The 127,626-nt window shown below is 38.5% G+C and overlaps 8 protein-coding genes across 10 annotated transcripts; 3 read left to right on the top strand and 5 right to left on the bottom strand.

Moving 5' to 3' along the window:
* Positions 1–10,728: 10,728 nt before the first annotated feature.
* Positions 10,729–33,802, bottom strand: LOC113588411 (choline O-acetyltransferase-like). Its single transcript, XM_035533815.1, has 15 exons — positions 33,471–33,802; positions 33,040–33,133; positions 31,590–31,781; positions 23,559–23,677; positions 20,841–20,894; positions 20,429–20,618; positions 18,499–18,676; positions 17,942–18,111; positions 17,475–17,575; positions 16,591–16,719; positions 16,162–16,284; positions 14,099–14,240; positions 13,613–13,675; positions 13,358–13,495; positions 10,729–12,949 (listed from the first exon to the last, which is right to left on the bottom strand). The coding sequence occupies exons 2-15, from the start codon at positions 33,073–33,075 to the stop codon at positions 12,698–12,700; spliced, it is 1,887 nt and encodes a 628-aa protein (XP_035389708.1). The 5' UTR covers positions 33,076–33,133; positions 33,471–33,802; the 3' UTR covers positions 10,729–12,697.
* A 494-nt stretch (positions 33,803–34,296) lies between these two features.
* Positions 34,297–37,263, bottom strand: LOC113588412 (probable vesicular acetylcholine transporter-A). Its single transcript, XM_027027581.2, has one exon. It carries the CDS (start codon positions 36,747–36,749, stop codon positions 35,172–35,174), a length of 1,578 nt encoding a protein of 525 aa, XP_026883382.2. The 5' UTR covers positions 36,750–37,263; the 3' UTR covers positions 34,297–35,171.
* An 8,137-nt stretch (positions 37,264–45,400) lies between these two features.
* Positions 45,401–50,337, bottom strand: rgrb (retinal G protein coupled receptor b). Its single transcript, XM_035533549.1, has 5 exons — positions 50,265–50,337; positions 49,901–49,966; positions 49,383–49,533; positions 47,348–47,469; positions 45,401–45,564 (listed from the first exon to the last, which is right to left on the bottom strand). The coding sequence occupies exons 1-5, from the start codon at positions 50,335–50,337 to the stop codon at positions 45,401–45,403; spliced, it is 576 nt and encodes a 191-aa protein (XP_035389442.1).
* An 849-nt stretch (positions 50,338–51,186) lies between these two features.
* Positions 51,187–54,386, top strand: lrit1b (leucine-rich repeat, immunoglobulin-like and transmembrane domains 1b). Its single transcript, XM_027027570.2, has 4 exons — positions 51,187–51,308; positions 51,815–52,275; positions 52,602–52,907; positions 53,314–54,386. Exons 1-4 carry the CDS (start codon positions 51,187–51,189, stop codon positions 54,384–54,386), a joined length of 1,962 nt encoding a protein of 653 aa, XP_026883371.2.
* A 2,846-nt stretch (positions 54,387–57,232) lies between these two features.
* lrit2 (leucine-rich repeat, immunoglobulin-like and transmembrane domains 2) lies at positions 57,233–59,383 on the top strand. The gene is given in 6 exon segments (XM_027027569.2): positions 57,233–57,270; positions 57,702–58,123; positions 58,126–58,425; positions 58,732–58,801; positions 58,803–59,207; positions 59,209–59,383. Coding segments are annotated over 6 exon segments (1,410 nt in total).
* A 225-nt stretch (positions 59,384–59,608) lies between these two features.
* On the bottom strand, positions 59,609–77,901 carry LOC113588407 (cadherin-related family member 1). Its single transcript, XM_027027573.2, has 18 exons — positions 77,888–77,901; positions 76,591–76,849; positions 75,881–75,978; positions 71,292–71,437; positions 71,078–71,128; positions 70,465–70,554; positions 70,119–70,205; positions 69,160–69,276; positions 68,500–68,643; positions 68,056–68,134; positions 67,723–67,823; positions 67,417–67,620; positions 66,170–66,322; positions 65,772–65,936; positions 65,093–65,160; positions 62,929–63,157; positions 62,313–62,567; positions 59,609–61,710 (listed from the first exon to the last, which is right to left on the bottom strand). The coding sequence occupies exons 2-18, from the start codon at positions 76,638–76,640 to the stop codon at positions 61,123–61,125; spliced, it is 2,625 nt and encodes an 874-aa protein (XP_026883374.2). The 5' UTR covers positions 76,641–76,849; positions 77,888–77,901; the 3' UTR covers positions 59,609–61,122.
* A 6,368-nt stretch (positions 77,902–84,269) lies between these two features.
* On the bottom strand, positions 84,270–89,511 carry ghitm (growth hormone inducible transmembrane protein). 2 transcript variants are annotated; one of them, XM_027027578.2, is made up of 9 exons: positions 89,380–89,511; positions 88,695–88,866; positions 88,323–88,425; positions 87,892–88,003; positions 86,825–86,966; positions 86,230–86,338; positions 85,510–85,698; positions 85,159–85,330; positions 84,270–84,971 (listed from the first exon to the last, which is right to left on the bottom strand). In XM_027027578.2, the coding sequence occupies exons 2-9, from the start codon at positions 88,824–88,826 to the stop codon at positions 84,884–84,886; spliced, it is 1,047 nt and encodes a 348-aa protein (XP_026883379.2). In that variant the 5' UTR covers positions 88,827–88,866; positions 89,380–89,511; the 3' UTR covers positions 84,270–84,883. The 2 variants fall into 2 exon arrangements, with proteins under 2 accessions (XP_026883379.2, XP_026883378.2); XM_027027577.2 differs by having other exon boundaries at positions 88,695–88,860.
* Positions 89,512–90,188: 677 nt separating this feature from the next.
* LOC113588408 (carbohydrate sulfotransferase 3-like) lies at positions 90,189–107,770 on the top strand. 2 transcript variants are annotated; one of them, XM_027027575.2, is made up of 3 exons: positions 90,189–90,267; positions 90,429–90,532; positions 104,857–107,770. In XM_027027575.2, exons 2-3 carry the CDS (start codon positions 90,468–90,470, stop codon positions 106,094–106,096), a joined length of 1,305 nt encoding a protein of 434 aa, XP_026883376.1. In that variant the 5' UTR covers positions 90,189–90,267; positions 90,429–90,467; the 3' UTR covers positions 106,097–107,770. The 2 variants fall into 2 exon arrangements, with proteins under 2 accessions (XP_026883376.1, XP_026883375.1); XM_027027574.2 differs by lacking the exon at positions 90,189–90,267 and adding an exon at positions 103,843–104,006 and having other exon boundaries at positions 90,464–90,532.
* Positions 107,771–127,626: the final 19,856 nt, after the last annotated feature.

The following is a 127,626-nucleotide window of genomic DNA, read 5'->3' as shown; positions in this document are numbered from 1 at the left end:
AGAAAAGTTACTTTTTAAACATTGTGATATCTGTACTGTACCTGTTTTGAAATATCAAAAATTCTGGTCTCAATTTGGCATGCACTGGAGTTGTTGTTTGGCTAATTATGCCCTGTGTTGGTGATTTGGATGGCCCCACTGCCTGTCTGCCACGTAATTGAACACTTGTAGGCACAGCTCAGCACACCAAGGCTTTTGTGCCATCTGGCTTGTGTCCGCAACAGTGCCGACACCATATTTCTGAGAAAGAGAAAAATCTAGTGTTTTCTTTGGCGCTGAGTTCAAAGCCTCCCAGACAGCTGTTCCTGCTGCCTTTCAAAGCTGGCATTTTGTGGGCTTTTGGCCCTTGATCATGCTAATGTTGGGTTTGATTAGGTCTGTACACATCTGCCGAGAAAAGGCACTGATGAAATGGGGGTTGGGGGGAGAGAGAGAAAGAGAGAGGGAGAAAGACAAATAGATTAATTTCACTGGGTTCTGCAGCCCAATGATTACTGAGCTAAGATTAATTTTGAATTTCTTGTATGTCTTGTTTATTGTCGTGTAATAATCAGCATACCTATATTTGCACAATTGTTGACTTTGTGAGTCAATATGGAGCTGTCTATGAAGCTATTTCTCTTTGTGATCAATATTGTATATCTGGCTGTAATATTCTGTGCAAGGCTAGATAGACTGGACAACACAGACTGGAGCAAGGTGAGTGAAACAATACCGTTGTGTTTAGCATACTGACAGCTGTGTCTTCGTCACTGTGACAGGTACCTATAGACTGCATTGTAGTGAGACAGAAGCAGGCAATGGGAGTGTATGATCACAAGAGTGGGAAGTGGAGAAGCAGGGGGACTGGTATTGCAGCAATGACGTGAAGAGGGCCAAAGACCATGTAAACAAGCTTTTTAAAGAGCTGTCAGGCCCATCGGGAGGATGAACAGAACTCCAAGACCTGTCACCCAACTCTATAGGCCTGTCAGTGAGTTAATGTGCCAGGGTCTGTGGACCTCACAGTGCAGCTTCACAGGCCTCAGGACTTCCTTCTCTTACTTATGTCACTTTCTCAGAGTGAGAAAACATTGCAACCTTTTGGCCTCACCACACAGCTCTGCGATCGGGCTGAACCTTCCTTCAATCCACTAGTGATAACGCTGTCATTGTGTTGTAGTGCCAGGGTCAGTGAGCCTGCCTGTGCAGGTCTATGATAAAGTCCTCTGTTGGCGGATCGGTTTTCTTCCTCTTTTTTACTATGTTGAACAAGATTCTTTCCTTTTCCGTGGGGCTGTCTCTGCTTCAGAGAAATTAGCAAAACAACTATGTTCAATTTATTTTGCAGCTCTTCAAACATTTAATTTCTGTCAGTCATAAGGAAGCTGTCTGTAAGCCTGACAGTGCTGTTTCTAGACCAGGCCCTCCCAGTCCCTAATCACCCCTGATGCTTTAAGACACTAAAGCCCATGTCAAACATATCAGCCTAAGAGTGCAGATCTAAGGTTGGTTTCTTGCCTTTTATGCACTAATGGACCAATTATGTGGGCAGATGGGATCTATTCCTAGAATAGTGCTATTACTCAGAGGACTTGATATGGGCATGAAAGCTCTTCCTGCTTGCCACACCTGCTAGTGAAAACAGTTTATAGGGACAACACGGTTACAAATGTATTCAGATCGCATTAGGTTAATTACATGCATTTGCTTGCCTGTGTTTTGCCTTGACTCTGAGGACTATCCAGGCTATATTTGAATGGGAGCAGTAATATTTTAATGCGAATGCTACTAGGATAAGTTTCATTTCAATTAATTATATCAGATTTAGCACAGCCAATGAATTAAAGTTCAACTAATAAATGAACTTCATTCAACTAATAAATGAACATCACTTCAATAAATGAGGTGAATTACTTTTACCCAGTGAATGACAGTGTTATCCCTAAACTGATCCTGAATTGATGGAGTTGAGTCCAACCCAATGCCCAAGTGCAGTGATGTGAGAGTGTGAGTGGGTCGAGTGCCTTTGAATTGTGTTTTTTGCATGAAGCTAAATGATTAACAGCCAGATTCAAGTACCTTCAATTTGGCATAGTGATTATATGTCCTCCGTCTCATAGCCCTCTTGATGGTACAAAGATAATTCCTCAAGAAAAAACATAACACTAATATGGAATACTATTCCAAAGCTTCAGAGACTATGGGGAATCAGTTCTCCTGGTGGAGTGGAATAATGCTTGGAAGAATCCTCCGGCATTCCTTTGGATCTTTATTTAGATGCCTGTATAATTTATGCTCTTTCCCATTTGAAGTGCAAATAGCACAACTCGATCCTATCTCTCTCTTTTAGTCTTAAACAGTTTTGATTAACTCTGTGTCAGATGTAAAATGTGAGATCACAAGAAGGATAGTGCAGTGTTGAGAAAGCTAGCTTTTACTGAGGAAACATAATTAGTTTCCCCTTCAGCAGCTGTAAGAGTAAGTGGCCATACTATTCACTCGATGGCTCTTTGAATGAATTAGATTTCTATTAGACTTTTAGCTGGTTTTCCAGACATGGGTTAGATCTGGTCTTTTTTTTAGTGACATATCACTGATGATGGCAATAATGACAGACTAGCTTTATAAACAGGCATTTGAAGTATATGAGACTGTCCAATGTAACAGGGCTGTTGTATTACTTCAGAAAATGCCAAATCCTTTTCCTGAATCTTGTTCTAAATGGGCCAGGCTCTACACTGATCTAGTACGTCATTATGAAAATGAGAAGAGTTTTGCGGGAGTTGAGTGTTTCAGCTTGGAGCGGGAGACATTTTTACCTCTCGAATCAATTGCCCTTGAGGCAATAAAACCCTGCTGCTGTGCCCAGGGGAGACACAAGTGAGTCACCCCCCACTGGTAGCCAGTGATTTACCTTCCACCCAATCACCTTTTGGAGTCTCACCACCAAATCTCTGCTAAGCCACTCATCCTTCAGCCAGTCGAAGTGAAGCTCATTTTAATAACATTACTTAGTTCTAGAGCTTCTTCAGTGCTCTCTTCCTTCTCTGTAATCTGTGAGATGTAAATAAAAACAGTTTTCTCATAAACACAGGCTTTCCCTTTAGGGCGTGGAGCCTCAGGCATTGCTGTGAGCTGTAAGGCCACTTTGCTGGGATGCTCCACTGGTTTTTAAAACACCACTGTCTCATGTGATGGGCTGCCTACACTAGCTGGGTGCTCCCCAGTGGCATGCACTGCCATAATGATCTAATGCATGGCAGCTTTTCATCATCAGTTCTCTTTCTGAGCTTTCATTCAGATTTGTAATATTACACCTGAGACTATCTATTTCTCTTGACAGCAGGGGGCGCACTGACACACAGTGAAAACAACTGAAAAAACAGCCGGTTAAAGTGGCCTATTAACACTATTCTAGGAAGACTTTTTCTCTACCAAATAAGTGCAAATAAGTAAGAGAGGACATATATTTGTCTGACCCTGAAGTTGTCCTCATTAGAAATCAGATTATATAAACTGGCTAATGCAAAATGCTCTGCTGAATCAGTGTTTTAACTTTTGACTATTTAGTTATTCCAACAGTCTAAATTGGCAGAGGTTCTGCCAGACTCCTAACCTGAAGAGCCATACAACCACAGTTTAATGTTTTCCCTAATTTAGCACACCTAATTCGACACATCAGGTAGATACTGAGGCAACCAGTGAGTTGACCTGGGTGTATCAAAGCAGAATAATCTCTAGACGATGCTGTTGGTCTTCAGGCCCTGAGGATGGCGCTCAACAATCTAGCCAAGAATGTGTTCTTCACTTAACCATAAAAACTCAGTATTATTATTTACTTAAAATAAAATAAAATATTAAAACTTCACTTTGCAAGTTGAAGGTTCCCCTTTTGAATCTTTGCTGTTCTCATTTTTTCTTTCTCACATGCCTTTTTAGAGTATGGCATCAACTTTCTATAAAGCACATAATTGAAAAGGATGCCATGCTTATTATTCCTGCTTTGTGTGACTGGGTGATGGGCCTGGTCAGAACAACTATGCCGAACAAAATTTTCTGTATGAGACCTGCTTCTCGCATATGAGAGTATGAGACATTCCATTTTTTTAAAATCCTCTGTGGTCCAGGGTTATTCTTTGTTATTGTTGATATTACTATATAGTTGTTTTTTTTTTATATAGGGTATTATATAATCTGTTGTATTTACTGTTATAACAATAGTATGATGAAACATATACTCTTTGAGGTGTTTGTAAACAACCTTGTTTATATTTATTCATCCCTGCCACCATTTTTGCCAAGTCTAGGTGAAAGGCATCCCTTTAGTCTTTGGAGACTGAGAAGGCAGGAGATAATGGAAATGCACCAAACAAGAGATCACTCATGCTTACAGAATGGCCTGATTTATTCCATATCCTCGTGACGGAGGCAGGGAGTGTATGGTGTGCAGGACAGGCCCCATCTCACCAGACCAGCCTCCATTTGTCTGCAGTGCACATGGCTCTCTGTGAGTCTGCTGACATGTATTAGTATTCAGTATTACTTAAGCTTTGGAAATACTGCCATTGTTATGATGTAAAAAAGGGGCATTAAAGTGATGTCCCTTTTCTAGTGATGGGTCTGCATGGCTGATTCTAATCTACAGATGATGACCTGGTGCACCCACTGAGATTTATCAGGCAAGAAACCCCTAGCCACTTGAACAAGGAGAGAGAGCGAGAGTGAGCGAGAGTGAGTGAGAGAGAAAGAGAAAGAAAAGACCTCTGCAGTAATGGGAAATTGTGCTGTTGGGGAAAGACTTGAGGAGGGTTTTTCTAAGTGTGCTGTGTCCCATTATCTTCACCAGCTTCTTTGATAAGCACTGAAGCAATGGAGGTCATATAGCATCATAGGACTCTACAGGCTACATAGGACTTAAATGTTGTTGTTTGGAGCAAAGTTTTTATATGGAGTTTGTGATGTAACATGTAATATCACAGTGATGGATCCACACTGAGAGTTAGAGTTAGATTCTGTTTTGGTCTCGACTACCCAAAGCTAATACTAGATGTTTTATGTAAATTATTTCTTGCACCACTACAACTCTTCTAAGTCCTAAATTCCGCATCAGATTTTCCAACTCCAAAGTCAGATGAGGCAACTAACCAAGGGTTATATAACACTTATTACCTCATATGTGGTATTTAAATGTGTTGTGATCTAGAACAGAGCAAAATGTGGACAGGAAGTTTTTTTAAACACAGTACTTTAAAACACAGAAGATATGAAAAACAGAAAATAACTGAGTGCAAACCTCTACAGTGATGTGCACCAGTTAAAACACCAGCCCATTTCTGTGCCCTGTGCGCCCACCATTTCTCACCCTCTCCCACCTAAAAGCCATCCAATGCACAGTGAAGGCCTGTCGAAGAACCAGGCCTTTAAGTTATCCCTCTTCTCCAGTTCATCATAAATCACCCCAGACTGCTGTGATATACAGCCCTGTGTCCACCACAGTTCGTTGTGCCCCTCACCCGGCCAACTCATCCACAAATTGCTTATTGATCTCACAATCGGCAAATGTATCGTGCTCCACCTCCGGTTTTTAAATACACAATCTGTAGACCTGCTCACAGGTTATTCGAATTTTTTTGTGCTGAAGGGAATATTGCAAGCATGCTTTACTACTGCTTTTAATATATATATTCTACATTTTCGATGCAGTCAGATACCCAAATGATGATAATAGACAAGATGGAATCATGAGTGAGCACATTTGCTACATTACATGAATGAGCACTTAATGGTATTGTTATCAGTAAGACTAGTGTGTGGTAGCACGAGTCCACCTTTTTCCATAATGGCATTGTCAGTTTCTCCCTCCAAATTCACATTTACACCTGTAGCCTTCTGATGGTTTTTACCTTTTCTACTCATGTATTTAAAGCCGTTGAAATGTCAGGGTCACATATATTACTAAGCGTTTGTATCATTTACTCTGTTTTTTTTCTTGCTTTGGTGTTCCCTGTTCCTAATTTCTTGTGTTTCTACAGTTTCACCAGATTTCCTAGTTTCGTCCCAGTTGTTATTTATTGATTTGTTTGTTTGTTTGTTTTGCTCAGTTGTTTATAGACTTTCATATTCCTGATGGTGCCTATCTGTTTTCCTGTTCACATGAATTCTTTCCTCAGTTCATGTAGTGGCAAAATGTTTTTGAAGTGATCACCCTGAATTGAATGGATATCTGTGGGAGCCCTTTTCTTTTTTGAGAGTACAGGCGGGTTGAGATGTGGTATGGATGGACGTCTAGTATGATCTTGGTGCAGTAGCCTTTATAGACATCATGCTCCAGACCCCTAATGAGTGAGCTGAGGGTGTTATGTGGCATGAGGAAGAAAACTTTAAATGAGCCAAAAGTAAAAAGAAGAAGCTGGCCTCCTCTGGGCAGTGCTGGCCGGTGCGGCCAAAGGTCAAACAAGATTAAAAACAGAGATGCAGTTGTTGCATCCATTAACTTTCTGTGGTTGATATTCAGGTGACATCCTGATGTAGGCAAGCGTAGCGAAGCACTACAACCAGCATGCTAAACTTGACGTATTTTGTCTGATGAAGGTCGACTGACAAAAAAGACTTGATTATTATATATTTACACACTATAACCCAATCCAATGATGTATGCATAATCCTTTGGTTTCTTATTACGCTTCTGCGCTTAGTTGTTGTAACCCATAAAACCAAATTCAGTGTAAATAGGATAAAAACATGCAGTGGCTGGCTTCAGGTGTCATGGAGGGGTATGTGTTTTCCAGTTAACACTGGAGAGATCATTAAGTAAATACAAAAAAAAAAGCAGAAAACAGTCAGGAGAAAATGCTTTTCCTGAGTACTGTAAATACATAGTGTGCTATAAGCATAGATACACAATAATAGAATGCACTGTAAAAATTGTTTAACTTAAAATCGGGTCAGGCTACCTTAAACGTTTTAGATAATTGAACTTCAAATAGTTAACAGTATGATAGTCTTTGTAATTCAGTTAAATAAAAAAATATAGGCAGCCCAGAAACATACCTTTTTTAACTTAAAACAAATACTTAAAACATTACAAGTCTTTAAATATTACAAGTGTAATTAAATACTGAACATGTGAGTATATGTAAATATATTATTTTTGAAGTGAACAGGATTTCAGCCTTTGCACTTATATACAAAGTATCACTACTATAAAAGTACTCATTTGTATTACCTCATCTGGGATTACCACTCCTGTTTTGTGACGTTACTGTGTTAGGATGAACAGGGGCTGGTCCAAGTTGTGGGGGTAGGGAACAGAGCCGAGTCCAATCACATTAGACTTGATTTAAGACAGGAGACAGCAACCAAGCGGCTGTAAGAAAACATGACTGACCTTTCATTCCCCGACCTTGAGCAGTGACAGGCAACAGCATTGATTTGAAAGAACAGATTTTAGTGTGATAAATGCCATTTGTAATCATATAAATCACTAGTGTTCTTTCATCTCACAATATTTATCTGATAAGGTGGACCAGAATGAAAGCTTTTTCCATTGCATTCTATATCTGACAGCAGGTTACATTGCTGTTATCTTGATATTGGCTTTGCTAGAAGATGCAGGTTAACACATTGATCCAACTGAATGAATAAAATGTTTACATGATATTGTAGCCAAATAATACAACTGCTATAGATAGCTGCTGTAGATAGTGATCACTTAATTTTTTTCAACGTACTTTTGTTTTAAATCATTGATTGCCTAGCCCTTAATAGAGTATAGGACAACCCCACAAAGAAGTTCCCAGTGCTCATGTTCTGCAGACAGTGCACATTTTGTACATTGTTGTCCTTTATGGATTGTTGCTTTTTTTTTTTTAGATCTAAGTAGACCACTCTTGACCAGAGAAGTGTTTGTTTTATTTTGATATATACAAATCTTTATTCTTCATTGAATTGTACTGAGTATATTATTCTGCTCCACCTGTATTTTGATGTTCGCTGTATGTTATGTGTGATGCAGCCTTTGTGTGCTGCTGAGTATGAAATCCACATCAATATCATACTTGTTGAACCAAAACAGGACCAAAATATAAACTGACTGGGAGTCCCCATGGGCTGAGTTCTGATCACTCCTAAGTTGTGTTACAGTGACTTGTGGGAGTCAGTAGCAAATACTGTTTGGTATGAGTAGACTTCCCATGGACTTCAACAAGTTAGCCCTCAGTTATGTATAATATACCATCAAAAAAGCCAGATTGTTGTGTTGAACTTGATGCAACTGTTCACTGCGAGATATTTTGTGAAGAGCTGCGCCTCTTAGGCACATAGATCAAGCAAATTACACAAATGGTCTGGATTGAGATTTGTTCTGATAAATGTCAAATAGTCCTGTCAAATGGTTTCGACTCTCTGTAGATGGTATGCAAGAAAAAAGCAATATGTTTTTCTTAATTTTCACCATAATCTCATCTATTTCCAGTTATAGACTCCCACGGTTGAGAAAGGAGAATCCACACAGAACATGGAGGTTCGGAAAATGTCCAGAGTCCAGTCTGAGGCAATGTCCAGTCTGAGGCAGAGGACATGGAATTATCATGGAAGCAGTAGGGTTGAGCTATTATGAAGGGATGTCAGGGGTCATTGGACAGTCTTAGCATAGTGTTATCATGAAGCTGTTATTCCACTTAGCTCTAAAACAGGAACAGTTGACTGCCCAATAAAAAAGAAATAAGGGGCAGTCATATTTGACAGTCCTGCTTTTACCTCAACTTATTTAGCTTACATAGAACACTGCCTTGTAAAAACCCTTACAGGCCTTTGGATTCTTGGCAGTCTGACCATTTTAGGAGGACAATTTAGGATTTCAATGACATTTGATAAGTAAAAATATGTCATGAGATTTTAAATCACTTTATTGACTGATGCTGTCTTTAAAAAAACAAGAGCATGTGAGGACTAGAAAGTACCAAAAATATGACTTTTACATGGGAGATGTATTATAAGGTAGCACTTTGAGTTCTTGTCATGTTCTCCAAGACATTAGCTAATGCACCCTTCACTACTACCACCACCACTGCAGCCAATTAGGCTCCAGTCTCTGTGTGTAAAATGGAGACAGGTAGCTACTGTCCCTTCCTGAACATATCTCTCAGAAATGCCAGTATGGTCATTACTGAGGGTGCTTTATAATGAAAGCAGGCTGGCTTTGCCAACTTTAATAGAAAGATTTTATAGCTGGCAATAAGACTCAGAAGAGTCTGGGGATCTTTTGGGTCCTTTTATTTCTTTCGTTCTTTTTCATTCTCTTTTTTTCAAAATGTCAACAGCTGGAAAAATGAGTGACTCAAAGGAATTGCTTTGTTTTCAAATCTGTTTTGGAGAGAAATGTCACCACTGGAGGAATTCCCAGAACTCATTAAAACATGTATGCATCATAATCATTAATTAGCCCCTGAAATGTGTATGTGAAAAATAGAAACAGTCTACCTAATGATTGCTTGGTATTTTAAATAATTGGTCTAGAAGTGGATAGTGACCAATTATTTGTTGCTGGATGTTCATTTGTATATGTTCTATTCCTAGAAACATCACCACATGGTAGATGCGCAAAGCGCAAGTGGAAATCCACTTTGAAACAAGAGGTGTCTGCCAGAAGAACCTGGCCTTGGGTGACTGAGTGACAGCAGTTTGTTATTTGCGTTACAGATACTGAATTGGTTCTCTGAGGACACATTACTATTCCTAATATGTTTCCTTGAAGTGTCATCCATCCTTGTTTTGGTAAGAGAGAATTTAATGTGAATGTTAGATGAAATGGTTATGTTGGAACTGAGATCAAATGAGTGATGTTGAAATTTACTGGCAGGAATTGAGTGTTCTTCTATTGTGTGTGGTATCCATTACATAATGCATAGTTTATTCAACACCGAAATTGTGTGTTACTTTATAAATTGGTTTGAGTGTGTCTTCTATAGGACTCTGTTTTATGAATCAGTAGGAGTAGTAAAAGTTGTAATAATAAATGTTTCTTAAAGGTTCTGCATAATATTGTGTATCATAGCAGACACACAGCTGAAAGCCTCAAGCACAAGGGATTTCAGTTTACAAAGCAAAATGGTGGAGTATGCTGTAAATAATGGGGAAAGTTGAAGCTGTAGATGCAGATGATTTATAGTTTGACTTTTCGCAGTTCACTACAAGTTCACTACAAAACTAATGAGCGTAAGAGGATCTTTGAAACATCAGTGTGCTTGTGGGACAGTCTGCCCTGCATCATCGGCGATGTGGGGGCGGGTCGATAGGAGGCAGCAGGGGTGTGCCCCTCCCTCTGTGTGTGTGCGTGGCAAATGTGGATCAGCAGAAATGTTCTGGGGCTTGTAACTCCAGGTGGGACTCAGTGCTATTGACGAAAGATCCACCTCCTTCTCATCTCCTCCCCTGCCTGAGTCCAGCCCTGTTTCTTTTCTAAATGCATTTTAAAATAAGCTTGTCCTTTACACCCAGTATATTAGTGCTATTTTGAGTTGTTGACATAGACCATAGATTATTAACTGCTTTATTCATTTTTCCGGCCTGTATTTTCATCCACTTCCAGCAAGCCAACCCAGGTAATCAGCACCCTACAGCAGTTGATTACTAAGCATAAGTGTGCTGAGACCAGCGAAATATGCACAAGGGTTAGACTGAGGAGACCGGCTGTCTTTGACCTGTATGACCATTAAAATATGATCTAGAAAAATACAGGAGCCCTAATTTGATGTGTTTTCATAGACTGCTTTATTGTAGGATATAGTTTTATATATTCTCTCTCTAGCTGTTATTATGTCTTAATTTTATAAATTAATCTATACTCTGATTAAAATACATGAAAGATAGAACTCTGGCTTTTACAAAAATAAGATGTTTTCTTCCTGCCTACTGACATGAGCTATTACACCACCACTGGTACATGACAACAACCAATCAAACATTTCTTATACTTTAGTGGCATTAGAAACTATATTGTCATTTGTACACAACACATTCAGTAGCAGGATAATCAAAAATAACATCATAACATGATAAACTTTTAAAGAACAGACAAGGTGGCAAAATTGGTTCAAGGTAAAAAGCAGCAAAATCCACCATCATTTGGTACATAATGCAGAAGCAGATAAAAAATTCTTGAGATCACTGTTTTTACTACATGCTTAATTTTAGCCACACATCTCACACTGAAAGGTGCAATACAGCATATGCTAACAAAGAACATATTGCACAGTTTTAATCCTATTTTTTTAACATTAAGGTTTACTCATCTGATATATAAGTCTATATATGGGTTTTTATACACTCTGATATACAATTCATCAATTCACAGCACATTTGAAATACATATTGAACATATATTCATTGTGTAGATTTATTCTTGCGCTTATTGCTATATTTTTATTGGCACATTGAGTAACATTCAAACTTTGTATTCTCCCACATGATTAGCTATACATTAGAATAAACCTGTAGTTTATCTGTAGTTTTATTCTCACAGTGAAATGCTGAAAGTATTTGAACACAAACACACATAAATATATATACGTACTGCTTATAGCCTCTAAAATTATTCTTAAAGTGCAAATCTTTATCCTTTTTGCCATCTTATCATGGCCTTTCAATTTTGACAGCATTTCATTCATAAATCATTATTGTATCTGTTGTAGTTGTCAGTTCAAGTAATTCATCATATTGGCAAAGCTTGATTTGTGTTCTCTCTCAGGCTCTGAATTCCACCCATCCACCAATTCCGCCTTTGTCATATTTTAGGACGGAGGGGTGGGATTAGGGGACAGGTAGAGGCAGGAGAAATGGTGTTAATATATTTACCAGATCTCATTTTTTTATTTTTCATCAGATTTTCTGATAAAGTAAAATTCATACACACATAAATGAATTTGAACAAACAATTAGAAATGCATGCATGCTAAAACTGTACCAAATGTTTCTCATTTTGCTTATAGGTTATGGCACATAAGTTACCTAGTACCCTTTACTCACTTGCTGCCTACATGGTAGTACCCATGTCTTTACAATAACAATGCAACCTGCTATTAAAAAAACCTTGATTGCCATTTTTATGGGCCCCTATCAACTTCATTTTCTCTCATACAGCACCTATTAGCATTAGTTAATTATGATTCTATCATTACTCTTTAAACAGTAAAAGGTCTGTTGTTAACAAAAGACCAAGTGTAAGTAATTATACCATATATTTGCTAATCTGGTGCAGGACATGCAAACCAAGCAACCCTTCCTTCATGGCTTTCACTTCAAAAAGAAACATTGCACAAGCTAAATGTATCATCAGAGACCAGAGATCACACACATGCAATCTCCTAGAGTAGGATCTATTATAGTCTGAGACAATCTACTTGTAACTCTATAAATATAAACTGACAACATGAGACTAAAATGAGATCTTAATACATTATATTTCTGTAGTGCATGATTTGAAGGTTGGCAATGTATATATGGATTTTAAAAGATAAATAATATCCCAGTGGCAAAAGGACATAATTCAGATCAGTGTTACTGATTGACATATAGACTCCATCTTATAGAACTCTTGAGGCAAAAATGAGGACAAACAACATACATTTACATCAGAGCTTTCAGATGTCAAACCACACTAAAGGAAGCACCTAAACTCTTTGGAAGCAGCCTGTTAACATGTTCCACTGGTTATAATTCACTTCTTGGCTGAGGTTGGCTTATGTGCACCCTGGTCTTGACCAGCAGAGTTGTATTTATGGCACAAGTCACTCATATCTAAGAGTGCCTGCTCCAGGGCCCTCATCAGGACCAGCGAGGAGGTGGCCGTACACTCACGGAAACTGGATACGCAGAAGACGATATGCTCAGCCTGAGGGTTGTAACATGTTCCATAGCCATTGGGAACCACTGGGCCATAACAGCAGAACATGTCTAATGTTGTAGGCACCTAAGTGAGAGGAGGGTATGAAAATTTATGAATTTTCTCTTGGTTTTTCTTTTGTGATGTATAGTATAGTGTACCATTGTCACATTCAGTGAAGTAATTATGGGATTATGCCCCAACATCATTATAGCTAACATACTGTGGCACCCATCCAGGTCAGGATAGCAGAATGGGTCTATTCTTTTAAACTCTAGGAATCTGTGAATTTCATGCAGCACCTTTGTTATGGTGCTTAATAGTCAATTGTCTTATCATTTATTCTTCAAAACATTCCAAAGCCTAGTGTCAGCATTAGATTGTCAGTGTTGTTGTTGGTTCATTCTCCTTTGAGATTTCCTGGGAGTTATTGTGTCTATGTCTTGAAGATCACCATCATTCTTCAACTTGCACTTCAGGGTTTCCTGCTCTTACCTGACTAGTGGAGAGGATGAACTGGTTGCTGAGGTGGTATGTTTTGTCACTGAACATTTCTGGGGTTTCTATTTTCAGTTCCATAGCCATCTCTCGAAGCCCAAGCAAATGGTTGTCTATTCCCATTCCCATAATGGCCTTATCAGAACCAGCAGAAATAAGAATTGTTGTTGTAGTTGTAAACAGGAAGAAACAAAGCAATGATCTAAGAACTTATAAATGTAATATAAATGATGAATGTGACTTCAACTCTACCATCTTTGTGTAATTAGTCTGTGCGTCTATAGCTTTCCACAGTCTCTCCATCTTCTCCGAATCCTAAAAAGAATTAAACAAATCTCATCCCTCCTATGATCTATAATGAAATATACAGTATTTTGTACAGAAAACAGAGGAACACTCAAGCTATGTGCAGTACCACTAGTCCTGCTGAAACTCATTACAAGCAGTTGCTGTTTACTCTTAGACTGTTTGAGATCAGTTATATTGGTTTAATTTACAGATCAGTATGATTCCTATTTGCTGTTAATAGACTGTGAGAGGCCATCATGTGCAGCATCACCAGGCTGCCTATATTCCACACCAAACCATTCCTCAGCTGCTCGCTAATTTCTAATATGATTAGTGGTTCATCTGACCAGAGGAGCCAGAAGTAGTGGGACTCAGGACTCAGCTCAGCATGATGGACAGAATTAGAAGCAAGGCGCAGTAATAGGGTGATAAGTAAGAAAAACGAGGCACCTGTGTAGAGACTCTCTCATCTGTCATGGCCTTTACGAAGTACAGTGCCTCCAGGGTCGCCGAACGGATATTGTCCACACGGCCCGCCATGAAGCATCGGTTGGAGGCACTCTCATAGGTGGAGACAGCCCTCCCATTACATCTGAAGACAAGAGAGCGGACATCTGTTTATGTAACCCACTCATTTTCAGACATTTAAAAAAATGTATTCCCTTTCTTCAACCCTTTGTTGTAGATTGAACTACTGTGTCCCCTTTCAGTTATGTCCATCATTGCACCCTGCCCAGTTAAACATTATGGAGGGAAGAAAAACATGATAGCTGCTCAATGGACCACGCAGCTGTTGATATTGTATTTACCATTTATTTTAAAAGAGGTAATGTATTATGAAAGCTATTGTTAAATTTTGTAGATGCTGCTTTTAAAGTTACATCCCTGCTCTAAATTATGCACCAACCATGTGGCATTTTATGCTAACCATGGTTAAACTAGCCAGCTATTTGACAGTGGGTACTAATTCATAAACATTTGTGTGTGACAAAGCCTTTTCAAATGTGTTGGTAGTGAATCCTGCACTTATTTCATTCAGTGTTTTCTGGAACTTGAAAGCCATTGTTATTTGTACATTGTAAAGCAACACTTTTTAATTAAGGGTAAATTGATTGTGTGTATTTCACATTGATCAGATATGTGCATCATGAATGAAATAGCACAGTTTAGTGCTACTTGTTGGCAAGTGTGTTTTATATTATATTGTATTCACTGTTTATTTCATAAGACTTAATAAAACATAAAACTTTATGTCTTAATATATACTACTTTTTGTATTAGAGATGTTAAGAAGAGAGTGTGTGGGCAAACTATCATCTCTTTCTTTCCCCACTTGAGGGCTACTGGATTTTTGTCCACCACAGCACTACAATGGGACTTCAACAGACTTTCCATAGTAAGAGTGTTCCTCATTGTAAACGCTGCAATGTTTGGGAAACATGATGCACACACACACACACACACACACACACACACACACACACACACACACACACACACACGCACACACACACACACACACACACAAACAAATGAAACAGCAGTTTTTTCTTTTCTTTTGAATATTTATATGTGAGTGTTGTGCATTTTAATGTAACTCTCACAGTAGGAAAAGAAAAGAGATATAAAGTATGCTTTTCCTATTGCCTTTCAAACCTCAAACCCAGGATACTGTTAATTGTTCATTACCTTAGACTCTTTAGATTACTATGGTACAACAGGGAGAAAATTAAGTAGTGCCAAATTGTCCACTGTAACTCTTTGTGAAAAGCATAAACCATTCAACTTTATTGATGCAGTAAAGAAAATAGAGTAGATAGGAAACAGCACATTAGATGTTGTCTATGAATTTCAGAATACTGTAATACTGTTCATCATAAAAACATTTACTTTAATATCCTCAACTTTTATATTTATATATGTGAGTGTTTTGTAATTTATTGTTACTCCCACAACAGAAAAAGTTTTCTTTCACACCCTAAAGCCAAGATGCTGCCTAAATTAACCAGAAGTGATTCTAGACTCTGTAAACTAATTTTCAAGAAGTCAGTACTTAGATTTAAGGATACTGGATTACATTTACATGCACAGGTGGTATGTATGTGAATTTAGTTTTTTAATCTTCATCAGAGTTAAGGTGTTATCAGTGAGACAGAGAAGCACTACACTAGGTAGAAAATGCTGAATTGGAGGATTAAAATGCTGGTTTGCCAGTTTTACAATAATGAATCATATAGTTTAGACCAGTTCTTTTCATGCTCCTTGCCCTAGAGTTTGTGGAGAACATTTTAGTGCTCTCCCTGCTCTAAACACACCCATGTAATTCATGAAGGGCTTTTAAATAGTTAATGAGTTTGGTTAGACATGGCTGAAGCAGGCAAAACCTCTACAACCCAAAACCAGTATCACTGGAAGATGTGAAGCTTTAAGCATGAAAGGTGCTGCACATGCATGAACCAGTGAAAGCCAGGTGATTTTCCAGTCTGTGTAGTGAGGGCTGATTCTACACATACCTGTAGAATGCTACCTGCAGGGCCACCTGGATGTATGCATCAGGACTCATCTTCTGCTTCTTGATGAACTCTTTGCCATAAGCTCTGAATGTAAACACCTCCATGTCCAGGTTTCTCACCAGCCTAGAGGAGGATGACCATGAAAGCTTTTATTACAATATGTAATATTCCTCAATGGGGGAATTTGGGACCTATTTTTATTGATTTATTTATTGTTACTTTATTTTTTTGTGACATGTATAGCTTGATACTTTGGGGCACTATTTCATTTTCAGATATTACATTTTAATTCTTCCAGATGTAGGGGCATTTTCAGTAAATGTATTGTAGTGCAGGTCTGATCTCTGCAGGCTGGCCATGTATGTGAGCAGCATAGTGCCCAGCTCACCCGTTCAGGTGTTCTGCAGAGCAGCATAAGTCCCAGCTCACCTGTTCAGGTGTTCTGCAGAGGAGGCCAGCATGGCCTGCAGCTGAGGGCTGCATCTCCAGCCCAGTCTCTGTGGCGCTGGGAGATCGCTGACACTGGAGCTCCTACTCAGCTTACTGGGACTGGCTGTCCTTTGGGGAGAAGAGGACCTCAGTTCAAATCAGTCTAAATCTGTTCAATGTTATGTGAAAAGGTGTATTTATTTATTTATTTTTACAAACTAGACACAACCCTGGCCCTGTAGTGGTAGAGTCATTGTTAATAAACACATTGTAAAATCTCTGAAATTAAGCCTAGAGTGAGTTCCCAAACCAACAAATCTATATACTGGATTACTGTGCAGTTGGAAAGTCTCTAAGAATTTTGTCTCCCATTAACACTGATACCACTGATTTTTCAGTTCTTCAGTTAACTTTCTCAAGTCAATTGGGAGTGAAGATTGAAAACACACATATGCTCTCATCTGTTGGTCCCCCTATGCAGTTGATTTGGTCTCCATTATACTCTTAATCAAGATTTGGCTATGCAATACAAATACTTCCAATGATATTTTGGAAAAGGTTATGGTTTAATCAGATTTAGGGTTGGCCATCATTTATGTTCATACAACTAAATGAGTTTCAAAGTTATTTTTACACCTGAAGGTTGTTCATATTTGAATTTTGGCTATATATTTGTTATGAGGTCAGGTTTAAATTAACAGAATAAGTCCATGACAAGTCTATTCATATAAAATGTTAAAGTATGCCCAGTCTTGCATAATCTTAATGTAAGTCAATTTGCCCATTTATTCATTATTTTGCATTTCCTCCAAGTGGAGCTCTTGCTCAGTAATACCCGAAGAATTTTGTTATGAGTTGTCCAATAGTAATCCTTGTTTGCTTACATGTATTTTAGCAGGTATTCAGCGCACTGGACCGTAACTATCCCCTCAAATGATGAGTGTTCAAACACCACTCCACACACACCATCTGCACCAACCACAAACTGAAAACACAAGAGTCTGCTGTTTAGCATAATTTGATAGTCCCATTGTCTGCATTGGTATTCCATGTAAAAACAACAGTGTTGGACTGAATCCTTTTTTATTCCATTCACATCCTCTTTAGTTAAACCAAATCAATCAATTTATCATTGAAATTCACTAACAGATTTAAATAAGATTCCATTTGATGCACTTTCTAAAATTAAATAATGTTCTGAATTGACTCTGAATAAATAGAACCACATTCTAATATACATATTTACTTTTAGATTTTTAAAGTATATTTCAAGCTAATACAATATACTACAAAGAAAAAAAAAAACAGATTATGTTCTTGTCTGATTAGCTTGCCATTAGCTGGGCTGTACCTGCATGGACTTGTCATACCAGCGGTTAGCTCCGTTTTTGTCCTCGCTGCCTCCGTGTAGCATGAATAAGGCTCTGTTGGAGTCTGTGGGCTCAACTCCAGTGGGCTCATCCAGACACACCACGCAAACACACTGCTCAATCAATTCCAAAGACTCACGGTTCACTGGATCTGTTAATCACACGTCACTCTGTGAGAATATGTCTCATGGCTTGTAAGACCTGGGAGGTTTGCTATTTGTTGGGTTGAGTGTTAACTAGTAACCAATTTAGTCTGAGGAGATTTTAGACTGAATACATAATTTTATTATGCTGAAGTAAGTGCTAAACATAATGTTGGCTTGTGTCAATGCTACAGTTTATTACACATTTTGTCAAACATCCATACTCATGTTAAAGTCTGTGCAAAACATAACCCACTATGTTTTTTTTTTTGTTGTTTTTTGTTTTTTGTTTTTTTGCTGTGTTATAGAATAGCATTTACTAAGCCTTTTTCTGATTATGTGCTTCACATTTTTTCTATTTAAGCTCCTAACACAGCATTAACTTGACCTCTGACCTTTGAGCAGGATGTCTCTGGCTTGAGCCCACTCGGTCCTGCCATCTGAGGTCAAGATGCCAATGGGGGGAAGTCTTTCCTCTGTATTCTCAGCCAATTTACTGACCCTTCCCAGCTGGATCAGCACATCTCTCATGCTCAGCTGCTGGGATTTCTCCATCAAATTCAGGACAAAGAACTAGGCAGAGGAGCAGAGGCCATTGTGTTGTGTTTAGACTGCAAAAATGACTGATATGGCTGAGGTTGCTATAGTTTAGTGGGGTAACAATGTTGCCTCTTCTTTGGGGTTCAGGGGTTCCATCCCTGTCTGGGCAAATGCTCTATGCTATATTAATAAAAGTTTTAGGGCAATATGTCTAACACTACACTGGCCTACCAATGTAATATAATTTAACATTTTAAGTCGCTCTGGACAAGAGTGTCTGCCAAATGAGTAAAATAATATATTAGAACTATGCATATGAGTGAACTGAAAAAAATTTAGTAAACAGCTCGACCTAATACACACCAAATGCTTTACAGATAGCTATGGATGACCTCTTTGTCCTATCTAGTCTCAGAGCAAGAAGACATATATAAACACATTAAACGTGACCATAATTTTGACTCAGCTCTTGTGATTTTACAGGCTTGTTTTGAAAGAATTAATGATGGATATTAGTGATGCTTTCTTTTTAATAGCAATTGTTCATCTCTAGTTCATGTTGCTTTGCCACATTTTCTGTTTCTCTCAGAGTTAAATTAAATGAATCTCCTAGGAAACATAAAGTTACTCAGTGTATTTCCCTGCAAAGAAATAAAAATGGACTGGCTGGAAGGGATCTTTCAGAAAAGCCTACTGAGCAAGTTGTTTTGCAACAGTGATTACAGTGGTTAAATTTCGCTAGCACTGGCAGCCCTAGACAAACATACTGCTGGTTCCAGCTTTTCTTCCCCTGTAGACTGCCAGACAAAGTGGCAGATCCAATCAAGGATAATCAAGTTAGCCAACTGTGTCTCCATAGGGAAGGGCTCGTTAGCAGCAGATGGACTGTTCCAGAATAATTCCAGATACAAGGCCCTCTCTGCAGTGCTGATATTCCCATGCAATCAAGATGTGGTGGGAAGCTCGACAGATGACACATGCACTCAAAGATAGGCACTAGGAAACAGCTGTACTGTTTGATTCTAAATTCAGGGTGTACCTGTTCCCCAGAGGGCCACCAGGCATATAACCCCTTACCTCAACACAATGCTCTTGAACACCTGAGTGTTGTATTCAGTAGGCTGCAGCAAATAGTCTTGCTGCAATTTTTTGCTATTCAGTGGGAGGCTTTCTTATCATTGCTCACGAATGTGTTTTGACCTGAAGATCAATAATACTGCTGGCAAATGAGATACAGTACGCTAAATGGCCAAAAACCATGGATGAAAGCTTTATTGAGGTTTTCTTGGCAAATAGCCTTTGTTTAGTTTTGTTGGTCCACCTTGAATATATTTCTCTAGAGTTTCACATGAATAAGGTCATGAAAAACATGAGCACAGATGATTTAGGACCACAATTACATTTGTCAGCTTTCTTTCTCCAATGCTAACAAAGCTCACTTATGAACCTTGCACTTATTTAGGTTTGCTGAAGTCCCACAGCAGGACAAGGGCTGGGTGAATATCTGAATATCTATTCTTACAGTAATATGATTCTTCTTCAATGGAATGGCAGGCTTACAAAGTCAACAGTCATTACTGCATGATGATGATGCCATTTCACTAATGGAGTGGAGCTCTTAAATGAATAAAAATATATATTAATAATGAATACAAATAAGAAACTATTGAATGAGCCTAATGCTAATGTATGATAATCTAAATACCAGAATTACCAAGGCACACTGTTGCATGCTAGTGAGATATACATAAAATTGCTGACCTTAACACTACAATAGGGACTTGCCTGTTTCTTGCAGGCCACTATAATGTGACCAGGGTCATGCTTTTTGTTTGCCCCTGTGCTGCTCCGGGTGACCAGTGAGTCTTGCTTAAGTCCGGGACGCCGGTATGAAGTAAAGAGGCGATAGTGCTGCTCCATGCAGAGCTCAGTTCCAGCTTGCTGTCCGCGGGCATAGTCTGGAGGGAGGGACCTCCTGATCAGACACAGGGGAGGAGCATTCATATATGACCCCGATCATGGTCCAATCTGTGGTATATCTCACTGTGGAGAGGTACATAGCTCCTGTGGCACTATTCTACACTACTGGAGTCTTATAATAAGTGCTTTCTCTAACAGTAAAGATCATCTCAAGGAGCTCACCTCAGAGAAGATAACTAATATAAATGTACAATGTTCTGTATGAATGAGAACTTACTCATCCAACATGGCTTTGTATTCCATTACACCCATAATGAGATGGGCTGCAAATCTATAAGAAAAAAGAAAAACAAAGAAACTGTTGAAAGGGTAGAATTTGAATTGATTTTATTACCTCATTCTTCATATTCTTTTGTATGTTTGTTCATGAGATTATTCAAAAACTATATGTGAACAAATGAGGGTCTACTATCCTTCTTAAAAAAATCTAGATTCTGTGCTAAAAGTTCACTAAAAATGGGGAAATGCATCAAGTGCAGTTATCTACAGCACCATAGATAATGATTGATTTTAAAAGGATGATAAAGCAGACTCAAACATTCATTCACAAAAAGTTCAGTTTGTATTATTAAAAGCAAGTAAATCCATAATTGCAGTCCATAATTGCAAGTCTTTGAAATGACCCATTAGCTCCTACAAACATTACATTAGCCTATGTAGGTTGACAATATTTAATATTATATATAAAATCTATAATGAAAGTCAGAAGGCAGCAGTAAAGAACAATAATCCCCTTTCCTTCCTCTCTTTCTCTAGATGTTATCCCTCTCTCTCTATTCTCCAACTGATATTCCTCTCTCCTCTTTTTTCTAGCTGGAATATCTCTCTCTCTCTCTCTCTCTCTCTCTCTCTCTCTCTCTCTCTCTCTTTCTCTTCTCCATCTGATTTACCCTTCTCTTCACTCTTTTTTCCAATCATTATTTTTCTCTCTCTCCTCCTCTCCAATCTGTGGCTTGTCAGTCTGCAATTAAATTACTGCCTCATTTCTGAGCCACAACAGAAAGTAATAGCGTGTGTGTGCGCGCGTGTGTTTGTGTGTGTGTGTGTGTGTGTGTGTGTGTGTGTGTGTGTGTGTGTGTGTGTGTGTGTGAGAGAGAGAGAGAGAGAGAGAGAGAGAGAGAATAAGTGACAGTGATTGACATGATGCATTGTGCTAAGTATAAATATAAATTCTATAATGTCTAAAAATATGTAATGTCACACACATGGACCCACACACAAACACATACATCAGCTCTTATGTTTATTATCATCCATCATCTGGACAAGGTTTTACCACACCCTAAAGACCTCTGCACAAGCCTCATAAGTCCTGCACTGAGCTTTCTACTGACTGTTTACCAGTTACACCCAGCACCTGTAGGCTTAACTCCAACATCATTCCCCTCACTTATTTAAAAATCGCTTAATTTCAAATATGTTTTTAAACTGCTAAAAACACATAGATATCAAGTTTTATTTTTAAATATTGCCCCATAATTTGAGAAACTGGAACTGAATCAACCCCCACACCTGCTAACCATCTTCTATTCCTTCCTCTTTAAACCCCTCCCCCTTCACTCACACTCTTCAAACTCCTCCCCCTTCAGTCATACTCTTCAAACTCCTCCCCTTCACTCACACTCTTCAAACTCCTCCCCCTTCAGTCATATTCTTCAAACTCCTCCCCTTCACTCACACTCTTCAAACTCCTCTACCTTCAGTCATACTCTTCAAACTCAATTTTATTTCTATATTTTTGCATTTTTACAAAAAACACATTTGTGCCTGTGGTCAAAAATGTCAAATGTCCCTATCATTTTACATTTACATTTACATTTACGGCATTTAGCAGACGCTCTTATCCAGAGCGACTTACAAAAGTGCCTTGTCATTTATTCATAGAATATATCCAAGTACAGTATAGTAGGTTAGAATTAAACATACCAATGAGCTAGAATACTGTAGAATACAGGGATGAATGCTGATACCTAGAAGTGCAAAATACATAAGGTCTATCTTAAACAATGATAAGTGCTATAAACAATAAGTGCTAGAGTTTGTTAAAAACCATAAATAATGCCCTACAATAAGTATTAAATTAGTCAGTCAATAAGGAAGCAGTGTTAGTTGTCCTTTAAATTTTCTGCAAATAGATGGGTCTTCAGTCTGCGTTTGTGTAGACATTGTGTAGACATTTGGTCCCCATGGAGATATATAAACACACACACACAAATGCACACACACAAACACACTGTCTCACAGGACTGTTTAGCCATTTCACTCTCAATTGAATCAGTTGGTCTGTTACTGCATTAAAGCTGAAGGCAGGGGCTCCTGCATCTCCTCACACAGAGCTAAAAGGGACCAACAATCTCTGCTGTGTGATGCTCTCTCCCGCAGTCACACCAGCACAAGGCCTTTTAATCACAGCCATAGATTTAATGCAGAGACCTTCAGCATGCTCTCTCTCTCTCTCTCTCTCTCTCTCTCTCTCTCTCTCTCTCTCTCTGTCTTTCATTCTCTCTCTCTTACAATTTGGCTCTCACTCCTGTTCGTTCTCCTTTTCTGTATTTCTGCCCTTTCTGTCTTCATCTGTATGTCTTGGCCTCAGGGCTTCCATATTGTGCTTGGTGAAAGTATTGCTTTATTCTTATATAATAGACCCTGTATAAAAACACCCTCTAAATTATTATTCATATGAAACTATGGATGCAGTAAGGAAATTTATCAAACCTTGTTCATAAAATTCACCAAATTTGTTTATCAAATTCACCAAATTTAGACAAAACAATCCAATTTTTGTATGTGCACACGTTCTTAACTTGTCTTTTTTTGCCTCGTTTACTTCCAGCATTGATGAGCATATCCCAAAATGACTGCTTGTCAAGCTAAATACAAAAATAGCTCATTTCTGTATTTCATTAGTCTACAGTTACTTTACCACTATGCATACCTGAGTGAGTCTTCACGGTCTCTGAAAGACTGCTTTTGAAATACCAGAGCAGGGCTGGAGTTGACAGCAAGTGCAAGTCTGTTGTTCAGGTACATGTCCTCCAGCCAGTAGTCATAAACCTTAGAGACACACACAGGAAGGAAGCTGTTCAATACGCAACAGATGAATTTGACCTTAAAATGAAAACATAAATCAGTTTGAATTACATGTCATGGTGTCTTTTTAAAATGATGTGTTCTTGGGCAATGATGCATAAAAGAACATCAATATTGTTGGATGAAAGCGAGAAAGATCTGCTAGTTTAAGTTTTGGAAAACTGCATTCTGTCATCTTTCTGCAACTGTCAGATTGAACTCAGTGATGTTTGTCAAGTACCTGATTAATTGCTGCTGGTTAGATATATAACAATATTTATGTGGGTTCCATGCAATTTACTTTAGTAATCAGAGAAAACACCATCAAAATGAAAAATTATTCTCTCAGTCTTAGAATCACTGACATCTAGAGCACAGAATTACAGTGTTAATCTATTTATACTAGTAAGAGATGTGTTGTTCAATTAATGGTTATTTTTACTTTCCATTACCTAGATTACTACATGCCAATTTATTATTGTCCATATTAATAATCAGTTATTTAATTATACTGTTAATTACTAGTGCTGCCTTATTCCAATGCCCATTGTAAAAGATATTTTACAACTGAGACACTCAATATAAGATTTATTTGGTGTAAATTCATCTTAAAGGTCTGTATCAAAATGTCATAACACCAGATCCCAAGTATATTGTACCCAGCAGCCCGTTCATCACCCAGTCAATAACGCAACCAATCAGAGGCGTCCAATCAGATCTGTGTTGCCAGAGTATTGAACTCACCTGTATGTCTTGATTACAAGTGTATATAAGAATGTTTCAGACTCACAGTCTTTGTGAAGTATTGCTGACAGTTTATCTTAAAGCATACCAAGCGGTCTTTTTGGATAGCCTTTCTGTGTATTGTACCCTGTTCTCGTATTTCTGGTTTTTGCCTTTTTGCCTACCCCTTTCGGATTTTCTGGCTGGTTCTTTTTATCATTGCTCTTTTGGTTTTGGACTTGGACTGGTTATTTCTCTACATTTTGACAGCTCCCCTGAAAGATGTCGGGGATTTTTGCTACAATGCTCTTTGTACTTTAATAGCATTTCCCCCAGTTCTAGTCAAGAAAAATTTCATTCCTTAGCTCTCGTCTGTCAGACAAGGCACTAGATTGGGCTACTGCAACATACGATGAATTTATAACTTTGTTTTGGGCAGTGTTTGATCACCCACACGAGGGAAGAGCAAGCAGGGAATTGCTCATTAAAATGCGCCAAAGCAACTGGACTGTAGCGGACTATGCACATGAGTTTTGCACAGTAGCTGCTGGTATTGGGTGGAATGAGGAAGCTTTAATAGTACAGTTTAGACATGGCCTTAACTCCGAGGTCTTGCAAGAGTTCATTTGTTGAGATGATGAGCTCAATTTGGATCAGTTCATTGCTCTAGCTATCCATCTGGATAATTACCTCCAGGAAAGAAGACCACAAAGATCTGGTAGTGTTCACTCCAACTACCCCCTTCCCAGTCCTGGATCGGAAGTCAGACAAGAACCCGTGGTGGAATCTATACAATGTGACTCCTCTCACTTATCTGCGGTGGAACGACAACACTGCTTCCAAGAAGTTCTGTGTCTATACTGTGGATCAGCAGGCCATCTGGTCAGGGAATGCCATTTCCTACCTAACCGTAAAGTGTCCCGAACACATAGAGGAAGCAAACCTTCTCCCCCACAAGCTCAGGTAATAACCTGGCACAAAATGAGTATGGTTGCTAAATCATTCACATTGCCAGTTTATATTGGGTCTCATACTCTGTCCTCTATGTTCACAGCCCTAGTTGATTCCGGGGCATAGGGCATAGGGCAATTTCATTCATGTCCATCTGGTACACAACCTGAACATCCACATAGAGCCATTATCCTAGCTGCTTTGAATGGATCACCCGTAGGGGCTAGGACCATATCTCTCCACACAACCCCGGTACAACTCACCACCAGTTCCCTCCACTCCAAACTCATCTCATTCCTAGTTTTGCAAGCTTCATCATTTCCAATCATTCTGGGCCTGCCATGGCTGGAGCAACATAACCCAAGTATATCATGACCCTAGAAGGAGATAACACAGTGGTCAGTTTATTGTCAGAAGAACTGTTTGACTTTACCCACACTACGACTCTGCTCCAGGATTGAGAACCCTGCTGACAAACAAGTTTTCTTTCCCCCCCAAGGGAATATAAAGACCTCTCTAACATATTCAGCAAGTCCAAAGCAATCCTGTTACCCTGTCTCTGTCCATGTAATTGTCCTATTGAACTCCTAGAGGGTGCAACTTTACCCAAGGCACGCATCTATCCCCTATCCCAAGAAGAGGAAAGAGTCATGGAACAATATATAGAGAAGGCACTGTGGCAGGGTTTCATTCCACCATCCACTTCCACCCTCAGTATTCCAAGCATTCATCAATGATGTTCTTCAGAACATCAGGACGATAGGACATCAGGAGTAATAGGACAATATGTCATTGCGTATATCGACAACATTCTCATTTACTCAGCTGATCTTCCTACGCACATTCGACATGTTCGTTTGGTACTAGAGATTCACCTCAAGAATAGACTGTACAGGGGGAGAACTGTGAATTCCATACCATGACCATGACCTTCCTGGGGTATGTAGTAAGCCATGGGGGAGTTACTATGGATGACAAAAAAATAGAAGCCATCCTTCATTGGCTGGTACCCACCACCATCACCGGCATCTGAAGACGCAAGTTAAAGGAAGCTTTCACCATGGCCCCCATCCTTCGACACCCGGCTCCTACAGTCCCGTTTATCGTAGAAGCAGACACATCTAATATTGGAGTCAGGGCTGCGCTCTCGCAGAGGTGTCAAGGGGACAAACTTCATCCCATGGCGTATTTCTCCAAGAAACTTTCCCCTATGGAACAAAATTATGGGATCGGAGAGTACAAACTATTGACCATTCAATTGGCCCTAGAGGAATGGAGACACTCACTGGAGGATTCTAATAATCCCTTTCTAGTGATTACAGACCATAGGAACCTGGAGTATATGCATACAGCCAGACAACTGAACCCCCGCCAAGTCTGTTGGTCGTTGTTCTTCTCCAGATTCAATTTCAAGATTATGTATCGTCCAGGAAGTCAGAATACTAAAGCAGATGCCCTTTCCCGCATCCATCTGGGGGAGGGAGAGGAGACCCTGGAAGAGAAGGAAACCATTCTACCTACCTGGGTCCACTTGGTCTCTATCCAATTGGAGATTGATGTGGAGATCGAACAAGCCACAAAAGGTGCTGTTATGCCAATGGAATGCCCAGTGGGTAGGTGTTATGTATCTGCTTCTTGCTGGGACTCATGGGCTCATTCCTCCCTCACTACAGGTCATCCAGGGGAGACACGTACACATCAGCTCATAGCTCACTGATATTGGTAGGAGACGATGACAAGTGACGTCCACCACTACATTTCGTCCTGCTCTGTCTGTAGCCAAAGCAAGACACCTAAGACCCTCCGTGCCGGTAAACTCATGCCACTTCCCATGCCTGAAAGACCTTGATCACACATTGCTTTGGACTTCGTTAGTGAGCTTCCCTGTTCAGAGGGTAACACTATCATCCTCACAGTTGTGGATCGGATCTCTAGAGGCGTGAGGCTCGTTGCATTTCTGAGCCTACCTACTGCCTTCCAGACTATTGAGACACTGCTCATGCAGGTGTTCCTACCTTGGGCAGAGATCACCAGTTCCTCTATCGGTTTAACCCCTTTTGAGTGCATTCTAGGCTACAACCCCTATGGCTCCGTGGACCCCTGTCCCTGCTGACATCCTGGCAATGAACGATTGGATGCGACACAGTGAGAAGGTATGGGAGGAGACCCATCAGCATATCGAAAGTGCCGCCCTCCTTAGGTACAAGGAAATGGCAGACAGGCACAGGGGGGAGACCCCATCTACCTACCAGGTGACCAGGTTTGGCTGTCCATGAGGGATTTCTGCAAGCCAGTTTAGTCCCACAAACTGGGCCCCAAGTATATCAGCTCCTTTGAAATCCTCAAGCGTATTAACGCGGTAACATATCAGCTGAACCTTCCTGCTCACTATGGTGTCCCGAGGTCATTTCATGTCCCTCTCCTTAAGCCTCTTATAGCTTGCCCGTTGGATGAGGATTCTCCGGACGAGACCCCTCCTCAGCCCATATACTATGACGGAACTCCGGTTTATGTGGTTCATCACATACTGGATTCTAGGAGGAGGGGTGGCTCACCACAATGCTTGGTGGACTGGGAGGGATTCGGCCCTGAGGAACAAAGCTGTGTCCCTCACAGTGATGTACTGGATCCTGGTCTTATCAAGGACTTCCACGTGAGATACAAGGACAGACTGGCTCCCCATCCACAGGGTCACCCTCGCTGCGTTCCTATGAATAGAGCCCACACTAGACCAGAGTCCACCGTGCAGAGTATTGAACTCACTTGTATGTCTCAATTACAAGTATATATAAGAATGTTTCAGACTTTGCGAAGTATTGCTGACAGTTTATCTTAAAACATACCAAGTGTTCTTTTTGGATAGCCTTTCTGTGTAATTACCCTGTTCTCGCATTTCTGGTTTTTGTCTCTTTGCCCACCCCTTTTGGATTTTCTGGCTGGTTCTTTTTGTCATTGCTCTTTTGGTTTTGGACTTGGACTGGTTATTTCTCTACAATTTGGATTGCCCCTTTATGTACCTTGGATTATTCCTGTCATGGTATGGCCCCTCCACCCTCAAATCTGCGTGTGTGTCTGTGCATGCATGTCTGTGTGTTCATATTACCACGCCCTCTTGTGTTGTGCACCTGATCCTTGTTGTGTGTAATTGTTATGAGTGTATATAAGTCTTGTTTCATATCGTGAAGCATTCTGCTTAACCCTCGTCCATCACAGAAACACCGACCTACCAAGGATGCCTGGGAAAGGCAAAAAGAAGAAGGGAAAGAAGGGAAGTCAATACCCTCCCACAGCACGTGTAGCGAGGTCTCCCATGGCCGTGGGCACCCTCCTGACTCCAGGTGCAGATCCAGGTACAGAAGCAGGGGAGGCGTACGGAACCCCAGTGGGGGACCTGGACTGGTACAACGACTTCCAGTACTCGGAGTCGGACTCTGTGGATTCATACTGTCCAGCGGAGAGGCCTTCCCTCATCCTGGCCTCACTTCAAGGAACTACCGGGAGGGAGGAACCTGCTGAACAATTTTGGCGGGGCCCTGTGTATGGTCCGGGATCGAACGGTGCAGAGTCCTACGGAGAACAGCCGGACCAAGAGGACCGGTACTCAGAGATGGACTCTGCTGGGTCCTATGATCCCTACCTGGATGATCATATGGGAGACACAGATTATGGAGAGATAGTGTATGTCTCTCTGTCTGCAGTCAGAAAGTGGTTCTGATTGTGAGGAGGAAACTCCTATGGAGGTAGAGCACCCTCATAGGATCTTCCCTCTCATGGCGACGCCAAAAGCTCACACAGCAAGGAGCCTCCAGCACCCAATGCACCGCCCAAGGCACGCCGCCCAGGTGTGAGCTGGCGAACAAGGGTGGCTAGCAGGGAGGCACTGTTGTCAAATATGGACACTCCCCCACCTGAGGCGAGGAGCTCTAGAGCGTATGCGCCTACTCCAAAGCCTCATACAGGCAAAAAGGCAGCAGCACCAGTACCAGAACCGGGACAGTCGCCGCTACCTAGGCCAGCGACGGACACTTCCTGCCAGGATGGTCAGTCTTTGACCCAGCCAACGACTGGGGGACTGGCTGGAGTTCCTTCTCCCTTCCTTGGACTCTTGAATTTGTGTGGTGTCGTTCATGTGCCTGTCCCTATCACCATGTCTATCCCGATTACACTAAATGTACCAGTTGCTTTGTTCCCCTTTGTGTGTGCATCCCTGTGTCTGTCATCGTCTTGGTCCCTGTCCTTCCTCCCGCTACCCTGTTTGCGCTGGCCTGTGGCAGGTTGTCTGGTCCTTCAACGTTACCTTTTGGCGTGGGTCTCGGGGCCGCAGTCTGGTAGGCTGGCACGCCGGGAGTCGCGCCCTTGAGGGGGGGCTCTGTCACGATACGGCCCCTCTCCCCTCAAGTCTGCCTGTGTGTGCATATCTGTGCATGCGTGTCTGTGGGTTCGTATTACCACACCCTCTTGTGTTGTGCACCTGATCCTTGTTGTGTGTAATTGTCATGAGTGTATATAAGTCTCATTTCATATCGTCAAAGTTGTCGGTGTTTGATCCAAGTAGTGTTAATATGTGTATGTTTAATGTGTAAATAAAACATATGTTTATGTTCGACGTGTCTCATCCCCGCATCCTGCTTAACCCTCGTCCGTCACAATTCCCCATATCCCAGTGCAATTAATAAATCACCTCCTTTTTCATATCCACAAGTATCTGGTTTTGCCTGACCCCTCACACGGAACAGAATTAAATGCATATATAGACTCACCGGCCACTTTATTAGGTACACCTGTGCAATTGCCCGATGAAGCAAATATCTAATCAGTCAGTCACATGTCAGCAGCTCAGTGCATTTAGGTATGTAGACATGGTCAAGACAACCTGCTGAAGTTCAAACTGAGCATCAGAATGGGGAAGAAAGGTGATTTAAGTGACTTTGAACATGGCATGGTTGTTGGTGTTTAAGCGGCTGAATATTTCAGAAACTGCTGATGACTCACAACCATTTCTAGGGTTTACAGAGAATGGTACAAAAAAGGGAAACTATCCAGTGAGCAGTGGTCCTCTGGGTAAAAAAGCCTTAATGTCAGAAGTCAGAGGAGAATGGCTAGACTGGTTTGATAGCCAGACTGGTTTGATGGCAAGACTGGTTCTATGGCTAGACTGGTTTTAGATGATAGACTAGCCACAGTAACTCAAATAGTCATTACCACCAAGGTAAGCAGAAGAGCATCCCTGAATGCACAATCAAACCTTGAAGCAGAAGTGCTATAGCAGCAGACAACCACACCGAGTGCCATTCCTGTCATCTAAGTACAAGCAACTGAAGCTACATTTCACATGGGCTCACCAAAATTGTAATATTGGAAAAAAAACTTTGTCTCATCTGATGAGTCTCCATTTCTGCTGCAAAATTTAGATGGTAGGGTCAGAATTTGTCTTAAACAACATGAAAGCATATATCCATCCAGCCTTGTGTCAATGGTTCAGGCTTGTGGTAATGGTGTAATGGCATGAGGGATATTTTCTTATTGTGCATCATTTAAACTCAGTAGCCTACCTGAGTATTGTTGCTGACCATGTCCATCCCTTTATGACCACAGTGTATTTATCTACTGATAGCTATTTCCAACAGGATAACACAAAGACGGCACAAAGCTCAAATAATCTCAAACCAGTTTCTTGAACATGACAATGAGTTCACTGTACTCAAATGATCTCCAAAGTCACCATATTTCAATCCAGTAGAGCACATCTGGGATGTAGTGGAATGAGAGAGTTGCATCATGGACATACAACTGACAAATCTTCAACAACTGTGTGATGCTATCTTGTCAATATGGACCAACATCATTGAAGAATGTTTCCAGCACCTTATTGAATATATGCCACAAAGAATTAAGGCAGTACTAGGGGTCCAATTAAGGCAAAATGGGGGTCCAACGTGATATTAGAAAGGTGTACCTAATAAAGCGGCTGGTGATTGCAGCTGCACATATAAATCCGAAGATTCCAGGTGAGTAACTGCAGTGTACCATAAAAAGTAATGTAGAAATATTCTATCTATCTATCTATCTATCTATCTATCTATCTATCTATCTATCTATCTATCTATCTATCTATCTATCTATCTATCTATCTATCTATCTATCTATCTATCTATCTATCTATCTGTCTGTCTGTCTATCTATCTGTCTGTCTGTCTGTCTGTCTGTCTGTCTGTCTCCTTACCCAGTTTGCTGTCTTCTCTCTCTTTTCCAAGAGTTTCTTTTGGAGCACTTCCCCTGTGCCTCCAGGCTTGCCAAACTTCTCCACAATGGCCTTGGTCTTCAGGAACTGGGCCTCAGGGACCAGATGTTTGACACATCTCAGGTATGTGGAAAGGGTTTGCTGCAGATCTGGTATGGGCACTTTGGGCAGCACCTAGGAAATCGAAGACCTGAGATGGTTGATCCTGGTTCATCTTTTTTTTTTTTTTCCAGCAAGTTAAGGCTCTTGAACACTGAACTAGATTATAACCTTTTGACTTTGGTTTGCCCTGAGATACACACATTCATGCATTGAGTACAGTTAGCAGCCTGATCTCATATTTTTCCAGTGATATGGCAGGTTACCCATCTTGGAGGACAAACACTAACCTTTACCATACACATTAATCTGCAATAGAAAGTTTCAGAGTAAACTGAGTGGGAATAGTAAGAAAATGTTATGATTTTGGCGGATCCTGACCTGTTGCCTAAAGACAATGTCAGCATAGTAATGGTGGAAGCCATGCCTGTCCTCAGGTGTTGGATGACAGACCACAATATGCTCCTAGTGAGATTGTGAAATATTTTAACATGGGTGGATGCTTCACATAGCAGTAGAGTGTGTTTTTGTCTCCTCCGGTCTCACAGCATTAATCAGAGGGCATAATTGTGGAGCATCTCTCTGAAGTTTTGCCATGTTTTTTGAGCTCTGCTCAATAATTCATGAACATGACTTAAAGACATAGAGAACAAGGACTCTAGGAACCATCTGAGACAGGAAGGGTTCACTTCCCCAGGCTTACATAGTACTATCTTGAGTAGTAAAATGCAAATGTTATAGGATATCAAAATGGTATTAAAAGGCATCTGTCTTTAATAAAACAGCTCTGTTTTTTACAAAAAACATCTGATATTCATCTTGATAACATCTGAACATTGGTGCACTGAACCGTTTAAAACCGCGACAGTGAAGGACACCTGTTGTGTTAATCTCTCCGCTAAAATGATAGTGCCTTTCTTCATATGTGGCAACATCAGCACCATGGACAAGGCCATTCGCTTTTACCGCGCCAGGGCACATATGCCGCTTGTTTTAATGTATTAAATGTATTACCACATGCCTTTCAGATAACAGACCGAAAACAAGAAGAACGACAAGACAGACAGATAGACAGACGTCCCGTCTCTTTAGTGGGATCGACCACAGATTAATGCCTATGCTGTGCACGTATTGCTTCATTTATAACCTGCCGGTCTGAATAACTGTAATGCTCTTATGCAGTAAAATCAACCAATGACCGAAAGACCTTTGTCTCCCAAGTGATCATTACGAAGTTTACATTTGCAGTGAACAAAAGAGTCTATTGGTAATTTAAAACAAGATAGAATCGGTAAGCTTCGGTTTCACATTATTCTTATTCTTAATCTCTTACGTTGCCTTTTGGTGGTTCCTTTTCCAGCACGGGCATCGTCACTCTTTGATCCGCCTCGCCTGGAACCGAACAGGTGGAGTCTTTGCTCGCGCGCCTTCTCGTTTCCAGCGGGGTCATTCAGAATCAGTAAGATTTTTATCAGCGAGCAACTCCATTTTTAAAATAGCATACTATTTGCTGCAGCTAAGTCTTAGCTAAGCTAAGTCTTTCCTTAACAAGGATTTTATTTGAAAAAATGTCTCAGTATTTTTTTCTGAAATAGTTAACTGGAAAGGGGGACGCACATGAATGGCTTTTATACTATAAGTTATTTTTAACTGGGTATGTATCACATGTAGTTGTACACTGATATGCAACATATACATTTCTTTACACACCGAAAATCAGCAAACATACACTAATTATTATTAACAATTACTGTATTTGCATACCTGTGGAGCGGCGGTCCAAGTCGATCAGAAGTTCAGTTTAGCAAACAGAGGCGTGCACTCCTTAACGGCCATTCCTGTGCGTCCCTCTTTCCATTCGCAACGGAGCAGGTACGGATGTTTCTTGTCACGCGTTCGACTCCCCTCGTAGCTTCACTTGTTTCCAAATGAATGAAAGCGCGGAAGGTATCTGTCCCTTCGCCCCTCGGGCACAAACTCCTCCCATTTGTGGACTATATTGTCCTAGGCGTCTCCGACCCAGCCCGTTTCGTATAAAGTTTACTTGGAAACTGTTGTAAGTGGAGTCATGGATAACCTTCAGAAGGAATACTAACCTAGCAACCTCGCCTATACGCATTTCATTTATTTTATTGAATAGTAATATAATTATATATTTTTAAATAGTAGCCTAAAATTGATTAGGTATATGTGTCCTATCTAGATGTATTTGTGTGCATTTCTAACCAGGATATTATTTTTCTTTCTTTCCTTCTCCTACTCACTCTGTCTTTCTTTCTTTGTCTGTCTTTCACTTTTGTGCTGTGCTCACCTTGCAACATACAGCAAAAATCTATTATGTATATTTTCATTATTTCCCTTAAGATAATTTATAGCCTCATATATAGGTCATTGAATGAGAATATTAATTACTTAATGTATTAACTAATAATGTTTATGCCTCTCTGAAATAGTAGTAGACTACTGGTCTTTTGTGAGTATCTTGAGTGTTACAATAATTGCTTGGCCTTTAATTTTGATAATATGTGTTATGATGGAAGGAACTCGTGTGTTTGGTGTTTGTGTATAAAGGCACAAAGATCGCCAATTATAAGTTTAATCACTTTTTATTATCAAAATTATTATCGTTAAAATGAGAATTTATTTTCTTATTTATTTGATCCGACTTTAACACCTTACGATTACACATTTTATTTTTAAGTCCTAACAATTCAATGTCGTTTTGGACATACTCGCGCACACATATAGACACAATCACATACACACAAGTCCACTTATCAGTGATGGCGATTTTACAAGTACCTACATATATACAATAATCATATTACATTTCTGTATTTGAAAGATATTATTTTGATTCCAATAAATTAAATATTATTTAAACTTAATATATTACTGATTATATTTTAAAGCTCAATTACTTTTTTAAAGCAATAAATTACAATTGCTCTGAGGTTTATAATTTATTCATTAAAATGAAAAATACCTTTTGTTTATATGGAAATATAGGCTTGTACAGTATTTACTTATTTAATTTCTGTACATTTTACAAGACGTTGCAGTGTAACATAATTAATGGATTCACGTTTTCTAAACACTTTGCAATAGTTTCGCTCACAGGCAATTTAAGACCTTTCACTACACTTCACAGTACAATCACCAGTGCTGAACAAACCCCTGCAAAGCTAAATATAATTCAATTAAACTCTGAAGGAGCGGATTCAACTCGGTATGTGTTCGTTTTTTTTGTTGTTGTTGTTGTTTTTGTTTTTTTGTTTTTTTTTTTACTGTGGTGAATGATCTGAACTACGACGTAACGTACCGTTACGTCTGTATGGCAGATGGAATCACCATTCTGAACACTGTCACACAATCATTATATTGCACAGAGTAGCATTAGTGGAATGTTGGCAACTCTCTTATTTGGAGAACTCTTTTAAAGAAAGTACTAGCATGAAAGTTAGTTTAAGCGTACTCCTGTCCAGAAGAATCTTCCTCGGAATATGATCTCGCGCCCCCGCCGAAAGCGTCAAATCCGTTCTCTTCAACAGGCATAACGTTGCTCGCGGTAGTAGCGCACAGTCCCTTCTGCTTCAGTTTGCGTTCTTCCATCTTAATGGTATCATAGAGGCCCGTTGATCCTTCCTCAAGCAGTATGTCTCTCTCGGAGTAGGATGGTTTCATTTGGCACACGTTGCGGAGTAAAAGAAGCGCTGGGGCATAGAGCATGTTAACCAGACCCATCCCCAAATTCAGCTGCACGAAGCCCAGGTTATGAACGATCTGACCGGCGACAATAGGTCCCATAGCATAGGCAACAGAGTAGGAGATGTCTGCTATGGCGTAAACGCTACCATACACAGAGACGTGGCGCACGTCTACCAGGAAGGCCAGAGTGGGCAGAAGCGCCGTATCCACCAGTGCAATTCCGAAGCATATACCGCACAATGGGATCATCAACTGGCCAAAGTTTGTGCAGGCCGGAACGGTGCAGGAGCTCGCTCCGATCATGACCATTCCCAGAGCTCCATAGAACCATTGAAGGTTCGGGTACTTCGCCGCTAACTTCACAGTGATGTACACACCCAGCACGTGAGGGAAGAACGAGGGCAACCAGGTTAGCCCTATCTCCCACTGAGTTGCGTGCATTGTTGTCTCCATCCAGTTAGCGATGGTTGGCTCTAGGAAGGCCAATGGAATGTTACATACTGTTAAAGCGCCCGCCACCACAGCTATGTACGGGTCGATCATCAGCCGGTAGATGGGTGTCCCCACCGGCATATTCTCTCTAGTCCTATTAGAGAAAGGTTTGATAACAGTCAGGAGCAGAAAGCCGTCCACCAGGCAAACAACAGCAAGAACTATAAACGGGACCCGTTTACCAGCAAATTCATACAGAACACCCCCGAACGGAGGTGCCACTAGACTCCCGAAGGAGATGAACGCTAGTGCGATGCCAAGCGCGCGACTTCTTTCTGCTTCTTCAGTGTACTTGTCAGCGATCATTGCGATCCCGGAGGTGTCTGCGAAAGCGGAGCCAAGACCCTGAAGGCTGCGTGCCATGAAGAGCGTTGCGTAGTTTTCAGCAAAAGCAAAAATTACCGTTGAGACAAACATTACCATCAACCCAATCAGAAGTGGAATATCATATCCTACTCGATCAATGAAGGTTCCTGATAATGGGTTTACAAGGAGTTGCAGGATGGCCTTGGAAGCAAACAAAACTCCTATTTGAACGTCTAGATTTTCCTGGTTTATTTTATCTTTGCTTGTTCTGTTGACGGAAGAGTTGGGGTCTATAACTACCTGGACCTGCGTAGCTTGCTCACTCGCTAGTTGGGCGAGGTAATCGGGGATAATCGGTACAATTACCATATAGAGCATGTTATCTAACAAAAGCGCAATACAGACAATTACTAGAATAATCCGTCTTTGGCGGTTTGGGTCTTGTATAGCTGTACCAAGTTGTTTAGTTCTTTCCCCCATTTCAGACAGTTTCAAGGCGGCTGATTTTGCCAAACCGCTAGACCCGTCAGACTCCATGCTTCAGAATAAATGCCTTGTTTTACCTCAGGAAAGAAGACCTTTCACTAGTTTGGTCAAAGCAGCCAACGCTTCTAACTCCTTTACAAGCCTCAGTGCACGAACGAAGTTTTCCAGTCGCCAACTGCTCCCTCGCCGCGTGAGGTGGCTTCAGTTGGATTGCATTTGTTCCGAGTCCTGGTCGCATTGCATTCTCACCGACCGACGCAGTTGCATTGCGCTTAGACGTGACGTCTTTCAGTATTGTAATTTTCTTCACACTTCAGATCCTTAAGTGTTCAGTTTCCATTTTCATTCCGCGCTCAAGATTAGCTTGTGCGCTTCCGCTATCTGGACCAGGTAAGTTGGCTCTCTTTCTGTAGTGCTAGCATCACCCGTCACCTGCGCTCACCTACGTCAGCAACTCTTTCCAGATGCAGAAATAGTGGCGTTGCCATTGGCACGAATTAACTTGTAGGCTTGTTGTGTTCGTTTTCCTTTTTTATCTTTGCATCACTGCTTTCTACGGCTATGTGACGCATCGCCGGCGAAACCCCGGGTCATCAGCCAGTTGCGTTCCACCAGCTAATTCTAAAATTGGACATACACTGACCAATCAGAACTAGGAAGAAAGTGCTCACGCTCTGCCATCACACTCCACAGCGCTTTCCGTTGTTAACCTCGCACTGAAGCCAAATCCTACATGTGACATGATTGTCGAGGGTGTGGCCAAGTATACACAGAAAGCAGCAGTGCACGTTAAGGAGTGTGATGCTAGAGAGAAATCTGCTATTGTTCCGTAAAAAAAAAAAGCGGAAAATCTTATGATTTTAAAAATTCAGACCTTTTTAAAGACTTTTTGGGTCTTTCACGACTGCATGCAAGAAGGCATTCTTGGTGGCGTACGCTTTAATAGTGCTGAATGTCAATAACTTTTCATGATCAAATGTCGCATGCTGTGAAGCAGACTGTCTCTGATAGTCTGTTTTCATAGGCTGCAATTTTGTGTCATTTGCGTGTAATTGGTGTATAACTCTGTTATGTGTTTAACTGTTTAACTGGTGTATAACTCTGTTTTGTGTATAAAAATGTTTTTTCGTGAGTAACCGTATATGTAAACACAAGAGTAAAAACATGTTCCAAACTACCGCTCAGTTTAAAACCTCTTGTGGTATGACATAATCTTGTAAATACTGAAATGTTCAGGGCACCGTTTTCCAAAAAGCATCACAATGTTTAGATCATCTTAGACGAGGGAAAATGTAGAATTTAATACTCGCTGTATCATTTAAAGATAATCTTTGAGTTACGCTGCTTATGGGAAAGCCAGGCCACTATATTCCTATATTCTGAGTCTGAAGCTTGTTGAAAGTACATCGAATAAGCGAATAAGTAATCACGTTAATGTTTCAGTACCACAGACAGCGCCACTTACCCGTTCGCTGTTACAGCCCAACTGCCTTTTCGTTGACATGTCTAGTCATAACAAGAATAAAATATTTGAGCTGACACACACACACACACACACACACACACACACATATATATATATATATATATATATATATATATATATATATATATATATATATATATATAGAGAGAGAGAGAGAGAGAGAGAGAGAGAGAGAGAGAGAGAGTGCATGAAGTATTTGAAAACAACTCCACCAGACATCCACCAGACATTAATTTTGAACTACCGATGTAAATGCAAGGAAAAACACGGCAGATAACCAACTGTAAACAACTGAATAATAAGTTGTCGGGTCGAGTTATAATAAAGACCTTGAATTCATTATGGGAGAGCAACGTAATACTGGACAACAAGCTTTTCTAATAGCTCGCTTCTATTTCCAAAACAGTACAGCACTGCCCTCTAGTGTACTTATTATTTATTATGCAAACCATCATCGTCTTAATTTTTTTTTTCTTCAAAGACACGAACCTTACATATCTACGTATCTTTTTGTTCGTTGGCTTAATTTATTTTGTTACGTAAGATATCTGATGTTTTGTTTTAATTTTAATTAAGGTATTAAAAAGTTTGTTACTTGTATGTAATTGTATACTGTAGTCTATGTACCATAATGTGTTTTAAGTAATCTGTAACTGGCCTACATCCAAGTTTCAAGTTTCAAGTTTCAAGTTTGGTTTATTTGTCACATACAAAGTCATACACAGTATAACTCGTAGTGAAATGGTTAACATCCATAAATTACTTGTTACCAAGGAAAGTGGGTCCCCTCTATGTTGGCAGACTACTTCTGGACACTGAAGAGGGATGTTCCTGAGTCCAAATATAATAAGACCAGCCTTATCTATGAATAAGGAATATATAATTAATACAACATTTAATTGCCTCGTTACTTAAAAACCATATGTGACAAAAATGTCTAAAAATGGATTTGAATTCAGCATAAAAAGTTATTTTGGAAAGCCAAAAAAAAAAAAGTTGAATTTGTGTTGCACCATGTTATATATATATAGGAACCGGAACTTGCAAAAATGATCACCTAGGGAAGTACCTAACACTACCTAACATTAATTATAGAAGCTAGGCTCACACTGTGCTAGAATCACACTGGGCCTGCTCTGCTGTCTTGCAGGTGTCTGGAAGTGTGATGGACCCTTCTTAAGGACACTAGCAGCTTTCATCTGAGAACAGGGATATCTTCATCTGTGGATTATTGTAATAAACAGAATCTGAATTCAAATTCCAAGTAAAAGTTTAAAAGTGTAGTTTGTTTAGAGTGTAAGGAGTTCCAAAGTCTATGATAGATATCTGCAATTGCGAAACAGGGGTAAAATATTGTGTAACACCATGCAAACTATATGAGAATATATATATATATATATATATATATATATATATATATATATATATATATATATATAAACTATATGAGAATTTTATATATATATATATATATATATATAAACACCTTAAACAACTGTAGAGAAACTGAGAAAATGCTGGAAGCACTGCCTAACTGAATATATTGAAATTAAATTATAGACTATAGCTATTTTATTTCAAAGAAATTGAGCAAAACTATATTTCTGTAAGATTGTCGCTAGCCTGAGTGCCGGTGAGCATGGAGCAGGACGCACAGACTCCCTCGAAGTGAAACATTTATTCACATAAAACATGTAGAACAATGGCACTCACACACAACACTAATGACAGGCATGACTTATACATTTAACTAAACACAGACTACACTCACATCTAACAAATGACTATATACGCATTAACATACATCAGCGAACAAACAATGACCAACGGTGAGGCACGTGCTGATGGGGGTTTAAATAGACAAACACATTAACATGTAAGCCCTTACAGGTGTGTGCCTTCATGGGAGGAGAAGCGTCCCGTGACAATTTCATATTCTAGCATAGTACTTTGTGCAATATCCAGTGCATATTTCATGTTGTATTAAAGTTAAACCCTTTTCTCTTTGAACAGTGTTCTTGAGTGAGGGTTTATTTTTGTTGCAGAAAGGCCTGCTATCTTGACATGGAGATCTCAGCTAGTGAGCTCAGAGCTGCAGCAAGATGACTGGCTTCACCAATCAGGTGAACTGCAAATGAAGACAACACTCCAGGAGCAGCAGAGCTGTGCTGCAAGGAACACTTTCGCACTGCAGAGGAGAAACATGCAATGCTGGATTTTAAACACCAACACTTTGCTATTAGTCTGGCAAAACCTTGAACTGAGTAGTTTGAGTTTTCACTCCACTTTAGCACAGTCATAATTTTCATGAATTAATGCATGAATTCATGTCTATTCTATACTTTTATATAATGCTTTTTTAAATCTCTGATATAATTACTATATTTTAATCCATTGTCTCCTATACATTTTCTTCCTCCTCCACCAAGTCACTTATAGGTTCTGTAGCTTTTTCTCTTCATATCACTGATTCAGACGTCATTAGTTTCCATTAAGGGTTATCTTATTAATGTCTTGGATGATGACTACACCTGAAGTAAGTGCTTTTCTAAATTAGATTTTTCCTTAAACAATTATTTATGCTGACTTTCTTGAAAACTGAACATAATTTTATCTGATCAAAATCAAGCCTAATTTTTGTGCCCTTTTTCATGAAATTGTCTACTGTCACCACGAGATGGAGCCAAATGACAAAATTCACACACAAAGAAACGCTGACTTGAAATGGATTATAGACTATTTGATTTGGCGAAATTTTCATATTTAAGATGCAGACACACAGGGAAATGTTTTCATAGTTATCAATCAGAGCCCTGTAGTTTTTGATAAATTGTAAGTTGAAGTTTGGAAAAATGTGTTTGAACCATCTAACAATAGATTAGATTCTGTATGTGAGTGTAGTTTCACATATAGTGTTGGGTCATTCACCAGATTTGTTAAAGTAGGAATAACAATAAATATCCAGTTTCCCCAACAAAAATGGTAGAATGAAGACTGGGAACTGTGTTATCTTCTCTCAGTCACCTTTATATTATGATGATTCTGGGAATCCCACTTCTGTGTTATAGCTGCTTTCGCAGCTATACGACAGGGCTACTGACAACATGAGCATACTGGTCAGCATGGGGTAGAGGCTTAGGTGAGTGGAGACAATAGTTAATTGAAATAGTTAATTGAGATGGTTAATTTGTCTCAAATAACACTGGTCTTTTAATATTGTAATGCATTACAAGGGGTTTATGACAGAGCTACACAGAACAATGTCATTAATGTAAGGTACCTTGACATTTTTCATTGTATATCAAAAAACTTTTTTTTTCATTTTCTATATGCAAGTGAGGTATGAATAATTCCTCAGATGCAACTAATAATATAAAATTCTAATATAAATATGAACTGTTTGTCTGAAAGTCATTTTGTTTTCCCATATTATGAGGTACTAGTTCAGATACTTGCTATATGGTCGTCCTGGCCGTTGTGGTGTTTGCATGGTTGTATATATGTTTTCCTAGTTGTTTCAAAGGTATATGTTCCTTCATCCCTACCTCCCCTCTGTGGATAGGACATTTTACTCTAAGAGATTAGAGAGGCCATCTTTCAACAGAACTGTGATATAAATGTAGACTAATCCAGATTATACTCCTGGTCTAATCCTTTAAAAATGATTTCTGTACAAAACCATGATAGAAGTGTCTGGCTTTATGAGATTCTCTTAAAACCTTGTAATTTCAGATTACATCCCTGATAATGCATTTTCAGGAAAAATACTGCCATGTCCATTTCTGTCTCCCAGTTAGTCACATTCCTGTCTTTTTATAAGGTGTGTGTGTGTGTGTGTGTGTGTGTGTGTGTGTGTGTGTGTGTGTGTGTGTGTGTGTGTGTGTGTATGTGTGTGTGTCTGTGTGTGTTTTGTGTGTACATTTATGTGAGTGTTTACATTTCACCCTTAGTTCCCAATATAGTTCTACAGGAAGTCATTAGTCATTAAGACTTACAACAAAATAAGGACCGACAGCTGACTCTAATCTTTGTCTTGAGCTGATCTGTGTGCATACAGACAGACAGATGAGCACAAACATGAACACACGCATTTCCACTGGGAAATGCACCTCTGAGTATGGACCAGGGAGGGAAAGAAAGAAAAACACAAACATTAATAAAGAATAGTATTAGTGTGTATCTCAGTGCAAATGTGTAAGGTTTCATTATTTTGATGTAAAAAGGACAAAATCCTGAAATCATGAGAGACAATAGTATGAGTGAATGTGTCTGAACATTCATGGTTCTTTGACTATAGTCTTATTACACTCTCACAATAAAAAGTAAACTCCATTTATACATTTCAATATAAAATTAAATAAAAAATAACAAAATGTATTTAAAAAAACAAATAATTATTGCAGAGTTATGATTATTAATTAGTGCTGATCAAATAAACCAATGATCCAAAAATTACTGTAATCAAATTCTAACATAACAAGAGCAGTATCCTGACAAAAAGTCGAAAATGTTCTTTGACTTGGTTCCCTTTTTGGTTTATTTCCATATAGTATGTCAGGCCAAATCACACTAACTGCACTTCTCTGGTGAATCTAACTGAAAGATTTTGTAGCATGAGGCTGACAAAAATCTATTTTGGATTAATTAAATATGTTTCCATATTAATGTGGATTATAGCTAATCTACTATTGCATGCCCTCATCTCCATGAGTCTATTGCCATAAATCATTTCTAATTTCAACACATTTTATGTGAGATATTTTCTGTAATAAAATCTAAAAACACACAATTATCTCCCAGAAACCCCCATGTAAACATTAAAGTGAACAACACAGATATGGATCTTTAAATCTACTGACAGTACAGATCTGTGCCAGTCACAGATCTAAAGTCTAAACACAGAGTTTGCTGGAATACAAATATATTTCAACAGCATTCTAGTTCAATGGTATATTGAACTCTAACCAATTGCACTGGCTAGGATATATTCTTTGAGTAAATGACAAATCATGTTTGTAAGTCGCTCTGGATAAGAGCATCTACCAAATGCTGTAAAGATAAATGTAAATGTAAATAAGGCAAAGTAAACATACAGTATATACAGTAGCATTAATAAAAATGTCATGTATATTTCATATTTTCCCTGCATGTAAGTCTTCACCTTACATAGAGTAACACTGATCTCACCTGCTGACCTGCTCAATTCTGACAGTGTTCCAGATAGGGGTTACTGGGCCTGAGTTGTATGTCACATCAGGACTTGCCTTGCTGAAGAGTGGAACAGGTAACATTAACCTATTATTTAAAAAAAAAATCTGTTTTACACAATGTCTTCTTTATCAGAATTCTGTGATCCTAGATATTGGCCAAGCTTGTGTAATCCAAAGTAATGCCAAATTCAGAGAACAAAAGCAAAGAAGCTTTGTTTAGTGCTAGCTATACTTAGGAATTAACTTACATAAAACTCCTCAGCAGAGAGTATGGAATCTGAATTAAACTCCCCAGGAAGACATTTATGTGGCCTGCTGTGAAATATCTAACAGACTAACTGTATGCTCAATTAATAGAGAGAGGAGGTAATTTATATTTTGAGACACAGCAGTGCTAACAGATTTATTAGCAGAATTTCAGGGCTGAAAAACAGGTGTGTAGCATGTTATTAGCGAGTGCTAATACCATATGAGCAACTGTGTTAGATCTGATTGGTGGTGTGGTGAAGTGATTGAATGATGTAATAGGATTTTAACTTCCGTTTCACTAAGCTCTATATGATAAGCACAGTCCTCAACAAAATAAAAATGATACATCAAAGGTATCAAATCAAACACAAATGAGTGGTGGTGTGAGTGAATGGCTGTGAATGAGTGTAAGCAGTGCAGAAGTGGCTGGTGCGTCCGTGTCCGCTCAGCCAAATAAGAGGCAGAGCATTAATAAGCATCTTAATGGAGTTTATATTCCATGACCCTCCCACCCCCTGCCCCCAGAGCAATGACCACTAGGATTTATATAACTAGGGACAAGAATTTTATAGTGAATAGTGTTTTGTACACAAAATGACCTTTTTCACATCCACATTAACTTGCATTATTTGCCACAAGCTCCAAGTGTGAGATGGAGAATATAACAAAATACTCTCAACTCAAAGAACCTCATGATTTCAAGAATTTTTTCCCCCAAAGCAAACAAGTCATGCACAAGATTCCTTTTTTTTGTTTTGGACATTTATCTCAGAGAATAATGTTATTATCATCTTAGGCAAATTCCGTAAAAAATAATCAATTATTGTCTTTGAAGTTTTGCGTAATTTCTTAGACTATATTACATTCAACTTTGTAAGGTATGGTAATTTTCTTGTCTAAACAAAGTGTATGGTATGACTGCAGTTTCATGCTCAGTACTCACAAAGAGTCATTCTCTTTGTGTGTTGTCTTGTACAAATGATTCTGTGTTTCATGTGTCTTTTCATGCTGATAGGAGCATGTGTGAGTTGTTTTCATGTGTAGTACATCTAAAGAAGGACACACGCTTTAACACCTGCTGAAACGCTTTATTACTCTTGCTTGTGTAATTTTTTAGGTTGACAACAGGAATTTCATGTTTATTTATACTCGAACACATTAGTAATGTTAGGCCATCAAAGAACAAACATGGGTAAATTGAGATATGTAATGTAGAATTTTTGTAGAAAAGCCACACTGTTGCTTTTTTGTTAAAGAAACATGTGGTTTTGCAGATCCTAGTGGTAGAGAGTTCCTGGAAGGCCATGATGCAGTCTTCTTCCTGCCCACCCATTTATGCTCATATAGAAATTTGTAATAACCCAATGAGATGAATCAGGTTTGAACTTTGGAAAACAAACATACAAAGTAAAACTTGGAGGATTACTATAACACTAGGATAAGGAAACACCATTTCTGGTCATAAATGGGGTTAAGCAATCAAGTTTGTCAATAAACATTTTAAGTTATTTTCTTATTATAGCAGGATGTATTGGCAAGAACACAAAATTCATGTCATTTTGCAACTGTCTGATTTGCTTTACCTAAGGTAAATATTCAGTTAACACCCACAGAGTTTATAAACATCCACTAGACACACATGAACACCATAAGAGTTCATTCAAGCTTTTTTATTTGTTTGGACTGTTTCCTAGATGTTACAGGAGACATTCCAAACAAATTGCACTCTGTAGGACATTGAGTGGTGCAGGAGGTGCTTACCTGTCCCCTGTAGTGTAGTACAGTGTGCAGCCTACTTTCATTGGCTCATAGTCAAGCACACCCCAGCCAATGAAGGGCAAAGTCAGAGCAGCCCAGAAGACAGCCAGAGACCACATGATTGTGCTCAAGGTCAAAGAAGTGCTCCAAACCATCTTCTGCTCTGAAAACCACCATGCGACACTCCACTCATCATGCAGTCTCATTTTTTACGGTGGTGAAATATTATTTTGGGAATGACTAGGGTAGTAGACATGGTATACCTAACATGGAGAGTAGGAAAAACTAAGCTAAAGGGAGGCCAACTGAATAAAAAGAAGTGGAAAAAATTAAATATGTAACATTTTACAGCTACAGTCATGGCCAAAAGTTTTAAGACTAGCACAAATTTTGGTTTTCAGAAAGTTGCTGCTTCAGTTTTTATGATGGCAATTTGCATTAACGCTAGATTGTGATCAGATGAATTGCCATTAATTGCAAAGTCATTCCTTGCCATGAAAAATTAACTTTTAAAAATTAACAAAAATTACTGCATTCCAGCCACTGCATTTCAGCCCTGCCACAAAATGGCCTGCTAACATAATTTCAGTGATCTTCTTGTTAGCTCAGGAGAAAGTGTTAATGAGGACAAGGCAGCTGATTTAATTCAACCATTTATTGAATCATCAAGAGCTTCATGGAAAGAGGTTCAATTGCAGTGAAGAAGGCTTCAGGGCATCCAAGAAAGTCAAGCAAGCACCAGGACTGTCTACTAAAGAGGATGCAACTACGGGATCAGGTCACCACCAGTGCAGAGCTTGCTCAGGAATGGCAAAAGGCAGGTATGAGTGCATCTGCACACACAATGAGGCAAAGGCTTTTAGAGGATGGCTTGGCATCAAGAAGGGCAGCAAAGAAGCCACTTCTCTTCAAGAAAAATATCAAGGACAGACTGACATTCTGCAGGAAGTATAGGTAATGGACTGCAGAGGACTGTGGTAAAGTTATTTTCTCTGATGAAGCCCCCTTCAGGCTGTTTGGGACATTTGGACAAATGATTGTCCAGAGAAGAAAAGGTGAGTCAAACCATGAGTCCTGTGTCAACAGTGAGGCATCTTGACACCATTCATGTGTGGGGTTGCTTCTCAGCCAAGGGAGTGGGTTTACTCAAAATTTTGCCTAAGAACACCACCATGAATCAGGAATGTGATCAAAACATCCTCCAAGAGCAACTTCTCCCAATGATCCAAGAGCAATTTGGTGATGATCAATGCTTTTTCCAGCATGATGGAGCACCATGTCACAAGAGAAAAGTGATAACCAAGAGGCCTGGTGAACAAAACATTGAAATGTTGGGTCCATGGCCAGGGAACCCCCAGATCATAATCCTCAAAAAGAGGGTGGACAAACAAAAACACAGAAACTGATTAGCACTGATTAGGCAAGAATGGATTGCCATCAGTCAAGATTTTGCCCAGAAGCATGCCAAGGCGAATTGCAGAAGTCTTAAAAAAAGAAGGGTCAACACTATAAATATTAAGTCTTTGTTTAAACTGGATGTATTTGTCAATAACAAATTTAACCTGTGGGCAGTGGTAGCCCAGTGGTTAAGGTGCTTGCCTTGTAATAGGAAGGTTGCTGGTTCATGTCCCACTACTGCCAAGTTGCCAGTCTTGGTCCCCTTAGCAAGACCCTTAACCCTCAAGTTGCATTTGGTAATAATTGTAAGTTGCTTTGGATAAAAACATCAGGTAAATGTTTAAAAACTTCTGAAATGCTTATTATTGTACTTCACTATACTATATAAACATTTGGCAAAAGGATATAAAAAAAACAGAGGCAGTAAACTTTGTGAAAACCAAAATTTCTGCCAGTCTCAAAACCTTTGGCCACGACTGTACATATGAAGCTACTGATGTTTACACTGCTCAGTGTTTGCACAGCAATTAGAGAAGTTCAGTACTCACTAGTGCAGTACATGTGATATCTGTCCCAGGCAACATCACAGAGAAAGCTGATGGTAGCCAGGATGGATATCATTCCCTGAAAAGCATGAATCTGGCAACCCTGAGAGCCAAAGGGCCAGTATCTGCAACATATAGGCCAGCAGGATACATGCAATGTTAGTCCTAAAATGATTTATTTTGACAATCATATACATATGCATCTACACACACATACACACACACACACACACACACACACACACACACACACACACACACACACCTTTATCTCATACAACGTTATGCATTTATCTTAACTATTTATTATTTCTTCCTCCTTTCCTTATTTATTTTTCTTTCTTTTCACTTATTTACCTTTCCCATCTTGAATTCTTTCAAGCATTATTTCATACCAAATACAGTTATATCTAAGTTAATAATAATAATAATAATAATAATAATAATAATAATAATAATAATAATAATAATAATAATGATAAGTTAATAATAATGGAGTTCAAAATTTCCTTATTTGCAAAAGTTCATTCATGTTGTTTTACTATAACACTGCTTGGCAATACTGTAATTGAATATGGTATAGTCATGCCAATAAAGCTTACTGAACTGATTACTGAACTAATACTCTTCTACACTTCCATCTCAGTGAAATGGAACAGTCACTTGTACAATAAATAAATAATGTATTTTAAAACATAGGAGACTCCTTAATATAATGTGGTTTGAGACAGTCATTATTTTGACCATGATTATTCACATTTGCTGTATTAAGTGCAATTCATCAAATCGGTCAGAGAACATTAATTTGTAACATCTGAGATTGGCCAGGATGCTTAGAGCACACAAGACTAGGCTTCACAATTTGTTATGGGACTTGTTTGGATATTGCAGTCTTCTACAATATAAGTATTGCAAAGGACAATACTGCAATAGCAATGTACTGCACAGCTTTAATATACAACTTAATTAACAAGCCCCATCAAGAAGCATCTGACATCATTGTGCTATATCAGAACCAGGGTGAGCAGATTTTGGGCCAGATCACCTCATGCTAAAACCAGCCCAAACCAGCTTGGAGCTATCAACTCATGTGACAGTGTGGGTCACATGTGTGGTCACTGATAACAGGAATCCTGCTGAGACTACCTGCCATGTAGCGGCTTCTGGCTTTTGGCTCCTATTTTCATTACATTTAATAATGCATTTTAAAAAGCAAATAGATAAAAATCTATTCTATTCTAACTGCAGCATCCTTTTGTGGACAATATCAAAACCTTTGATTCTAGTCTCAAAAAAGAAGAGAAAACAATTGTAAATTTCATAGAACATTATGAGCCATGATGTAATTGTAAGCAATGAACAGTGCCAAAAGGGGAAAAACAGGCATACTAATACTGTCATACATATGATTTACACACGTTATTCAGTGCTGTGCATCAGTAGCTAAGCATCTGTTTAGTGCTTAAGAAAATCTTTGAAAAATTTTCCAGAAAGAGGCTTTAATCTGAGAATTAGATTTAATCTGAGAAGCTTTGATGCAGGAGTGCAGTGTTACAATAAGAACAATCACTGCTGCACAACCTGCTTTTTAATTTAGAGTTGTTCCAATCTGAAATTATCTGAAAACTTGTACATACTTTCATATCTTCTTCTGAAGTAAAAATATATTAATTTTAAGTAATCATGTTTGCATTAATTTAACTGAAGTTAATATTAAATTAGCTCTTTCCTTACAAATTTGTATACTGTATATAACTGAATTAAATTTAACCAAATAATTGAAGACTACATACATGTAACTGCTACTGGCTATATCTGTAACTGAGATTTTGGGTTTCACTGTATTTTGTCTTTGTAATATGTGATTACGTTTATTGTGGGGGAGTTTGTTTTTGTTTTTTTTTTACTATTTATATATTTCCTTGTCCAGAAACTACAGAATAACCCTAATGCAAAACAACATTCTCAATTAAGACTCACATGTTTTTACACTGACAAAATAAGCACAATAAACTAAACTTCTTAGCCTGGCTCTTACCTGAGGTAGCTGGCATAGGCAAGAGTATCGCAGCTGAAGCTAAGGTCAGCAAGGGCCAGGTTAAAAATTAAGATGTTGCTAGGTGTTCTAAGCTCCTTTACTCTCAGGAAGGCCATTACTGAGATGAGGTTCAGGCAGAACCCCAGCAGACCTAAACACAGAAACACTAAGGGCTCTAACACAAGCACATTGCCGTGATGAAGTTTCAGTTCTTGTACTAGTTGTCAACCCATTACCCCACTTTCTAGTAATGCATTTATCAGATCTTATGTAGTCATGTAAACATGATTTTTGTCAGTAAACTGAACTATGATTGGTCTAGTACAAATGAACAGTTCCTATTAATTTTATGTAATTATTATATTTAAATATGACCATGACATTTTCGATATATATAGAGTTATAAGCCAAAGCTACATATTCAGTTCTAATTTACAAAGATATTTGCAGCATTTAACCTCTTTACATGTTCTTGTGTCTCACTAAAACATTCCACAAGCATGAATTACAGTATTCACCACCCACATGTAAAACGGAGCCAAAGCCACTGAATTCCTTTGGTAACACATATGATGTAATTTTACCTGACCATGGTTGTCAATCTCACTAAAACTGAATATGAAATGGCAATGGTTTCAAAGCAACAACTGTGCTTTTATAGGCTTTGTTTCATGTGAAAAGGCTTTTTTTCATGTGAAAAGGTCTTATTGGGAGTAAACCTCTGCAGAATCCTTGATGGAATGTTTTAATATGGCCTACAACACAGGAAATGGCACTACTGTTAAACTTTCTTTTGTAAAATGTAGTATACCATCACTATTTACCTCTCTATTATGCAGTTTAATTTTGTTCTTTAGCTTCTATTATGCAGTGAAGCTTTACTGTTTAAATGAAATGCTACATTTATCTCTTTTATCCATGTTCCTCCCTTTGTGGACTGTTTTATGTCATCCATATTTGTGGTGTTTCTCTCAGTGCTGGTAAATCTGATTCAACTGTTTGGACTCGTGGCTGAATAGCCCTTATATAGAGGGGAGGAAATCCTTCTTGATATTACATGAGATGAAAACTGATGATTTTTTAAAGACCTAATTAGAAATAATATAAAAGTCAACTGCACTTCAATATCAAATGAAACATGATGCATGCGTATGTATAATGTAAATCAACTGTAATTTTACCAAAAAAAAAGAAAAAAACAGACAAGTTCAGTTTATCACAGATCATGGCAAACACAATATGACAGTTAACTTTCGGTAAATATAAAATTCATAAGGACAGCAAATCAAAGCATGGAAAATACATTTTCATTTTGTTCTTTTGTTTCATTTTGTTGATATTTATCTCTCTGTTGTACTGCTGACACACATGCACACATATATGGCTAGATACCACAGTGGATACACGTGAGACCAAACTTGAGATATTAAATGTAACACATTACATAAAATATGAATTCAATAGTAAATTCTTATAAAAGTATCATGACACCAGTGCTTGAGAATTACATGTTCTCCAATCAAATGGGTCTAGGCATCTGACGTGTATCTACACAAAAGGGAAATATATAAGCCTATGAGCTTCCAGGAAGGAAATAATCGTGTAAATGGAAATAGCCCAAGACCTTTCTCTAATCCTTGTCTATCCTTTTTATCTGGGGATTCGCTGCAGTCTGTGCAGTATGGACTACTGAGAAAGAGCAAGACACAACTGTGGTGTTGCAGGACAATTAAATTTGCTTTTGGGTATACCCCCAATTTGAACAATAGACTAGAACAGTATCACAGCATATAACAGAGGAAAGATGTGGGTCCGAGTGCATTTGGGTTTTTGTCTGGTGTTTTGTTGCCTTCCTCTGCTGTGCAGTGCCTGTCCTGCACATTGTAGCTGCTTTCACCATAAACTCAGTGACGGATCCAAGGCACGGTAAGAGTTCATCTTTTATGCATAGGCTCAGTGGAAGCCTTGAAATGCTAGTTTCAGGTGTGGAATGGTGGTACATAAGATGAGGCTTATTGTATTTATGTGTGTATGTATGTGTGCAGAATTAATTTGCAGTCTAGATTTCCTCCTCTGTATTTAATATAGGATTAACTTGCGAATGCTTTTTAGTTTTCTTTCTTTCTTAGGCATGTTTGTGCAGGTCTGCTCTCACTCTATATGAAAGTAAATAATTACAAAAATTATTTTCACAGTTTAATTTTCACAATAAAAATTCTATATGTAAACAATGTGCTGCAACAGATCGTCATACATGGATCTATAGTACTAGCATGGATCTATAGTACTACATATAGCTCTAGTACTACACACACACACACACATAGATCCTAATCTTTTGTTTTGTAAGATGTTAAGTCATTATCACTGAAACTGTATTCAGAATTCTGTCAGTGATATAATGTCTTGTTTTCTGTGGTGTGTTATTGTAGAAGCATTCTGTGTAGTGATCCTGCGCTCACCCTTATCCCTACCAACTTTCCCTTGGACACTTTCAAACTCCGTATCGAGAAAACTGCCATCACTAGCATCTCCAGCAAAACTTTTGATTGCTTCAGCAGTCTCCAGTTCCTCTCGATGTCCTTCAACTCCCTCTCCATACTGTATGTGGACAGCTTCCATGGCCTCCACACTCTGGATGAGCTTCGGCTTGATGGCAATATCCTCACATCATTCCCATGGAAGTGTTTGACAGATATGCCTAGCCTAAGGCTCCTGGATTTGCACAATAATAAGATCACAAGTATCCCAGCAGAGGCAGCAGGCTACATTAAAAACCTGACCTACCTGGATCTGTCCAGTAACAGCCTGGCTGCAGTGCCTCCAGAGGTACTCACTGTGTGGTTCTCTCCAAAGCTGCCTCTGGACACTGGAAATTCCAAAATGATTCTGGGTGAAAATTTATTATTTCTCTGTCTTCATAAAATATTCAGTGGTTTTGCAATGTTACAGACTGGAAAGAGAACAGTAGTATACAGTAGCATTAAATGTCTGAAAAATGCAATTATTTTCTTTATTGCGATAAATCTGTACTCTTTTATGCTAAATCAAATCTAATGTGTTTGGAAATTTGTTGTGATGACATCATGTAGACTTATAAATGAACACTATCCCAGATGAATCCTCAGTAATCTAAAAATACATGACATTTTAACATTTTTTAAAACATTTTAGCTAATCTTCTGTACTCATATTGGCTTATAAACCTTTTCTGTCAAGGCCTGCATGACAATCCATGGCAATGCGACTGTCGCCTGTTTGACCTAGTGCAGTTCCAGAAGTCTCCATCATCATCCGTTGCTTTCATTGACATGCGTCTACGTTGTTCAGAACCTGAGAGCCTTTCTGGTGTCCTCTTCTCTGAGACTGAGCTGAGGAGGTGCCAGGCTCCACGTGTGCACACAGCCGTGGCACAGGTACGCAGCTCTTTGGGCAACAATGTCCTCCTGCGCTGTGGCACTATAGGGGTGCCTGCCCCTGAGATCTCTTGGATACGGGTTGATGGAAAGCCAATGAATGGAACTGGTGAGTTTGGAAAGACATTGCCATCTCCCATTTCCTCTTCAGCAACTAGTGAATTCTCTTTTAGAGAAAAAAAGAGAATTTGAATCAATTAAGCAGACAAGCCTATTAGGTTTTGTCTCTTTTACAACATTCATGACCATCTGCCAGTTTTTACTTTCCATAAATTCATGACCATCTGCCAATTTTAACTTTCCATAATAATTTTTCTAGGACTTATCCATTTGTATGCCAGAGAGTATTCTGTTATGCACAGCTCTTTTTCTAACAAACCTGATTGAGCTAATAAAGCATTTGTGAATTAGCTGAGTAGTTTATCCAGGTGTAATAGAATAAGAGAATAATACAAGCTGGACTAAAAATGGTCTGCTCCAAATAAGACCAATTAACTGTCTGTTTTACTTTACAGTCCAGCAGGATATTTCAAAGGAAGGCATTATGTGGTCCATCCTCAGTGTCCCCGCTGTGTCATACCATGATTCAGGCAAATATGTCTGTAAGGCCACCAACTTTGTTGGGAGTGCCGATGCCACCATCTCCCTCATTATCTCAGACACATGGGAGATAGACAAGACTGGGGTGAAGAGAAACTATGCCAAGAAGACTGGTATATCTGGATGGACAGCATATCAGGAGAAACACATCAGCCAATATGTTCCCTTAAACCCCACATCAGCTGCCATCCCCATCAGTGAGTCCTTCAGTAGCCTCGGATCCACAGCACCCTTTAAGATGGAGAGCTATAGCAACTCTGATGACGTTTTAGATAGAAAACCTACAGCCCCTTCTGAGTCCAACACAGGAACAGCCAGCCATTTAATGGAGAAAGAAGCACTGAGCAATCTGGCAGGAAATACCTCTTCTCTGCAGCAAGGCTCAGATGATAGAGTGGTACGTTCCATTAAAGTGATCGGTGACACCGATCACACGGTGTCGCTAAACTGGCGTGCACCAGCCGCAACCAACACCACCTCCTTCAGTGTTCTGTATGCTGTGTTTGGGGAGCGAGACATGCGACGAATAAACGTGGGGCCTGGCAAGAACCGGGTCTCAATCAGTGGGTTGGTGCCTAAGACCAAGTACATCGCCTGCGTGTGTGTGAAAGGCCTGATTCCGAAAAAGGAGCAGTGTGTCATCTTCTCCACGGATGAGGCAGCCAGCACGAGTGGAACCCAGAAGCTGATCAATGTGGTGGTCATCACAGTCGCGTGTGTGATCGCTGTGCCTCTCACCCTGATTGTCTGCTGTGGAGCTTTGAAGAGGCGACTCCAGAAACTCTTGGGAAGAAAGTCGAAGGACATCCAGGAGTCATATGTGACCTTTGAGACACTCTCACCTGGCACCAAGGCCAAAGGGCGGGAGGGAGAGTACCTCAGCCACCTCAATCAGGACGAGTCGAATCGACTGTTGTCTGCACGGTCCAGTGTGGACTCAGAGGCCACAACCAGGACTGAGGGACAGCCTAATGAATACTTCTGCTAATAAACACTGGCAGAGAACCAGCTCTCCAAGGCTCAGAGAACATCAGCTCAACATTCTCTAACAAACACTAACATCCTAACATTAAGAAATACAACCGAAAATCTAAATGAAACTGTGAATAGGGTAACAGCATTCTAAAGATATTTCACCAGTCACAAACAAAGCACACAGATCAAATATCTGAATTTACTGGTGTATGTTGGATACTTTTGGGGTGGCATGCTAGAGTTTTAATGCAGTAACACACATTTGTGATGTTGAATCCAATGTGGGGCATGAACAACTGGCTAAACTGCCAACCACATCAATCAGTGGGCCTAAGTCAAAGGCTGAGAAGGTTGATGCAAGGTACATAATGGAGAAATTTGGGAACTGGGGGCAATTCTGCCTGGTGAAGGCAAATGTAAGTCTTGTTCCTTCAATCTTGGGTCTTCTCTCTCTTAGCTATCTATCTCTCTCTCTCTCTCTCTCTCTCTCTCTCTCTCTCTCTCTCTCTCTATATATATATATATATATATATATATATATATATATATATACACACACACACACACACACACACACACACACACACACACATATATATCCTGATCACCATAATTGTAAACCACGTTTTATATACCTGTCTTTAAAAAAACATGTTATGCACCTTTTGAGTAATATTTTAAAAATAAAAGTCTTTGATATCACATTTGATTTTGCAGTTTACATATACAGGTACTATAACTTATAGTATGTAAGTTTACCATGTTCTCTGAGTTACTTCTGGGGTAGAGGTGCCATTACTTCTGCAGCTGCTGAGTGGTTTTAAGGAGAGGAAGGAAATATGTATACATGTATACACTCCTCTTATGTTTCCTAGTTCATACCTTGTTCTGTTGACAATGTTTAGTTTTGTTCACTAGAAAGGTAGTAACAAACATCGTTTAAAAGATTCTATAATTTATTTTAGTTTTTTAACATAATTATTTTTACAGTCAGTTAATGTGCTGTTTACTGTAAACTCTATGTACTTATATATGTAGTTTTGAGAGATGTGTCTTAAATGTATCCACAAATAAATATTTTATACAAATATCCAAGAAAGCAATGTTCCTGACTTTTTTTTTTTTTCCAGAAATCTCTTATTATCTAAAATCCAGTCTCTTCAATGAATCAGTCAATGAACATTTCTTACAATAAGTTCTTTAGTCTCTGTGAATAGACTTGGGAGTTTATGATAGGATTATTGTTTAAAATAATATTTGATTAAAAAATCTGGTATCATAATTTGCTGAAATCTGTTTGGGACATTCACCTTGTTTCATTAAGGCTCACAAACCTCTTAAAGCCAGGACAGCTGCTCATGTTTTATTTGTGGTCTAGCAGAGGTCTGGGGAAGAGTCTTGGAAAAAGCATGACTAATGCTTCCTGTTTACAGTTTGTTTGTACGGATCTAAATATAGAGATACAGTGAGGTCTTGCTGTGTAAGGGGAGATTAAAGATAATACGCCCTACTTTAATGAACCAGTGAACTGCAATTCAAGACTCCATTTGTGCTTCTTTATAATGGAGTTATGAAATAACTCACATTTGATAGAAAGAACATGCCTGAAACTTATCTCTCTTGGATATAACGTCCCATATACAGTTTATTCTAAATACGCCACTGTCTCACTCCAAATTTTCACACTACACCACCTCTTCGGTCCCACAGTCTAGTTCACATTTGTCTGAATCAAGAGATACAAAAACAGGCAATGTTATCAATGTAATCAGCAGTAGTTAACTGAATAGTTTTAAATGATTGGCAACTTTGTTATACACCTGAATACAGGGAAGTTGGAAAATCAGTATCTGCACCTTAAGGGTTGTGATTTTTATATGTACATTTTATGACACAAAAAGATTACAAAATCCAGTAGATTTTGGATTTAAGGTCTGGATTTCCAAGTTGTCATGCCACAAAAGTTCCATCAATGGTTTATTGAAAGAGCTATTTTGGAACTCTGGGTGACATGGAGCAATATAAGATTTCATGCTACTTTTTACCTGAAAAAAAGGTCAACTGTCTCCACCTAGCTTTGGTTTCCACTAAGCTTTAATGCAAATACAGCATCCAGACAATGACTTCCATAGAATCAAAACAATCTCAAAAACATTGTAAAGTGTGATTTACTGCCTTCTAACCTGTGAAGTACATGGACATAACCAGACTTACCTTAATGAATCTTGCAGAATCAAACCAGTAGTAAAAATGAATGAAAAGTATGATATATGGGTCTATTGTAATGAATGTCTACTGTATTGCCCAGATTTATCTTTGATTTTGGTATATTTGTTAAATGCAATTTTAGGAGACCAATTGAACCTACTGAGTCAATGAATTTGTCTTATAGGCCTTACAGTTACCTCTTCTCAATTCAAAATACTACCTCATTGACAGCATACCCATTTTGGGCACTTAATAATCTCAGTTTATAGATGTGTTGTTTTTTTTTTTCTATCAGACATATATTATGTTCTGATGTTTATTTTAAAAATAATTTTACTAATAAATTCAAGTCACAGAAATAAGCATATGCTGATAAGGATTATTTACTTGATATATGAACATTAGTTTTCTCAACATAATATCAGTTTTATCACACATAGATGTTCATTATGTTTTACATCGTCTTTTACTTGCTTAACAGTTGCGTCAGACTACATTTTAAGTCCAATGAGCTTAACTCTGACACAGGGACATGTACCATAGAACAGCCTGCTCCTTATGCCCTCTGTAAAACTCAGCATGGCCAGCTTTCACTTAAGACTAGTTACACTGTTAGCATCCTGTGGGTTTCACCTAGCCTGTTGTTTCTGCATGATGGGATGCTCCTGTACAGAAGACAGATTTGGAAGGTAAGTGGACTGGGAGTCTGGCAGATGGCTAGTAAAGACTAAAGGTTTTAAAAAGTCAGTGTATTAGCTAGGGTGTTTAAGGATGTTCTGCCAGCAATCTGAATGCTCCGCATTCACGGTTGAAACAGGTTGATAAAATTGGTAGAGGGATATTGTCTTATCTTTATTTGGTACAATCAACAACAAAATAAATATTTTTAAATATTGTGAAATTATTAAATCACATTTATTAGGCTTTCAACTAATCTGTTTCTTAATGCCTTGCAGAAGTAAAAAAAATACGATTAATGTTTATATATTAGTATATAATAATGTTTATAATTAATATTATTAGTTATAATATATTATATATTCTAATTAATGTTTTATATATTAAGTACATGATATATTGAATGATATGCAGTATGTGTTATTTCTAATGTATCATCTAGATCTTTATTATGCATGGAGACTGCTTTGGGCTCTCTACCCCAGAACATTCCAGGAGATTACATAAAATTCAGAATTGAGAACTCAAATCTGACAGAACTACCCCAAAAGGCTTTCAGCACAATTAATGCCTTAGAATCACTATGGCTGAACTTCAACAAAATCACCCTGATGAATGTTAAGAGCCTCAAGGGCTTTCATAATCTGACAGAACTGTGACTGCAAGGAAATAAACTGAGATTAATACCATGGACATCTTTCCAGGACACACCCAGGCTTAAAATCCTAGACTTTAAGCACAACCGTTTAGACACACTGCCAGAAAATTTGCTGCACCACCTGCGTACACTGACCTGTTTAGATTTATCCTTCAATCAGCTTACCGTTGTTTCCAGTGATGTCTTCCTCAGCTCTCCCCGCTACCACCCAATGACCCCTGGCTGTGTGACTGCAGACTCAAAGGCTTTGTTGAATTTGTCAACTCCATCAGCTTGCCCTTCATCTTGATGAACCCTTTTCTGACTTGCTCAGGCCCAAATGCCAGGGCAGGAAAAAATTTTCATGAGCTGAAGCTGACGACTTGCCTGAAGCCAGAGACTGCCACGTCACAAGCAATCATCACACTTCTGCTAGGGACAAGCACTACATTGAGGTGTTCATTGAAAGCAAGGTCTGATTCGATGGTAGAATGGAACTACAGTTTAAAGACTATCAGAGGATTTATAGGTAAAGCAACTGGTCTCTGCTGCCATACTGACACAGTTTACTAAAAAACACAATGAGCTTAAAGATAGTAAGACAGCTGTGACCCACTTTCACTTATGGATTATAACAACAGCAGCTTCTGAACCGAGAATCACTGCCAAATAATATATTTGTCTTTATGTTTTTCAATATGTTATTTCCAAGTATTTCCAAGTATTTGCATTTTTTTTGTGTGTTCTGCATGATCAAAACAGACTAGCTTTAAATGACACCGTTCTTTCATCATAAACATACCTTTGTCTTCTTTCTCTTGTTCTTGCAGCACAGTCTCTCAGTTGCAGGTGAGTGAGGACACCATCAGCTCAGCTCTGTTAATCCCCTCTGTTCACCTCATTGATCTGCACAGCCAGCAACTTGCCTGGAACTTCTTCTGTTGGCATCCATCTTAATGTCCTCTCCACAAACATCTCCTTCCCCATGCGCCATCCAGTGGCCTCTGCTGAAGAGAATGTTTATGTCAGCATGTGAATCGCCAAGCAGACTGTGGATGGCATTACTGTGGAGTGGAACGCTGTGACAGAGAACCCTGCTGATACATGGTTCATGGTGCATTTCAGTCGCTACAATTCACAGAAGAAAGAGATGCTCTATTTTGGCGCGGGTGTCAACAGCTTCTTGGTAAAAGATCTGCTACCTGCCATGAAGTACGAGGTGTACGTGTCATTTATGAACCAGCCGACTTGACAGGAGCATTGTATTGAACCGGAACAGTGTGGGCGACTAATTCACATCATTGTGATCGTTGGTGCTAGCCATCACTGCTGGTATGTATGTCTGCACTAATGACATCAGGGTCAGTTGCTTTGACCACTGTGCAGGGTTTTGCGAGAAAAGCAGGAGAGAAGAGAAGGACTTAAAGCAGAGTGACAGGCACGGAACGTTCAACAGTCTGCAGGCCACCGGTGACAACAGTGTCTGAAGATGACAAGAAAATGAGAAGGAGCTCTGAAGTCAAAATGCAAAAGAGCTTTCTCTGCCATACATTACAAGGAATCCTGGCAAAGCATAGTGGAGTGGAAACAAGAGTCTTGACTTAATATTACTGACTACTAGCTGATGAACAAACACTCCTCCAGCAGGTGCTGATTTGTAAATATTTATTCAAAATAATACAAAGACAATAAAAAGACATCACAGAAATAGACAGACAGGTGAAATATATTCAACATTCAATTTCAGCACATCATATTAAACCTGGACAACATTTGAAGATAAGTGTTACATGAGGCATGTAAATTTAACATGCAAAAATTTACTTCATTACAAGAAGTGTTCACAAGAAGCAGATCATTTATATACCCATGTTGGGAAATCTGTATTCCACCAATTACAGTAGTTCCCCATCTACCATTCTGAAAATCAATTGTCTTGTAAGTACAATATTACTAGACATCTTTTAACTGGACCCAAGTCAAACAGAATCCTACACTGAACGTGTGAAATATACAGTTCAAGCTTGTGCAAAACATTGCCTAATTTATATGATATACACAGACAGTCTTTCTGAAGCAATGCAAGGCAAAAGTGCAACCGCAAAGATTGCTCATACTGGTAAAATACGCAGGTGAATGAAAGCAAAGATGACACAGAGCACAAAACAAAAAAGGGATACATTAACAAACTAGGTATGAATTAGAAGAATCATATTTTGACAGAATATCTATACTTTAGTTAAGTTAAAGAAGTTGGTTCTTCAGTTCTTTCAGTTGATTAAAAATGAGCTTATGAATTATGAAGGACGGGCAAAGGTTTTTCAATGTACATCCTTCCTGCATACTTCTGCTGCTGATGTCCAGTTAATGTAAGTTAATGATTAAGTGCTCAGGTAGCAACTCCATCATTACGGAGTTATGGGCAGCTTTACCACTCAATAAACAGTAAATAACATGATTAAGCTTGGCATACAGATCAAAATCAATAATAAAATGTTTTACATAGTCAATACAGCATCAAAACAAAATAAAAACACTCAACTTTAAACAGGATTATAGCTGTAATGGCTTTGTTCAATGGCTAGACCTTAATGTTAATTTTTTTTCCTTTATGCTTTTTCTGTTCAATGTATCATTTATACATTATTTAACACAAGTGAGGGCAATACAGCACAGAGCTACTCAAGAATGAGAGCTGTTTTCAAGTTGCCTAAAGAACTTCTGAAGTGCTATAGTGTAAGCTGACTGTGCCTTAAATATTAATCACACAAGAAAACACTTATTTTAATTCACATCATAATTCTATTCTCTTTGTGCCTGCCACTAGATGTGTCCTCCTCATATGAAAATGTACAGTGGTCATTTGACTGGGCTTTCATTTCTTGATATAGGCATGATGTAAGTCTGAAAACCTGTACCCATAGAATGCAAATTTTAACTTACTTTATGGTTATTTTTTTCCTCCTCTACTCTATTTTGTTATGTAATTATAAATATATGATCATGCATCATTCATAAAAAGTGGAGGCATAACCTAAGTTGGCACCATTCATTTTCCTTAGCCAGCAGACATTTTGCACAAAACTTGCAGCAGCTCTGAAGTAGTGCACATCTATTCCATTAATGCAGTGTGTACTTCAGTCAAAAAGACCAACCTGGCAGCTCTAATAACCTCTATGCTAACCCAGGGGCTTCAGCAGTTAGCATCTTTCCTAATCCACTGGCCTCAGTAGTAATAGCCCTGGTTTGCCTCTATGATTTTCTGCTCCAGCTTCTTCTTCAGCTCGGTCACCAGCGCCGAACTAATGTTGCCTGCTTTGTTCAGACCTCGCCTGCTTTCTGGATGGATGCTACTGAGGGTTCTCTGGCTGAAGCTGCTGCTGAGGCTCCTGGAGGTAAGGGAGCCTGAGACTGTGGGTACAGCTTGCTGGTGCTCACTAAGCTTAGGTTTGGTCACTGGTAGCTGAAGTAGGACTGGTGCTTTGGGTGGTGGTGACTTCAGGCTGGAGCCATTTCTGTTTATGTTGCACTTGGAAGTGTTGCTCTCCACATCAACCGTCAAGAGCTTGTCAGGGCTTTCAGAGTGTCCGAATGGTTTGAAAGTGAGGTTGTGCTGCTCTCTGCGCTTACGGCGTATGACACGTCGGGCTGGCAAAACCCTGTTAGATTTTGTGTTGCGCATGTACATCACTGTGGAGATCATGACTGTGACCACTACCATCACACTTATGACCGCAGTCACTATGCCCAGAGCTTTCAATGGATTGTCTCTACTCTGCAATAAAAAGTTTGTCATGGGGCCAGTGAGTTGATTCTGAAAAAGAACACAAAAAGTAATATAGTTCACAATAACTACAGTGAAAAAAAGAATTTTGCCATTTTGATTCTAAGATGGAGGACACAGTAAACTAACAATGCCTGTGAGGAAGCTGGAACAGATTCAATTTTTTTTCTTAATTCAAATAAGCCTTTGAGACAGGTATATATCGTCTGAGGCACTTTAACTGCAAGGCCTGGATTCAAATAATCAAAGTCTGCATCACAAAAGCTTTCAAAACTAGCTACTTTCAAAAACCTCCCTCCCAGTAAACCGAGTTTCTAAAAACAAAACAAGCTTTAAATCTACAGTATATTCTAAATAGTAACTCATATTTAAAGCCAAAATGTACACTGCACAAGCTAACATCTACCAAAGTGTACTTCATAGTAACACATGAAGTCATACACACACACACAGGGACAGACAGAAGTCCCAGTGCAATGGCTTTCTCGCTCTCTTTTATATATATATATATATATATATATATATTATATATATATATATATATATATATATATATATATATATATATATATAGTTTATGCTAGGCATTTCAGCATTGTAATGGGCTTGGGTGAGTCAACAGCTACTCTTACCGCCTCGGTGAGGTCGATCTTCACCACAGCAGTGGTGATGAAAGATGGGGAGCCTTGATCTTGCGCTTGTACCACAACAGACCATTTGCAGTCTTTCTTCCTAGTGATGTTCTGCACAATCTCCATAGACTTGATAAATGGTTTTAGCTTGATCTCGCCTGTGCTACTGTTGATGTCAAAAACGTTTGCAGGGTCTGCTTTCATGATGGAGTACTCAATGACATTGTTGGGTTCTTCTGCATCACCATCCACTGCCTGAATACATAAAAACAAAGCCAAATACTGTGTCTGAAGGTATCAACAATGCAGCCAAATGCATCTTCTAGCCAGCAGGACAGGTGGCTGTCCACAAGACAGAAGAGTACAGTAATGATACACATTAAATACAATAAAGCTTTTTAGCAGTGGTCTGAAAAGTAGGCATAAACAAGAAAATCCTATGAAAAAAAATGTACATGCTTGAAATTACAGACTTAATATACATTTAAAAATATTTCTTGGTCATATGCTAAAATTACATTTTTGCATCTGTGTCAAATGGCAGGGCTATTTGCTCAATTATTTTAATAATACAGTTAATACAAATAATGAAAATACTACATTAGTAGTGACAAACCTCTATTTTCACAGGCGCACCGATGATCATGATCTTTTCTAGGAGGTTTTCATTGAATTCTGGAGGATGGTCATTTATATCCAGCACAGTGACAAAGACTTCTGCCATGCTGTATTTACCCTCAGTGTCTTCAGCCTTCACATAGAAATTATACTTTGAATTCAATTCAGCATCCAAAGAGGCCCATTGCTGTGTATAGATGATCCCTGACGTTGGGTGTATAATAAACCTGGAACACAGTCAGTCCAAAGAATACAATTAGCATCAATAACAATTGTTTATTTACGTTACTATTTAACCCAAGGAAGTAGCTTGTCTGCAGTAGCTGGTGACTTGGGTCCAGGACATGAACAATATTGATTTAAATAAAGATTCAACTTATGATGCAGGCTTAATTCATGTTCGCGAAACTAGTACATAATGAATAATAATTGGGACCAAAGAATTATCCTAACTAGTCTACAAATACGCAACTACCAAATTCCAGAGATCGGAATATAGAACACGCAAACACGGGTTTATACTCACAAATAAGGAAGGTAACAAGATACATGTGGAAAGTGAGACAACACACAAATGGATAGACTCAAGGTGAGAATTGACATGATTGGGGCAGAGCCAGAGAAGATTAAAAAAAAAAAAGCACAGGGAAGGAACATAAAAGAAAACAAAGAACCAAGTGGTGAATCTCTCCACGTGGAGATTGATGATAACAAGAGAGACCCTTACACCATGGCAATGCAACACAATTAAACAGTCTTTGTTGGCTGCAGTGAGTAATTCGCATGATGCTTGCATTGTTGTAAAGGATTAAAGCACTTTTGTAAGTCGCTTTGGATAAGAGCATTTGCTAAATGCTATTAATGTAAATCTAAATGATTAGACACCAGTTATGTGCCCACACATGCATACACATATGCTTTCAACCATCATCTGTAAATAACGTACTTCTGCAGTCTAGCCATGGATTCATTACACTGGACAATTAGCTGTCCATTTGGGAATTGACTAAATTCATGCACTGTGCACCATTAAGACTACAGACTGCAATAGCACTGTAGAAAATTAAATTTAATATTAGGCAGGCCTATGACTTGATCAGCTGTTTTGCCTTGATTGATCTGACAGTGTTCAGCTGGTGAAAATTAATGAGCTGCTTTAAACTTGTGAGCTTTCGCACATTTCCAGCACGCCTTCCATGCCAGGGATGTAGTGAGGCATACATTAACAAGTTTTTGCATTTGCAGTGTACTTCATGCTCTTGTCTATATGGCTGTCTTCTCATTTCCAGCTGTCACTTTGCATGTTAATTGGGCCCTGACTCACAAAAGGAGCCTAGAGAAGCTATTATTATCCGAGCAATCCAATTATGGGGTTAGATAGCATGTTTGCTTCAGCCTCCAAGTAAGATGTTTTTGTAGGAGAGATCTGGGTCAACCATATAGTGAAGAGTTTCTTCCTACAGCAGATAGCCCAAATTGCCAACATATCACATCATCCTCTCTGAGCTAACCAGGTGCTCTCTAATTCTAAACGTCAATATGGTTGCTTCTGACTAATGGTAGATATCTTCACTCTCTCCCACATGGACAGATGATGTGACAGCATTATACTTTATATTGCCAATAATATATTAAAATGCCACTGTCAAACAAGCTGATTTTTTTTATCCTTAAGAACTCCTGCATGAAAGCATTCCAAGTAATTAAAGAAAGCCAGCCATTGAGAAATATTCCACTCTGGTAATGTCACTGAAACAATGAAGAATCGATTATTTTGTATCTTTGTGCTACAGCCTTGGGCAATTTGGCACAAAAGCACATGCAAAACACCACACAAAATGCAGATTTCACTACTTTCTAAATTGCATTTGTTGCCAAAGTATCCAGTATCAGGTTGTGTGGTATTAATTTCAGATTAATTTAAGTGGTGAATTGATCATTCTACCAAGCCTGTAGGATGTTATGTAAAGTTCAGATGTCCCTGTTATCATCTTTTCATAAAGATGAATCACAGCTTTAGAGATAATGAGATTGCATAAGCCTCAATCAAGTCTGTGTGATTTACAATTCTTATATGATTGGAAAACAGTTGAAGAATCATTCCTTTATTTAATGTCATTAAAGTGTTAGTTAGGTAAAGAGGCCATGTTAGCTTTACTCACAGGTTAGCCCCTGAGCCATAGATGGAGTATTTCAGTTCTCCCCACAGCCCTGAGTCTGGATCTTTGGCCTGAAAAATAAATCAACAATCCTATACAAATCATACACAAGTGTAAAATACTAATTTCATATAATAACCATAAAAATGCATGTAAAATATTATTTGCTACAGCAAAAAAAAAAAAAGGGGGGGGGGGCATTTCTGTCTTATTCTCTAAATGTAATCAAAGTAGAACTATCTTTAGATAATTTATCAAAAGAGATTATCATATACAAGCATTTTTAAGCAAGATTGAATATTTGGTGAGAGTACATGGTGATATAGATTGGTTGGAGTGACTTGGGGATAACTGCTGTCTAACTCAATTAAATTTCAGGGATACTGGAAAACATTTATTGTTGCAAATTTGGCATATTGACATAACATTGACACTCCCTATGACTAGGAGGTAAGTGTAACAGAAGCACATCATTTTTGTTTATTTGTTGTTTTGGGGGGAAAAAACCTTAGAGATTACATTGCTATCAGCCACACAATGGCTTTGTATATGTACAATACCAGGCCAAATGTTAAATACAAAAAGCGTATACCATGCTACTCCTGCACTAACATTTTCAATCCCAGACATTCAGTTCACAGGCCTTGGAAATTACCCTAGAAATGGACTCTTTTGCACTCACAGTAACAGACACAACAGTGGAGCCTCCAGGTGAGTTCTCAGGGATCCGGGCCATATAAAACTCAGAGGAAAAATGAGGAGTGTTGTCATTTGTGTCCAGAAGATGGATTACAATGTCCGCTGTGGCACTGAAGTGTTCTGGTGTATCAATTTCGACTGCTAACAACTGAAAAACATTAGGATAGATAAACCTTTGGCTTGGATCTTTTCAATGATCAGTTTTCCTTTTATTAGGTGGTTCTACAGCAGTATGTTGTCAAACTTTAATATTGTATATATTTTTAATGGTATGTTTAAATATAAACTTGAAAAACAATTATCTTTGTATAAAAGTCTAAGAACTTTACTTGGAGCCAGAACTGTTAATTCTATGCACATTTATTTTTTTAAACTTTATACCTTAAATGCTAAAAAAGAGTATTTTTCATAGTCCATGGCAGTTGAATTCTCGACAATAATGGTAACTTGAGCTTCATTAAGAACGGTTTGAGGGACCACGCGGAGAACTCGACCCGGTCCTATCAGACGCAGTCTAAACTTTGCATTTGCCCCCTAAAGGAAAAAAAAAACAAAAAAACATTCCAACATGACATAATTTTCCAACTGAGTTTAAGTGATAAATGCATACAATAAGTCAATTCAATTCAAGGCAGCGTACAGCACCAAGTACACCTTCTCATTATCATTGTAAAAATAAAGGTCAGGCCAATGGGCAACAGCGATGAAATAGTGCAGAATTGAAAAGCACAGAACATCTGAGAGCAGTCCAAATGCAATCACATAGTGATATTCTGCAGTACAGATAATTGGGCTGCCAAGTATAAATATAGATATAGATATACTGCATGAACAAATGTCTGGTGTATACTGTAAGACCAGAACTATCTGTTTAATCAATTTCAAATAATTCACCAAGGAAGCTTAATTGCATATTTGCTTTTGTTTTCGCATAAAACATAGGCTGTTTTATCGACAGACCTTTCAGTAATGTCAAAAGCTCCTAAATGGTGGCAAATTGTATAGTCCTGATTTAAAGAATGAATCCAAACATCCATACATGAAGTCAGAACAGAGTCAGCACAGTTTGGAGTTCATTTCTCTGAAGAGTTATGTCTTGAAATGTGTGTAACTGGCAAGCCATTCCAAAACCTAGACTAAAATGTTAAAACACATGTTGCCCTGTCAGCCTAGTAAACTTGGAGTCTTATCTTTGTTATGGAATATACACTCTAAAATAAAAACAATTAACAAGAAATAAATGTTAATGCTGGCCACAACCTCATTTACATAATGGAATAATCTCTTTTGCAGTAAAATGAATGACTCCAATTATTAGCCACATTACCATATTTTGGGTAAACTTGGGTGTTTAAGGAAAATATGTCAAACTGTTTAAAGGTCAAATGCTATTAAAGTTGTACATTTTTTCATTTAAAAAAAAAAATTGCCAAAAGCTTTATTTTTATGTTACAGAAGGCATAGAATTATGCCTTTTGGAGGTCTATGGGAAGCAATTTGTTTGCCCTGTCTGTAACTCTAAAAACAAGCATTTGACAAAAACAATCCTAAAACTATTTTAAACTACTCTCTACTCTGAATGTCGAATAAAAAATATTTTTTACCAATGACATTTTCTTTTAAGTTACCTGGTCAGAATCATTGACTGTGATCTTCAGTCCTCTGAGTATCTCCCCTTCAGGTGGGTGCTCATTCATGGTGAGCTCAAACAAGTTCTGCAGGCCATTCTCACCATAAAAGGTAGGTGGATGATTGTTAAGGTCCACCAATCGGATGGTCACCATGGTTATGGCATAGTCGAACAGCTGGTCATCTGGACCCACTTCTGAGGCCTTTTTCCAAGACAGAAAACGTTTAACAATCTTATCTTTTTCATAATAAATTTGTTTTCACTGTTGATTCCACAACACTGCATTAAAACTGTTTAAAAGTACCTTGACTTTAAGTTCATATAATTCATTTCTCAGTTGGACAGGGTATGATGTCAGAGTGATGCAACCAGTCGAGCTGTTGATACTGAAGGAGCCATCACTTCCTGATTAGTTAATTTTAAAAAAATACAACAGATTTATCATTTTCTTTGCGCTCTTGACCACGACAATGAATAAAAATTTAATGCAAGTTAAATAAGTATTCAGTGCATAAAAAACAGATCATCTACATCTTAAATGTATGATCATCTAGATCTTAAATGTATGATAGGACAGCAGTTGGTGGACACCCACTTTTGCAATATGTGTGAAGAAGAAAGCAGTCATACTTCTTACCATTCACAATAGAATAATGGATAGGGTTAGGGTCACCTTGATCCCCATCTTTGGCAAACACAGTAAATATCTCTGCTCCCTGAACACATGGGTGTCCAAGCACAGGTGAGTCAGAGGATCATATGGCCGCTAACTTATTTGATATACACATCAAATAACCTGTCAACTACTCTAATCTAAATTTCATGGTGTTGGCAGCTTTTAAAGTGCCTTTGTAATATGTTTGGCTAGCACTTTTGTGCAGTAGCTTCTACTGCCTCCAAAACAACACTGCTTGTACACCTTATTGATTTGATCTGTTGTGCAAGACTTATTGCTATACATCTACATACTCATTAATGAATTCACATAACACAGGGTTTATATGCAAGTATGTTTTATGAGACATCATACATGAATTTTTCCTTCCCCCTCTGTGTTATTTAGAAAAACATTATAACTCACAGGGACTGAGACTTCATAAACATATCCAAAATATGGTGTTCCCATGAAGATAGGAGGAGAGTCCTGTGCATCCAGGACATTGATAGTTATGGTGGCCGATGAGGTCATCACTTGAAGTTTGCCATTATATCTACCGCCACCATCCTGAATACATGAATAAAGTTATGTGACTAAATCATCTTTCCAAAATAAACTTATAAAAAATATAGTTATAAAAATATTATATATATATATATATATATATATATATATATATATATATATATATATATATATATATATATATTAATGACCAAGATGTGGTGTAACAAATGACATGATGATTTTAAAGAGGACATGAAGTTTAACTAAAACACAAGTAAGCTAACTTAAACTAATCATTATAAGCTCATCACACTTCAGGCTTCTTTCTGAGCTAAAACTTTCTGAGCTAAAAGACTTTTTGGAAACAGTTAAAGCACAGTATTAAAAAAAGATAAACAATACAAGGCTAGAGTACAAGAATAGATTATATTACATTATTTTAGCACATCTAGGTTGTAGCAAAACTGTCATATATTGGCTAGTCTCTTTCTGATGGCATTAGGTCAGGAGACCTCTTTCACCCTGAGCATGGCATGCAGAGGATTTGCATTGTGTTTATGTTGCAACACTACTCACCTTGGCAACAACAGTGACAAAATGCGTTTTAGAGGTTTCGTAATCAAGTGATTCACCAGGTTTGATGCGAAGAATGCCACTATGGCCATCTATGGTGAACTTGGTATTAGGAGCAGTCTGTAGGAAAAACAAACAACAAAACTAAATAATTCAATGCAGTTACAGTTTATACCAAGTCCACCAATACTGACAATGTTCATAATTTTTTTTATTGTTTTTTATGTACTATCTACATAAATACTAACACTAACTCCATTTCAGCTATCTCATTGTTAACTCTAGAAGCTTTATGTTTCCAGAACACTTTCTATTACATGTAATGCACCAACCAAGCACCCATGTGGTTATGAGCATCTGATTACTGCTATGTGCACAGCAGAACCAAGCATGCAGTGCCTTGCACTGCATGGCCATGAACCAGGCTAAGATCTCAGTACTTTTCTCAAATGTAATTGAAATATAATCCAGCAGAGTAGCAGTACATTTCCTGATTGCCCCTTTGCTCTGCCATTCAGCCCTGCTGTGTGAGAAAGGGAATTATGATAATCCTGGCTTCTGTGCAAGGCTGATCTGGGCCTGTATTTCACTCTCCTTTCCACATTGTGTGCATGCTTTTGAGATTGGGAGTTCACAACAATACTAGAGTGAATAAGCAGTGTCAAATAGGCAGTGTCAAATGGCCAGTTTGAATGGCCAGTAAAAATTTAAATAAGCAGAACATTACTTTTTTTGTTACCATAGTTTGAGCATTGACTGCATTGGCGCATTCTGATTGGTATGTTATGCACTGAGCAGAATCATATGTGAAGGAAACATTTACATGTACTTAACATTTTAATAAAGTCAGAGTGGTTATCTCACAATGGTTTTTACTAAAGCTACTGTTTTGGATAGTCATGTGCTGGCATTTGCAATTAAAATTCTATGATGTATCCATTTTTAAATGTGTAGTATCACACCTGTAAGAAATATGTGACACTCCCTCCAGCACCCAAGTCCTTATCCACAGCCTCAACTTTAAAGATGCTGCTTCTTGCTTCAGTATCCTTCAACACAGCAAAAAAACTGAATGTTAACAACATTGCACAGTGCTAATTCACATAAGCAGTAGTAAATGTATGTACTACCAGTACCATCTTTTCAATAGTGTAGTGGTGGTGCAGTATGTAAACCCCAGATGACTACACATAGTGCCTTTCTAATTGCACCATAACAAATAGGGCAGGAACCAATCAACAACAGCACAGTATTGTCAGGGGCAATGGTGTCAGTGCAGCATAGCATGGGTAGAATCCTGCTGCTCACTTCAGGTATGCTGACAATGAGGGGCAGGTTGAGAAACTCAGGCTTCTCGTCATTGGCATCTGAGACAAGCACCTGCACTTTTTCAACCACCTGAGGAAACAAAAACAAACTATTAATTTATAACCCACCTTTATAGAAAAATCAGTCTCTTCAGTGGGGCTAAAAACTCTCCTGTCTCTATAGTCAACATCATTAGCTGCAATGTAAAATAGAAGTGAAAAAGTTTTTTTTTTTTTTAAAGAGCAAACACAATCAGTTGATAGATGAGCATCAGTTACACAAATTGTAATTCTGTTAACACAAATTAAGACATATCATTGTACTGTAATCATTTTTATCTACAGTACTTACTTCATATTTTACAATAGGATTTATTTAAATAAACTTGGTCATATTTTAATTTGGGCCAATTTTCAGCATAGAGGTAGATGTTTTAACATATGCCCTCTTTAAATGTTAAAAAAAAATAATAATTTAAATACCATAAAAATACTATTCAATACAAGTCAGTACAGGACATTATATCTATATAAACAATTTTAAAACTTTTAAAAATCCCCAAACATTCTGACCATAAAGAAGTACTGAACAACAATATATTCATCAACATTACCTTATTCCTTCCATCAGTAATGCTAACAAGCACAGCTATGTCATTTTCAACCTAGTTGAGAAATAAGATACATCACCAACACATCAATTAACTAAAAAAGTCATTCAGACAACTACTAAGACATTAAATATAATCACTGATACATAAACACAGCCGAGTTTGTGTGGTATACTAATTGCAACATCCTTGTAGAATCCTTGTAGATGTGGCTCACCTCTCTGTCAAGTGCTTCAATCAGAGTCACCTGGCCGGATTTGGGGTTGACCCTGAAGTACTCTTTAGAGCCTTGGTCAAAGGTCAGGCCATATGTGACACTGTCAGCCTCAGGGTCTGTACCATTTAGAGTATAAACTTCAGTTCCTATAGAAGGAAAATCATCATGTAAACATCAGTAAGAAAACAGGACCAATGTTTTTCTTTGGGATATCAAAATGTATTTCTTAGCAAATTATGCTTTTGGGTCTCCTTGACAAATGATGTTGTGACACACTCAAAAAATCTACTCTTAGCACATATATCACTGGAAATATCAGTTGCCGCAGAAATAATCAAATGATCAATATAATCAAATGGCAATATTTAATCATTTATGGGGACATTTTTATTAAAAACATAACTCCTCTATAATTTTAAATTGTCCACCACCCCCTGACCCTGTTAACCAGTTAACCAGTCCACCAATTGTCCACCACTCTCCAAGCCTGTTAATCTCCCCATTCAGGACAAAACAAACAAACAAAAACATACAGATAAATAAAGTTTATCCAGTATGGCATTATAGTTATATGTTATGTCCCATGTACTTAGACAGCTGATTGACTCCAAGACATTTGATCATTAAAGTGAACAAAGTGATTATTGAGATGTACTGGAACTGTGATAACGTGGTTTCTTTATGACCCTGAAACCACTGGGAGTCAAACATTCACACCTTACCTTTGAGAGAGCCCAGACATGCATCATGTACACCCTACAGTGTTAGTAATGTTTGCAAAATCGTATTCTATCCCCTCAGAAATATATCCAAGGCTTGTGCCATTCTATCAATAGCTGACAGAAAAAAACATATATAAGCTTTTTCTGTCAAGTTGACTGGACTTCTGCAATGCTCTTCTCTCTAAGATTTGGCTATCCCCAAAACTGTGGCTATGGCCCTAAGCTGTCAAATTCCCTGCCTAATGACCTGAGAGCTAGACACATTCATTAGGAGACTCTTTTATTTATTTATTTTGTTTACTTATTTATTTTTAAGAGCTTTATTTATATAGCACTATTCCAATGCTCAAGACTGTTTTGCATTCATACAACAAACACGCTAAACACAATTCATAGTAAAAAAGACTAGCAGGTACACAAAACTTTACATTCATACACTGGAGCAGTGACAGCATAATGAAAAGCAATGAGTATTTTGCAGAGTTTTAAACGAGGATAGCAAGAAGGCAATCCAACAGATTTTGGTAGTGAAATCCATAGTTTTGTGTAATGCTTTGAATATAATAAGAAGTACCTTAAACAGTACAGTACACTGTGAGTAACAGGTAGCCCATGAAGACTCTGAAGGATGGGAGTGATATGGTCCACTCTCCTAGTAAGTGTGGATCCTAGCAGCTGCATTCAGTACTTATTGTAACCCATTATGGGATTTAACAGGAAGGCTGGACTAAAGAACATTACAGTAGTCTAGATGTTACACATGCATGCATCTGCATCTGTTTGGCTGAGGAATAGCCAAAAACATGCAATGTTGCATAGATGGAAGAATGATGTCTTACCTATTTGACTAACGTGTTTTAGTGTTTGAAATCAAAGATAACTCTTGAATTGTGAATATTATTAGCCATTACTTTTGTTCTGACAATATTAATACTAAACCCAAATAAACTTTAAAAGTTGTGATTAAGTTGATTATTAATTAATATTAATGAATTGACAATTACACTATACATCTTTTCAGGACATGATTCTGATAGAAGGTTACTCCTTGTCACATGCTGTACTGCCTGCCTAAATATTCCTAAAAATACTTTTTGTTGAAATTTACTAGGATTACTTGGTGACTTTATTTCTTATTAGCATAAATTATCCTGAACATTAGCCTGCTCATTTGTTGCTGAAATTGTCTTTACTGAATTGTTTTTTGACATGCTGCATGTGGGCTTCCTAACCATACTCAAGTCATACACTGTGCTCTATTGGCCTTAATAGTATCTGGGTCCTGGTTCTGTGGTTGGTATCTCTGATCTCCTCACAGATGTATCCTTAGTATACCTTCCTCCAATTCGCAGCAAAAACAGTTGACTCTAGTTGTAATGTTAAGCCTACTGATTCCTCATACTCTATGATCCTCATGCTCCTCATCCATATTCATAAGTACATGGGTGTCAAATGCTGCTAAGGATACCAAAATACGCCTCCTTCATAGGCTCAGAATCCTGTTTATGATAATCCCAAAAAACATTTAAAACCCCTTACCTTGAACCTCTCTCCCCACATTTCACTTTAAACAACTCTTGACTACATTCAAATCCCATGTTGTTTCTCCAGGTCACCTTCCTGAGATTCTTTGTCCCTACATCCCATCTTGCACCCTTAGGTCCTTGGACAGCTTACAGTGCCACACACCAGGCTATCCTCAGTGGATGGCAGGTCTTTCAGTGCTATAGTGCCTGAACTTATGTTCACCTGCATCTGATTATCCTTGATTGTTCTAGTTATTTTAGCCCTGGGTTTTGTCTTCTAGTTTGTCAGTTATTCTGTAATGATTTCAACAGGAACGAGGCAAGAGGCAGAACACAAATGCAGGAGGCGGTTTATTAAATGAGGGAATTGCAAATACAAAGGGCAAAATAAACAGAGGCAAAGGGGTAACATTGAGGGTAAAATAATACACGACTGGAGTAAAAGGAAAAGCAATGGCAATGACAGTACTAGGAGCATGATATAAACATAACTGAAGGAACTTACCAAAATAACTAGAAGACAAAACCCAGGTCTAAAATAACCAGAACAATCAAGGATAATTAGATGCAGGTGAACATAACAGGAACAACCAAAACACAGACTGAAACTGAGGAACAGACGAGGGGCAGAGAAAACAAAACCAAGGAACGGAACTAGGACGTAAAGGAAAACAAAGACTTGACAGGGAAATCATAAAACAGGGTGGCCAATCATTACAGGAATGCACCACCTCCATCTCACTGTGACCACTCTTCTAGTCCATATCTCAGATCTCAGTGGAAAAAGTTCATGCAGTATTCTTCTTCTTCTTCTTCTCTCTACATCTTCCACCCCATCCCCTTGTTTTGTAGCATACCTTATAATGTGACCTTGGTATCAGAAAGTTGCTGTACAAATAAAACAATTTTTATTTTGCTACTTTGACATTATAGCTTTGTAATTTTGTACTGCCACTGTTTTTTTTTTCTTGACTATTTTTTTATACATGTTGTCAGTAGTTTTATTCTACAGTTCCATTGCATTTAGGGCATGGTTACAATGGTAATATTGTGCATATTTGTAAGTTAGAACCTTAACTCAATACAATAAAGTGAATGTAAACCTGACACAGCTGTTCTTAAGATTTTGTATAATTTGGAACTGTATGTTAGACACCACAATAGAATGTTGGGCCAACCAATAGAATGTATTCTCTCAAATGTGAAAAACTCTCTCACACTGCAAACATTTCAAACTTTGGAATTAATTCATAATTATTAATGGTTTTTAAACTTCATCAGTCCTTTCTCTGTAAATGTAATAGGACAGAATAAACAAAAACTCTACTATTTTAAGAAGCCCCTATGCTGAATGTACTCTGATTATCTAAGTAACTCTGAAAATTATTTTTTCTTCAGTGACACATGATTTGGTGAAATAGAACATTTACATTATTAAAAACATGGGTCCAGCCTGCCTTACTTTTCTGTAACATTGTTAAGATGCACAGTGATGTTCTAATTTGGGTTTACTGTGGTATCAACTTTAGCAAGTTATTTTGTGCACTATCAAGAGTTATATCTCATAATGTCTTTAAAGTTATTTGATTTGCTAGTAGAAAATGACTGACACCTATCTGAAATTGAAGCACCACCTTTCAAAAAATGGAGGGACTCAGAAAATGTTGGTGGAGCTGCATTGCCAGATGATGCTGCCAGTTGGAAATCAAGATGGTGAATTTAACTGGTGAATTTAACTGGTGAATTTAACTGGTGAATTTAACTGGTGAATTTAACTGGTGAATTAGCTCAGTATGTGTTACACCAATCAACACCTTCCTTTTCATCAACACTTTATCATCCATAGACAGCAGAGTAAAGTCACATGTGCAGAATTGGCCTGCACAGTGTCTAGTTTGTTCAGGGGCTGTAGAATTACACACAAAGTAGTGGAAGACAACATTCCTCTGCATGTAACCTTCAACGCGCAAATGGAACATGGTTCAAAATATAAAACAATAACATCTAAAATTAAAACCTGTTTATAAGAATAAGATGTATGGCAAGTCCAACCCAGAGAGAAATGTTATCTTTCTAAAGTGGCATTACCACATGACTAAAGTACACAGATTAGCAAGGGATTCCACTAATTATAGCTTTCATATACAACTGACAGAATGCATTAGCATAATGCTAATCTCAGAATAATGGCACTCATCTGCAGACATCTTATAATGTTCCTCTGGCATGTATATCACGACGCATCTGCCACTACCATGAAATGTTGAATCTAAATACACTGTCAAATTGATTCAAGGGGTAATGTTTTTTCAGTTGGTTTGTTTTTTATGCATGCACTCACCAACTAGTGTGTCTTCAGAAATGCTAAAAAGGGCCATGTTTCCCATCTGTGCTGCTGGGTCCTTTATCATAGAAGTAAGGATGCGAAATCTGATTGGCCTGGAAGAGTGCAAATATCAAAATTATGTTTCATATGAAGGAAATACCATGTCGTGCAAGAATGATGGGCTAGGGTGGGAGGATCTTGCAAAATATTTTTTTAAAAACTACATTCATCAATGGTGACACTATAGCCAGTTTATATGCTAGACAGAAGAAACTGTCTTAGAAGTAATTAGACCACAAATAGGACTACCAACGTAGAATATAAATTACATTTTGTTTAATGGTATTAAATTATTATTAAGAAATCAATATTTCTAAAACTCTTACAGAAAAATCCTAAAAAGTAATTCATTTGCTATACGAGCAGGTAAGCAGAACTGAGAGGAATGAGTTTGTGACAGAGAGAAAAATATAACAACATTATGGAGGAAACTATAAAGCAAAGTATGAAAACAAAAATGTTAACAAAATGCAGACATGTATACACAACCAGCAGTTCCTACACAGATGCAATCCTGTTATACACAGCTAAATCTCCTATAAGAGTGCTTTTGCACTGTGGATTTCACAGTGCAGATAAAGGATTACCCAGCTTCATCTTGCAGCCGATAATTACCTACGCCCTCCTTCCAGAATATTTCACAAAAATGAGGGTAATTCACTCACCCAGACTGATTTGAAGAAAGAGGAAGAGAAAAGAGAGCTGGTGTCTGCATGGGAATTCATCGTGTGACCAGGCAGTGTGTAGAGCAAAGTTGCGCGTGAAGAGGGTGGGTAGAGAGCGTGCCTTTTCTGGCTATGTCTTCCAGATGGTGCGGGAGGTAGCAACACCTTGTGCGCTAATCCAGTGACGCTTGTGCAGATCCTCAGCGGTTGCCCTGATCTGGAGCTCTTCACGCTGCCTGGTGGTGACTCAGAGCGAGACCTGCACTCCAAAGATACCCACCAGCACACATGCAGGCCACAGCAGGTGGAAAGGTCATTAAAAAACGTGTACAACACATACAGTTGAGTCAGTGTGTTTCTCTTGCATAAACATGGGTTCTATAGACTAATAAACAAGGTGTTGTCCTTGCTCTACCTCCCGAAACATGATTTTTAATATACTGACATTTACTGATTCATGATGATTAATAAAACAAGGAAAACAGCAAAGAATGGTGGTTTCCTATGGTTTCCCAGAATATAACCTCAATATAGCCTCCAGATGTTCCCAGTTCATCTGTTGGCACTAGTATGACTTAGGGTTCCTTGAGGTCACAGGTTCCTTTGACAATAGTTTCTTGGTCGTGAAAAGTGTGTTATAGACCATAACATGAATATTTAGGTTTTTTAATTTGAATGGGAAATAGTCACAGAGGTGTATACAAAACATTATATTTAACGATCAGAGGTTAATTTCAAAATGAAACATATATCACCGAACTTCCCAAGAGACATTCAGTTTGGATAAACTCACTTTCTTTAACTAAAGTCAAAGAAAATGAATCTCTTTTCAGATTTAGAATTGAGGATGTGAACTGGGTTATAAATGGTCTCTAAAAGCAAAGGAAGGGATTGATAAACACACAAAACTTTGTTGTCCTGAATGCATTGCTCAGGAACAGGATCTTAAACCTCTAAACAGTTCCTGTTTTATTCTGTTTAAACAATATAGTCAACAACCCTCCTATCTTAGCTGAATATGTAGGATCACTATGCACTTGTGCATAAAGAACAGTAAAATTGAACTAAATCTATGTATCTTTGAAAATATAGCTTACAGTTAAAAAACATTGTCTTTATAAATTTCTCATCATGGTTTTAAAAAGTGTCATTGTGACCTCTATTAATCACAGAGCTGAAAGTAAATGTGCCATTCCAGTTTGGCAAGGCAACAAGTATGAATCATCTTGTGAAATTTTGTTATAAATATCATTCAACTTCAGATCTCTGGTCAAACATAAAGCAGTGTGTGGGTTACCTTTAGAGCCAAGCTGTCATGATTTTCACAAGTATAAAAATAACATGTGACGCACAGTGATGATGCGCACAAACGACAACCAAAGCAGCCAGTCATGCACTCTCCTCACTTCCTGAAATATGCGTGGTTACCAGGAAGAGCAGAGAGTACGGAATAGAAAACAGCTCCTAGTGATCCTGTATGTTCACAAACACACATCCACCTACTCACATAAAATACAAAAACCAAAATACATATTGTTATAGCATCAAAAACAACACTAAGTGATTATCACATTTATTTACATGCACACAACTTATTACAACTTATATTAGACTATAGTACTTACATGGTAATAACTATGAAACAGTGTGGTTAGTACTTGGATAAGAGACCACCTGAGAATACCAGATGCTGTAAGCTTTTCATGCATCACTTTAGTTTGCTTTCCAGCAAACATGCTTAATCCTGAAATACAGTGATTTTAATAAAAAAGCCAATGTGCTTGTAAAGCATTTGCGCTTGCTATGAAAAGGCAATCGAAAGACTTTTTAGAGGCCTCTGGTCACACCAGCCTGAGCATGCCTGTTTTCAGAAGCTAAGCAGGTATGGGCCTGGTTAACACTTAAACGGGGGAATACCAGATGCTGTACAGTCATCACTTTATTTACTTTCCAGCTAACATGCTCTAATGTGAAATGCAGTTACATTGAAATAACTATCTCAGCCCTTGAAGTGGCAAATAATACTGCATTGTCTGATCCAAAATATTTATTTATTGGCACAATTATTCAAGGGCAACAAGAATATTTGTATTATTGCTTAATTTCAACTATACATATTGAGATTAATTCAATAATTGGGAAGACTTGTGCAAGTAGCACAAAGGCATGAAAACACTCACTTGGCCAGTCAATGCAAAAAAACATTTTATTTTGCTTTATATATTTTATATTGTTTTATTGTCACTTATTTTTCTTGGTCTCTAGTTTTTCTTTTCTACTTTAATTTATCCTTGTTTTATTTATCATGTAAAGCACTTTGTAAAGTAGTTCTGAGTGATTCTGATTATTGAGTGATTGCTGGTTTGATCCCCAGCAATTCCAGAGCCATTCTTGGTCAGGATCCAAGACAGAATAATTGGCCTCGCTCTCTGAGTGGGTTGGATGGCTTAACCTCCAATCCCAACCCCATGTGTACTGGAGAAATCATGTGCTAGCCTTCACCCTCCCAGTTTGGAGGGGTCAAGTGATAGGGGAGGTTTAGTTAGCTAGAGGGTGGAATTGTAAACTAGAAATATTGGGACAAAACTGGTTAAAAAGTAAGAAACAGTGTATGGCTTTGTGACTTCACATGCTAGCACTCTGTGATTTCCTTATGTCCATTTATCCAAACTAACTTGGAATTATGATTGGGTACAGCTTGAGCAAGTGAGGGTTAAGGGCCTTACTCAGAAACCCAACTGTGATAACTTGAACCAACATCCACCTGATTATAAGGGAAGCACCTTAACCACTGAGCTACCACTTCCCTGAGGGCAAGGCCTTCACCTAAGGGATTAGACCACACAAAGGAAGAGTTCACCTCTACAGTGGTTTGCAGATGGGACACAGCCCTGGAACTCATGCGCCCACGCCTAAGCCTTGTAGAGGTAAGAATGAAGCGACACCAGTACCCACCCCAGAGATGGGCAAAGTAGCTGGTGCGCTTCCTGAAACGGGTGTACAAAAGTCACTGCCCCCCCAAATCAGCAAGGGGCAATTCCCCACAGGTGGGTTTGACTACAACCCAGCCAATGACTGGGAGATAGACCAAGACTCTTGCCTGTTTCCCTGGACTATTTCCAAATCCTTTATGTAGTTTTGTACCTGTCCCTGTCACTGTGACTGTCCCCATCACGCTGAATGTGCTGATCACTTTGTCTCCCTATATGTCTGTACCCGTTCCTGTTAGCATATCCATCCCTGTGTCTGTCGTCATTCTTGGTCCCTGTCTGTCTCCACTCAGTCCTGCAGGCAGGTTGCTCGGTCCTCCAGCCTCACCATTTGGCATAGGTCTGGGGGCCGTAGCCTGATAGGCTGGCATGCTGGGAATCGCACTGTTGGGGAGGGGCTGTCACGATACGGCCCCCTCTTCCTAGACATCTTCCTTGTGTGCATGTGTGTGTGTTCATTTGTGCGGCCACACCCACCCATGCATCACACCTGTTTGTAGTTATGTTCCTCGTTTATGTATGTATAAAAACCTGTATTGTTCTGTGTCTGTTGTCGGTGTTTGACCATAGGTCAGCCAATGTGCTAACACTGTCTTTTATTCATGTCTTGTAAATGTGTCATTTTGTTTTACGCGACTCGTCCCCGCATCCTGCTTAGACTCATCATTACACATGGTATTGAAACAACAGTGTAAAGATAAGGTTTATGTTGAAAATTGTATTGTGATCAATATGTCTAATTTTCAGTTAAAATGTGTATTACTTTTGAAGAATATATTATTATTATTATTATTATTATTATTTATCCTTTGTAACATACAAAGGATTCGGCCATTTCTCTCGCAGGAAGCTACCCACGTGCTTGTGCAGTCTCTTGTGATCTCAAAGCTAGACTACTGCAACTTGCTACTTGCTGGTCTTCCTCTAGGAGCCATCAAACCTCTACAACTTGTCCAGAATGCAGCAGCACGACTGGTCTTCAATCTTCCGAGGTTCACACCGTCAATCCACTGCTGCGCTCCCTTCATTGGCTTCCTAGTAGCTGCATGCATCAGATTTAAAACCTTGATGCTTGCCTACAAAGCCAAAAATGGACCAGCCCTTCATACATGTGGTCAATGGTGAAAAAGTTAATCCATACCTCAAGTATGACTCAGCTTGAAACACATGCTTCAGGTCTCATGGAAGACAAGCATGTCCTGGCTCCAAGATGGTGGAATGAACTCCCACTTGCTTTCCGAACAGTAGAGTCCCTGCAGTCTTCAAATGCAGACTGAAGACCCATCTATTCGTGGAATAATTTAAATGACAACTGACCCTGCTCTCATATTAACTTACTAAATTAGTACTTATTGTAGGGTATTGTTTATCACACTGATGTTTAACAAACTTATCGTTTATTATCATTGTTTAAAATAGGCCTTATATATTTTGTACTTCTATGCATCAGCGTTGATTCCTGTATTTCAACAGTATTCTAGTTCACTGGTATATTGGACTATAACCTACTGTACTGGCTAGGATGTATTCTGTGATTAAATGACAAAGCACTTTTGTAAGTCCCTCTGAATAAGAGTGTCTGCTAATGTTGTAACCGATATTATTGCTGCTGTTGTTGTTATGTTTACATTTCCTTATTTATTTTTTCAACTTACCTAATAACAGCATAATGACTTTGTTGTTTTATTGTCACATCTTTTTCGTTTTCTCTTCTTTTTTCTTTTCTATTATTTCTCTGAGTGAGCTGGATGGCTTAATTCACAACCCCATGTGTATTTCTAGAAATCATGTGCTAGCCTTCACCCTCACAGTTCGGTGGGGTCATGTGATGGGGGGGGGAGATTTAGTTAGCTAGATGGTGGAATTGTAATCTAGTAACATGAGGACAAAACTGGGGTTAAAAAGTAAAAAGTAAGGAACAGTGTGTAAGAAAGTGTATAGAACAGCATGGCTGTTGTAACTTCATGAATTGACTAGAGGCACTAGCATTATTACTATTATTTATTATTATTATTATTATTGTTGTTGTTGTTGTTGTTTACATTTACTTATTTCATTATTCATCTTACCTAATAAAGCATAATGATAATTATAATAACATTTATATTATTGGATAAACATTTATAAATTGGAGTGCTTTCAGAATATGAAACTATAATAATCATTTCAACTGCACTTAAATTTTTTATGCCAGGGGTCTCACAGCCCACTGAACAGCATTTAACAGTCAGTGACATCATCATCATCATTAACGGAAAACTGGGTGTGTAGTATAGCCTAATTGGTAGGTTATATAATCAGCTGTTTAATTTAATGGACTGCACAAATTAAAATGTGAAATAGGCCATCATAAGTGAATAGAGTGAACTAACTAAAAAGAAACACGTTGACAGATATTAAACAGAAAATGGGAAGAAGATGAAAATATTCACACAAACTATAAATAGGTTGACTGAGAATATAGACAAGGGAATGTGACTTGTGTTTGTGTTTTAGAATAGCCTCAGTAAGAGTCAGTAAGACCATGGATAAACTTTTATTCCCATTTTTTTAATGTAGAAGAAATTGAGCTATCCTTGGCCATTTATTTATTTCATAATGGTGTATAAACTGGTTTCACATTTATTTATAGGCATATGGAACCTGGGAACAAAAGTAATCAAATGCCACCATATAAACCCTGCCTGGCTTTGTTGAGCATTGCATCATAATCAATGTGTAATTTTTAGTAAAAAATTATATTACTTCTTAGATTCTGTCCCCACATAGCCACAATGAAATGCATACTGGGACAGTGTAGAAAGAAAACAAGAGAGAGTGGGAGGGGGGAAAAGAAAAGTAGGAGGAAGAGGAGAAAGGCAGGAGGAAGAAGAAGAAATTAAGGAGGGAGACAGAGGGGACAGGGAGGGGAGCAAGAGAATGAGAATGCAAGAGTGCAAGTGATCTGTGTGAACGCCAGTGAGAGACATAATTTCAAGGCAGAATATGAATGAAATCCTGAACAATGTGCTCTTTATGATGTGTTCTTTGATGTACTGGAAAGGTAAACATTATAACAGATCAGTCACTATTGCTGGATTGCAGAGGTTAGTTGCAACCCACACACTAAATACACAGCTGCTACTAATCTGGGGGTTATTGCAAGGGACATTCAACTGCATCACTTTCAATATAACCCAAATATTGAACTGAATGATGTAGAACATTAATGAAAATCCACAAAGGTTTTGAAGAAGACTTTTCAGTGTGTTGATTTAGGATAAGCCAGAAAACTGCACCAGTGGAAAAAAAAAAAAGAAAAAGAAAAAAGTATAATTGAAGTATACTTAAGCACACAGTGCATTTCCTGGGACAGAAATAAGTACACTTAACATATGGTAAATTGGAACTAGTTATACTATAGTTGTATAAAAGTAGAATATTTCACAACTGTGTTAACAATATTATATATATATATATAATATATATATATATATATATATATATATATAATTAAATTAAATTTTTCTAAAAGAAAGATTCAATGTCCAAATTAGGCAAGTTGACTTTTGTTATGACTATGGCTAGAATAAAAGGATCAATTGTTTTCAACAATTTCTGTCTATTGTACTAGGGGTAAGAAATTTAATCACCGAAGTGCCCAAGAGAAGGCTTGCTGATCCTTGTGTTGAACACCTTTGGACCATCAGAATTAAGGATTTGTCATTTGCAGTGGCTAGACATTTTAATGCTAATGTTCATTCTATTAATCACGCATCTGTTTGCAGTGTCAGTTGTTAAGAAGAAACTCAAACCACTGCTCTACACTCTGGGAACTTTAGAATGAACACACCCACACTCATCTCCAGCATGCTGAAATCCTTAACTTAGCCCTGCTTTGGGATCTACAAGTCCTTGCCCTTCAACTGGTGTGTGTGTGTGTGTGTGTGTGTGTGTGTGTGTGTGTGTGTGTGTGTGTGTGTGTGTGTGAATACAAACCATTTTATGGCCATGTTTGTCAGCCCTATTGGTGCTGGACAATACAAAAGGTATCAGCACTATGATTTAAAATATTTTTGTAGTTTATTAGGGTTTTATTTATTTAGATTAAAAATGGTTTGTTCCACAAAATGCCTGTTGAACAGCATTTATCACTGTATCAGCTGACAAAATATAAGCTAAATATATTGACTAAAACAAGCATATTACTCAAATTATTTAATGAATGAAGCAAATACAGCTTGTAAATATTAAGAATTTCAGAGTACTTTCAAAAAGTGCCAGGCACAAAAAAAAAAAAAGTCATTTCATAATGCCCCCAGTGTAAATTAGGACTATGCGTGCAACGGTCCAAAATGGGACTTTATCTGCAGCAAAGTTTATAATTGAAACATCCTCATCCATCTCTTATAGGTTATAGGTGATGGCAGGTCAACCCATGTCCACTCTAGGACCTGTTTCAGTTCAAAATCCTATCTGTTTAAGGCATTAGTTTAACCCAAGAACAATACCTTTCCTCCTTATGCTGGCGATATCCACCCGAGTATAAAAAGGAGTGTGGAGTGGATGGGAATGGCCACTGCTGAGACACAATGTAGCATGTTTGCTCATCACTGCTTCAATACATTCATGACAATGTTAAATTTAAAATCAGAAATGTTTTAAACCAAGTAAAATGTTAAGCATTTGTTTAGTTGAACGAACAAACAATGCTGATTCAGAATTAATTTATTGAACGATAGACTTGAAACTGAATTTCTTTTGAGTTTAAATTTGTCATCACCCATATCTAAACACACTGAAAATGTAATTCCATTCATCTCTAAAAAGAAATCGCCATGCTGTAAGTACAGGAACTATGAATGCAACGACGCATCAAAGCTTCTCTTTAACATGACTTAAATCACCTGTCACTCAAAATAAATAGATGGAAAAAGTTATCTACAATTTCACTAAACATAATACAAGCTATGGCTTCAGGTTGTTTAATTCAGTTCTATGCATCAATTTCAAGAATACCACCATCTGTAATTTTTGGATGTTTATTCTGGGAGAATGTTAATGAAACCTTTATTTTTTCTCCACTCAGAACAAAGTCAGTATGTTCTCTCTTTTCAAACCCTTTGCAGACAAACATGGTAAGACATTTTCAGTCATTATCCAAGATCTCTCAGCTCAACACTTTTCAAAACTAACGCAAACATGTATCTGTTTTTAAACTGTAAAGCCTAAAAAGCAGGAATGGGTTAGATTCAGTTTGTCCTTTTCCTTTCCATGTGAATAGTTCACAATCCCACCTCAATGTTTTCTATTACCCCTGATGACTACTTCCTCTTTCCTCCACCACCATTGGCTAGAATCATTACTAGTCTCGTGAAGATGTTGAGCGTGTCCATGTAAATGCCCATACACCTGCAAGATCAGATTTACTAAAGTTAACACAAGCCTATAAATTTTGGTTGGAAATGTAAAAATGCTTTAATTTAATTAATTAAAATATTAACTGAAAAATATGTAGTTTTGACAAAGAACAGAGCAGAGTATCAAGCAGAAAAGTTGCATAGAAATACTGGCCCTAGAACCGCTTGGGGACACTTACGCATTAATGGGGTCATATTTCTGCACAGCATATATTGGGTGAATCTCGGCACGTTTGATGACTTTCTGTGTGTCATAGAGCAGGAACATGCTGAAGAGGACCAAGCCCCCGTAGACGGCCACGGAATACAGTCCTGCCCCGAACACCGAAGTGGGTGGCAGGAACATGGACCCTTGGGGGTATGGAGAAGAACAGCATTGTTGGAAATTTCAACAATCAAAGCAGGAAAGAACCGAAAACAAAATTCTGGAAAATTCATCTAATGACTGCAGTAATCACAATGGAATAGTACGGTCATATAAAGCTGAGACACCACTTTTTTGGAGGTTTAAACAAGGTATGAATACATACCCAGAGAGGAAGCAAAGACCACCCCAAAGCCAACTGCGAGAGGCCCCCCCATGCTGAGGAACTTCTCGCTGGGAGCACACATGGCCACGGTGGACAGCCCCCCAACAATGCCTGCTGTGTACCATGCAGCTCTTACCATCAGAGGCCCACCTAACAGGGTGAGCGGAGCGATGACAGCTCCCATCACACCTACACACACACACACACACACACACACAAAATCGCATATACAACATGTATTAGATAATATTCCATAGCAACTTGTTTGCTACATGAAATGAGTATTGCAAAATTTGACTCCATTATGTAATTACAGCTGCGCAAAACACTTTTAGTGAGATGGACAAGTTTACCTTTTCAGACAAAAATGGCTCTGTTTAAGGTTGAAGTACATTGCACTTTTCCTCCAAAGCACGGTTTTCCTCCATTTTACACAACATACTTAGAAAGCGATCTGGAAATACTGTAAAAAGGAGCCTTCTTGCCCAACCAATGCACTACTGCCACCCAGTGATTTTTTTTTATATATATTGTGAGCCTCCAGCATCAGGGTAAAAGACTACCTTACAGACAAATCTAGGGCTCACACTACATATGCAAGCCATAGACTTAAGTATTACAACAGAAAGTGTAAAACTGACTTCAAACCACTAAAAAGAGCTTCTTTGACTTGCACCTTAACTTGCAAAATGGCAAGTTTTAAGGTCTAGCTGATATTACCTGCATGCAGCATCCAGGCCAGATGTTTGGGAACAGGACTGTGCTCATAGGAAATCGACCTCACCAACATGCCCGCACCAATCATAGCAGCAAATGTCGCTCCAATAGCCTATTCAAATAAGCAAACAAATAAATGGTAAAAACAGCAAACAATCCTCCATAGTCAAGGACGATATAAAGCCCCAAATACACACTCTGGCAATACAGACCACATGGATGGGAAAAAAAAGAAGCTAATTTTGTGAAACCGCTTCCCTTCTGTTGAAGCTGACTGATGTGCAGAAAAAAAAAATACCAGCATTGCAGAAGACAATACAATTCAATTCTAAAACCTAAACATATGTTTGAGCAATATTTCAACAACCACAACAAAATTAGTAAGATACATTTATTTGCACTGTAATAATTCATAGATAATAAAATGGAAGCACAGAAATATTAAATAAATGCAGCAATACAAATAGTGATTTTGTTTTCCCTAGTTTTTAGTTTCTTTGAACCCTTATCATATATTGCATTTTGAACAATAATATTTGTTAAACACTAAATAGCAATATTTCAAATTCATCATAAAAGTGTTTTTCAAGGTCATTACCAGCCAGGATCCTCGCATCATGAGGCCCATGAGAGCTGGACTCCTACTGACTGCCACAGCAGACAGAGCCGTCAGACCCACACTGCCTGCAAAATACATGTACGTGGCGTGGATCCGGTCTTTCACGTACTGGGGCCAGATACTGCAAAGGACAGAACATGAATTGGAGGTTGGACGTTGCCCATATGAATTTTTATTTGAGAAGGTAACTCATGCAATTTAGTACCAAAGTAAACAATCAACTTCACTATATATTCTCAGCCTAACACAAACTTTGTGTCAATGACAGTATTCAATTTTAAATTCTAAGCTTCTTTTAGAATGTCTTAGTCTTTTAACCTTTAGTATGCAAGTAAATATTTAATGTATAGTAATTTTCCAGCAGGAAATACAACCTATACTTCAAATCAGCTTTTTAATGACTGCTAAGCAAGAACGATTACATAGCATATAGTTTTTAACTTAAAGGTAAAGGTTACATTTAATTACTCCAGTTACAGCACAATTAAGATTTAGTAAACAATTAATTGACAATTTAATAGCTATGATCTATGATTAGGGGTCTGTAAATTGTTAATAGTGAAACACTTTAGCTAATGCATTCCATGCAGCACTTAATAGTATGCAATTTATAGATAAATCTTTCTGTGAAAAGCAAATAATTAAATTAGTTTTTCAAACAATTCCTAATGCTACCTGTGGTATGTTTCTCAACTCTTTCATCAGTAATGGCACCTATGTTAGCATGCTGGTAATCACTTCTGTATAATGTATGCTATATGTGAATCCTAGGTTTACAAATTACTCTTAAAACTAATTATGGAAATTATCCGTAAATTTCAACATTACAGAATACTAAAAATATTCTGCTCTGACCAAAATCCATCATCAGATAACTGGCACAAAGATGCTTAGTAACATCAACGCAATGACTCAGCATTACCACTACAATATATTTCAGTTTGGGTTAAATGAATAAATAAATAAATGTACATGCACTGCAGATATTTTAGGCCACAAGGACTTGAATTTTTTAAGAGTAATGTGATGAAAGTTCTTACACTTACACAGCTTTCTCTATTGCTCCAATCTCATTTGACATCCCAAGGCCATAATAACACAAAGCTCCCATTCCAACAGCTGCTCCTCCAGCCAGAATAATCCTGCCCATGTTATCAACTACAGATGTGTGGGATGGGTTGGGGGGAGACAGAGCCAGAGAGAAATACAGTTTTTAAGAAATGTACAAGGATGCCAAAGCTAGTCAAATACCCCTACTTATCCATATTTAAAACTTGGTAAGACACAATTTGCTTTTCAGTAGAAGAAGTATCTAATCAGAGCGACTGGAAACTTTAGCACCAGCCACTGTACACAGAAAAAAGAACACGCAAAAAAACCTGATGCTGTGTCTCCAAGCCCTGTGACATGCCTCAATGTTCAGTCTAGACACACAGCAAGATTTCTATGTGAGAATGCAACAGATTATAGCAATCACTTTTAATAGCAGTGTCTGTTGCTGGCTCAAACGCTGTCTCCTGCAGCTGATCTCTGGCTGTCTTGCTCCTTCGAAATCCAAATCTGGCTCTGGTAGAATAACCCTGATTCAATTAGACAAGAAAGCAAAAGAAGTGCATATTTTAGTCAGAACATATTTTAGTCGGTGGGCACTTGAACCACTCAAACAGTAAGAGAAGCAGGGAGAAATTTTATTAGCCATGTGACTGTGATGCAAGTTAAAGCCCATTTAATAATCTACAGGATGGTCTTGGCAAGGACTAGAAAACGCTTACAGAAATCGCATACTATGTAGCTAGGTATCTGTCGATAGAGCTGGATAAGAGCTTGTTTTAGGCTGGGCTTGGCTTACCTGCTGATGTTTTAGCAGGACTGGGTAGGTTTTCAGGGCCGAGCTCCGCACAACAGGGGAACCCTGGGTCACGGCCGAACGCAGCCCGAACACCGGGAGAGACCGCAAGCATGCTAGCCTCGCCGCCAACATCGTTATAAATTTGTATCGTCACCCCAGGAAACACCTAACACTCAAACACAATTTCTTAGGTTAAGTACACACATTTAATGTACAAGACACACCACACGAAAGTTATCGTCCTATGTTAATCTAGTAAACACAGCTAGCCGTTAGCTAATAAGCTAAAGTTATGTAGCTAACCTAGCAAGATAGTTAGCGAATGACTAGTTAGCTAGTGAGGTTAATGTCAATCAACGATGCTGTAACAGTTGTTTCATGTAATGACAGTCCAGAGAACAGGCAAGGAACATACAATTCACAAATGTATATGTAGCTAGCTAAGCTAGATGTCTACGCAAGATGTTGATTCTTAAAGTCACATTCATGATTTGCCTAATGCGGCCAGATAGCTAGCTAGCTATCGTTAGTTAGCTAGGATACCTGGGGAAGCTAGCTTGTTAGCAATCCTAGCATAGGTAGTTGCTGTTCTGTCATGAAAACAGCAAGTTCTTCGTCAGAGGATTATATGGTACTTCAGTTGTCGCTATAAAAGTGTACATTTTCAAAGAAAGTCAAAACTTACCAAGAATTTGCTCGAGTTCTTGATTTCACCTTAAATGCGTTTACGATTGACAACACGACACAACGTTCCTCAATTTTCTTGCGCGGTGCATCACAAAGTTGTCAAACGGCAGACGTAGAGCATTATGGGATTCTGAGTACAAGATTACAAATATCTAAATTGATACATAGGTAATTCAGTTTGTGAATAAGCATGAAAAAGTAACGCCTATGCTTGTTTTTGCTAGAGGATAATGTGCAATTTCTTACACTACTTTGACTTGGCGCGGAAATTGAAAAATGCGAAGTGCTTGTAAAAGTGTTTGTAAGAGTCATAGTTACATGATTGTATGCCAAAAACATCCAGAAGTGTAAAGGCTATAGTCCTATACTATTCATTTTTAAATTATGCTACGTTTAGGCTAACCATTTGTGCCACAATTCTAGCTAAGTGTAAGGCAAAACAGAGTGTCTAGTTGTTCTGGGTATTTTAGTTAGTGTGTTACTGGATTTACTAAGGTAGGATAGTACCCCCTCAACATTCAGAATCTTCTAAATATGTAAATATGTAATACATTACTACACGGTGTCAGTACTCAAAGGAATCAGGAAAATATATATACATATAAACCTTTAGACCACTAATTTAATGGCCTACCTTTGAGTTTATTAGTGGCCCTTTGCGGCTCAGGGACAGTCTTGCTTGGAGGAGGAGTCAATAGCGGGGCTTTCTTATAGTAGCCTACCACGTGATCAGTTCGCTGTGTCGCAGGCTATTCAGTTAGGAGCGCCGCGGCGAGGCTCTTTCATTCTGCATTCCGACCGGAGTCGCGCAGCATTTTATATTGTTATCACTCACAAAACATCACCTATCTGTTTACCCGCATTTGAAAATGACTTATCGATTCAGGTATTTCTTTCATTAGTCTAATTACAGAGTTTTGCTTATTCGCGCCTTGACTAAACCAACAATTTTGCATCTCTTGACAATGTCAGATGGGAATTATTACTTGACGCGTGATGGATGGCATAAATTTAACTAACCGAACTTTTGGATAATGTGCAATATAGTAAAGTGTATGTGATCTGGACCACACGGGAGATAGCTAAATGCGCCCTCTATTACGACTGTTCATCGAGAGCTCTGTGGACAAGACATCAAGAAAGCCTAAATGGTAAACTGTCAATTAACTATTCATTATTTTTATTAGGGCTGATTTACATTTGTCGTAAAAACTGTGCATTAATTTTTACACCAGTAGTTTGCATTTGACTCCGTTATGTAAAATCTGCTAGTTTAAATTACTAGATTAAATTACTTGATTTGTTTTTTTTACGTCAGATAAAATCACACAGTCCAACAAGACACAGTTTAACTGTCGATTTTCTGTCGAGTGTTAGACAGGTTTTAATACTGCACCGAGATTTAATAATTTGAAATTTTAAAAAGTACGAAAGGATTAATTGCTTCCCAAATCCTTCACCATCATTTTAATGGTATACCTCTGCAATGTACTGTGGCTATTCATTTATTTACATAATAGCACATTTTAGATGCCAGCAAAGGTTAGCAATTCTTTTTTAAAATGTGTCAGTGAAATTTGTATACTTATATCAAAGAGTAAAAGCAGAACTGTGAAATGTGGTTAGGCAGAAAAAGAAATGTGAAAGTACAAATGGCTAAATACAGGTTGGATGGTGTACAAAGAAGAAAGAAAGTAAAAGAATGGTATTTACAGAATGAAGAAGTGCACCAGTGGTAACAATAATAAATGCTGTATCTGAACAGCCTAGTTGTAGATCTTTCGCCCTAATAGCCGAGTTTAACAGCTCTTTGTTCCTGTTGACACGAATAAGTTACTACTCTCCATTCTATGGTTCCCTCCAATAAAAGAAAATATAGCTTACTGCCTAACTTCAGACCTCACACAAATGGTAAATTCTTTTCCCCATGCCACCAGCTTACTGTGCAATTATCTTAAACAGTCTGACCTTCACTGGCTTATAGACCCTGTTAGTTTTGACACAAGAGGGCTATTATGACATAAATAAAAAACATAGGCAAAAATGCTTTTATTAAATGCTTCTAATGTTTAACTGGCTAAAATAGATTTCTTAAGAACTATTCTATCCTCAATGATAGATGTTTACAGTAAACAGTAATGAAGTGTATTATAGTCACTTTAACTATGTGTACATATGTCAATTAACTTATTCTGACAGCTGCCATGTAGTCTGTTATAGCAATTAGGCATCACAACGTGATATTCTCAAATGTTTCAAGATAATCTTGGGACTACTGTTTGAGGAATCATGCATTATAATGACCTACAGTCACCCCCAATTTAATAGCGTGAAAAGTAGCTACTGTGGGCTGGGAACCATCTCCACCTCACTTGAGTGATGCTATGATACTGTTTGCATAGCCCAGGTAAATAAGAAAGGGCTTCCTTAAGAGATAGCAGCTTTTTCACAGGATCCATGTAAGTATTGCACTCTAAAGTGAATTACGAAAGCGCACAGTAAAACATTTTACATGTATTTTGCATGTTTTACATTCACATGATAGGGTGATAATTGATAAGGTAACACTCTCTAACACAACACGCACTGTAGCTGTAGATAGGAGTCAGCTGTGGGTGACTAGCAGAATGGAGCCTTTTCTTTAGTTTATCAAATCCAGGGGCTGTGGTTTATAGCACTGAGGCTGCTTCGACACGATCTGTGACATTTAAATTTGTGTAGATAGTGAAGCTCTGTAAAAAAAACTGATACATACTTACTTTGAGCAACAATAGGTAGGAAGATGGTCAATGGTTATAGATATATATCACTCTGGATTAGAGTGTTTGCCAAATGCTTTTATATAAATGTGCACAGTTTGTAGACTTGATAAGAAAAGAAGGCAGTATGTGATACCATCCCAAAGTTTGGTTCAATTCATACTTTGCAGAAACAGGGCTATCCTGTTTGGCTTCTTCTGTGAGTTGCTTTAGCCAAGTGGCATGCACACAAAGATAACAGTAGAACATTGCTGTATGATTGGAATGTCACCTTGAATGTGTAGATAGAGATGGAAAGAGAGAGTCTTTGGCACCATGTGAAAAGAGCGATTATGATAAAAAGGTATTTATTTAATTACTCCTTCAGACTAAAATGCTTTTTCTAAAATGCTTTGTTTAAAAGAACAACTAATTGGTATTGTTATTGGCAGTTATTTATTAGATTACATGAATGAATTTTATTTTAAATGGCTTTGGGCAGGAATTCCAGTATAAAATCTGCCAAGCATTCTTAGCCATGTACTAAAATCTATCTGTATTTCAGGCTATGATGCAAAGACTTAAAAGCAATATCCACATCTTGCTCATGACACAGGTGTTGTTTGGCATGTGCTGAATGTTTGCTCAGGAGTCTTGCTCAGAAAGCAAAGGGTACTCAGAGCGTCCATGTGTAACTTTCCCAGCTAAGTGTTAGGGCACACAACCCCGTGCAGGAAATTTCCAGCTGAATTTCCCGACCAGGAGCTGTACTCCTCCAAATACCTGCCTTATGAAACTCCAACAGGGTCTACTGAGTCCACTCCTCTGTGTCAATATTGAATACTGAACTCATTCAGTTCTTTCAACTAAATTCATTTGAGTTAATTTATTCAGTGCTGTGGTGTGAACTGGAACCAAGTAACCACATCATGACTTAATTTAACAGTAGTGAGTTTATTGCATGCATTGTCAGTATTTAAGTTGAATTACCAGGCTAATGCATGTTTGAATACATGTAGTGTAGCATGCAAAAGATGTATGGTTGAATACTCTATTATTCAGTAAATCTAAAACCTCAGTTCATTTGTTCAACCTGTCAGTTTCTTGTCCTCTGAAAAAATACATGTGGCACTGAAGATTTACAGACTCTAAGAAATGTGAATCACAGTAAAGAAAATACCTGGGACAGTGCGATTGTGAAGTGACAGCTCAGAGCTCAGTGTACACATAACAAGGTTTTTCCTAAATGTGGAATCAGTCTTAAAGCTTTTTGGATCAACAGATTGTTTCTAATACAGTGTTTAGCTGAGGCAGAATAAATGATCAAGAAGACAAAAAGTCAGTGTCTTGATGTGTCACAATCCATTTTTATGATAAAGTTACTACAGTGAATGGTATGTTCCTCATTGCCAGCCTGGTAAAAATGGTAAAACAGCACTGTTGATTTGAAAGCCGCTGGATGTTGAAGCGGAGGTATTTTTTAAAATACATTTAAAAAAGAAAATGTGCAGGGAAAGTAAAAAAGGCTTGTACAAAGTACTTTCAAACAAAGAAAAAAACAACAACAAAAACACATTAAATGTAATTGTATAAAAAACAGACAAAAATATTCATTAAAATAAACAAATACAGTTAAGTCTTTTTATATTTAAATTTGTTAGCGTGAGATTAAACTTTTAACCTGTTTTTGAAGCTGATAGTACAGTTTTGTAGATGATGGTGGTAAACAGTCCCAGATTGAAGACCCTCAGTAAGAAAGTGTAAACCGTCCAAGTGAAATCCTAAAGTAAGCTCTATGAAGGTTATTAGAAGATCTTGAGAAATAATGATGAACTTGAAAGTTGTATTGAAAACTTTTCAAAGCAGTCAGAAAAAAGATGTGAATGAAATAGAAAATAAACTGCCATATTTGAAAATGGTTAATTTCATACACACTGGGAATTTAAATATTTTGAAAAAGTGGTCACTTCATCTAAGTATTATGCTAATGAGCTTTTCACTATTCTAACAAAGTGTTTCTGAAGATTATGTAAACAACTGACTTTACTTTTGAAAGTACTATTCCAAATGATATTACCATAACAGAGGAAAGGATACAGAATTTTAGTAGCAGTATGGATTTGATTCTTCTGATAACACCAATTTGTTTTTGCTATTTTATTTGAAATGAAGGAAATGTGCTCTTTCTGAGTTTATAGATGAGATTAATTTATGGTCATCTTTAGCAGATATAAAAATAATGGTGTCAAGAGTAAATAAAATAATAATACATTATTTATTGCCAAGTAAAAATTATTAACATATATTAAAAACAATAGGGGTCCCAATATTGACCCTTGAAGAATTCAACTGTCTATATTCTTTAGACTGGAGGAAGAGCTCTGTTATAAAACACTGTTTTCTATTGATAATAGCTTCTGAACCAATCTAACTCCACATTTTAAATACCATAATATTGCAACTTCTGTATCACAATACTGTGATTCATTGTGTCAATTGCTTTGGATAAGTCAATAAAAACTCTTTATTTCATTGTAATGGAAGGTTCTCCATTATCTGAACCAGGGCCATGGATGTAGAACGTTTTCCCAGACACCATATTGGCGACAGTATAACAGTTTGTATTTATTAAGATGAAGGATGAGCTGGTTGTAGATGACCTTTCCTTAAACTTTGGCAATACATGGAAGAATAGATATATATCTATAATTAGAGAATATATTTATATAAGGGGACCACCTTTGCCCATTTCTGTTCATCAAGAAATATGTCAGAGCAAAAGATTTGGTTGATAAGGTGAAGTAATGGTTTTGAGAATAATGGGAGACATTTCTTTATTAATACCACTGGTGGGAAATCATCCAGACCAGCAGCAGTGTTCTTGAATGTATTTATAACATTGTTTACTTCCAATCAAAGTTACAGGCAAAAACTTGAAAGCATTAAATGCTGGTCTGATAGTGATAGCGGAGTATCAGGTATTTTTCTAGCTACAGAGGGTCCAATATGAACAAAAAAAATAATTGAATTCATTAGTAATTTAACTTGATTAATGATGACTGCATTGTGCATTTGATATTGAAATTTGTAGTCTGGTTACACCTAATTGTGAGTGCAATGATGACTTGCCATGTGCTTTTCATGTTATTCTGGGCTCTTTAGAATTTGTTATCATAATACTGTTGTTTCTCTATCCTGAGTGTGTGCTGTATCTTATTTTAAAATTTAGCATAGTTTCTGCACATTAAAGGGGTAGGATTCTTCAAGTAATCTTTGTAAAGCTTGTGCTTTTTACTGATTGCTCTCTTGTGGACATTGCTGATTCAAGACTTAAAATGTTTGTTAAGATGCTTCTTTACAAAAGAATATAACTGATTAATTCCTTGAATAATGATTTCTCTAAATACAAAGTAGGCACATTGTGCATTACCCTTGAAGGTCATTCCATATACAGTTTGAAATGTATTCAATGAATTTGTTAGTGTTACTATTATTACATTTTCTGGGAATAATACCCATTCTATATGTGCCTATAACTATAGGACTGGAATAGGACTGGCGTATGATTGTAAATGTCAGCATAAAGTATACTCTTGGTACTGGTTACAATGCTAATGAAATTGAAAGTCTGCCAAGGAAGAAGGTCAATATTAAAACCTTCCATCATATACCCCAATCTAATCTTCCTCTGTGATTTTATTCAAAATATTTGTAAAGTTTTTTTCAAAGGAATATCTATTTTATTATGGCTGTCTGTGGGTACAACCAACTATAGCACTTTTATCATATAAAAAAATTATCGAGCTGAATGAACACTGCCTCTGCCTCATTACTAGATCATGAAAATTAATGTAATTTTTAATAAACAGAGAGACTCCTCCACCAGGTCTGTCAGTCCCATAGTATGAGATGTGAATATATTCAGGAAAATGAAACAGAAGCTTTATGATTATTCAATCAAGTTTCAGCAAAGCTCATAATAGCAAACTGTATAGGAAATAATGATAATGGAGCAGAGTCGTACACCAATGTTAAACACCGAACTCTGCAAGATAAGATTGGCGTAGAAGCATAGTCAGCATGGTGGCCTGGAACATCGCAGCCCACGGCAGATAGTCCGAGGAGTCGCAGCAACAGCACACACCGTTTAAGGTGTAGTCCATGTAGCAGACCAGCAAAAGCACTTAAACCAGTCTAGTAGATGCTGCATTCTTGAATGGGGTGGCAGCAAAGCATGAACCTGATGTTTATTATATAGAGATATTTACATTTCCAAACCACTGATGAAAATTAAAAAAAACAAAACAACATACGATTCCATTTGTTCATGTTGGTTATTATGAAACGTGTGTTTATTCAGTTTACTGGACCGTACCCTTTTTTATATACAATAACATTTATACAATACAATATACAATATACAATACTGTCACTTCCAACTTTATATCATTCTAACCTATGTAAATGTATTTTTAATCTGAAATACTTGTAACCTAAGCAGCTAATACATTTTTAGTATGAACTATACATGCTAGTTCTATACCATAAATACTCTATACCATTTTTAAGCATTGTGTATGGCAAATGTCATTGTCAGTGAGTTTTTACAAATGTTTTTGCATATGGAACTTTTTACTTGTAAGCCTGACTCAGGCGCTTGATAACCTGTAATGAGATGAATTCCCTAAGATAGGAAGCTGTACAGTGTTGTGACAGGATATGAGCTCCCCTTTGCTCCATACCTGAAGTTATCAAATAAATCATTGATAATAATTCTTATTATCAATCATTCTTATCATTTTTACCATTTTGTAATAATGCACATACAAAGAAAATATTTTTCTCTGTTATGGGCCTTTCTCTTTAGCTTGGTCATCAGTTATCAGGTGGAATTTTTATGTTTTAAGAAAAGAAAAGGTCTCCTCACTCATCCAAAGATTTCCCAGGGCTGTTTCTATTTATTCTCTGCTGTGTTATCTGATTCTATCTAAAACAATTTCTGTCATTGTTGGACACCACTTCATTGTCTTTCACCAGCTTGACTTTAAAGAACTGGTCAGGCCAGTTCCTATAGATATTCCTTTTGCTGAGTGTTATAAATTCATCCCAACCCACTAGTTTTACCACACCCAGATCTACATCACCTTCTTCTGAGTACTAATGAGTGACACCTGTTTATCTCCATCCATTCCCTTTTAAAGTCTCCCGTTCTCCCAGACCTCTTTGCAAAGTATTGCCATCCTAGTATGCATACCAAGTATTTTCTTCTCCTCCTGTTTCCTCCCCAGACTACACCTCTCTCCTAGCCCTTCCGTTCACTCTGGACTCTGCCTGCCTGTTCTGACCCTGAATATGACTGACTATGCTCTCCATCATGATCTCCTGGTTACTAACACTGATCCTGCAAAGCCCTCATACAGCCCCTATCTGTATTGTGATCCGATTAAAGTCTTTTGCATTTGGATTAAAACTTGTGTCCTAGTATAAAATAAGATTATGGAGCAGGAAGGGATCATCTCTGACTTATGGAGTACCATTCAGAGACTCACTAGCGGTCAGCTATGTTCTTCTGAAGAGACTTTTTCAAGAGCTGCCTTGATTAACCCAGCTGTTGTGTCCATCACATTTCTTGAGTTATACGATGGCTTGCCTGAGCATTGCAAAAACTTCCTAATGCAATGTACTTTACATATCATGATTCTTAATTCATAACCGAATCTCAGTGCATCCATTTTGTTTTATCCTTGCTCACGAGTGAGGCAGGTTCTTGGGGGACAGCCTTATGGGATAGTCAACATCCCTCTCTGCAGTCAGAGGGCGCATTCTATTCTCTGTTTAAAGCAGCATTTGACCACCCGGCCTCAGGAAGGGGTCCCGGAATCAAACTTGTTGAACTTCATCAAGGAAGACGCACTGTAGTGGAATATGCTAGAAAGTTCTGCACTATCGCCACAGGTAGTAAGGGGGAGGTAGTGCCCATGCAAGTGGATCGATGCAGTCTATCAACACGTGAGAGCAGCAGATGCATCTCCCTGGGTCTTTGCCTCTATTGAGGAGGAGAGGTTTATTTTTGTGTGTAGTGCCCCATAAGACCAAGGGGCAGAGAAGGCTCCTAATCCCTCAACACCAGTAATACATTCCTCTATTTTTGTTATTTTAACCAACTAATGTTTCCTTCCTTAGTACCGTGGGAGGCAGGTCTGAAACTTTTTCGGCTCTAGTGTAGCTGGGAATTTTTTAGGTTCCAGAATAGTCACTATGCTGGGAATACCTACCATACCCATAGATCTACCCTTGCAAATCCATACTCTCAATGGTTAACCCATCTGACAAGGGTTGTTTACACTACAGACTGTTCCTGTGGTTTTCCAGGTAGGATTGTTTCATTCTGAAACTGTACAGTTTTTTTTCTGTTACCACTTTCTCATGACAATATTATCCTGGGATATCCCTGGTTGGCTATGTATGACCCCTACATTTCTTGGTTTCGGTCTGAATTGCTATCATGGAGCTCCCATTGTCATAAGAACTGTCTTCCACTTTGCTCTACCACAGTGGAAAGTCTAGAGCTGCCAGACCTCAAAACAATACCTCTTCCTTATAGAGAGTACAGTGATGTATTCAGTAAGTCCCAAGCTATTGTTTTACCTCCTCACAGAAAGTGAGACTGTGCTATAGACTTCCATCCCGGAGCACCACTTCCCAGGCATGCTAAACCATACCCTCTCTCTCATCAAGAGAATGCTGCTATGGAGGAATATGTTCAGGAGGCTCTTTCGCAAGGTGGAAGACTGCTTTTGTCACAGCACATGGACATTGAGTATCTGGTATTCCAGGAGTTCATGGATGAGATATTTCATGATATGATAAACAGATTCCTTATTGTGTATATCAATGATATATTGATTTAGTCTCGGTCACTATTAGAACATCTGCAACATGTCACTGCTGTTCTAGCCCGACTCAGACAACACCACCACTATGCAAAGGCTGAGAAATGATTTCCATGGGACAACCTTCTTGGGTTGTGCTATTTCTCCAGATAACATCTCTATGGATCCTGACAAGGTTACTGCTGTTGTAGACGGGCCAATGTCTGTTACCATTAAGGAGTCACAAAGGTTCCTGGGATTTTCCAATTTTTGTAGAAGATTTAACAGGAATTTTGTCACCCTTAACTGATATTCTCAAGGGGCAAGCTGACAGGAGAATAAGATGGAATCCACAGGCTGAGGAGGCCTTCAGGAGATTAAAAGTTGCTTTCATGTCAGCCCCAGTCTTGCATCAACCAGATCCCTCGCTTCCATTTCTGATGTAGGGTCTCTGACAAAGGGGTGGGAGCATCCTTGTGCCTTCTTTTTAAGGAAACTCCAACCAGCAGAAAAGAATTACGATGTAGGCAATTGTGAACTGCTAGCTATTAAGATAGCATTAGAACAGTGGAGATACTGCTGGAGGGAGCACACCATTCTTTCATTGCGCTTACTGACCGTAAGAACCTGGAATAATTAAGATCAGATAGGAGCGTGACAACCCAACAGGCCAGATGCCTGTTATTCTCATGTTTTTGCTTCTCAGTCTCTTGTATACAAGGCCCTAATAACAAAAAAGTCTCATTTGTATGACAAGGAAGAAAGACCAGAGAGAACAGAACATCTTGCCCAAACACTGTTTCTTGTCTCCCATTTGGTGGGGGTTTTCAGTAAGAGTTGGAGGAAGCTCTGAGAAAAGATCCTGGCCCAGCGGAATACCCCCCAGGGAAACAATATGTACCCGCAGTCCTGAGAGGTGACCTTGTGAGATGGGCACATACTTCATTGTGTACTGGACATCCGGGGATTACGTGTACTACCAAGTTATTGTCGAGGAAGTATTGGTGGCTGACGTCATACGAGATTGTGGGGTCCTGTAATGTTGGTGCTCAAATCTACACCCTGCACGCGCTCCCCACTGGTGAGCTCCATCCCTTTCCTATTCCCAAACGTCCCTGGTCCCATCTCTCAGTGGATTTTATAACCGACTTACTGGTCTCAGAAGGTAACACCATGACTATGGTGGTGGTAGACAGGTTTTCTAAGATGTGTCAACTGATTCCCTTTCCCGCTCTCCCTACAGCCATGGAGACTGTTGATGCTATATTTACTTTTGTTTTCAGAGTTTTACCAGGTTTACCACAGTTTGCCTCTCAATATTGGAGATAGTTCTGTAAAAGGCTCAATATTATTGCCAACCTTTCCTCAAGTCATCCCCAGTCCAACAGAGAAGTAGAGAGGACAAACCAGGAATTAGGAAGATTCCTCCAGCAATTCTGACTGGCCTCAATACCTCCCTTGGGCAGAATATGCATGTGATTCAATCAAGCAATCATCAACACTACTAACTCCTTTTCAATGTGTTTATGGATTTCAGCCAGGCTTCTTCCAATGGGATGACACCCCTACTGACATCCCTGCTCTGGATCACTGGTTCAACAACAGCACCAAGACATGGGAGGTGGCACATGTTCAGTTAAACAAATGTTTGTGAACTGCCACCAACGTCCCACACCTGTGTTCCATACAGGTCAGAGAGTATGGGTGTCCACATGTAACATGAAATTTGGATCTTCTTGCCATAAATAAGCCCCTGTTACATCAGCCCCTTTAAGGTGCTCAGAAGTATCAACCCGTTTTCTTATCGTAGACTGCTCTCCTGGTCTCCTGGTTACTAATGCCGATCCTACAAACCCCTCATATATTCCCTATCTGTATTGTGATCCCATTAAAGTCTTTTGCATTTGTATCCAACCTACCAGTGTCCCAATGTTCTTGACAGAGTTTCTAAATGTTGAAAATTTCAAGACATTTACAAAAATGTATTCTATATGCATAATTGTAATGAATACAGGTTTCCTCAAGTTTCCTCAAGAAAAACAAGCTGGAATAACATGGATGTCTATATCAGAGTCAAGTTTCCCACTGTTCATGGACTTATTGGAATGTCATGGAATGTTAAAAAGTCTATTCCAGGCAAGGTCAGGGGATTTGATCATTTTTGATGAAGTCATGGAATATCAAGGACTTTTGTTTGTAACATCTTTAAATTTCAGTGGCCATGTATCAAATGTTATATTTTCATACATTTCCTGCCTTGTGTGAGTGGTTGTTACTTGATTTTTTTATGTACCTAAGTTGTGGAAATTAAGCTTTTTAGTCAGTAAAGGTCAAGGAAAAGTCAGGAAATTTGACATTAGATTGGGAACTCTGAGGAGTTATGAAAACACTGTACCTCTTTCTTGGTCAATGCTGTGTGAGTTGTTTGTTTTTGGCATATATGGTTAAATGTGCTTAGCGTGGACAATAGCATAAAATACTTTCTCTTATTTCATAGTAACACTGTAACCTTCTTGGTTGGTAGTTCTTACTGCCAAATTTAAACATCCTCTTTTTCACTAGAGGCATTGCAATAGAGAGTGCAATTTTTGATTGATTGAGGTGACCCTTTAACGTCCATTACTGATAGATGAAAGCATCTATGCGTTAAAGGAGCAGGTGCGGTGGGAGCTTATATTAGCTGTGATGTCTCACCTCTCCCACTTCCTCAACTGTACTTTCAACCACAGTAGATAAGTGACAAGGTATTAGTTTTTATTTCTTTTTAGCAAGCTGAATAAGTGTCTGAGTCTTAAAGTCTACATCTTTTTTTTTTTTTTACCTAAGATATAACTAGCATGATTCAATCAATATACAGATATTTTAGTGAGTGTTTGCGCAGCCTTGAGCACACCAGGTATCCACACATGGTGATTCACTTAAAGCAAAAATTCTGTTTGCATTTATTGTCTTTGTAAATGATGAGATATAGAAACATGATCATTCAGATTTTGTTAGGGTAGACAGTGAACACAGGCCACCTTAGTTTCAGTCAACCAAAATGCAAATTCCAGCTGTCCTCAGTGTGTTACTCACAGGAGTCCTCAAGAAAACCCCAGACATGACCAGGATTAAAGGCTCTCTCTCTCTCCTCAGTAGAGGAAGGGAAGAGCAGGCAGCTACTGTCTTTCTCACTCTTGAAAAGCAGCTCTGTAATGAGTTGACAGGTGTTTGGTTTCAAATGAGGCAGTTGGCCTCTGTCTGAGCAGCTTCTACCCACGTACACAAATAAACTACGATAGATGAGAATTCCTACTTCATATTTTGTCAGTCAGTTAAGATACAAAAGTATTCAGGTCTGTTCATCTAAATCTATGAAGTCATCAAAATATAACATCAGAAAAACAAATAGCCTTAGAATTTTTTCTTATTATTATTGTTTGTGTGTGTGTGTGTGTGTGTGTGTGTGTGTGTGTGTGTGTGTGTGCATGTGCATGCATGTGTGTTACAGCCACTGCATTGAGTTTGTTCTGTGTATTTTTGCATTCTCAGATTTGTTTTACAGGTTGTCCAGGAGATGGCGATGCGACAGGATCGGTGACAAGATGATTCAGTGTTGTGACTGGGTGGCGGATTTGTCAGCTATTAGTTAAATACTCATTGGTGCCCCATGGTGCTTTGAGTGGTAGACTCCACGTGGTCATGGTAGATGTTGTGGGTTATGACCTTGTACCTAACACTCTTTGTACTTAGTTCCTTTAGATGGAACTCTAAGAGATTGTATTTAACACTGTTTGTAGCAAGTTCTTTGGTGGAGCCTTTTGGCCTGTATTTGACATTGCATGGGTTTTGTAAGAAACCTTGAGATGTTATATTTATGGGTTCTTAGAACTGTAATCACGAGTAGTTCTGATACTGAAAGAGTGCTATGAGAAATACTAGTTCAATACAAAGCTGTGTAATATCTTTCAGTTTGTTTTCTTTGTTTGGAGTTGTAGAGCTAGGTACCATTTCTCCTGTTTTTACTTCATTAGGGAAGTTGTGGTATAGTTTTCTTTGCTGTTCTTTTGTTTAGGGAAGTAAGTTGTCAGAGGGTGGTTAGATTGTTTTGTTTGTTATGTTGGCTTGAGCCCACTCTGATGTTATATTCCTGATTTGTTGATTTACTTGTGATTTTTATCGTAGATTTTGATGAAAAACTAGTTAAAACCTTCTGTGGTTACGTGTCTCCATGTGTTTTCTTTATGTTACTTCCTTTTTTCCTTAGACCAAGCCATCATAATAAGGTCATAACAGTGTTTGACTGCACAACAGTGACAGAGAACAAATCTGTTCCTGAGCACAGTTACACTGGTTCTATACAGGTCTGGAGAGTGTTTCTTTGAGTTGCTGTGATAAAGCACAGTGAAGAATACAGAGGGGATTGTTCGCTCTCTGCTTTTCAATCCTATCTTTATCTCTCACAGTGGGTGGGCTGGCTCTGAGACCCCCCAGCGACACCAGGCAATGTGTCGCACTTCCACCATGCGACAGCTGATTCAGCTGAGTTGTATGAAGCAGTATATGATGTATATGTATATGTTTATTATGGTGCGTTCATTATGAAAGCACTGACAGACTACTCTTTACACCATTTATGTATTTTCAAACCAACCATTTAGTTTAATTTGTGTGATTTTAAGTTCACTACTTTTCTTGTATGAAGAGGAACTCTGTCTGCAAATTGCCATTCATGAACAAATCAAATGAACAGGAGTCTCAGATACAAAATGATTTGAATATAGTTTGTGTGTGTGCATGTATGTGTGTGTGTGTGTGTGTGTGTGTGTGTGTGTGTGTGTGTGTGTGTGTGTGTGTGTGTGTGTATTTCAGAAGTAAACTGAAGCTAGAAGTTTCTAGAGTCAGTACAGCAGTGGAGCCCATAACCCTCCGGTCTCAACATCAACTGCCTTAAAAATGAGGCTTAAATACACCATCACTTTTATCTTCATTGTGGCTCTGGTCATCATTGAGAGAGAGAACAACATAATTGCAAAGTAAGCCCCAATTCTCTCTCTCTGACTCTCACTATCTCTCCCTCCTCTCTCTTTCAAAAACAAGCATTTATATTAGGCATGGCTTCAGACAATGAATAATATGAATGATAAACTAAAATGAGTAGTAAACTGAAAATGAGTGTTCTGAGAAAAAGCCAGTAGAGATAATCACAGCACATATATCATACCCTTTCAGCTGTGTCTATCATGTGAATTCCTGGTGATCTGATTGCAGACAGGCTGACTGCATTTAAAACAGGTGTTTCATATTATGCTGTTATAGAACAGGTGTGCCAACAGGATTTAAGAACAATCCTTGTCTGTGCCTGGAAAAGTATTGACTTACATATATCATACATCAGTACTGACAGTGCAATTGATCTTGACAATGACGTTCTTTCATAAGTTACTGAACTGGTTCAGCCTATGTCTAACTAAAATGGTAGATTTTCTTTCCAAAGGGCATCATGGTGCATCAGTCATCACCAGAAGAACATATGTTTTAAATATTATATTTTTTATGTAAAGTGTATAGTGTATACGGAATATGTAAATGAACTGTATTGTAAGTGTATTGTGAAGGGTCTCAGCCCAGGTTTCCCCTACGTTTCTGCAGTTTTCTGCAGTTTGGCTTTAGTCCATTTCTTAGCTTACCTGATCTAAGTAATAAGGTGCTGTAGAATGCTTATTACCTGACTTAAATGTGTTATGACCTGGAGAATCTCAATAGAACCAACTGACTTTGCATCCTCAATGTACTTGAATCAAAATGAAAACTTCAAAGTGTAGAATCAGATGGCAAAAATATTGGTAATTTTGGTCTAAAGTTCTGTGTGTCTGTGTTTCTAAGGGTTTCGGATAAGATCACTTCAAAGCAGACTCCTCAAACTCCCCTCCAGGCTAGTGGATTATTCTGGAGTGGTCTGGCACAGAATGGCTCTGGCCTGCCTGGCCTGAGCCAGACAGACCTCTTATCCTACCAACACATGAAGTGGTGGCTGGAGAATTTCACCAAGCCCAATGGCAGCAGCCTGCCATCCGCGCCTGACGGGAGGAAACACATCCTCCTATTGGCCTCCACTCGGACAGGTTCCTCCTTTGTGGGTGAGTTTTTTAACCAGCAGGGAGGGAATATGTTTTATCTGTTTGAGCCACTCTGGCATGTGGAGCGCATGCTGACTCTGGACAACGGTGGGACCAATGCCTCGGCTTCAGGCTCTGCCTACCGCGACGTCCTGCGTCAGTTGTTCCTATGCAACTTCTCATTGCTGGAAAGCTTCATTGAACCCCCACCACAAGCTCACATCACAACAGCGCTCTTCCGCCGTGAGTCCAGCCAGTCACTGTGCGAAAAGCCTGTTTGCACACCTTTTGTGAAGAAGGTGTTTGAGCGGTACCACTGCCGCACACGCCGTTGTGGCCCTCTCAACCTCACGCTGGCCTCTGAGTCCTGCCTGCAGAAGCAGCACCTTGCCATAAAATCTGTACGCATACGGCAGCTGGAGACGCTGCGCACCCTGGTGGAGGACCCGCGCATGGACATGAGGATTATCCAGTTGGTCCGAGACCCGCGTGCAGTGCTAGCTTCTCGCATGGTGGCCTTCTCCAGCAATTACATGCACTGGAAGAGGTTGGCCATAGGTGGAGAGGTCCCTGAGGATGATAATGAGGTGAGGAAGCTCAGAGGGAACTGTGACAACATCCGTCTGTCGGCAGAGGTGGGTCTGAAACAGCCCACCTGGCTGCGTGGCCGCTACATGCTAGTGCGCTATGAGGATATTGCTAGGTTTCCCATGAGAAAAGCAGCAGAAATGTATCGGTTTACAGGCATCCCCTTCACTTCCACAGTGAAGACATGGATCCTAAGGAGCACACAAGCCTCTAGCGCGGTAAGTGGAATATACTCCACCCAGAAGAATTCCTCCCAGCAAGTAGAGAAGTGGAGGTTCAACATGCCCTTTAAACTGGTCCAGATGGTGCAGAAGGTGTGTGGCCCCACTTTGAATCTGTTTGGCTATAAGTTTGCTGAAAATGAAGAGATGCTAACCAATAAATCAATGAGTTTGATTGAAGAAAGGACTTTTCTGTGACCATACAAAGATCATTTAAAAGAGATGAAGTTTGATGTCATGACATATATAATATTTTATATTTATTAATGACACTAGTCCAAAATAAGTCAGACTCTATCATTCGCTCCATGGTTAATGAGTCTGTGGATTCTCTCTTGGAATTCAGTGAATTCTCTCTTGGAATTCAGTCCTCAGGGGCAGGTTATCAAAAGGGATAGACCAAATAAACAGATAAGATAAACAACTCCATGCTACCTTCACAAAGATCCCTGAGGGAACTTGATTTTCTGATAAAAATATTTTTGTCAGAGATGTATTTTACCTAGAGAATAAGACAGTTACCATTATTTGTAATGCCTGATTGTATTTCTGCAGCATAATGATGTATTTTATGAAGAGACATGTGTAAAACAAATAACAAATCTCATCTCATTTTATCATATCACTCTCCAACTAGTTCCATTTTCAGTTTAATTACAAATGCTGCTTTCATTCCAAATATGAAACTTGAAATGCAACATCTTTGTAATATCAGAAACCGCAATGCTAAAACATATAAAATTTTCTTCCACAAAAGTACTTTAACAGTTAACAGTGAGGTTATGATGGTTACTGAAAGCAATTGGAGGCCAAATAGCTTGATGAAGTTAGTATCATACTCTGAGCAGTATGTTTTTCAGAAACATGCACCTTGAACCTACCCTTGCTGGCCACTTTTTTAGGTACACCTTTCACACACTTGCATTTTACAAGATCACTTTTACAGTTTATAGCCCATCTGATAGGAGGCATAATTCATCAGCTACCCCAGAACCCCATTCACCACTGGTCAGGTTCTGACCACAGGACCACTGCGGACAGTGGAATGTTTGTGAGTGTTGAACTTGCTTAAACATACCATTGTCATTGCAGGCTTGAGAATGTGGTGGTACCCAAAGATATTCACCTAACAGTGGTCATGGGTTCAGAAACTGACCACTGATGAAATTCTAGAGGATGACTAGCACAAATTATGAATGCTATCAGATGAGCAACAGGATCTAACTGTACACCCATAAGGTGTATCTAATAAAGTGGGTGGGAAATACAATGCTATCTTGCCAATCCTGATGTCTATTATTATTATTATTATTATTATTATTATTATTATTATTATTATTATTATTATTGTTGTTGTTGTTGTTGTTATAAGGGGCATCAGAATGTTACAGATTAACACATTGTAATTGGTTTATATGTTTAGACTATTAGTAAAAAAAAAAAAACATCTCTGTATATTTACCTGTATCTTTCTGTTACTCCCTAAGGCTGTCTTTCTCCACCTTTGCCAATTTGTTTATTTTGTGATTTAATTAGTAAACGACTGTATAAGTTTAAGCGTGTGTGTGTGTGTGTGTGTGTGTGTGTGTGTGTGTGTGTGTGTGTGTGTGTGTGTGTGTGTGTATTGTGTTGGGTCTCCTGTGTGAGCGCATGTTTACGGTGTAGTACTGTATGTTCCTACATTCCTTCTGCAGCTGGCTTGCAGAATTGTGTAAATGTATCTCTAACAGTTGCTGACACAGGTCGTGTGACTAATGCTTAATGGAAGCCAAGGACCGATAACAGGACTTAACATGTGAAATGTAGCATGTGTTCAGAACAGTCCTAAATTAGTCCTAAAGCTAAAAGGTAAAGCTATTGCTGTTTGAAATTCTATTTAATGATGCTGAGTCTTTTTTTAAAGAAATGGTGCCTTTTCATTTCTGTTTCAAAAATGTTTTTATTATTAATGTCAAGACTTTGTGAAATATATTGAGCAAAACTTAAAATGTGTTTCTTGTCTGAATACTTAATACCCAGTATAGCTCTCCCTTTTGGGTGGAGAATTTCAAAATGAGAAAATTTACAAGCAAATTGTAGACTGTAATCTGTAATAATTACATGCTGGATAATATCTTACTCACCTATACTTAATTAGCACAGATACACCAGACACACTTGCTCTCTGTATCTGTACCAAGCAATTGAATCTAGCAAATAATAAATCTTATTTTTTTAAGGATGCAGGTTGTATGGATATAAATGCTCTGTTTTTTTTGTTTTTTTTTAATAAATGCTCCATTTATGTCTTGTTATATCATTATTTGGAATCAAGAGTTTGCTGACGAACAGTTTTCCCTTGGAGGCAAAAACTGTGTTAAGACTTGTGTTAATAATGTAGACTTTTGAGTAATACTGTCACTTTTCAATGGCACTTCAGTCTGAAATACTTTTTGTATAAGTCTCTTCTTATTACACAAAATAATAAACTGTGTATAAAAGCTGAACGTTTGACATAATTTTAGTGAAATGGTGTAACAGGAAATAGTAACAGGCTGTAAGTTCAGTGTCTGTAATACAGCTAGGCCACAGTGGGTCACAAACGTACCACATTTTCTTTTATACAACAGAGGCTGTTTTAATTACAGATAATTCTAAGGTCTTTTTTTAATGCTGCTGTCCATACCACAAATTTTATGATGCACTCTGTTCCAGGTCATGTGGGTCAGGCAAGCCCAATCTAGGCCATAAACTATGTCACACTGAAAAGGCGGAATAAACTGGGGACGGAAAACAGGAATTGGAAGGGAGACGTGGGAACTGTTTTCACATGAGACACTGAACTCATTCCAGTCTTGGTGTTTCTTCCTTGTTAAAAAAATCCTTGGAACTGCTAATTAAGATCCTGATTACAAAAGAGCATAGCCTCAAAGTGGCACCATCATTTCTTCCTCAAACTTCCCAGGACCTGGGCTTTGAGACATATGTCTCCAAGGAACGCGCTTTTCTTTTCCCTTTGGCTCCTTGTGTATCCGTCTGTCTTTCTCTCTCATTTTGTCTCCCACTTTCTTGGTTCCTGTCCATGCCACATGTGAGTGCTTCACTGAGTTTCTTATAGGAGCTCCTACTGAAGGGCCTGACTGTTTACTACTGTTCTGGCTTTGCTATTTCCAGCAGCCAACAGAACTCCAACTCAGTAATTTTCCCTGAATTCCTCATATGCCATGGGGAAGTATTAACCTTAGGTGACCACACCCCTGTGAAACACACACAGACAGAGATAGAACAGAAAGATCTGCTATGGACACCCTTATCCAATTATTTAGTCACATCATAGAAATCCCGCCCCACCCCCAACACATAAACACAAGCACTAATCTACTCTTATGACACCATGTTACTATAAACTTCATTTCTACTCTGCAAAGATCTTTCAAAATGCTTTGTTATGAAGCCAGACATTGAGGACAAGGCACACCTAAAACTTTAAACATTCAACAAACAGGATGCTCAGAAACTCTTCAGAGGGACAGAAAGTCTCAAAGAACTGTTAACTGAAGTTCTAAAGATGAACTGTGTAGTCTAACTTCTCTGACTCATAAAGGATTACTTCACCCAAAGACAACTAGCATTTAGGATATTAAGCAAATACTGAACAAGTGTCAGTTAGCGTTGCACTTTTAATTCAGTAAGCATTACAAACTTTATTCAATTCTTAGTCAAATATTTTGTACTAAAGTGATTCTATGCAACTAGCCACAGATGCTTATGTAGTAATAGTACTGACCCACAGAATCTTAAATGTGAGCTCCATGTGCAGTAGGTGGGGCATCTGGATGGTTAAAGCAAATATAGAAAATGCTAACCACCTTCCACAGAGTTAAAGGCCCTTTTAAAATGCTCACCAGTGAAATAAAGTCTTGCAGCTCCACCCTTTTGCCATGCTCTTCTACCCACTGCCACATCCTATCATTACATAAAGGGCTGGAGGCAGCAGGAAGTCACACACAGCATTTATTTACTTATTTAATAACATTTAGTTCATTTGTTTGTTTTTCATAACAGGTAATGTTTATTAATTGCGTTCATTTGTATGTGTATGTCTAGAATGCTTTTCTTTTTTTAGTATGTTTATCGTGCATCTTTTTTGCGTATTTTAATGGGGTTTACAGCAGTTGTAAGTAACTGTAAAGTGTTTAAACCTAATTTATTCTGGAGTATGTGTGTACAGTGTGTGTGTATGGAAGGGATATATATTATTTATGAACAATACCAAATGTCTTTCTAAATATCTTTGTAGAACACATTCTTTATGGAATGTTTTGACCTACTGATGCCATCTTGGCTGGCTAATACAGATGACACAGCACTCTAAATAGAGATGTACCCATAGCCACACTGCAGAATCATTAAACATGCCATTAATAAGAAAACCCATCAAAGCACACAGCTGTTTCAGGATATTAAAAGACCTTGGTCACCCTGACCATCTAATTTTCATCAGCTGCTGTATATTTAGTCTGATTCCATATTTAGTCCTTTTAGGCAGAGAGGAATGACTGGGTAGTATTACTATTGTCTAGGTCAGTTACCAAATAACACCGATCATTAAAAACCTCCAGTGTTTGTGGTTTAGTCTACAGTATTAAGCTGTTCCTTTGATTCATAATCCACCCTGTCATATCAGCTCAAGCTTGTTCCATAACATATGGTTTGTGTGGTTTATGTCTGAGGATAGTGTTTTAACATTCTGTGCCTAAACTGTCTGCATGCTAAATCCAGAGGAGTTTCATTATTTTAGCCTTGAACATAAGCAGGTCTGGGGATTTGTCCTTCCTCGAGTAGTCTACTGTTATATATTCACATTTCTTTATGATGATCACACTTCACCTTTTCTTCATCCTTGCTGTCTTGCTGTCTGTCTGTCTGCATGTTTGTCTGTTCTTATACAGGATAAATTGATGAAAACAATAAATCCCCCACCCCCACCCCCCGCCCTCAATTCGGTGGCCCATATGTAATTGCACAATACATCGAGTTATTCTGTCAGGCTTGAAATGCAGAAATTCTTGCTTCTAACAAGTCTTTTTTGCTTTCAGTCTTTTCTTCAGTAAATAATATATAGGGTCAGGTCAGATAATTGTCTTGGCCAGTCAAGAACTCTATTGTTTTTGGCTGTGAAAGGTTTTGAGCTTGCTTCAACAATTTTGAGTCATTGTCTTGTTGCAAAGTGCACCAACGTGTTTAAATATGAGCAGCTAAAATGCTTCAGTACACTTCAAAAAGGATTCTAATTTCTAAGGCTTCATCTGATATAAACATGGCCTTGAATTAAAACTGACAGACTGCACTTCACAGTTCAATTCAAATGTGATGTGTTTGTAGAGACAAACAAGACATTTTTTTTGTACTGTGTAGTGTATATTATCTGTCCATCTTATCATGTCTCTTCTTTATAAGGTTGCTGCATATGAATGCACTCCTTAAAAAAAAAAGGTTTGGTCAATGTACAAACAGGAAACCCTCAAGCATAGTTTGTCACTGCAGCTTTTTCAAACAATGCATACTGTGGTTTATAGATTGATGTAACGTGAGCCCGAGCACCAAAGGGCGAGGGGCAGGACGCACAGACTCCACAGACGTGGACAGACATTTATTAATACATAAAGACAACAGCACTCCCATATAACACAAGCAATGAACACAAACACAAAACGGTTAACATTAAACAAAAACAATACATTTAACAACAACAAGAAGCATAAAATGACAATACTAACATTAACTTCAACAGCGAGAATGACCAACAGCCCTGCACGCTATGACGAGGGTTTAAATACACACAAACAAGGTGTAGGTGTGTGCAGGCGTGGTTACAAATAAACAAAACCCCTCCCACTGCACACGGCGGCCCAAACCACGCGACTCGTGAGAGTCGTGAGAGTTGTCTCTAACACTTTTAAACTCCATCTCCTCCTCCCCCTCCCTCTCAGAAAGCCCTGGGGTTTTTTTTATAGCTGTCTCTTTTTCTCCATAAGTCCACCCCACCCCCTGCCCCTTCTCCAAATCACAGTGAGACTTTGTCTTCTTTCTGGAAATAAAACCTGACAGAGACAGACATTATTTTCCTGGTTATTCATAATGGGTTCTTATTACTCACTAGGATTGCTAATCCATCCCCAGGATCACCACATCTTTACTTAGCACAGGGCAAAGGGACATTTTTATGTGTCACACGTTCTCTCTCTTTACCTAGTAATTTAATGGTGGAAGGTAAAAACATTTCTGATATTTAGGGGCCTAACAGTTCAGGTGATGGGTTATGCATTCCTTTGTCACATAGCATGTGATTTACCTGTTATTATGTTTCTAAAGTATCACTCTATCTACCTGAAAAGCTCCTTGTGGCAAAAGTCTACCCTCACCTAACAACTACACACACACAAACAGCCAATATCCTCATTGAACGACACACACACAAACAGGCATATATCCTCAGTAAACTACACACACACACAAACATGCATATACACAGTAAACTACACACACACACAAACAGACCAATACCCTCATTAAACTGCAAACATATACAGGCAAATGCCCCCATTAAAATGAAATAGACATTTTTTATAGCATATATTTGATTTGAAAATGTTAGTATCAGCTACCAGATATTACTCCAAAACTATTGAAAAGTTTTGTACATTTCAAATCTTAACCTACTGACCATTTTTTTAAATTATAATATTAATGTAATGTTTAGATTATAATTCACGTGTCAGAAGTACCCAGCTGTAATGCATAAAATTTACAAGAAAGCCACACAACCATGAGGAAATGAGATTTGTGGTCCTTTTCCTAACAAAAATCTCTATTCTAAAAGGTCTTTTTGTACTGCCCCACTATAGCTTTTTTTTCTTTGTTCCTAAATTCTGGGCAACATCTGAATGGGCTCAGCCTTTGTCCTTAGGCAGAAAGACCCTTGTGTCAGTGCAAAGTCCATGGAAATCACCCTGTCTTCTGATTGCAGCCACTTAGAAACAAATGATTATTGCCATAGAAATATGCCCAGCTGTGTTGCGTCTTTCTAAGATTTGCTTGGCTGAAGTGGGGTGACCAGCCTGGCCTCAGCTGGGGATTGGTGAAAGATCAACAGCTACAGCTGCCTGAGGTGATGGTAATAATGTTTTTCTAAATCAGAAAATGGCTGCCTTTCTTTGTGGTGAATGGGAATGGGGAAGGCAGAAATTCTACATAAAAAGGCTACTACTTTATCAACCCAATTAACACTTTTGCTATGTAGCAGCATCAAGGCTACAAATGTTCATGAAAAAGTGCTTGCTCACTCATACTAAATAAGCTGGTAAATACTGCGAGAAGAGCTTTAGAATCTAACGTCTTGCAGTCTGTGTGATGGCTGTCTTTCTGTATTGGTCACAATCTCAGATTACTATATATTGCCTAGGCTCAAATGATGCACACTGCAAAACTTGATTCTTTGCTGCAATGATTTTTAGTGCACAATCAGGCTTATTCTGTCTAAGCGTGTAAGATTCCAGTAAAGTAATTGTAGCAAACTTATACTGTGATTTCAGTCTGCCTTAAGTAAGGCATCTGGAATTCCACTGCATTTCTTGCATAGCTCTACAGTATTGTCAGTGTTTAGTTTAATTCCATTGCCTAACTTGCCTTAAAAGGATCTGTTCAAAAGGCCTATCACCATGGAATTGCTGGGCGCTGACCTGCAATGACTGCCAGAGGATTTTCCTTTAAAAGCATATAATGCATTGTAAGTCACCCTACTTTTGGGGTGACAATGGGCCTACCATTCAACAGCCGTGAGTCGTTTCCCCTCATTATCTCACCACCACCCACTTATCTAGCAGACTCAGTTCCTCAAGGCCCACCCACAGGCATATTTAGCTAGTTTTAGTTCTCCTGCACCTCAGATACCACAACACAGTGCAGTGCCTTTGAACAGAACTTTTAGTTTAGAGATAGAGGGCTTTTCCAAGGCAAACAGATGACCCCAGTATGATCTGATGCTACACAAACAGTAACCAGGTTGAATTGTTTTCTCTTGTGCACAGACACAGTTGGAGGCTTTAGCTGTCAATTTTTGAAAAAATCAATAACTAAGTAAACAGAGAAAAAAGCAAAAATCAAGAAAGCAAGAAAAAAGAAAAAGCTTTAGTGATACATGAAGTAGATTGTAAACTTTTCCAAACTAACAGTGTTGCCGTGTACTCTAGTTACCAAATGAAATAATTACCCTTAAAATAAAGTCATGGATTTCTCAAGTTTTATCATTTATTCTATAGTCACAAACAATTGATGTTAGAAAAGGACAATGTAAGCTTTCTGCCAACTTCTCCTAGTGTCCATGTTATTAATTTCAGAAGGTTTCTAATTAATGGAATTTTCCCAGTGCTATACAAAATTGTTGTTATGTAATTATATGACATAATTTGTTTCAATGAAGAAACCCACTCTGCTCTACGGTAGTCTGGAAGCACATGTTTTTGTGTGATTTTCTGTACCTGGACACATCAGCACTTTTCAAGGACCCAACAACGCTTACAATGTGTTGTCTTGAACAGAATTTACTATTCAGTTAAGAACTGTGAGAGTCGAGGGGAGGGTGGAGTGTGTGCCTTGTTTTTTAAGTCTACTGCAAAATGCAGCAGCAGGCCGGCAGGCAGAGGGTCAGGCCCAGTACTGCAGTGCTTGAGAGAGTTCCCTGCTGGTGTGAACACAAAAGCCACCATTGACATATTCCAGGAGAGCGAATGAGTGAGCCATTGTGCTCCTCCCTCCCTCTTCATGCTATAGAAGGAAATCTTTCACTAGCAAAGTCCTGTGACTGCATGTCTATTTTACTTTGACCTTCCATTGGTATTGAATTTGTTTTAATTTCAGAAAAGATTGTAGAGGATACTGACACTTTATCTGGCAAAAAATTATCTTTATTTTAGGCTCCCAAACCACTCTCAAAGTGAAGGAGAAAAAACAGAGGAAGATGATACTCTTAAGAATCAGACACAAGAGGTCAAAATTGTGAATCTGTAACTCACATTTCATCACCTGAACTGGGATTTACGTGGTTGTTGTAATCTTATTATGATGGGTTTTAAGCATAAACCCACTATTATTACCTCATAGGGCTTCTTCACAATTCCTCTAGCCACCTGAAGCTGTAGTGGAAGCCACTGGAAAACAATTTGACAGGGATGGAATATGTGAAACTGTGATTTATCCTTAGGGGTTTTGGTTCTCCATCACAAGCATACAGGCACCAAATCGGAAAGCAAACATGAGAGAACTCTGAACACAATGCCCCTTCAGCTTCATCAGCCCACTTCAGAAGTTCACAGAACAATTAGATCTGTTCTCTGGACAGGGCCAAGGAAATGTCTATTTAATGGCAGATGGTCATACATCTGACTCAGGGAATTAGGATTACTTCCTTCCCAGGGTGACTGCACACACTTTTTGAAGACTGAGCCTCGAAAAGTATCTCAGAGCAGAGCTAGAATTTGATTACTTTGGTGGTAATGTGGATATTAGTTACAAAATACTAAAATGCACAAAAGTATTCCCAAATCAACAGTACTGTTCTGAGATTTTTCTTTTCAGCTTCAGTGAACCAGCTTCAGTGAGCCAGGTTCAGCTCCCAGCCCAGCTGCTGCCTGTGTGGAGTTTGTGCACTCTCCCTGTGCCTGTTTGGGTTACCTCTGGGTACTCTGGTTTCCTCCCACATTCCAAAGTCATGTGTCTTATGTTGATAGGCGACTCTGAATTGGGTCGGTGCGTGTGTGTGTGCCCTGTGATGGATTGGCATCCTGTCCAGGGTTGGTTGCTGCTTTGCACCTTGGGCTGCTTGGATAGGTTTTGGCCCCCTACAACTTTGAATTGGATTAAACTAGTTTAGAATATGAATGCATGAATTTGGGAATTTCAGCCTATAGCAATAATACGGAGCTCATCAAACATGACACTTAACAAAATTAATGAGTGTGCATGAACATGATTCTAGAGGTTGAAAATATAACTCTCTTTATTCACTGACAATCTAAGGTTGGAAGACCCCCAGCTCCTACAATACAAATATGATCAGAGGAAAAAATTTCTTGCCATTTCTTTTTTCAACCTTTGCCTTCCTCACAGTTTCTTTCCGTCTGTCTTTCTCTCTACCTGTGTCTAGGCATCTTTCTTTCTTTCTTTCTTTCTCTCTCTCTCTTTCTCTCTCTCTCTCTCTCTCTCTCTCTCTCTCTCTCTCTCTCTCTCTCTATTTTAAATTTAGTTAGTGAAGCAGTAAAATCATACCTGTTCTATGACTAGCTTTCCTCCACCAGTCACAAAGCAGCCCCATGACCTTCACAAGGCCTCCAGTCTTAGAGCTGAAGTAAAAGACCCCTCTGAAAAAGAAAGCATGGAGAGGACCTCTGGATTTTGATAGTTTTTCAAAAAAATCATTCTGTTTTTGGCTCTGGAATGAATTATGTCATGAAATGTTACTATAGCAATATAGCTGAAAAAAAAAAACATTAAAAATATGTATATATATCTCAGGTTTTCCAACTTATACAAAATCAGCAAGGTATCCAGTGAATACTAACAAGGACCAACTGAAGCTATTATAATGTTGATACACAAGACAACAATTCTTACTTGTCCTGGTGGTTTTTAAAACAAAACACTTAGACAGAAGATGACTTGTTTTCAGTGACATTCTTTGTCAAATTCAGCTGCTGTGTGTAGCACTATAGGAAAAGGAAGTGCAGCAGAATAGCCTTGAATCATGGGTATAATTTCTCATCATTACAATGACTGATCTCTTAATAAGATGCTCCTCAGGAGCACTTAGCTATTATACAGAATCCTGTGAGTCTCTGAGATGCACCTGCAGAAGCAACTATTATTCCAGATATTGTGTATTGTTACATGTTTTTGCAAGAATGCAATTAAGAAAGAAAGCAAGAAATTAAAAAAAAATGAAAGAAAGAATGAAAACACAAACTATGTATAACCGCTTATTTTTTCATAGATTTAAAAAAAGTGATTAATGATGTTAACCAAGAGTAAAGTCACCATATTTTGTGAAGTTGAACATTTTTTCATGCAATTCCAGTTCAGTGTCAGTTCTGTTTCCTGGACACTATTCTCAGATAGTCATCAAACCCAAACACAATGTGCACTAGCATGTGGTGCATTATGAGTTTTTCCTTGCTAGAAGAGTTTATAAATCCATAAATGCATGCCTTTTATACTTAGCACTTCATGTCCATAGCTCACTGTGGAATTTAGTGTTGCTGGACTTGAGGATTAAGCATAAATTATATACAGATTAGATTAACTATCTTGCTGAACATTGTGGATATATTACCAATTAAAACTAAATTGACCATTTCATATATCTTAGTCAGTTAAACCCAAGGTAAGAGGAAATATATTGCAATAAGTTGACATTTTCCAAACTTTGTTTTTGTTGTTGTCTGTGACAGTTCTCTATGTGATACTGTTTGGTTTTTGTTTTGCCACACCCAAATTTTTACCTCATTACACCTGCGCTTTATTACTCCTCTTATTAGTGTATGTATTTAAACCCTTGTGTTAGCTCTAGAGCTTGTTGGTTATTGTCCTGGCTTTGGACTGTGCTGCTACTTGTGACTTGTCCTGTCATTCATCACATGTGCATCAGTTTCTGTTTGAAAAAATGTCTGTTCCCATGGCTTGTTCCTGCAGCCCTTTGCTTTGATGCTCCCAGAGTTATATGTGTGCATTTCTAAGGATAAAATTGAAAAGTTTTTAAAATAGATTTTGGTTCATTTCACCTCATCAGATTCTTCCCCAGACAGCTTTTGCATGTGCTAGAAAACAGTCTGGTTGGCGCACACACACACACCTCCAGATATAGCACACCCAGGGCCTATAAACACAGGTTACATATTGTGGTGCCTTTTAACTCCCCCACAGAAGTTCACCATAGTTACATCCTACTAAAAACCAAAAATAAAATGTCGAAACACTCCCAGGTCACTCCGAATAAGAATTTGCATTGAGTAATACTAGCTCCACTAATCACATACTGAAATGGCACAAGCAAAGAACGCAAATCTCTTCCTTAAGCTTTGATGTTAGATTCCTACGAAGTGCACAGATGTTGCTGTCAGCCTGGCAGATTAGTATACTCCATTAACAAAGGCTGCTCTGCTAACTGCACTCGCTCAACTCTGTTGTGCCCTGCATTTAAAAATCAGCTGCAGCTGCAGTTCCTTCCCTACTCACTAGAGGGAAAGCAAATCAAGCCTTGTCAGCAGAGGGTGTATTTAAACTCAAGAATAACTCAAGAATAACTCTAAAAGGCTGGTGTGGTATGCTGTTATGACTACAAAGCACTGGATGGAGTTGTTCACACAGCACAGAACATTGGGGCAGATCCCCACACTGAAGCTCTTTACACAGCATCAGGTGATCTCAAGCGGAACCAGTGCCACCAAGGATCAGAGCCATCCTGTAAATGAAATCTTTATCTCCTTATGTTCAAGGAAACCAATAAACCTAAAACATCAGTTATTATGTCATCTCAGAACACACCGTGGATTTTGTCTCAAATGGGTTCCAATACTTAGTGTAGAACTAGAAAGCACATTTCCAATGGACTCAAGAGCAGCAAATCTGGACAGCTGAGGAGAAGAAAAAAGTTCCTTCTGCATTGTGCTGATGTAAGAATCATAATTTGGTGCAGACAACATAAATCAATATAGTCATCCTGTAGACATTTATGCACAGTACATGCTTAGTATGCTTACTGGTTATAGGCAGGTTTATTTCAATCAGATTTAATAAAATATTACACTAGCTCCCAGCAGTACCCCCCACCAACCACTAGAGGGATATCTTCGTAATATTAGTCCTCTGTTTCACTTTATTATCCTGTTTTGCTGTTATCCTCTGTGTTATATTTTCCATGCATATCTGTGCTTTGCTGCCCTGTTGATGTGCGTCAGTTTAAGCACATTTATTTCTGGCTTTTGTATTGCTCATAGGTTGAAGCACTTGGAAATATTAGCATGATTTATATACTTCCTGATGTATCCAATTGCATGCTGCACACACCTCCAAGGTGGTAAAATAACTGCTACCAGTTTCTTTAAACATATTTCAATCAAGACTTCAAGACATGACATTTAATTTGTTTCAGTTTGATATTTAGTCTTATTAAATCAAAAGCTTGTGAATGGGTCCATAAATGTGGGTAGGACACATGAGCATAAGGGCAAGTTGTGAATTGCTGATGAACTGTTTTCTATCAGTTCAGATCGCTTAGATGTTCAGACAGCCTTACCAGGGATCTCATTAACAAAAGGATGCACAATGTCATTGATGCAAAGTACCCCTGTGACACTACACCTTGTGGAGAATTTCCTGCTTGCTTTAGGTTTTAGATTCTTCACATCTAAAAAACATCAAATTCCAGAGTGAAAGTGCATGTGCATAAATAACAGGAAATGGTGTAGGGCCCCCAAATGATTTGATTCAATTTTCAACATTCAATTTTCTCTTTATAAATGACAATATTCTTAAGCATTTGTACAAGTGAATGAGCCTCATATTCCACCCTGTTACTGCTCACAAATATTCATTAATGGTTCATGCAAACCACCTCATTACCAACCCTTACAATCAGCAGCAGTTTTGCTTCAGTCAGTCCCCAAGTTATGACAGCAACTTAACACATATCCCAGAGTGGAAATTTAATAATATATGTAAATAAGTACCTTGTTGTCTTGTCTGCTATATTTGAATGTTCTTTATAACATGGAGCTTAGAAAAGAATGGGGACAATCTAAGGAAGATTTAACATGCATAAACTTTCCAGCATGGTATAACCTCAGAGAATGTCACTTTAGGTTCTATAAATTTTCACTATTGTATTAAAACATTTCATGTCATATAAACATTTTGTAATGTGCACAGAGATGTTGTTTGTTTGTTTTTGAAAACCTTACCTCTCAAAATAACTAATATGGGATCCTGTAACCAACATATATTTGTTAGAATGCCCTTCTCTAAAAATGCTCTTAACACCTCAGGACTACTACAGCCACCGTCATTCACAGCCCATACCTCCTCCACACTGAGTATTAACACCTCATCTGACATGAATGACCTTAACTATTTTGCACTTCTAGGCATCAGCAGTGATCCCTGTATTTCTACAGTAGTCTAGTTAATGTATGTGGAGAGAAAAAAAAGCAAACCACATGCAAGATCAAATGCCTACTGACAATGAAGAAATGCCCATTAATTAATTAAACTTGCACACACGCACGCCACTTGCACATATCTATGAAACGCTTCTGCATACCTATGAAACGCTTGCGCATAAATATGAAACATTTTCATCTATAAATAATCTATTACTTACATTTGCGTATGATAACTTACACTTGCGTATATGCACACATGCACATTCTTTCACTGGTGTGTAAACAGAGAGTTTAACTTCACTTGTGTGTGTGTGTGTGTATGCCGCGTGTGTGTAAAGCAATTTTCAGTGCACCCAGAAGTCTTTTCATTGTAACAGGAAGGCAGATATTTAACATTATTTTAATATTTTTACAGTTAAATGACTTCAAGCCGTAGGGAGCAGCTGCCTAATGTGGTTCTGGACAAAAGCAAAAGACAAACTTAATACGGCACTCATTTTTTCATGTAAATGTTTGTTCTTTTATTTCATTTTTTTAATCATTTTATTACAAGGCAAAGGAAGACCATTTTAAATCAGTTGTTAAATGTTAAATATACTGAGAATTATTCATAGAGAAATCCATCCCTTTCAAATCTTATTCATCGCTTTCATCCACTTCAAATTCACTGCTTGATTGATTTCAAACCTTTTCACAAGAAAAACAGAGTTCTGATAAGATTTTGTTCTTTAGTTACATTACTGCACAACTTACTTCACTACCAAGCACTGAAACTCCAACACCAGTTTCACCAACTTTAATACCAGTACCCAGGAACTTAACTTCTACTCCATCAGCACCAGCTCTTACACCTGTGTCCACTCCCAGACCAGCGGTCACTTTAAGTGGACCAGCTGAAGCTGATGCACTTCCAACCTCTGCCCAAGCCATGGCACTCACTCCCAGGACATTAGCCTGAGCAGCTGCAGAAGCATTTGGCCCTTTGGCTTCAGCTTCAAAGATGCTCCACTCTGCTCCAGCTCGTCCTACTCCAGCTTCAGCTACGGCTCCAGCTTTTGGGATGCGTTGTCCTGGTTTGTCAGTAAAGGCATATGCATATGTGTCTGCGTTGGCATACGGTCCTTCCGCATATGCATCTCCTGGCCTGTCATAGTAATCGATCACATCAAGAATGCCCTCAGGGTTAACATTCGCAGCAAGACGTTTCACATCACGATCTGCAATTAAAGAGAAGACAAAAAGGTAAATAATTTGGGAATACAGTTTTCTGTAAGATCATTTTAGAGACTTTTTACTGTGGTAGCAGGTGTGTGGCTGAATGTTTGTAATGACGAGATAGATAAAGCAGGTTGCAAGAGCAAAGGTTTTAAAGCCTCTTTAATGTTGCTTCCATACTCCAGTGTCTAGGGCACAGTGTAACCAAATATCCTTAGCTCTTCAGTGTTTAAGCAACATCAGAAACCAGGCGAGACCAACACTGAACCATGCAGACAGCAAACAATTACTTCACGGTTGACAAAGAATGGAGGGGTATAAATACACAGGATTAAATGAGGGTAATTACAATCAGCTGGAAACAATGCCCAAGGGGGAGTAAACCAGGGCGGGGCTAAGGAAAAAAAATAGCACATGGCAAGACAGAAAGGCAACCGGAACCAACAACAAAAAAATCAAAGTTGGGGCCGAGCAAGAAAAAAGGCATGGCAGGACTGACACAAGATAAAGCAAACAGAAGGGGAGGGACAGGGTAGAGTTGTGACAGAGTTGTCACCTGACCTATTGGCAGTGATACATTCACTCTCACAGGCATCAGGTAGGATGTACTGGTACTTTGTGTGTATCTTTGATCTGTCTGTGAGCACTCCCTTGAGCAATGCACATTTTCTTTTGTATTTTGTGCATAAACTGTTATATGTGATTGTGATGTACTGGCTAAGTAAAATAAGTAAAAATTAAAGTAAGCAAAATGAAAATTAAACTATTAGACTATTATTAAACTATTGTTGTAACGGTGAGCGGTAACGACGCGCACACTATTATTCAACTATTATTTAGAATATTATTAAGAATTTCACTGTGTGTAACTAATATGGGAGTAGAACTGGTATTTTCAAAATTGCACAGATTAATAACTCTTGGGGGTGCTTCTGCTTCTGCTGATCTATATGATGATAACACGTTGCTTAAGGACACACAGAGTTTCTATTGGTCCTGTAAAAAAGTAGAAAAATAAATAAATAAAACATCCAGAATCTAAATATTAAATATAAGTTAATTTAAAACCATTCAGAGCTGAATTTTCATTTACAATTATCACGATTTGTCCCTCCCAGCTTCCATCTTTTCCCTGTCTCATCTATTTTAGTTCCATGCCGTAGTTTCGTTTTCTCCGCCTCTCGTTTAATTGCTCACCCTTTAGGAGTCCCTGTGTTTGGGCTGTTCATTGTGTTTGGGCTGTTCATTGTGTTTGTTTGAATGGATTTATATGGTTGCGTGTATATGTTTGGCTGTGTTAGAAAGCCCGTCTGTTTTTCGAAGCCTGCATTTGTTTGCCCGTGTGTTATCTTAACTGTTTGTGTTTCCTTACCTCCATGTGTTATTTACTAGTTTCTGTTGTAGCCTGCTTCCCCTGTTTGCCTTCGTGTACTTGTGTTTTTGCTTCATCGTGTATCCCCGTAATCTCTGTGTTGGTTCTTTGACCCTGGACTAACTCTACGACTTTGGATATACCCTTAATAAATCTCACTCTTCTCCGCACAGGTGTCCGCCTCGTTACCGCTCACCGTTACAACAGTTATGCTTAAATATTAGCCCAATTCATAGAATCATCATTCATGCAGTTTTTCTCTTTACAACACAGCTCTAGTACAAAATAAACGAAAGTAAAAGGCAAGTTCGACTTCTGTTAGCTTACCTTGGCTCATCTTGAGGATGGAGGAAAATACCTACTGGCAAGAGAGTAAACCTGCGGAGTATACGACAGTGTTGCTTTCTCATTTTTTAATTTAAATTTGTTTAGTATTTCCTTGTTTAAAACATTGCTATTACATTTTATTGAATTTGTTGCTATACCCATGTCTTAACTAAGCCCTCACATAGTGCAACTATGCTGTAAGTGATACTTAATATATTTACAAATGCAGTGCAAAATATGAGAAAAAACAAATCTTTGGTAACACTTTTTAGGTATGCATAATAAATTATTAATTCACTTCTATAACACATTATAACCATTCAAATGTAGATGTAGTTAAGACACTACTGGAAATATGAAACTTATAAAAGAAAGGTTATATCTTTTCATAGATTTACATTACAATCTAATTTAAAACTAAAATATAATTATTCAAATTGTACAATCAGTATGTGGAGAGAGAAAAAGGCAAACCACATGCAAAGTGAAACACATACTGACAAAAAAGAAATGCCCATTAATCTAACCAGACATTAACATAAACCAATGAATTGGTCTTACCTGTCACTTCTGTATATTTCTGTATGTTTCTGAATAGAGGTACAGCAAATGATCTGTGAGTAAATGACAAAGCACTTTTGTAAGTCGCTCTGGATAAGACAGTTTTCAAAATGCACGAAAGCGAAAGGTAAATGTAAGTAACAGGAAGTTAACTTCCTGTTACTTAAATTTACATTTCTGTGCATTGACTTCCTATTACTTACATTTACATTTCATGCATTTTGAAAACGCTCTTACGTCACGAACGTTTTCAAAATGCTCAAAATGTCAATGTAAGTAACAGGAAGTTGACTTAATTTCGTGCATTGACTTCCTGTTACTTACATTTACATTTTGTGCATTTTGAAAACGTTTGTGACGGGTTTTAGGCTCCCAAACCACTCTCAAAGTGAAGGAGAAAAAACAGAGGAAGATGATACTCTTAAGAATCAGACACAAGAGGTCAAAATTGTGAATCTGTAACTCACTTGAACTGGGATTTACATGGTTGTTGTAATCTCATTATGATGGGCTTTAAGCATAAAGCCACTATTATTACCTTATAGGTCTTCTTCACATTTCCTCTAGCCACTTGAAGCTGTAGTGGAAGCCACTGGAGAACAATTTGACAGGGAATGGCACAGATGAAACTATGGTTTATCCTTAGGGGTTTTGGTTCTCCATCACAAGCATACAGACACCAAAGCAGAAAGCAAACATGAGAGAACTCTGAACACAATGCCCCTTCAGCTTCATCAGCCTACTGCAGAAGTTCACAGAACAATTAGATCTGTTCTCTGGACAGGGCCAAGGAAATGTCTATTTAATGGCAGATGGTCATACATCTGACTCAGGGAATTAGGATTACCTCCTTCCCAGGGTGACTGCACACACTTTTTGAGGACTGAGCCTTGAAAAGTATCTCAGAGCAGATCTAGAATTTGATTACTTTGGTGGTAATGTGGATATTAGTTACAAAATACTAAAATGCACAAAAGTATTCCCAAATCAACAGTACTGTTCTGAGATTTTTCTTTTCAGCTTCAGTGAGCCAGGTTCAGCTCCCAGCCCAGCTGCTGCCTGAGTGGAGTTTGTGCACTCTTTCTGTGCCTGTTTGGGTTAGCTCTGGGTACTCTGGTTTCCTTCCACATTCCAAAGTCATGTGTCTTATATTGATTGGTGACTCTGAATAGGGTCGGTGCGAGCGTGCGTGTGTATGTGTGTGTGTGTGTGTGTGTGAGTGTGCGTGTGCGTGTGTGCGTGTGTGTGTGCCCTGTGATGGATTGGCATCCTGTCCAGGGTTGGTTGCTGCTTTGCACCTTGGGCTGCTTGGATGGGTTTTGACCCCCTGCAACTCTGAATTGGATTAAACTAGTTTAGAATATGAATGCATGAATTTATGAATTTCAGCCTATAACAATAATACGGAGCTCATCAAACATGACACTTATCAAAATTAATGAGTGTGCATGAACATGATTCTAGAGGTTGAAAATATAACTCTCTTTATTCACTGACAATCTAAGGTTGGAAGACCCCCAGCTCCTACAATACAAATATGATCAGAAGAAAATTTTTCTTGCCATTTCTTTATTCAACCTTTGCCTTCCTCACAGTTTCTTTCCGTCTGTCTTTCTCTCTACCTGTGTCTGGGCATCTTTCTTTCTTTCTTTCTCTCTCTCTCTCTCTCTCTCTCTCTCTCTCTCTCTCTCTCTCTCTCTCTCTCTCTCTTTTAAATTTAGTTAGTGAAGCAATAAAATCATACCTGTTCTATGACTGGCTTTCCTCCACCAGTCACAAAGCAGCCCCATGACCTTCACAAGGCCTCCAGTCTTAGAGCTGAAGTAAAAGACCCCTCTGAAAAAGAAAGCATGGAGAGGACCTCTGGATTTTGATAGTTTTTCAAAAAAATCATTCTGTTTTTGGCTCTGGAATGAATTATGTCATGAAATGTTACTATAGCAATATATCTGAAAAAAAAAACATTAAAAATATGTATATATATCTCAGGTTTTCCAACTTATACAAAATCAGCAAGGTATCCAGTGAATACTAACAAGGACCAACTGAAGCTATTATAATGTCGATACACAAGACAACAATTCTTACTTGTCCTGGTGGTTTTTAATACAAAAATCATCAGACAGAAGATGACTTGTTTTCAGTGACATTCCTTGTCAAATTCAGATGCTATTTGTAGCACTATAGGAAAAGAAAGTGCAGCAGAATAGCCTTGGGTCAGGGGTATAATTTCTCATCATTACAATGACTGGTCTCATAATAAGATGCTCCTCAGGAGCACTTAGCTATTATACAGAATCCTCTGAGACTCTGAGATGCACCTGCAGAAGCAAATATTATTCCAGATATTGTGTATTGTTACATGTTTTTGCAAGAATGCAATTAAGAAAGAAAGCAAGAAATTTAAAAAAAAAATGAAAGAAAGAATGAAAACACAAACTATGTATAACCGCTTATTTTTTCATAGATTTAAGAAAAGTGATTAATGATGTTAACCAGTAGTAAAGTCACCCTATTTTGTGAAGTTGAACATTTTTTCATGCAATTCCAGTTCAGTGTCAGTTCTGTTTCCTGGACACTATTCTCAGATAGGCATCAAACCCAAAACAATGTGCACTAGCATGTGGTGCATTATGATTTTTTCCTTGCTAGAAGAGTTTATAAATCCATAAATGCATGCCTTTCATACTTAGCACTTCATGTCCATAGCTCATTGTGGAATTTAGTGTTGCTGGATTTGAGGATTAAGCATAAATTATATACAGATTAGAATAACTATCTTGCTGAACATTGTGGATATATTACCAATTAAAACTAAATTGGCCTTTTCATATATCTTAGTCAGTTAAACCCAAGGTAAGAGGAAATATATTGCAATAAGTTGACATTTTCCAAACTTTGTTTTTATTGTTGTCTGTGACAGTTCTCTATGTGATACTGTTTGTTTTTTGAATTGCCACACCCCCCTTTTTAGCTCATTACACCTGCGCTTTATTACTCCTCTTATTGGTGTATGTTTTTAAACCCTTGTGTTTGCTCTAGAGCTTGTTGGTTGTTGTCCTGGCGTTGGACTGTGCTGCGACTTGTGACTTGTCCTGTCATTCATCACATGTGTATCAGTTTCTGTTTGAAAAAATGTCTGTTTCCATGGCTTGTTCCTGCATCCCTTTGCTTTGATGCTCCCAGAGTTATATATGTGTGCATTTCTAAGGAAAGTTTTTAAAATAGATTTTGGTTCGTTTCACCTCATCGGATTCTTCCCCAGACAGCTCTTGCATGCGCTAGAAAACAGTCTGGTTGGCGCATGCACACACACCTCCAGATATAGCACACCCAGGGCCTATAAACACAGGTTACATATTGTGGTGCCTTTTAACTCCCCCACAGAAATTCACCATAGTTATATCCTACTAAAAACCAAAAATAAAATGTCGAAACACTCCCAAGTCACTCCGAATAAGAATTTGTATTTAGTAATACTAGCTCCACTAATCACATACTGAAATGGCACAAGCAAAGAACGCAAATCTCTTCCTTAAGCTTTGATTTTAGATTCCTACAAAGTGCATAGATGTTGCTGTCAGCCTGGCAGATTAGTATACTCCATAAACAAAGGCTGCTCTGCTAACTGCACTCGCTCAGCTCTGTTGTGCCCTGCATTTAAAAATCAGCTGCAGCTGCAGTTCCTTCCCTACTCACTAGAGGGAAAGCAAATCAAGCCTTGTCAGCAGAGGGTGTATTTAAACTCAAGAATAACTCAAGAATAACTCTAAAAGGCCGGTGTGGTAACTGGTGTGGTATGCGGTTATGACTACAAAGCACTGGATGGAGTTGTTCACACAGCACAGAACATTGGGGCAGATCCCCACACTGAAGCTCTTTACACTGCATCAGGTGATCTCAAGCGGAACCAGTGCCACCAAGGATCAGAGCCATCCTGTAAATGAAATCTTTATCTCCTTATGTTCAAGGAAACCAATAAACCTAAAACATCAGTTATTATGTCATCTCAGAACACACCATGGATTTTGTCTCAAATGGGATCCAATACTTAGTGTAGA

The sequence above is a fragment of the Electrophorus electricus genome, chromosome 14, assembly GCF_013358815.1.
Source record: "Electrophorus electricus isolate fEleEle1 chromosome 14, fEleEle1.pri, whole genome shotgun sequence".
NCBI lineage: Eukaryota > Metazoa > Chordata > Actinopteri > Gymnotiformes > Gymnotidae > Electrophorus > Electrophorus electricus.
Note: the sequence above shows the minus strand (reverse complement) of the source record. Positions and strands in the feature narration are given on the sequence as shown.

Excerpts from the sequence above, each read along its gene's own strand:
- lrit1b (XM_027027570.2), top strand. The coding sequence starts at position 51,187 with ATGTGGGTCCGAGTGCATTTGGGTTTTTGTCTGGTGTTTTGTTGCCTT. Across the intron at positions 51,309-51,814 it reads AGTGACGGATCCAAGGCACG|AAGCATTCTGTGTAGTGATC; the intron begins GTAAGAGTTCAT and ends GTGTTATTGTAG. Across the intron at positions 52,276-52,601 it reads AAATTCCAAAATGATTCTGG|GCCTGCATGACAATCCATGG; the intron begins GTGAAAATTTAT and ends TTTTCTGTCAAG.
- LOC113588412 (XM_027027581.2), bottom strand. The coding sequence starts at position 36,749 with ATGGAGTCTGACGGGTCTAGCGGTTTGGCAAAATCAGCCGCCTTGAAA.
- ghitm (XM_027027578.2), bottom strand. The coding sequence starts at position 88,826 with ATGTTGGCGGCGAGGCTAGCATGCTTGCGGTCTCTCCCGGTGTTCGGG. Across the intron at positions 88,426-88,694 it reads TCCTGCTAAAACATCAGCAG|GGTTATTCTACCAGAGCCAG; the intron begins GTAAGCCAAGCC and ends TAATTGAATCAG. Across the intron at positions 85,331-85,509 it reads GGTCTTTGCTTCCTCTCTGG|GGTCCATGTTCCTGCCACCC; the intron begins GTATGTATTCAT and ends CATACCCCCAAG.
- LOC113588411 (XM_035533815.1), bottom strand. The coding sequence starts at position 33,075 with ATGCCCGTGCTGGAAAAGGAACCACCAAAAGGCAAC. Across the intron at positions 20,895-23,558 it reads GACCGTGAAGACTCACTCAG|ATTTGCAGCCCATCTCATTA; the intron begins GTATGCATAGTG and ends TTTTTCTTATAG. Across the intron at positions 16,720-17,474 it reads GAATACCTGCTAAAATACAT|GACAGCCAGTCCCAGTAAGC; the intron begins GTAAGCAAACAA and ends TTCTCCCCAAAG.
- LOC113588408 (XM_027027574.2), top strand. The coding sequence starts at position 103,927 with ATGAGGCTTAAATACACCATCACTTTTATCTTCATTGTGGCTCTGGTC. Across the intron at positions 104,007-104,856 it reads GAGAACAACATAATTGCAAA|GGTTTCGGATAAGATCACTT; the intron begins GTAAGCCCCAAT and ends TGTGTTTCTAAG.
- LOC113588407 (XM_027027573.2), bottom strand. The coding sequence starts at position 76,640 with ATGCAGACACCAGCTCTCTTTTCTCTTCCTCTTTCTTCAAATCAGTCT. Across the intron at positions 67,824-68,055 it reads CCATTATTCTATTGTGAATG|GAAGTGATGGCTCCTTCAGT; the intron begins GTAAGAAGTATG and ends TTAACTAATCAG. Across the intron at positions 65,161-65,771 it reads CCACTGTTGTGTCTGTTACT|GCCAAAGATCCAGACTCAGG; the intron begins GTGAGTGCAAAA and ends TTTATTTTTCAG.
- rgrb (XM_035533549.1), bottom strand. The coding sequence starts at position 50,337 with ATGGATGACATAAAACAGTCCACAAAGGGAGGAACATGGATAAAAGAG. Across the intron at positions 49,534-49,900 it reads CTCCGTTTTACATGTGGGTG|GTCTGCTGGGGTTCTGCCTG; the intron begins GTGAATACTGTA and ends TTCTGTGTTTAG. Across the intron at positions 45,565-47,347 it reads ATATCACATGTACTGCACTA|AGCAGAAGATGGTTTGGAGC; the intron begins GTGAGTACTGAA and ends GGTGGTTTTCAG.